Source organism: Sitophilus oryzae, unplaced genomic scaffold, assembly GCF_002938485.1.
Source record: "Sitophilus oryzae breed Bouriz unplaced genomic scaffold, Soryzae_2.0 scaffold_806_pilon_pilon, whole genome shotgun sequence".
NCBI lineage: Eukaryota > Metazoa > Arthropoda > Insecta > Coleoptera > Curculionidae > Sitophilus > Sitophilus oryzae.
Window position 1 is genome coordinate 130,472 of NW_022147424.1, and position 111,656 is coordinate 242,127.

General features: G+C 32.4%; 5 protein-coding genes and 1 long non-coding RNA gene across 7 annotated transcripts; 1 reads left to right on the plus strand and 5 right to left on the minus strand.

Moving 5' to 3' along the window:
- Nucleotides 1-3,191: 3,191 nt before the first annotated feature.
- On the minus strand, nucleotides 3,192-4,345 carry LOC115888666. 2 transcript variants are annotated; one of them, XR_004051292.1, is made up of 4 exons: nucleotides 4,063-4,329; nucleotides 3,703-3,962; nucleotides 3,485-3,621; nucleotides 3,192-3,425 (listed from the first exon to the last, which is right to left on the minus strand). It is a non-coding gene; the product is annotated as an uncharacterized LOC115888666 (long non-coding RNA). The 2 variants fall into 2 exon arrangements; XR_004051291.1 differs by having other exon boundaries at nucleotides 3,485-3,962; nucleotides 4,063-4,345.
- Nucleotides 4,346-4,762: 417 nt separating this feature from the next.
- LOC115888703 (anoctamin-4) lies at nucleotides 4,763-23,864 on the minus strand. Its single transcript, XM_030908498.1, has 22 exons — nucleotides 23,767-23,864; nucleotides 20,168-20,439; nucleotides 17,894-18,064; nucleotides 17,650-17,784; nucleotides 16,413-16,589; nucleotides 15,809-15,954; nucleotides 15,478-15,577; nucleotides 15,309-15,416; nucleotides 13,911-14,116; nucleotides 13,283-13,545; nucleotides 10,976-11,097; nucleotides 10,753-10,917; nucleotides 9,168-9,311; nucleotides 8,877-9,046; nucleotides 8,593-8,732; nucleotides 8,292-8,497; nucleotides 8,124-8,229; nucleotides 6,456-6,533; nucleotides 6,139-6,236; nucleotides 5,758-5,817; nucleotides 5,552-5,699; nucleotides 4,763-4,942 (listed from the first exon to the last, which is right to left on the minus strand). Exons 1-22 carry the CDS (start codon nucleotides 23,840-23,842, stop codon nucleotides 4,827-4,829), a joined length of 3,207 nt encoding a protein of 1,068 aa, XP_030764358.1. The 5' UTR covers nucleotides 23,843-23,864; the 3' UTR covers nucleotides 4,763-4,826.
- An 11,263-nt stretch (nucleotides 23,865-35,127) lies between these two features.
- Nucleotides 35,128-54,049, minus strand: LOC115888705. The gene is made up of 11 exons (XM_030908505.1): nucleotides 53,792-54,049; nucleotides 53,473-53,728; nucleotides 47,203-47,454; nucleotides 44,794-45,062; nucleotides 40,248-40,398; nucleotides 39,979-40,138; nucleotides 39,810-39,918; nucleotides 39,535-39,755; nucleotides 37,098-37,212; nucleotides 36,745-36,897; nucleotides 35,128-35,343 (listed from the first exon to the last, which is right to left on the minus strand). The coding sequence occupies exons 2-11, from the start codon at nucleotides 53,532-53,534 to the stop codon at nucleotides 35,246-35,248; spliced, it is 1,590 nt and encodes a 529-aa protein (XP_030764365.1). The 5' UTR covers nucleotides 53,535-53,728; nucleotides 53,792-54,049; the 3' UTR covers nucleotides 35,128-35,245.
- Nucleotides 54,050-66,999: 12,950 nt separating this feature from the next.
- On the plus strand, nucleotides 67,000-87,472 carry LOC115888667 (purine nucleoside phosphorylase-like). The gene is made up of 6 exons (XM_030908449.1): nucleotides 67,000-67,323; nucleotides 70,834-70,928; nucleotides 77,177-77,338; nucleotides 85,640-85,798; nucleotides 85,928-86,152; nucleotides 87,190-87,472. The coding sequence occupies exons 1-6, from the start codon at nucleotides 67,304-67,306 to the stop codon at nucleotides 87,408-87,410; spliced, it is 882 nt and encodes a 293-aa protein (XP_030764309.1). The 5' UTR covers nucleotides 67,000-67,303; the 3' UTR covers nucleotides 87,411-87,472.
- Nucleotides 87,473-87,557: 85 nt separating this feature from the next.
- LOC115888669 (platelet-activating factor acetylhydrolase IB subunit gamma-like) lies at nucleotides 87,558-93,637 on the minus strand. Its single transcript, XM_030908450.1, has 4 exons — nucleotides 93,358-93,637; nucleotides 90,832-90,980; nucleotides 88,290-88,473; nucleotides 87,558-87,975 (listed from the first exon to the last, which is right to left on the minus strand). The coding sequence occupies exons 1-4, from the start codon at nucleotides 93,421-93,423 to the stop codon at nucleotides 87,703-87,705; spliced, it is 672 nt and encodes a 223-aa protein (XP_030764310.1). The 5' UTR covers nucleotides 93,424-93,637; the 3' UTR covers nucleotides 87,558-87,702.
- A 946-nt stretch (nucleotides 93,638-94,583) lies between these two features.
- Nucleotides 94,584-99,176, minus strand: LOC115888701 (farnesol dehydrogenase-like). The gene is made up of 5 exons (XM_030908496.1): nucleotides 98,788-99,176; nucleotides 97,781-98,018; nucleotides 97,280-97,506; nucleotides 97,065-97,211; nucleotides 94,584-94,674 (listed from the first exon to the last, which is right to left on the minus strand). The coding sequence occupies exons 1-5, from the start codon at nucleotides 98,893-98,895 to the stop codon at nucleotides 94,633-94,635; spliced, it is 762 nt and encodes a 253-aa protein (XP_030764356.1). The 5' UTR covers nucleotides 98,896-99,176; the 3' UTR covers nucleotides 94,584-94,632.
- Nucleotides 99,177-111,656: the final 12,480 nt, after the last annotated feature.

Sequence of the window (111,656 nt, forward strand, 5' to 3'; positions counted from 1 at the left end):
TATACCGTACATCCAAATAATTATTATGCTCGATTTAAAAAAATGTGATTTGACTATAAAAAAATCAACTTTTTATAGTGTGAGCCGTTTTTGAAAAAGTGGGTGAATAATATTGTAATTTTGGTTGGTCTAAACACCTATGAGTGGGAAAAGATCTAACCAAGATATTAAAAAAAAAATAATTAAAAACAATTTCAAAAATAAATATTGATATAACAACGCCAAAAAGAACAAAGTATAAAAAAATTAAAATTAGAATAAATTAGCATTATTTAAAAAAAAATCCAATAAAATTATATCATTGAAATCAGCTATTATTTTTTCTTAAAAATTTTTATGCAAGTATTATAAAAAGACAACATATATTACTGTAGAGATTAGTAAAGAACACGAAAAATTAATAAAACATCAGTAAAATATTTCAAAACCTTAGTGGAACTTCGTGATTCTGGTTCACCCTATATACCTATGAATGCTAATAAAAATTGTTACAAAGAAATTTAAATAACTATTAAATAAAAATATATTAAAAAAATAAATGTAGATATGTCATTAAGAATAAGAAATAGTAAAATAAAAATAAAATTACAATAAAGCAGCCTGGAAAGTAGCATTATTTTAGGAAAATCTAAAGAAATTATATCACTGAAAACAGCTAATAATTTCTCTTAGTAATTTCTGTAAAAATATTCAAAGAAAACAAAAATATATAAAAATCTTACTTTTGTAATCTTTCTTATTGTAATTTTGGTTCACTCTATATGCCTATGAGTACCAAAAAATAATGTTGCCAAGAAATTTCAATAGCTAGGTATTTAATAAAAAAATATTTAAAAAATAAATATATAGATACGTGATAAATAGTATAATAAAAATAAATTAATAATAAACTAGCTTCGAGAGTAGTAATATTTTAGGAAAAATCTAATGAAATTATATCATTGAAAGCAGCTAATAATTTCTATTAAAAAATTGTATTAGAGGGTCAGATTTGTCGAAAAATATCAGGAAATTCATAGAAAAATGGTTGTACTTACCATCTCTCGAGCAGCTGGGCCCTACCCGCGATTGTACCGAGCAAAATGTGTAAAGGCGCACATTCACTCCCGGAGTGCAGCACGTCTGGATACAGCGCCCGAGCTCAGGTACGACCTGAGCTATATGACGTGTCCAGACCCATAGCGATCCTTGGTCCATTCCATCCAAAGGCAGCCTGGTTTCTTTGCGACTTGAAGATCTTGTATGCTGTGTTGATATTCGTCATCTCCTTCTTCATTGGCAGCGTGGTCCATATCCGTAACTCTGGTCCATAACCATAACAATGAACTACCTACAATATTAAGTAATAATTACTACCGTATATTAAGTTTCTAAATGTTATTTAGTATAAATACAGGCAGTTATAATTATTCTGGTTTATAGCTTCTATCTATTTATAGTATTTTATAAAAAAGTTATTACATATAAGTAGGTATTCTATTATATAATATCGTTAAGAAAAACCATATCAAGTGAACTATACTATTAGAAATATTCTTCAGAAAATTGATTTAATATAATTTATTTATTTATATAAGGTTTTTATTTTTAAAATACTATATACATCAAACTATTTAGGTCTAAAAAGAATTTATTTTAATACAGTACAACCGTATAAAAAAGAAAATATATCTATTTATAGCAACACAAAGCATAAAAAAGCAAACAGAAAGAAACCGAAAGTTTAACAAAATAAAGGTGGCTTTGACTTTTATTGTTGATTTTGCGCTTCTACCGGCCGCCTTTAGATGGCCGAATTTATCGAAAAATATCAGGAAATTAGTAGGAAAATGGCCGAGCTTACCCTCTCTAGGAGTCCAGCTATGCAATACACGTTTTCCGAGCATAATATATAAAGAAAACGCACTTTTCACTCCCAAATAACAAAAATTCTGGAGACGCAACCGACATAGATGTTACATCCTCAACGGCCCGTCCAGAAATGACGTAGATCAACCGAAACGACCAATAATATTGAGTTTTGGCGCTCGGTTCATAATTTTTGGCGCTAGAGGGAGCGCCAACGCGCGTTTTTCTTTTGTTTTACCGATGAAAAATTATGTAATTTTTTTACCTAAATTTCAAGTTTAAATGAAAATTTAGCAATATAACAATACCTTGGAGACTAGACTACTACCAGGGAAATGTAGCTACATGTTTTCCGAATAAAATGACACCAAACAATAAAGAAATAAAGCAAAATTCACAAAGATATCGCATTTTAATTACCCCAATGTCCGTAATTGTTAATATCGCAAAAAATAGATTTTTATGTTAAAAAAGGTTTTGAACCTTTAAAATACTTAAGGAATTATAGATTAACATTAAATATAGTTAACTAGGCAGTTTGAAACCTATCAGACACATATAAATTAGAAAAAAATTCAAAAATATGATGGCGGTTCGGTAGCCTTCAGAATATTCAATTAATATAACTTTGTTGTTCGATATTTTCCTTACTAATGTAATATTTAGTTAAATAGAGCCTTATTACATCTATAAATCATAAAACAAGATAGTATTACACCAATATAAAACTTCTACAAGACATTTTGTTCGTCAATGCAATGGACAAGATTTCTTGCTTTTATTTTATGAATTATGCACTAAAATCAATAAGAAGTCTCATTTGACATGATTCTGTGCTATACTAATTATGTTTTTGTAGTTTTTTAGCAATTTCCAACCCTCAAAACAACCCAGGACTAAACAATCATTTTGCATCTTCGAGATATATTTTGGTTCATTGTAACATCTTTATTTATAACTTGTGCACACCTTATAACACATAAATCTCATATTATATATTTTCCACACAATTAACAGTGAATATTAAGTAAATACAGTATTTTAGAACTTCTAAATAAGATAAATTAAGAAATTCTAATATACAGATTGAAATGAAAAGTAATAGCTGAGATATTTCAACTAAATTCAAAGTAATCAATGTAATAATCGAGATTAATGCGTTAAAATCTTGTCAAATAACGTTCTAGTAAGACTCTAGACTATATTATTATATATCATGTAGTCATTAACTTATTTTTTCCTTTCAACTACAAGTTTTACCATTTTTGATAAACATTCATTATCTGGGAGATTTTTTTGCTTTTACCATACAAATTCTGCACTCAAATAAATAAAACAAGATCTCTCACATGATTTTTTATCATTAATTATATCACTGTACACTTTAAACAGATTTTAAGTCCAAAACTGACTCGCCCTGTATAATTCAAGTATAATATGGCCTATATTAGTACGTAGTCTTGAAGGAGGCCCCATTCCTGGTGGAAAGCTTCAATAATTTAGTATTTCTCTTGGAATGGCAATTTTATGACACATCTAATGATCAAAAGAAATCCACAACAACCATACAAATAAACCTAAAACTTTAGTGTAAAAATATGTTTGTATCACCCATGTATATCTACAAAAATATTACTTAAAATATGTTTTTCTAAACAGTGGATCACTCTGTATACATTTTTCACATTACCCTGACTTTTCATATAAAATAAAGGATATTGCAAGCTGTTTTTAGATCAGTTTCTTTCCACAATATACTCTGTTTTATTGTAACTGGAAAAAATAAAGAAAATTGTAACATGGTACTCTATTTCTTCTGATAAAAAAATATTCAACAACGCTATCTAAAATTACTTAATTTTATTATTTAGTTCCTATTTAGTGTAGTTCTTTATAACTATTTCTGTTATTTTCTTTCTCGAACCATAGGTATATCTTTAAACAGAGCTGGTCAAGTAAAGCTTATCATCTTCCCATTCATCTTCCAATTTTCTCCATTGGTATTTGGGAAGGATATCTTCAAGTTGGTGGTGAAAATTATCAACATCGTGCCTTGCTAACAAGTTATCTGTTCAAGTATCGTAGGTCTCTAAACACAAGGCTATTGCTCGTACCTAAAAATACAGACTCAGTAAAATGTACGTACCAATATTTCCTTAAAGAAAACAATTTTGAAGGATAAATTTTAGTAGATTTAACAAGTAAAATACCTACCTTGCAGCTCAAGTCTTGTTATTACAGAGGTTTCGTTGCCCATTTTACAGTCTGTTTAATAAAAATAATAAAAAAACTATTTGAGATCACATCTAATATCAAGTTTATCAGTTAGTTATAAATAATACTGACTATACGTTTCTTACAAGTCATCTGTATACTCTCTGAATTCAATTTGTACAACTCCTAAAATATTCTATAAAGCTTTTATGAGAAATTATTTAAAAATATGTCTTTTGTAAAGATTTTAGATAACTGAAAATTCAAATATCGACCACAGATTAGTATAAGAACAGAAAATTGACAGCGATATAGACAGAACATTAGAACTACTACAACCACAGAAGCATATAGGGTTGTACAAAAAATCTTAGAAAGTGCATTTTTATACTTTTTACCCTTTTTTACACTTAGATATATTTTTTTTAAATTTAATTACAAATCTATATGAAATACTATTTGAAATAATGATTATTATTAATAATCTATCATTACCCAATTATTATTTTCCCTATCTCTGACTAGATACAAAAAAATCGAAGATTCTGTCAACTCAAAATTGATAATACGAGGGTATCTCAGAAAGTAAAGTGACTTATATAATTTCAAATGCCCATTAACTATATAAAAAGCTTAGTTTCTTTATTATTCAGTGTAGGTACTGTATTTCTTCGTAAAGATAACATTTTAAAAGGTTTACTTTCAATATTTTTTATTAACGTCACTTTTACAATTATATTGTTAATAAAATAATTAATAGTATATTAAGAGCATTCCCACACTGTCGAACTGGGAGTCTTTTTCCTGCTTATTACTTCCACGTGGGCATCTAAACCGTCTGAAAGTCTGCTTAGTCTTCTGGCCCATGAACCTCTGATACCTGCAATGGTAAAACAAAGAATATAAATTAGGTATACAAAGACTGTTAATTTTGAAACATACTGTATGTTCCGGAAAATTAATAAACACCCTTAAATTTGATCTAAGATCGTATTTTAAATATAAATGTTATAGGGAGGGTTTGATACACGTTTTAAAATTGTTATAGAGTATACAGGGCGCTTCAAAAAAGTTTGGCGAATATAACATATTTTTTTTAATTGCAGCATATTGTGCAGATAAAAATAAAATTAAATCCGAAAGAAACTTCTACATCCTGTATCTCCGAAACTAAGCATTTTGGACATACATTTATACAAACTTTTAAACATATTTTTATGTGCAGAATCAGTTCTGAACCACCCTGTATAATGTTATTAATTAACAGATTTTCTGATATTTGAATTTGATTAAACAAATGTTAGATTTCAGTGTGGTAAAAAATTGACAGTAAAAAGAAAGTATGGTAAAAAATTGACAGTAATACCATTGTTTAACTGTCTATCTGACGTAAACGATCTCTTTCCTCTATGGTTGTCGTGTGTGAAAGAGAACGTACGATAATATATTATGACGTCACGGTCAAAGACCGTTGAAAAACTATACCTACCTATTTTACTTTCGTTATTTTTATAAGAAATATCGTGTTCTCTGATTGTATTCAATACGTCATCATAGTCGTATTCCGTCTTTTTTAATCCATGTTCATATTTCGCTTCTTTGGCTAGCAGAGCTTCCCTTTGCATTTGAGTTTTTAACTAAAACATATAAGAATACATAAAAAATTGCGTTGAAACTTTTTTGTATGAATTTTACCTCTGAAGGCACATCTGGAATGACGTATTGCATGATTCCAACCAGAGCAAATACAACGTGCTAAAAATAATAATAATAAAGTACCTAATGTAATAATACTAACACTCGATAAAAAAAATGGCTTCAAAGAAGGCTGGGCGAATGACAATCAATGTAAATTTAAAGAAGGTTTGTAATTTATTTTTATGTCGAGTAAAAATGATTTTTAAATGGTTGTAGTAAATCTTTCCATAATTACAGTGTTAATTTTTGACAAGTTTTATGTCACAGAGATTGACCTCGCCAAAATTATCATCGATTGCCATTTTCCAGCCGTCTTTGACGCTGTTTTTTTTTTCGATCGTACGGTACTATATACTTATTTTTTATATGAAATCATACCTCAAAAATGACTACAAAAGCTAGTCTTGCTGCAAACACATGCCAGTACTGTGGACTCAGTCCATAAGGATTAGTTTCATTTGGCCCGTTTCTGTAGCCTGAAATTGAACAATTTTATTGCGATTAAACTCACATACGTTAATTAAACGTACACAGGGTGTCCCACGTAACAATGCACACTACAGGAATCTTGAAAGCATCGAAAAAAATAAAAAAGAAATTTGAACTTTCTGATCTGAAATTTAAGAATCTGGTTTACGAGATACACCCTGTAATGTGCATTGTTATATGAGACACTGTGTATATCAAAAAATTACCTCTATATTGGCAAGTATCTGGTGTCATTTCGTTGTCGTCAGCTCCCATGTTTTCGTGGTAATCGGAAGTATTAAAAACTGTAAACAATTTAATGATTAACAATAATTTACTTCTAGATTAGAAAAAGATTCTAGAAAGAACGCCGCATTGACTTAAAATATAAAAAAAAATGTCAAATAAAACTTTTAGAATTGTGTATGTGTATATATGCATTTATATTTTTGTGACATTATTATTTATGTGTATTTTAAATCCTATCGTGGGAAATTTGTGTAAAGAATATTGACTCGATTTTTAGTGAAATTGCAATGTACTGATTTCTTTCGAAAATCGACAACTATGAAACTATAATCCCTTCCCCGACACAAACGGTACATTGTGAAACAGGAAATTGTAGAGAGAAACGAGCCCTATAACATAGGATACAACATTTTAATGAACAGTGCTTTCCATAAAATCAATAAAATGAAAAATATACGAAATAATATACATGTACTGATTTCTTTCGAAAATCGACAACTATGAAACTATGATCCCTTCCCGGACACAAACGGTACATTGTGAAACAGGAAATTGTAGAGAGAAACAAGCCCTATAACATAGGATACAACATTTTAATGTACAGTGCTTTCCATAGAATCAATAAATTGAAAAATATATGAAATAATATACATGTACCGATTTCTTACGAAAATCGACAACTATGAAACTATGATCCCTTCCCCGAAACAAACGGTACATCGTGAGACAGGAAATTGTAGAGAGAAACAAGCCCTATAACATAGGATACAACATTTTAATGTACAGTGCTTTCCATAGAATCAATAAAATGAAAAATATATGAAATAATATACATGTACTGATTTCTTACGAAAATCGACAACTATGAAACTATGATCCCTTCCCCGAAACAAAGGGTACATCGTGAGACAGGAAATTGTAGAGAGAAACAAGCCCTATAACATAGGATACAACATTTTAATGAACAGTGCTTCCCATAAAATCAATAAAATGAAAAATATACGAAATAATATACATGTACTGATTTCTTTCGAAAATCGACAACTATGAAACTATGATTCCTTCCCGGACACAAACGGTACATTGTGAAACAGGAAATTGTAGAGAGAAACAAGCCCTATAACATATGATACAACATTTTAATGAACAGTGCTTTCCATAAAATCAATAAAATAAAAAATATACGAAATAATATACATGTACTGATTTCTTTCGAAAAACGACAACTATGAAACTATGATCCCTTCCCTGACACAAACGGTACATTGTGAGACAGGAAATTGTAGAGAGAAACAAGCCCTATAACATAGGATACAACATTTTAATGAACAGTGCTTTCCATAAAATGTACATGTACTGATTTCTTTCGAAAAAGGACAACTATGAAACTATGATCCCTTGTGCCCATTATGGCACTAGACTACCTGTTTAAAAATGTAAGGATAGGTTTCATTTTAACAGAATTTATATTTATTTTCTTTTAACTCAACGTACAAATACCTTGTAAGAAACCAATTAAATTTGGGAGCGTCCGAAGGCGCGTCTTAAAAAAATCGACGCAATATTGTTAGATATTGACCTCCTTACAATAAAGACCACGAATCGCCACTGGTCCTGAAGAACATATGCAATATTATCTGAAATACCTGATAATGAAGAGTCAATATATCCTACTAAATCTTCTGTTCGAGAATATTTATACTTGTACACCATCCTTGGAATAAAGTCACTAGTGTAAGCTATCACAAACGCCTAAAAATGATTAAAACATCATAATTTTTCAATTTTACTGCATAATTAAGGAAAAAAGTTACATTAGACACCACCGCAGCATAAGTTATGGCTCTGAGAATCCCATACCACGCGCCGATGTCTTCCACGCGTTCCGCCAGAGGGCGTCTGGCTTGAGTCACCATCTTGTAAGCGTCTAAGCGTATCTCAGCTATATTATTTAATAAGGCACATAGAGGAGCTAAAGGGAACGCAGCGACGAACAGCGTTACGAAGCCATATTGGAGTACTGCAAACAGTAATATATTTAGATCAGAGATATATAGAGATAGAGATAGGTCGAATGAGCTTTCTACTACCTCTGTATCTGTGGTAGGTACTTACTCATCTCTAAGTATTCATCAAAAAGAGCTAGCCTTCCTGGATCCTGTAAATGATAGTCTTCTTCCCATCTGGTGTGTTTCCTAGACAGATCTTTGGTGTTTGATCTGTGCGATCTGTATCTCCACCAATTATAAAATTTCCTTAAATATATTTCATATTATATTTTTAGTCAGCATTTTTTTTAGTCTACAAAGTGTTTTAAAGGCTTTTCTCATCTACATATACATATGCGTCTGACTTACACGTGAGACTAGCCTTAAAACCAGTTATAATTGATCACTTACGGGTTAAAAATCTCCACAAAATTGTTAAAAATCTGTTTACCGATCATGATGATCGATAGTTGAATACACAATTCGCTCAGGCAACCAGCCGGATCACAGATATCACCTTTCACACGAAAAAATTCGGATTTTCTACTTATTATATCTCCGGGATAGTCAAAAAAGCGACCCTGTAAATTTCAAAGGCTTAAATAGCTTGAAAAACACATATCTACCATGTGATCCAATAAAAAAATGTCCCAGTAAGCACTCTAACATTCTTATACGACAAAGATGTATGACAAAACTTACCTTAAAAAATGCGATGTATATCAAAGATGAGTAAAAATTCATGAACTCGAAAAGGAATATTTTAAAAGTGTAGGAATCTTCGTATTCTGTATGTGTTCGGGGATTTTCCAAATTTGTTAAATAAATTGCTAAACGGTGATAAACCTAAAATTAGAAATTCAATTTTATTTAAAAAGAAAAAAAAAGAAAAATTATTATTTTTTTAATTTAAAAAATTTGCATTAAATTTTAGGTTTATATCGAAATTAAATTTTGGGAGCATATGTAAATTAATTGAAAGCATTTTATAAAAATATATAGAGTTCTACAGGGTGTCCCAAAAAAAGTTACGCATGAAAGTTGGGGTTTTTGTAATGGAACAAATATATCTCTATATATTAATTGATTTTCAATTTCATGTTAAACCAAATTAAAATTTGACCCAAAAAGTTATAGAGGGTGAGACAAAATTAATGTTGAATATTAGTTACTTCTAAAAACAAGCCAGGTACTCCTTCATTTTTAAATGGAACACCCAGTATATTATTTCGGTATTCAATGGCGAATTCAAATATCTTCAAAATGCTATTAAGGTTGCCTACCCTTCAAACAAAGATTTTTCAAAATATATTCATTTTTATGATTTTGCGTCAGTAGATATTTTCTATTTGATAATATCTAGATGGCTGTGATATACCTTTTGTTAATTTAACAAAAAATAAAAGATGTAAAGTAAAATAATCAACGGTAATAAAAATATACAGGTTTAAAACATATTTTAATTAGTTAACAAATAATAATGATCTATTGACATTAAAATCATTAAAATTAAAATAACCAGAAAAATTATTGTTTGAAGGGTAGGCAACTAATAGTAATTTGAAGAGACATAAATTCCTCATTGAATATCGGAATAATATACTGTTGTTTATAATAAAAGAGTAACTTGCTTGTAAAGGTTACCAATATTCTGTATTAATTTTGTCTCACTCTGTATAATTTTTTGGGTTGTGAATTGAAATTTTAACTTGATTTTAGTTATTTTAACTACATATTAGGCTATATCGGGTAAGTTCCAATTTATGTAGCTTTTATTAAAATTTAAAAAATGTTCTTCATTTTAAGAAAATGCTAATTATGTCAAAAACCTTACATTTTAGTTATATACTTCTCTAATAAAACTCACCTTTATTTTTCTCCTAGAATCCGCAAATCAATTAATATATAGAGTGTTCGATTACAAAAAATACAACTTTGATGTGTAACATTTTTTGAGGACACCCTGTAGAACTCTCTATATTTTTGAAAAATGCACTAAATTAACTGACATATGCTCACAAAATTTCATTTCAATATAAACTGTCCTTCTCCTTGGAGCGTCCGCGTCGTAAGAGGCGCCACCCTGTACAATTTACTTTTACGATATTTGTAAAAAACGGCCAGAATATGCTAAAGTTCACTACACTTCACTTTTGTATGTCTGTAATGAGTATAGTCTGTCCGGCGAAAGTATACTTGACAGTGACAGTTCTGTCTGTCACTTTAATTCACAGATAACTTCGACTCGAAACCTTCCCTGACTCGCTGGACGAATTTTAGTACTTACCCTTGTGAGCGACATGATAAAAATAAGATTAATAAGTGCAGCTGTTACGGATGTCACAATTTTCGCATGATTTCTTAAGAAAAACCTCTCGCTACCATAAATTATCGTTACTAAAGACAGTCGGTATATTATAGTACCCAGTACTGCACACAGCACTATAAATAACTGAAATTTTTTGGTTAGATATAGTCAAAATAATCCAAACAAAAGTTGATTTTCTTACCATAAAGAAAACTGCACTGCCTGTGACAGCAAATCTGAAAATTTTTGATCTTAGAGGAAGATAGGGTTCCTTTTCTCGTGTTACGGGGTTTGTACGAAAAGTTTTCACACTAGTTTCAAATTCTGAAACAAAAGGAATATACAATAAATGCAAATTTAATAATAGAAACATCAACGTCCGATTAGACTGTAAAACCTATCATACATAATTTATTTTTGATTTAACCTCAGAATAGAAACAATCCCCAGATTAAATTGAAGCTAAATCTTACGCTGTAGGTACTGTTCGGGTCGCTCTCAGGGGGTGTGTGGCCGAAGGAAATATATATTATACTTCAGAAATCTGCCTAAAGCTTAGTCCGATCCTGTCGTGTTAAGCCACACCCAAAATTCCCAACACACGTGCTTTGATTAAGGCTTGATTAAGGATTGCAGAGCTTCAGCATTTGCCATAAAATAGTGAGTAATTTGTTACAAAACTATATAAATTATATATCATTGTAATCACAAAACTTCAGTCTATTTTCGTATTGTAACGGAATTTTAAATTAGGTCTTTATTTTCGAGAAAATTTAGTCCAAACATAAAAAATATTTTATTGATGTTTGACCATCAAAATCTCAAAAATCAAGAAGTTGTCTAAAAATGTGCTACAATACGAATATAGTAAAATCCTTTATCTTTAATTTCCTTCTTCATTTGTGTAAAAATACCTAGCCAGTTTTACACAAAACGATAAATGCCGAACGCTTATTTTGCTACTTTTTCGGACCAGTGAAATGAACTCTTAAGGTTAGTTCAAAGGTAGGGAATGCAATCCCGCAAATGCTGGATCCCGCAAATGTGGGATCCCTCTGTGATTCCGCGGGATCAGATTTGCGGGATTTACCGTGCGGGATCTGCGGAATCGACACAAGGGGATTCCCCTTACGGCTTGGCCATTAAAAATAAGTGAAACAAACAGGTTAGTTATTAGATTTCTTTCTGGCGTGCGTAAGTGAAGAAAAGCGTTTAACTAGTACTTGTGGACAATTTCGTCAAATAAACTGCCGGACATAATTATCGGGACAAGCCAAATTTTAGGGTAAATTTAAAGTTGAATATCTTTTGAACTAAAAAAGATTTTGGGATGCGGTTTGGACCAAGTTTTAGATGCATCTATTGTGATTACTATGTGATTCTCGAAAATATATTTAGCGAATCGTATACAGGGTGTTTTATAAGAGTGTGAAAATTTGGTAAAGAATCTTTTTTACCGCAAATTTACAGTTTTTAAAAAATCGAAATTTTTACCAAGTACGACTAATCTGTATTGAAATTAGAAAAAACAATTTTATCGGTTTTTTATTTTTTTTTTGTTTTAAGGAAAATACGACGTTTTTTCGAAAAATGTGCATTTTTAGTCATACGATGGTCCTAAATGGTACAAAAAGCTTTGTACATTCTGCATATGCCAAAAGATTATTGATATAGAGTGTATCTAAATGCAGATAACTAACACAAATTGAAAAAAAACCTTCAACATCAGAATAATATTTTTATTTATAAAATAAGTAGATAAATTATAATAAAATTTAAGTTTATTTAATATTAAATATATTTTTTGAACACCTTGTACACATCGGTCCAAAGTTCTGTTCAGCTAGTTTAAGATACTCGCTATATCAGTATATTCTGGGCCTATGTTTGGCTATAAATGCAAATGTATGACTATAAATGCATATTTTTCGAAAAAACAAAAAATTAAAAAAACACCAAATTGTTTTTTCTAATTTCAATACAGATTAGTCGTACATAGTTAAAATTTCGATTTTTCAAAAATTGTAAATTTTCGGTAGAAAAAATTCTTAACCAAATTTGTACACTATTATAAAACTCTGTACACGAGAATTCGCTAAATATATTTTCGAAAACCACATAGCATCTTAATCACAATAGATGCGTCTAAAACCTGGTCCAAACCCCATCCCAAAATCGGAGAGAGAAAAGAATAGCATTTATTGTTTACAATCCCGCAATTTTGCGGATCCGCGGGATTGATTGCTTTAATCCCGCGGGTTTGCGGGATTGAGATTTTTGGTGCGGGATTGCATTCCCTATTCAAAGGTATAATATTAGGTATAAAGCTTCATACAGAACCACGAAATTAGTGGTTTCAATTAGCTTGGAGTTTATTCCTCTAATTTCCATGTAAGCATTGAAAACGTCAAAATTATTGGTACTAACTTTCAATTAGTAAGAAAAGTTAACAAATTTATAACTTTTTCCACTAATTATACTTCTAAATTTACGACTAATTTACTCTAACCTGGTCTAGGTTCTTCATCCTGCTCTGTTCCTTGTAGGTCCCACTCCCACTGGATGACATTCTGTTTCCTTCTCCACATTTCCAGAAAAACCGTAGCCCACAAACTCATGAAAATTGCAAAAAACACCGTTGCCGGATTGTCAAACAAGTAGGTGAGTTTGGCGAATTTACAGCTGTCAACCAGCCTGGTGTAACTACACGCTTTGTCGCACAACGGGCAAAGGGTTATATTCCCAGGACCCTTAGGATCACATATTTCTTTCCTAAAAATTGTTATTTATTAAGGTAAATAGGTTTTATATTCTATACTAAACATATACTGGATATGGAATATATAAATATGTAGAATAAGAACATAGACACACATATGTATTACTTACAAGTTCAATTTTATATTTGAGTGTCTTCAAAGGACAGGACAAGCGTGTAAAAACTCCAAAAACACGAAATGTGCTAAAACATTATTACGTGCATTTAGACAAAATACAGCTCCATACACGTATACAGTGATGCAGACTTTTTGTGTGACACTGTATATAAAACTGTATTAATATACTCCTTTCTTAATCTTTTTATTCAAAGATACAATTAAACATAAAGCATGAGCAATTATACAGAAAACGCTTACGTGGGTATATTGTCATCACTATCCATGGTGAATACCCCGTATAAAAAACACAGTGTCCCAACGATAGCTGGAGATATCAACATTTTCGTATAAAACCCCAACCAGCAAAAATAAAGTGCAATTTTGTCTCCGAAATATTTTCTTACTAGATTTAGGGGTTGCCTTTTCAGCATTTTTGAAAATCTAGCCCATTCAACATACAGCAACTAAAAATTAATGATACGATAATAATATGAGATGGATAATAATCTGTCTATACTAATATATAGAATTCTTAAGTGACTGACTCACTGATTAATCACGATCCTGCTCAAACCACTCAACGTAAGAAGCTCAATTTTGGCATACAGGTTGATTCTAGGGGGGTAGAGGTTCGATAAGAAGGGATTTTTCGAAATTCCAGTTCCAAGAGGGTGAAACCACCCCTCAAATATTACAATATTTTCTATTTAAAAAACGGTAAAGTTTCCGGAAAAACGCTTAAACACGTATATTTTATTTTGCTTTATACATATTTTAAGATTTTTTAAAAATGTATACAGGGTGTTTCGAAAAATCTGGTCATTGATTAATCACGATCCTGCTTAAAGAGCTTGACGTAAAAAGCTGATTTTTGGAAAACAGATTGACTTTAGGGTGTAGAGGTTCGATAAGAAGGGATTTTTCGAAACTCGAATTCTAAGGGGGTGAAACTATCCCTCAAATTTAAAATATTTTTTATTTAAAAACCGGTGAGTTTTTCGGAAAAACTCTTAAACACGTGTATTTTATTTTGTTGTTTTACATATTTTAAGATTTTTTATAAATTTATACAGGGTATTTCATAAAATGTGATCATTGAATAATCACGATTCTGCTTAAACTGCTTGACGTTTAAAGCTGATTTTTGGCAAACGGATTGACTGTGGGGTGTAGAGGTTCGATAAGGAGGGGTTTCTCGAATCTCAAATTCCAAGAGGGTGAAAACGCCCCTCAAATATTACAATATTTGTTATTTAAAAAACGGTTAGTCGTTCGGGAAAACGCTTGGACAAGCATAATTTATTAGTTTTTTTACATATTTTCAAATTTTTAAAAAGTCATACAGGGTGTTCCAAAAAGTTGGGTAATTTCTTAACCACTATTCTGCTTAAACTGCTTGACGTAAAAAGCTTATTTTTGGCAAACGGATTTTTCGAAAGTCAAATTCCAACGAGATGAAACTACCCCTCAAATATTACCAAGTTATATAATAATATCGCCATATTGTTTTTTCTCATGCTGACATAAATGTGAGAAAACTTTATCCAGTTTATATGTTCATGGAAATTCTTGCTTTACTTTATCATCACCATTACAAATGATTAATTCGACGCGAACGAAGTCGCTGGTACACGCTAGTAATTGATAAACACTTACTCTTCTATCTAACAGTGTTCCATCTGATTCACCTCGATCCCATCTTCCTTCGTGTAAAGGAAAACACGCTATAAAGGTGTTGTTATTCAAAAGTCTTCTTATTCCAACCTACAAGAACATCTCAAGTCAATATTAACATATTTTTATTTACTATAGGATAGCTACATGCCTTATCCGTATCATCAAATTTAACTCTGAGCAATATTTGCATAACAATCAAACTTCTCTGAGCACTTGAGTAACTAGTTGTTCGATCCTTGACTACAAATCTAAAATTAGAAGATTTTAAATTATTCTGTGAATTCAGTTAAACGTATATATCAGAATTCGTAGAAAATTTTATGTAGATTCAGAATATATACACCTTTGGAGGCTTATAATCTTTGATTTGGAAGAAAATTAATTTTTTGAATCCTTGTTTTCGAGCTATTTTTGATAATGGTTAAAAAACTTCCCCTACAATTAATATTTCTTACTCTACGTATTTTAAATCAACCTACTGCTCTTCTCTGTCTCCCCCATCTGTAGCATCATAAAATGACGGTTCTTTTGGTATCAAATCGTGATTGTACTCGTATATATCACGCCATTTCTTTTGCCAACTTTGCCACAAAGATATGCCTTTGACCTGATCCTTCTTATCGTCCTGTATATTAAATAAAACGATTAAAAATTTATTTATGTCCCAGAATCGTTTTTACAAGAAGAAAAACTCTTGGGACAACATGTATATATATTACGGCTAAAATGGATACTTTTTACAAACAACACAACCAACAAGTTAAATGAGAAACTCGACACAAGTTGTTTTTAAAAAATGTTTTATTTAATAAAAACCGAAGTTAACAGCTCTAAGATCTACAATGGACTCAAACTAATGTACTGTTTGAGTCATATTTATAAGTTTACATTGGTTACAAAGCAAGTACATTTTGATGTGTACTAAACCTAATGTACAGGATGTAACTAACACCGCAAACTAATCCCTAACCCACAAAATAACAGCCCTTTTTGCAAAATACCTGGCTAGTTTGAAAACTAGTTTGAAAACTAGCCAAGTATCCATTTTAGCCCTAGCATATTTTTGAACGATGTCTATCTTACCCAAGCCTTGACAGATATAGTAATGAATCTTTTGACAGGCAGCTTCATTCCCATTAATGCTGCGTAGCGAGTTTTTGTCTTCCAGGGTAGATGTATTTTTAAAAACCATGTTTTACCGTCAAAAGATAGATCTTTGTGTTCTAACTCCAGTTCCAATCCTTCTTTAACAAGATTTTCCTAAAATGCAATCATGTATCATGATCTCATGACCGATAGACGTGGAAGTTAGGCATCGGACAACATCGCAAGACGTTCTAAACCGATATACAGGGTGTCCCAGAAATAAGTGCAAGTATTTTAAGGGGTGTATAAATTAGGCAAAGAAAACAAAGTCCTCCTACACTGGGTGCCTGCTCACCAAGGGATAGAAGGCAATGAAAAAGCAAATAATCTAGCTAGGAAAGGAGCGAACACTCCACTAACTGGACCAGAACCGTTCTGCTTTCCAAGTGGTAACCAACTCAAGGCGGAACTCAAAAACTTGGAAGATTCCGTCCGCAACCTGGAGTGGGAATCTTGCAACGGTCTAAGACACTCGAAGAAGTTTCTGAGGGCTTATGATTAAGAAAAATCACAGATCTTCCTGGGTTTAAGTAAGAACAATCTTCGGATTGTCACGGGGTTTTTAACAGGACACTGTCTCCTCAATTAACACCTCAGTAGATTGAAACTAAGAAGAAACGGCGAATGCAGATTCTGTGGGGAAAATGAGGAAACACAGTACACCTCATCACTGAGTGCGCCGAGACGACAACCATTCGTGCCATGAACTTTGGTACGACTGATATTGGAGATGGAGAACTACCCTCTATAAAACCGTCCCAGATACTGGCTTTTGTCAAAGCCCTGGGACTGTATGATGAGTTATGATTCAAGAAAGGGGGACACAATGGATCTGTAAGGTCGAAGTGATTAACCCCCCTCCCACTCATTCTAAATTCTAAAAATTCTAAAGGGGTGGTAGATCTCGATAAAAGAAACATATTTTCTCTTTATCGTTTTTCAAATAAATTCAAAATAAGGTTAGTTATTTTACTTTGAAAATTTCCGAAAAAAAATGATTTTTTGCTAAAATTTTGAGAAAATTCCAAAATTGTTTTTCAAAAAATTCCGAATTTAAAAAAAAATTTAGCAAAAAATATCTCATAGGAGCGTTTCTGGGGTGAATACCAGTTAAAATACTTGCACTTATTTCTGGGACACCCTGTATATTATAAATTAACGAATCAAAAATCACCTGAAATATTTTTCTGTTGTCTCTCTTTCTTGCTTCTGCTTCAGTCATCACTCCCAGTTCTTCTTCTTCATAAACCAGAACCATATCAATTTTTCTTCTACCATCTCTAAAGAATAAACTATCTGGGTCCAAATTCTGAAAAAAAAAATGATTAATAAAAATATACAATTTCTTTAATATGTTTTCTAAAGGATTCACTCAAAATTTTAAGTTCCTAATTATTGAGAAACATGTTTTTGTGTACCTGTGTTTTCTCAGCAATGGGAGTAGGAGGTGATAGATCTGTGGTAAATGGTTCATCTACTGCGTCTTGTACTAAAGATGGTAGTGGTGTTCCTGGGAGGGTAGTGGTAGCGTCATCTCCCAATTGAGGCCCGAATGCGTCTTTTATTGATAAAAAACTTGTCAGTGCTGGCTGGAAGAACGAGGTTACAATTACCATCAAATTAAAGCAAAATATTTACATTTATAAAAAAAAAGTATACAGGGTGTTCTGAAATGTATTCCAGAAACTTCAGCAGCATATTCCGCAGATAAAAATAAGTAAAAAAGTTCGTATAAATGTCTGTCTTAACATATGCGTAGTTTCGGAGATACAGGTTGTAGAAGTTTCATTTTAATTTAGATTTTTCCAAATAATTTATGAAGTAACCTCAATATTTGGATGAAAATTGGTGTCTGGGAGTTTTTTTGACATGAGAAATTTGATTTTGATGTCAATAGGACTCGTATTTGAAGGGGGCGCCACCTACATGTGTTTTAACTGTTTTGAAAAGTAATAACTTTTCGTCCGTACCTGTATAATATTACTGAGTTGAAGAAATATACATTCCCGTGATTTTTACGCAAAAAATGTTTCTTGATAAAAATCGCTACCAGCAACCATTTCAAGATATTTAGAATGGATAAAAAATTGACAAAAAATAAATACGTTGAGTAGATAGTTATTTGAATGAAATAAAAAATTAGGGAACTTTATTTTTTAAATTATCATAATTTTTGAAAAGTTATTACAGTTTAAACCAATTAAAAAATATTATGTAGGTGGTGTCCTTTGCACGTAGAACTCATGTGGACATCAAAATGAAATTTCTCATGTCACAAACTCCCAGGCACCAATTTTCATACAAATATTCACGTTACTTCAGAACTTATTTGGAAAAAATCGAAATAAAAATGAAACTTCTACACCCTGTATCATGAATTTGTATTTTTCCAAGCTCTGGGACTGTATGTTGAGTTATAACTTAAGAAAGGGGGACACAATAGTCACATACAATCTCCCACACAATCTACAATTTCTAACTGTTTAGTACAGGCATGTATGAAAAAAAAACGTACCTATGTAATGAGCCTGGCATAGTAAAAACAACATTAGTGTAAGTGTATTACAATAACGTGTAAAAGTAAGCAAATTTAAACATTGTATCAAGTAAACTATACATGTATGACGTCAAACTCTGCTGTTTCGAGACCCTGAATGGATAAAAGTGATCTATTATGTATGAAATTATTTTTGTCTAGGAAAAGAGGTCAACACCAGAGTCAGTTTTATTTTTAACTCGAAATTTATACATTATTTTTATTGAGAAATGAGAAATTTCAGATTCAAAGAAGTATGAATTTCTTTTACATGTCATAATATAACGGGATCTTATTCCCATTTTGTTATGTTTTCCAATTTATAGTATGCAAACTCAAATGCAAACACCCAGATGCAGAAAAACGGAGAAATTTTTTATCAAATTTAAAGTGTTATATTTTTGTTATTTTTAGCCCTATTTTCATGAATTTTTTAGCAAGCTCTCTATTATTATATCAAACAAAACCAAACTTTAATTTGCAAACTACAGTACGTCTGTTTGTTCTGTAGCTACGGGGTATCCGTGAGAGGGGAAACGATATTCTCTCGATGTTTTTCGTAAAAATATAGACGACGCGTCCCATCAATAAAAATTCAACAAATTTGCAAGTAGCCAATAAATAGAGTGGGCGGAGCGATTTGCGGTGACGTACTCGTTAAGTTTTTTTTGTATAACGATACAGTCCTAGTTTTAATAAACCATTAATAACGATAACAGAATTAACGATATGAAAGAAAATATCTGTAATACTCAAGTATACAAACAGAAAAAAAAATGTAAAAATACCCTAATACTTTGCATTTTGCTTTGCCTCCCTTGGCTGCTATAACTGCCTGTATCGTCCTTTCATACTGTCATTGAGGCGGCATATATTATATTGCGTTATGCTTTTCCATTCTTCTTTAAGGACAAAGCGAAGTTTATTTAATGAAGCTGGTACCGCTTCGCGACCTCTAAAGCGTTTCCCAAACGTCGAACATGACGGGCAGTTCATAGTAGTATATAGTTCACAATAATCACCAAGAGAACCAACCTCTGTACAACCGTCTCAGATACTGGCTTTTGTCGAAGCCCTGAGACTGAATGATGAGTTATAACTCAAGAAAGAAGGACACAATAGTTACTATTACTTTTATATACTACAATTTACTTACTCTTTCTTGTTGCCATGAACCTCTTCTATAAGAATTGTTCTTCGGACTTTCCTCTATATCTTTGAGTCCCTGATCAAAACTAGGACTTCTATTTCTTCTCGAAATATTGATCAAAGACTTTGATCTGGTTTTGGTCGTTTCACCTATATCGGTGTTATTGAAACCATCATGGTTGCCTTGAAAGTGAGGAGTCAATCTTCTTTCTAACGGTTTGGATTCTAAAGGCAAGTTTACACTTTTGACGCTCTCGTTACTAGCGCGTCTCGATGAAGCTACCAAGGAGAATAATAAATTTTATAGCGTCATACTAAGCATAGAAGTAACATATCTGTGTCAACATACTTTAAAATGTACGTTATTAAGAAATATACCATACAATCGAGAAAAGAAAAACGGCGTCAAAGAAGCCTGGGAAATTACCATCGGTGGTAATTTTGTCGAGGTCAAGCCCTAGACGTCATTTACTTGGCCCGTACTTATATTTTAATGGTGCTTACTGACAGTTGGCCTTAAGTAGGTTGTAATTTATTTTTAAATTGATTTCTGAAATGAAAAGGCCGTCTTTGACACTGTTTTTTTTTCGTTCATACGATATATAGATATACTAAGGGCTGGCAAAGGTTAGTCTTGGGTCGAAATTTCCATATGTAAGAAGAGCACAATGGCGTTTATAATGTACTGAACAAAGAGGGAACAGTAAACACGTTGCCAAACGTATGAAATGAATCGAGAAACTGTGCACATTGCTAAGAGACGTGGAAGGGGATATAGCAGATTTGTCGCAGTTGACCGGTCGACCCAATCAGTACCTCTGTCAGTACTTAAAGTTCTAGGAAAAGGTGTACGTCATGCGTTCAGCTTCACGATTTAATTACGTCTCGTGATACTTTAGTTGTTTATTTATTAACGAGTCATAATTTTCCCTATGGCTTGAAAATTTTTAAGTGCAAGCTAGAAACACTTGCATTTTTGGTAAAAATAAGTGGAATTGAGTTAGTTTTCGACAGTGGTCGGGCTATTAGAACTCTGAATTCAAAAATCGATATCTCGAAATCTATTAGAAATAATTGATTGTAGTTTTTTTTCAAACACTTTCTTAATATTTCTGCTGTATTTTCTTCGTAGACAGTAAGTGAAAAATCTTCCCCTCTGCTGTGGAATCTCGTTATGAACGGACTGCTTGATAGTCTCAAATATATTGGTTTGTGCACTCTAACATGCAGACGATTTTGGTCGTAAGTAGTCAGAGGTAAGTTTAACACAACAGTAAAGGAGCGAATGCAAAGGGCCCTGAAGATTGTGGAATCATGGGTGACACGGGAGGGACTAAATATTAGTCCTACAAAGACCGTAATAATCCCCTTCACCAAACGAAGAATTTTGGAGGAACTATGACCTCTAAGACTCTGCGGTGATGAGATTCCTCTCTCGGGGAAGGTCAAGTATTCTCTAGGAATCATGCTGGATACCAAACTGACCTGGAACCGACATTTGGGAAATGTCACAAGGAGGGTGGTGACTACACTAGCGGTAGTCAGACGACTTCATGGAAAAATCTGGGGCCTCAGAGCACAGATGGTGCACTGGCTGTACACTGGAGTGGTGAGGCCTTCAGTAACATATGCATCCTTGGTATGGTGGCCTAAGGTAATGCAACAAACAACAATGCTCAGCCTTAGTAAGGTGCAAAGACTTGCTTGTCTGAGCATAACAGGGGCAATGAAATCAACGCCCACTGCATCAATGGAGGCGCTTCTGGACCTTCCGCCTCTTCACATAGTGATCCAGGCGGAGGCAAGAATGGGACTCTATCGACAACAAAGTGTCTTGTCTCTGGGAAATAGGACAGAAACAGGACACTTAAAGATGGGAGATTCTATCGGAGGATCTCTACTCCAAATGAGATCGGACCAAATGGCCTCTCTTTATCACTTCCACAAACCATTCGAGGTGAACAAAATGGATCAAGGAATGTGGATATGTATAACATTCCTTCAGGATGGACTAACCTGGTATACAGACGGGTCAAAGACCGCTGAAGGAACAGGAGCTGGAGTATTTGGGGAAAGACCAAGAGCAAGCTTATCCTGTTCCTTGGGTTCCACTCAACCGTATTCCAGGCAGAAATCTTCGCCATTCTACAAGAGAAAACAATAGAAGAGCTTATTCAGGTAGGCTCATCAATATATGCTCAGACAGTCAGGCGGCACTTGGGGCGCTTATGAACCCAAAGGTATCGTCGAGACTCGTCTGGGAATGCCTGGGTGAACTGGGAGCTCTGGCACGAAGGAACCGAATTAAATTATTCTGGGTGCCGGGCCACAGCGGCATCCAAGGCAACGAAAAAGCCGATGAGCTAGCTAGGCAGGGATCATCGGCATCCTATCTTGGTCCAGAGCCAGTACTGGGAATATCCAAGTGTATGGCCCGTAGTGCACTAAAACTCTGGATCAAGGAAAAGCACAATGTCCACTGGAGAAACAGACAGGGGCACAGGCACAGCAAGGCTTTTATCCAAGGACCTAGCTCTAAAACCGCAAAAGAACTGCTAATGCTTAGCAGGAATAAAGTGCGGATTATAACAGGCCTCTTGACAGGACAGTCAAGTGTTATCTGAACAAGCTAACCTGTATCAAGGAAGTCTTTGCTGCAGACTCTGCGATAAAGATCCTGAAACAGCGGAGCACATAATATGTCATTGCGAGGCTCTGGATCGCAAGCGACACTCTTTATTTGGGAAAGCTAGGCTAGAACCGGAGGAACTATGCTCCCATCCTATCAAGGACCTGCATAAACTAGTGCAGGGCACAGGGATAGGAGAATGGGTGCAGATATAGAAGGGGGACAAACACAATAGGCCTCACAGGTCGCAGTGTTTCCGGCAGAGGACGGCCCCTTGTTATGGAAAAAAAGTGAAAAATCTTTATCAATAAAAAAATGCTAGGCTGCGCACTTTTTTTGCTATGCTCTAAAAGTAAATAGATGGGTTGTTTACAATAATTTTTGAATGGAAAAAACAACCTTATCGAATTTTTCTTATGTAAACATATTGTAAAAGATCCTATCTTCAAAATAAAAAAAGAAGTTTCAATATCTAAAGTGTTTCTTGAGTTATGGCGTGTTGTGTTAAAAAGTTGAGTTTTTAAATTATCGCGATTACTGACATTTTCTCGTTATAAAAAAATTACACCCTAAATATATCCTTATAATGCCATTTCAGATGCTCAGAAACATTTCTAATGATTTGATATAGTTATCTTTTCGAAAAAAAGTCTTTTAAAAATAAGCGGTTTACGATCGTGATTTGACTTTACTTGATAGGGAAAGTCATACCGACAACGCCGCAACAGCACTCCGTCGCATTTCTCTCACTCCGACTTAATAAGATTCCTATTATATGCGATTTACTTCCACACATGTAAATACCGACCCAAGAGTAACAGTTGCCAGCACGGTATAAAAAACATCTTCTATGCCAATGGAATATATAAATAATATAATGGACGCCCACTGTTCTTGTTTTGTCTCTGATTTTGTCACGCTGGATTAGGTACTAACCGAGTGCCTACATATCTAAATACATTAACCAACGTACTTACCGCCAGATCTCGAATAGATCTCCGATTCTATAAACATCTGATTGCTGTCTTTCCCGTTGATATTGTTATAGTCCATCTTGCTAGGCTGCGCACTTTTTATTTTTAATGTCATGAAGGAACTCGATAGATTTCTTTTAGCATCAATATAAATTAATGTCGTAGGTAGTTTTAAAAATATTTATCAGTCAAGATCACAACCCTTAATAAACAGTAAACATAAGATATTTTGTAATTGTTGTTAATTGTTTTTGAGGAAAAATATTACTTTTTGTTAATATATTTTAAATTAATATAAACATGTTGACTGGAAAGCGAAAAGACACTGGAAATTGTATTTATTAGAAGTTAGTACACCAACATGACGTCTCATTGCTCTAATATCCATCGAGCTATAACAAAATATTAACTGATTCATCATTATTGATTACCTATACAGATCGGGACAGGCCAACTCTGCGGGTTGGATTTTAACGTGTAAGACAGTGATGTAGACAGCTTAATGACAAATCAAATGTATTATTAAGAGAAAAAAGTTGGGTGGGTATGGGTGGGTAATGCTAAGATAATAGATTTATACCGGATCGACAAGAGAAAGTCTTGGGCAGGGCCGCGTTAAGGTGATTTGGTACCCTAGGCACCATTTAGTTTGCCGCCCCCTTCAACTAATAAAGTTCAAGTAAATTTTGTTATTCAGCCTGCCGCCCTAGGCAGCTGCCTATCTTACCTAATGGATAAAGCGGCACTCACAAAACACATACACAAGAAGAAGTGCGAGCGCCTTGCTAAATATTGGAAAGTGAAATTGACGTTTAAATTTGACACTGTTGACAAGTCTACTGCTACTAGCGCCCCCAATTTCGCTTGTAGGAACTACGGACTAAATTGTCACGCATGGCGGGAAGTTTAAAAAAATAAAAAAATTTATTTCTTCATTTATTTTTAATTATGACATACACAAAAACACAAAAAATACACCATTTTTTAAAAATATGTTTAATATCAATATCAAATATACAACAGAAATTAATTTCACCACAATAAATTAATAAAATTAAAAGAATAATGTTACAAGTAGATCAAGAGACAAAATTAATTATAACAAAACTGAAAAAAATGGCGTCATAGATGGCTTAGAAATAAAAGATATATCATAATTTTGAAAGTAAAATTATATGGGAAATGTCTTCGATCATCATTTTTAAGCCAACTGGACGATTATTTCAAACATACAAGCTGAGTTCGTTCATAGTGCTCTGAGAAATCTAGATAAACAAAGAATAATAAATTAAAAGTATTCCAGGGGAAAAGAGAGGAAAAACCTGTATCGTCTCTGATATCTGTCAGGGTATTGTTGAAAGTGTCATCTTTTTGCTCGAAGTTTTCAGGTCGATCAAAAAGATGACATTTACAACAATACTTTGCTGTAACTTTCACAAATATCAGAGAGAGTACATACAGGTATTGCCTCTCTTTTCCTCTGGGATGCTTTATATCTGTTGTTCTTTGTTTATCTATATTTCTCAGAGCATAATGCCGAACACGACTACAGTATATAATAATTTCAATATCCGAAGTGGAAAGAAAAAAGATCACCTTTCTGTTTTGTACTATGGTCCCTTTCTTCCGATGGCTCATCTCGTTGATATTTAGGAAGGATAAATAGGAAGGAAAATATAAAATTCAATTTGATTTGATGATCCTTTTCTGTCACCTAAAATCAGGAGAACGACAATGAGCATGTTAAGATGAAAAAAAAATTATCAACACTTACCTACACGTTAGTCCGAGGAGTTTTATTAAAAACCTATATATTTGCCTAAATAATTTATGTATTAAATTTGCAAAGCAAAATGCAGCGTGTAAACAAAAGAAATAAAATGGCGACAAGTCAACGTCAACGACCCGACAAGGAGAAAAGTGGTGTTCGAATAACAAATTATGGGTCACCAAAAATTGTTTTTGTCTCCTTTCAACGCACACTTTAGAAAGAAAAAGAGATGAACTGGAATACTGAAAGAACGTCAAGGTTTTATCTGTCACTCTTGTCAATAATTTATCGGTAAGGAAGATTCCTAGAAAATCGCTTGTAGTCACGTTTTCAACCATTGCCAGTTCTCCCATAAGAAGTGTCATCCACCTGGCGGCACTGGTCTTGGGTCAGCATTTACCGAGGGAGGGGTAAACCGCTGGTGTATTTTGGTGTACAAGATGTTGACATTACTTGGTATTAGTGGTATTAATCGTGGTATTAGTAGGCATTTTTTCCATTATACGTGGTATTAGTGTACAGAAATTTGTCAGCGGCTTACCTCTCGGCCTTTACCTACATGTGTAGAAGTGAATCGCTATGGCGATGTTGTAAATCGGAGAGAAAAAAATCCAAAGTTTATTATATCCACTTAATCCGACGTTTTACTTCATGCGCTTGGGAAAATTCTTACTCTTCTCTCTTATATCGTATTGCACTGAACACATTGACTGTACTCTTCGTACACACGACAATTACTGTCCTCCATTCACGCAGTTGTGCAACTCTGAACTGTTCAAGAACGCGATAATCTCACTCCATCCAATTGAGTCATAAAGTTCAGAACTGTTCCGCGCCATATGGAGGCACGAGGCTATCGCGCACAGCTCCTTTCAGAACCGTTCTGAGCAGCCCAGGGCGTAAAGCTCTGGAACTTGAAATTCGCGAATGGAGGACAGCAAATCGGCACCCAAAGCCGTGTGTACGTATAATTAAATAAACTAACCGTAAAACATGTTATTACTTAATCACGTACATCCGCAGTTACTTAATAAGACAGATAATCTTAATTACATAATGTAGTAAATAGTGCAAATTCTATTGTCGACCAATCCGAATGAATAGGTAATAAACTTCGCATTCTTCTAATATTTCGATGAAAATTGGTGTCGGGGAGTTTTTTGACTTGAGAAATTTGATTTTGATGTCAATATGATCCCTACTTGTAGAGGGCGCCACCTACATATTTTTGAACTGGTTTGAAGACAAATAACTTTTCGTCCGTACCTGTATAAAACAACTGAGTAAAAAATATACATTTACGACGTTTTTTACGTAAAAAAGGTCTCTTGGTAAAAATCGCTACGAGTAATGGTTCTCGAGATATTTGGAATCAAAATTATCAATACCTGTCATCAAAAAAACGTATCAATAAAAATTTTACAATTTTAAAATTTTAAATGGTTATAATTAATTTCTTAATAGTTATTATAAAATATTAAATACTAGACTTTTAACCAGTGTGTGAAATGATCAAAATTTTAAAATTCACAATTGTTCAAGATTAAACATCAACAAAAAGTCGTTTACCGCATATAGGGCTCTCTCAAGTAAGTATGATTTCAGAGCTTTGCGAAATGCGGGAAAGAATGAAAGCGACTTGATATCCAAAGACAGATTGTACATTATTTTGGCATTCTACAGTATTGAGCCGTTAACTAGTTCTGAGCTCGGGGTTGGCAGATAAAGATCGTGCTCCGCATTCCTAAGTGGATAGTTATGAGGTGGCATTTCGGGAATAGCAGATATGTGCTTGCGGATTAAGCAAACGGATTCAAAAATGAATAAAGAAGGAAGAGTCAGTATTTTGAAATTTTCAAAGAAATTCTGGCAGTGAGTTCTACTTCTACTGTTCAGTCCCAATAAATATCGAACTTCGCTTCGCTCTTTTCTGAAATTTGAAAATACGATCAAATTTAGTCGCGCAGCAAGTACCCCAGAATGGAAGAGCATAACAAAGATGCGACTCAAAAAGTGCATAATAGACTATTCTCTCTAATTAAGAGTAATTAAGTTTATTCAAATTTAATACACAAGTAAATTGTATTTTCTGTCATTTTTTCGAGGCAATCTGTCAAAATCTTCCCTGACTGGTTGGATAGACTAAAAGCAAGGATCCGTATTTTAGTTGTCGATGGTTTTTCTATGTCGCTCGAACTAAACACATTCATAATTAATGTAATGCCATAGAAACGACTCGTATCAACAAATGGAAATCAATTTTACCCTATTTTCCGGTGGAAATGATGAGCAGAAAGCTCTATACAGGGTGTTGTCTCGAAGATTTTAGTAAATAATGACACAAAGTAATAGAAATCGTAATATATGTAGTTGTAGAGCAGGAAAAGTTGTAATAGGAATGTGAGAAAATCATATATATATACATTCGGGTCAGAACGTCCTACGACGTTGTCCGATGCCTAACTTCCACCTTGTGCGATTTTCCCATTGATCTTCGGTCAGATTTTTCTCGCTCATTGATCTTCTGATTCCTTCCATCCGTGTTTTCTTGGGACGTCCTCTCTTTCGTTTACCAGGTGGTATCCAATGACATACTTGTTTTGGAATTCTCTCGTTTTGCATTCTCTGAACGTGGCCGTACCATATTAATTGTTTTTGTTCTATATCACTCATTATTGTTCCTTCTATTCCCATCTGTAGTCTAATGTCTTCATTTCTGATTCTATCCTTTCGTGAAATTCTCATTGCTCTTCTAATGACGTCCATTTCTGTTGTCTCTAATTTCCTTTTATTCCTTTCAGTGAGTCGCCATGTTTCATATCCATAGAGTAATATGGTTTTAACTAGTGTCTCGTATATATTAAATTTCCTGTCCTTTGTAATTTCAGTGCTCCATAGAATCCCATTTATGCATCTGATAACTCTTCGTGCCTGTATTACTCTGTTGTTTATTTCTCTATCGTCCATTCCATCTCCTGTAAATATAGAACCCAGGTTTGTCTAAAATAAGATTTTCTGTTTTTGCTCCTATTGGAAGGTATTTCGTTTTTTTCGGTATTTACTGTGAGACCCCATTTAGAATATTCTTCAATTATTTTTCGCACCATATATTCCATGTCATCTTTGTCATTTGCAATTATGGCCTGGTCGTCTGCAAATTGCAAGGTGTATAAGCATATGTCATTTAGTTCTATACCCATTCCGTGACATTTTTTCTTCCGTAAATGTAAGGCCTTAGCAATGTAGATTTTAAATAATGTTGGGGATATACAGCAACCCTGTCGAAGTCCTTTAATGATAGTAATTTCCTCTGAGAGACCGTTTGCCGTTTTTATTTGTGATTTTCCTCCATGGTAAAGATTTTGTACAGCTTTTATCAGAGCTGCGTTAATTCTGGATTCGTGCAATACTTCCCATAACTTTATTATTGGCACTGTATCATTTATATATGGCTTTTTGTAGGTCGATAAATGTTATGTGAACTTCCTGGTTCATTACATATTTCTTCTCGATTATCTGTTTCAATGCAAAGATACGAGGCATGTTTTTTAAGTAAGTACCGTTTTGCGATTCCACCGCCGCAGCGCTACGGTCGGCGTTCCGCGCATGCGCGCTGGTTACCTACATCTCTTGTCTATGCACAGACGCCAGTACAGTCTGATTCTTCATTGTATACGTTGTTTATTGAGTGTTTAAGATGCCTCCGACAATCGTGAGCCCCGCCGATTGCGAAGTACGGGCTGTCATACGATTTCTTAGTGCTAAAGGCGTAAAACCGATCGATATTCATCGTGAGATCTGTGAAGTTTACGGACAAAACATTATGAGTGATGGAATGGTAAGGAAATGGGTGAGAGCAGTTAAAGATGGCCGCACAAATGTGCATGATGAAGAACGGAGTGGGCGTCCTTCGGTCGTTAATGAAGATTTGGTGCAGAAAGTGGACGAAAAGGTGAAAGAAAACAGACGCTTTACAATTTCATCATTGTGCGACTACTTTCCTCAATGTTCTCGTAGTGTTTTGTATCGCATTGTGGCGGAGAACTTGAATTACCGGAAATTGTGTTCACGTTGGGTTCCGAAAATGTTGACGGATTTGCACAAAACCCAACGTTTAGGCAGTGCATTGACTTTCCTTGAGCAGTACCACAATGAAGGTGAAGATTTTTTAGACAAAATTGTTACTGGTGACGAAACATGGGTGACCTACGTCACACCAGAATCGAAACAACAGTCCATGGAATGGCGACATTCATCATCACCCAAAACAGTGAAGTTTAAGCAAACAATTTCTGCCCGGAAAATCATGTGCACAGTTTTTTGGGACAAAAAAAGGAGTATTGCTAGTGGAGTTTCTGCCTCGTAATGAGACAATCAATGCAGCATCTTATTGTGAGACATTGAACAATCTGCGCCGTGCAATCCAAAACAAAAAAGACGTGGCAAGTTGAGTAAGGGTATTGTTTTGCTGCATGACAATGCCCGTCCACATGTGGCTAATCGGACCAAAAGATCTCATCAAATCTTTTAAATGGGAAACTCTAGATCATCCTCCATACAGCCCTGATCTGGCGCCCAGTGACTACCATTTATTCCTGCACTTGAAGAAACACCTGGGCGGTCAGCGTCTTCAAGACGATAACGAAGTCAAAACAGTTGTGATACAGTGGTTAACCAGTCAGGCGGCAGAATTTTATGAGGAGGGTATTGAAAAACTGGTGCCACGTTATGACAAGTGCCTCAATATTCACGGAAATTATGTAGAAAAGTAGATTAAGGTACAGGCTTTCATGTAAAAATAAAATTATTGCGATATCTTTGCACGTTTTTTTTAATTCCAAAACGGTACTTACTTAAAAAACATGCCTCGTATATAGAGGAGATATATGCTTTTTTCCATTGTTCAGGCCCTGGATGACCATTTAAACATTGACTCACTATGTTTGTTAACATTCTAAATAGTTTTTCGCTTCCAGATTTAATGATTTCCGCATATACTCCCTCTGGGCCACATGCTCTTCCATTCTTTAAGGACATTATAGCGGTTTTTATTTTGTTGGTATCTACGTAGATGTAAGAAAATTGCATTGTCGAATATTTTCAAATAGTATCAGAAAAAAATAAAGAGGAAAATGAAAAAAATATTCTAAATCTACATAAAATTTTCTAGAACTGGTGAAAATTTTATAATTTTACGATATTGCTAATCTCACTGCTATCTTTTTGAGAGTCTTAAAATTTTCTAAGAAATAGCCAAAAATGTACAATTACTCTTCGACTTTCTTCCATACAGCCTGTCAGGTCACCGATTTTAATGAAACTACTGTTATTTACTAATTAAAAAGCGTAGAACAGGAAAATGTAAACCATTTTGGCCTTACGAGGTAACTATGACTTGTAGGTAACATTTTACCTAAGAATGAAGAGTCGTTCGAAAACAAGGGTTTTAAAAATCCATTTTTTTACAAATTCAAAACACCTAAGCTATGAAATAATTATATATTCGAAATCTACATAAAATTTACTATAAATGTAGAAATTTTCATAATTTTGGGGCCATGTTTATTATATTTCTATTAGCCTTGAAAATTCGTAAACAAATTTTTCGATTTTTTTCCATACATATACCCATAAAATTTACGATTTTGACCAGGTTTTTGATAAAACTACTGTTATTTAGTAACTAAAATACATAGAATGAGTTCAATATGACTTGTAAGTAACATTTTAGTTTTAGTTACCATGAAAAATCTCGAAGTAAACTTAATATAAAGGACATTGAACATAATTACTACAAGCTCTTAAGGTTGTCGCCCACTAGACCGCGGCGCGACGCGGCGCGGCGCCATGTGGAAATTTCTTTTGTCTGCTTGCCATGTATTTAAATGGACCAACGCACATTAGAGCGCGCAGCGCAGAAGCGCGCCGCGGGATTTCCGTCAAGAAGTTGGAAGACTTCTCCACTTCTCTAGTAACATTTTAGTTTTAGTTACCATGAAAAATCTCGAAGTAAACTTAATATAAAGGACATTGAACATAATTACTACAAGCTCTTAATGAAATATATACGCAAGTTGTCCTAAATTCCCTTCATTAACCCGAAAATTCTGTAACTACCACTAGAATCGTTCGAAAACAAGGGTTTTAAAAATCCATTTTTTTACAAATCCAAAACACCTAAGCTATGAAATAATTATATATTCGAAATCTACATAAAATTTACTATAAATGTAGAAATTTTCATAATTTTGGGGCCATGTTTATTATATTTCTATTAGCCTTGAAAATTCGTAAACAAATTTTTTGATTTTTTTCCATACATATACCCATAAAATTTACGATTTTGACCAGGCCTTTGATAAAACTACTGTTATTTAGTAACTAAAAGACATAGAATGAGTTCAATATGACTTGTAAGTAACATTGTAAGTAACATTTTAGTTTTAGTTACCACGAAAAATCTCGAAGTAAACTTAATATAAAGGACATTGAACATAATTACTACAAGCTCTTAATGAAATATATACGCAAGTTGTCCTAAATTCCTTTCATTAACCCGAAAATTCTGTAACTACCACTAGAGTCGTTCGAAAACAAGGGTTTTAAAAATCCATTTTTTTACAAATCCAAAACACCTAAGCTATGAAATAATTATATATTCGAAATCTACATAAAATTTACTATAATTGTAGAAATTTTCATAATTTTGGGGCCATGTTTATTATATTTCTATTAGCCTTGAAAATTCGTAAACAAATTTTTCGATTTTTTTCCATACATATACCCATAAAATTTACGATTTTGACCAGGTCTTTGATAAAACTACTGTTATTTAGTAACTAAAAGACATAGAATGAGTTCAATATGACTTGTAAGTAACATTGTAAGTAACATTTTAGTTTTAGTTACCACGAAAAATCTCGAAGTAAACTTAATATAAAGGACATTGAACATAATTACTACAAGCTCTTAATGAAATATATACGCAAGTTGTCCTAAATTCCCTTCATTAACCCGAAAATTCTGTAACTACCACTAGAGTCGTTCGAAAACAAGGGTTTTAAAAATCCATTTTTTTACAAATCCAATACACCTAAGCTATGAAATCATTATATATTCGAAATCTACATAAAATTTACTATAAATGGAGAAATTTTCATAATTTTGGGGCCATGTTTATTATATTTCTATTAGCCTTGAAAATTCGTAAACAAATTTTTCGATTTTTTTCCATACATATACCCATAAAATTTACGATTTTGACCAGGTCTTTGATAAAACTACTGTTATTTAGTAACTAAAAGACATAGAATGAGTTCAATATGACTTGTAAGTAACATTTTAGTTTTAGTTACCATGAAAAATCTCGAAGTAAACTTAATATAAAGGACATTGAACATAATTACTACCAGCTTTTAATGAAATATATACGCAAGTTGTCCTAAACTCCCTTCATTAACCTGAAAATTCTGTAACTATCACTTACTAATTCAACAATCTTAATATTTAATCGTCATGAGAGAACTTGAGGAACACAAAAATATATCTTTTGTACGTTGCGTCGTAGGTTGACATCCTACACATAAATCAGTCTATGCTATATCGCCCTAAATGCTAATGATCTATTATTAAGTTAAATATAGGGTTAGGAAAGGGAAGGTATATTTGATTAAAGGGCAAAAATGAGACTAGTATTAGAAAAAAACAGTTTATTTATAGTTAAATACAACTCTGTTAAAATAACATAATTTAGAATAAATAAATAAATTAATACATATAGAAATAAATAATTTTGAAATAGGGGTATTTAAGTTTTAAATTTTATTTAACAGGGGTAGTAGTATACAGGGTGGTCCGAACTGTATTCCGGAAACTTCGGCAGCATATTCTGTAGATAAAAATAAATAAAAAAAAGTTCGTATGTCCTAAAATGTATGTCCTAAAATGCTTAGTTTCGGAGGTACAGGGTGTAAAAGTTTCATTTGGATGAAAATTGGTGTCTGGGAGTTTTTTAACATGAGAAATGACTACTATATGTAGGGGGCGCCACCTACATGTGTTTAAATCTTTGAATAAGAAGACTAAGGAAGGAGCATATCAAAAATCTTAGGTACACCGCGATGGGCCTCAAATATGGCCGACTTAAATTCCGGTTTAGCAGTGTCGTTCTAATTTTATTTAAAAAATGTAAAACTATGATGTAGGGTAGACGTGGGGTAGACTCAATAATTTGTTGTTTTATTTTACGTTGTGAATAAATGTTGGTAGTTATTAAAATTGTTATAAAAATATATAATTCTAATAAAAATAGATAAGTTATAATAAGTATTTATTAACACAAACATTCGATACGCTACTGAAGCAGGTAAGTCAAATTAACTTATCTAAATTTTTTGACATCTAATCTTTGACAAGTAATAAATAAAAGCTAAAATGCAAGAAAAATATATAATTTAGTTAATTTAAGTGAATTTCATAAATGATCGGTTTACTACACGTATGTATATTATATGTATAGTCACTTACTAGCGGAAAGTTGTTCCATTATTTCACTCAATTTTTGCCCAGATCTGCCGCACGCTACACAACCAACTATTTTAGAGTCTTTTTCGATAAATCGCGATAGTGTCACTGTTAATTTAAGTTCTGCCACAATTTCCATCTAGATTTACTACCTTTATACAACTATCAGTAGTAGAATAAATAATAAATAACATAAAATAAGCTCCATAAAGACTGACAAATCCACAAAATTTCAAATCAAATTCAAATGTGTCAAATGAATCGTCAAACAGAACTGTCAAGGATCCCCACCCTAGAGAGCTTTTATGGTGCCTTTTCCGCCCACCATGCATGAATACATGGATAGCATTATGCTCCTTCCTTAGTCTTCTTATTCAAAGGTTTAAATTGTTTTAAAGAGTAATAACTTTTTGTCCGTACCTGTATAAAAGTACTGAGTGAAAAATTATACATTTCCGTAACTTTTTACGTAAAAAATATGTCTTGGTAAAAATAGCTAAATTATTTGACTGAAATAACTAATTCGGGAAATTTTTATTTTTTTATAAACAGTTTCTGTTGAACTTTTGGCACAAAAACATTTCAAATTTATGATTTCAGTCTAATAACTATTTAGTCAACATGCTAATTTATGTCAATGATGACAGGTATTGATAATTTCGATTTCAAATATCTCGAGAACCATTACTCGTGACAATTTTTTCCAAGAGACCTTTTTAATGTGGAAAATGTCGTAAATGTATAATTTTTGACTCAGTAGTTTTGTACAGGTACGGACTAAAAGTTAATACTCTTCAAACCAGTTAAAAATATGTAGGTGGCGCCCTCTACAAGTAGGAGTCATATTGGTATCAAAATCAAATTTCTCATGTCAAAATACTCCCAGACACCAATTTTTATTCAAATATTGAAGTTACTTCAGAAATTATTTAGAAAAACTCGAAATAAAAATGAAATTTCTACACCCTGTATTTCCGAAACTAAGCATTTGTATTTATTTTGTATTTTGTATTTACACGAACTTTTTTACTTATTTTTCTCTGCAGAATATGCTGGCAAAGTTTCCGGAATACAATTCGGACCACCCTGTATAGTATGGTTTCTTCCAATGATGTTATTTACAGTATGTTTTTTTGTCATGGTAATTTAGAGATATTTTTTTATTATACATTTGTAATAATAAAAAAATTATGTGCATGGATTTTGTGTGTAGTATAACTTAAAGCCCAACCCAGTAACGTTACCATTTGTTCTCACGTTGATTACTATTGGACCAGCACTGGTATCTACGAGAAAAATCATTTTTTAAACATATTTTTGAACAAATAATAATAAAATATTTTAATGTCAATAGGTCTTGAAACGACAGAACAAAAGTCACAATCCGACGCTGATAATCCCACAAAACATCCCCCTTTAGAACTTTTTCTTTAATGGCCATAAGCGGGAGTAAAAGCCCAACCGCCCGAACAAACACTAGAGGCGCCACCGGTTATCAAATGGTGTAAAAATTGCGAAAATTTAATCACCTAATTTTGACACAAGGGGTCGCGCTTAACTTTTTCAATTTTAATTCAATATTCATTGTTTTCAAACTATATTATTAGACTTTGTTGTATTTTGTGAATGTATAAATGTTTTCTTAGTATAAAGTTGCATTATAGTAATTCAAATTATATTACATACATATTTAAGATTCAAATATTATGACATATGTCAGTTGTGAAAAAAATGTCATCTTGATAACAAAAAGCTAGTTATTGTCAAAAGTAGTTATAATCATGTTAAAATATTAAAATTTACAAGTTATAATTAGATATTTTATATTATTTCAACAACAAACACATAATAGTACAGCGTAATGTTGATATGCACGTCCAAGACAAAATGTGCCGTTATATTTTTCAGTTTTCGTTGTCAGCCGCGGAAGTTTCAGATTTTAGTGTTGTCGGATATTTTTATTTGTGAAATAGAAATATTGCGTTTGGATTACAAAGCTAAAAGTGGAAGTTTTATTGCAATGTAAGTAAGCGTTTGTCCATTTTATATTTAACTTTTTTTCATACCTACGACAAATATACATATATTGAAATTTTATAATTCGTTTTATTTAAAAAATGTTAGAAAACAAGCTTGTAATCCTGTAATTGACATAATTGTTATGTAGTATATTCCATTTAAATGTAATATAATAATTGAAATTTTTTGCATGAGTGCGAACAAACACGAGAGGCGCTTTATTATTTACTTTCATTTCTTAACATGACAGACGAAGTTCTAAAGGGGGATGTTTTGTGGATAATCCCAATCGCGAGCTGCAAGTGCACGGATTATATGTGCACACAAGCTTACTTTGTTCAGGACCTCAAAATTAGTGGTTTCAATTAGAGTAGAATTTTGTTCCTCTAATTTCAACGTACGAATTCAGAACGTCAAAATTAGTGGTGGTAATGTGGTAATGTTCAATTAGTGGCAATAGTTAACAAACTTTTAACTTTTACCACTAATTATACTTCAAAATTTGCGAGTAATGTTATTTTGGCCTTTGACTATCATCGTTCAAGAGAAATTATGGTTAGAAATCAAAAGCTTATTGTTTTATAAGCTAGTTATTAGGCTTTTTCTATGGATACAACTGACTACCATAAGCTGTTGCTAGGATATTCTATTAATTTGCTTACACCTACCTACAACTGGAGCATTCATGCTGAAGTTAGCAGATGTGGAACCATCATTAAACCTATCTCCACATAATCTTGTTCCATCAATAATGATATAATCATCCGGACAATTGAGAATGTCCACTCCAGCTTGACCCTGGGGTACTGTTAACTGACCACCTAAAAACATATAAGGCTCTAAAACTTATTATCTTTATAAGAAATTACTTCATTTCAAAAATATACAGTTCTTGAAACCGACTTCAGACTGTGTCAAGTGGCTTCCAACGCTGGAGGCGTGATTGTCGCAAAGCATAGTGTATAAATATTTTTAAATTTTTTTTTATATTAAATATATTAATAAGAAACTTCTCACTTACTAGGAAGTTCGTTAACAAGCTGAAATGGGTATGTTTGGCCACCCTGTACATTTCTATATGTTATGGAACAGTATCCAGCCTCTCTTCGAATACAAATGGCGTAGTTTAAGTTATTCTGTAAAAATAAATCCCATCAAAAACATAGAATCTAAAAAATGGCAAAGCTCGCAACACAATTCTTCCACTATAAAAAGTTGTGATGAGATCTCATGTAAAACCGAGTCAGTTTATTTTATTTAGTCTCTCCTTAAGCATCTATCCAACAATTTTGTTGTAAATTGTTAGTATCAATATTAGTCATCTTTATTTCTGTAATAATTATAATCACTTGGCAATTGCAACATAATTATAAAAGAATAAATAAATAAATGCCTTTATTGTCAAACATTTTTACAATTTATAGACAAAGGTAAAGTAAACAAACAAAGTAACATACAAAGTAAACAAACAAACAAAAGAGAATACAAAACATAATACAAATTACATTGTCAGTCTTATTGTTTAAAATAAACATTCATAAATGTTTACAATGTCAAAGAATAAAAAAATAAAAATAAGATTCAAAAATATTTAGTAAGTTTATAGTAAATACCAATGAACTCTAAATAAATTCATTTCGATGTCATTAGTAAATATAGCAATAGCAAACATTAGACCAGTGTTTACAAGATCAAATTCGATTATCAAAATATAAGTCATTTACGGCATAGAAAGCCTGGTCTAGTAAATAAGATTTCAATGCTTTGTAAAATGAAGAAAATGATGTTATGAATTTGATTTCAAATGGCAGGTGATTGTGCATTTTTTTCGAGTTGATTAATATTGAACTTTTAAGTAACTCTGAGCGTGGGGTACGTAGATAAAGATCTTGCTCCGCGTTCCTGAGTGGATAAGTGTGAGATGGCCTTTCTTGAAAAGCTGATACATGAGAATATATTCTACCATCTCGATTGTTAAGTAAATCTAAACAGTGCCTTTAAAAATAGAGTTTTTTTAATTAGAATAGAATATCATATCGTGGGCTTTGACAAAAGCCAGTATCTTAGACGGTTTTACGGAGGTCAGGTGTCTTTGATTTTTCCCGGTCGTAATCGGTCGTATCTTTCGATAGCGTAGATTTCTTCTTGAAGAATGCTGGGGGAGGTGCCGATTGGCTCGGAGTATTTAGTTTTCGGCCCAAATAATCTTTTCTCTGTTAAACTACCCCTAATTTCAGTAATTATTTTACTATATATATTAATCGGTTTAAAAGGTTCTACGTCTTCCGATGCCATCTCTCCATGCCTGTCTGTCTCTCCATGCACCGTCTCCGAGAGATCTTTCCTCCATAAACGTGTCAATCCCTTCCTGCCAACTTCTTCTCGGTCTACCCGGTTTTCTTCTTCCTGCAGATTTCCAGTTTATAATTTGCTTTGGGATTCTTATTTCTGCCATTCTTTGGACATGCCCGTACCATCTGAGTTGACTGTTCTTTATGTCGTCCACTATCGTATGTTTAACTTCCATAATCTCTCTTATGCGTTCATTAGTTATTCGCTCGAGTCTTGATTTGCCTGCTGATCTTCTCCAATCCATCTCTGTAGCTTCCAGCATTCGTTTTGTTGTTTCCTTAATTGGCCAGACTTCACAGCTGTACGTGGTTATACTCTTTATGATGGTATTGTATATTAGAGTTTTGTTCTTGTTGTTTATGCTTCTGTCCCACAGTATCCCATTAAATACCGTGATAGCATTCCTTCCAAGTTGGTTTCGTTCTTTAATTGCTGTATCCAACAGTCCATCAGTTGTGATTTGCATACCCAAATATTTGTATTTTGTGCAGCACTTAATTTTCTTCCCTTCTTCTAGCATTAGATCTTATTGTTCTCCTCCGATACACATATATTCTGTTTTGTTAGTATTGATCTCGAATCCCCATTTCTGATATTCTTCTATAAGCTTACGTGTCATATAATTTATGTTATCGTAATTTTGTGCTATGATCACCTGATCGTCCGCGAAGCAAAGTGTGTAGAGCATGTTATCCCCTATGGTTACTCCCATATTTCTACATTTTTGCTTCCAACCTTTGAGAACTTGTTCGAGATATATCTTGAACAGTGTTGGTGAAATACAGCACCCTTGTTTCAGACCTTTGGTTCCATTAAATCCTGTTGTTAACTTTTTGCCGACTTTTATTCTAGTTTTTGTTTGTTTATATAATGATTTTAGTGCTTTTATTAGCTCTACATTTATATTGGTTTTTACCATAGCTTCCCAAAGTCTCCCAAGGGGAACGATGTAGTATGCCTTCTGCAGGTCCACGAACACAAGATGCAGCTCTTGGTTTAGATTGCTCTTTTTACTTATTACTTGAGTTACTGTAAATAAGTGGTCCACCGTCGATCTTCCGGCTCTAAATCCTGCTTGTTCTTCGGCATTATTTTACTATACTTACGAAATATCCCGGAGTGCTTCTGTTAAACATTGCCGCTTGATCATAATTAAAACTTTCGATTACTCCTGTCACTCCGGTGTAGTACTGTAAACAGTTGTTTTGGGATGTTGAACAGACATCAGTATACTGACAAATTCGCATTTTGAATCTTTTACGGGACCCTGTTGTGGACAGTACCATGATTTGAAGCGGACCATTCAATTGGGAAACATCAACATATACTAAAAAGAATAAAAATGAAGTGTATTGATCTATAAAACTATATATCTAGTTACCGTGTTGTCCGGTATTATATCCACACAATACCGGTATCTGATCATTTGAATTCTGTCCGGTTATTACCAATCTTTCAGTTACACATGTTCCATTGGTTGGACTGGCAAGCTATACAAACAAATTAGATGATTCTCCAGAAAGTACTGGTGGTTTTTCTATAATACTTACGTCCAAGTCAATAAAGTCAATCCTGATTTGTTTGACATCAGAATTGGTTTTGTACACGCTAAAAACACAAGACAACGAATCTGAACTTGTTTGTTTGCTGGATAGTACGTCATCAAGTTCCTTGTCGCCTCTTCCTTTCTTGTAGTAGTACCAATGTAGTCTAGATAGAATAATGCTTAGAAGGTAATTATGGGCTTTTTTTACAGCAAATAAGAAATAGTTATGTGAGTGTGGGAAGTACTATATTATAAAAAGGTTAAATCCATTACCTTGGATCCGGAGTTGCTCCAGTGGTTGTGACAGGAGCCAAAGTAGTGGTGGGGGTAATGACAGGTCCAGTTGATGGGTAGTAGTCTGGGTAATTTGGACTTTTGAAGTACGAGCAGTTTCGGCTGGAACTATCACCGCAACTGCCTCGAACTAAAATAGTAATAACAAACATAAGTTCTTCATTTTGGAGACTGCAATTGCTGTTTTGTAGCTCGTAAATTTGTCGATTTTAGTCAAGTCACCGTTTTTCATAAAAAAAAACTACTGTTATTTACTAGTTAGAAGGCGTAGGATACGAAAATATAGGCCATTTTGGCCTTACGTAGGTCACATATTAAGCCGAGAAAAGCCAATTCCCATCGGAATGGAAAATAGGCAAACTAGTACTACTGAAAAAGGGAAACCAATTATTGAATGAACCAGTATCTTTCAGACCACTCAGTCTCCTGGACGTGGAAGGAAAACTGTATGTCATCTATCTCATACGAATTAAGCTGGAAGAAGAAATTGGGGGATTCTCAGAAACGCAATATGGCTTTCGTGAAGGAAGGCAGACTGTAAATGCTATACTTAAAGTAATGCACATAGCGGAAGAAGCTGCTGCATATTACAAGTAAGATCGTGTCACAATCATGGTACAAAGAATACAAGGTATGATATTGCGCAGGTTGGTGGCTACGTCACAGGTGATAACAGGCGCTATTGGTCAGCACGCTCCGCGCGCCAGTTCAAATCGTCAAGGTATTGTCACAGATATTGTTATAAACCTGTTCTTTTGTTTATATACCGTTTTATACTGTTCTATTGTTTATCGCTAAGCAAGTTACTGTGGAGCAGTGCGTAAGGAGTCGGGCTAGGAAACGAGAGACCGGAGTTCGAATCTCGGCCGGGACATAACTTTTTATTTATTTTTTTAAATACTGTTGTATTCTATAGTTTATTTTTGTAGTATTAAAAAGAACTATTTATTCTGTTATTTTTAATCTCCGTTATTAATATAAATTGATTGTTAGTACAATACCTCATTTAATATAAAATAATATTCTTCTTTTGAAATGTATCGGGCCCTAATTGTACCTAAAAGTAATATATTTTAGTGATATACCATATTGTAAACTATTTAATATTTCAGTCACTTAAAAGTTAATTTGCATTGAATAATTGCCTACCATTAAAGGAAATTTGAGCTATACAATCCTTGATGGGCATATTCTGGGTATGCAAATACTTCCTTTAAATTTTGGGTGTCGTTCAACCGATTTATTCTCAAAACCAGAAACATCTACATATAAAAAGAAGCACAGGTCACTAATTATAATAAACTTCACCCTTGGTATTACTTCCACTAATTATAATAAACTTCACCCAAAACTTCTATCACAATTACAATACGTTCATCTGCATTGGCATTTTCTACTTTTCGATGGGAAACAATAAACTTCCCAACATTTTTTAAATGATGTAACAATTCCTCTTGTGGTTACTTTTCCATAGATATCCTCAACTCTGTCCTCATGTGAATTCAGAGGCAATGAAAATGAAAATTATTTACCATAAACATCGCAAACTAAAAACCTAATAAACAATTTTATACCGAATATAGAAATAAATTTAGTATTCTTTACCTATCGTCCAAATCCATGTTAATAGATAATTATTATTTTTAAATATATTTTTGGAACTGCTGGTTTTAGTAATTATTAAATTAAACGAACTAAAAGTCTTAAAAATAAACAATTCTTAACCATAACCCCAAAAAGTGCAGATCTCCTGTCAACTTTCTTTATTTTTTATTTATACATTATTTTCCTAGTGACGTCACAGGTGGTATGCGCGAACTGAACGAAATTGGAGCCGCTATCGATCATACCTTGTATTCTTTGTACCATGTGTCACAATAGATGTCAAAAATGCCTTTAACAAAGCCTCCTGGCAACTTATATTGAATAACCTACGAAAGAGAAAAATTGATCGATGTCTAATCGATATTATAGCATCGTATCTCTCAGAGAGAAAAATTATAATCGAGGCCGAGGGGTTACAAAAAGCTGTGATGGTAAATAGCGGTGTACCACAGGGATCAGTCTTGGGGCCTATGCTCTGGAATGTACTTTATGATGATCTACTGAGGATAGAAATGCCAGATAAAACAACTCTAGTCGCTTTCGCAGACGACCTTGCCATTGTTGCATGTGCAAGCGATGAAGCTGTACGGATGAACACCGTCAACTTGGCAATCCAGCGAGTTGTAAATTGGATGGAGAATAATAGACTCACCGTAGCTTCACATAAAACAGAAGCAGTATTATTGACCAAAAAAAGAAAAATATCCCCGGTTCATTTTTATATACAAGGAGCTGTAATTCATCTAAGTAATTCTTTGAAATACTTAGGAGTGTGGCTGGACACCAAACTTAATTTTTCTGATCATATTAATAAAACGACCACCAAGGCTGAGAAAACTGTCACCGCTTTAGCCTTACTCTTGCCAAACGTGGGAGGAGCTAGAGCATCCAAAAGGAGAGTGCTTGCTAGTGTGGTACACTCGCAGCTGTTATATGCTGCCCCGGTATGGCATAAAGTCATTAAGAATCGAAAACTTACACAAAGACTACGCAGAATACAACGTATCATGGCTACTAGAGTATGCAGCACATACAAAACGGTATCTGGAGAGGCTATAGGGGTTTTATCTGAAATAGAACCTATTGAACAGCTCATACAGGAACGGTATGATAGATACCATAGGATGGGTAAGGATCTAGCGAGGACAAAACTTCTTCAACAGTGGCAGGACAAATGGAATACTGGAACATATGGCAGATGGACATACAAGTTAATACCCGACATTCAATTATGGTTGAACAGATCATACGGAGAAGTGGATTACTTCATGAGTCAAGCATTGTCTGGCCATGGGTGTTTTAAAAAATATTTGTATGATCGTTGTAGGGTTGATAGTGCATCATGCACCTACTGCGGTCAGGTCGACGATGTCCAGCATACATTGTTTGCGTGCGATCGATGGCAGTGCTTTAGGGAACAATTCCGTATGGAAGCCGGTAAGGACTTCGACTTACCCACATTTATCATATATGTACTTAGTTGAAGGGGAAGAACAATAGACGCTAATATATCGGATAGTCCGAAATATTATAAATTGTAAAGAGAGCGAAGAGAGACAAAGAGCATGATAAGATAAATCTAGACACCCTTTGCACTGAAGCAATGCGAGAGCGGATTCCAGTGTAAAGTGGAATAAGTCGAAGGTCACATTTTAGCTAACCATAAAAGAAAACAATTGTTGGAAAAATTCATATTTTTACAAAACTCAAACACTTAAGTTACTAATTATTAAATCAATATCTTATCTATCTATACTAATTTATAAAATCCTTAAGTGACTGACTCACTGATTAATCACGATCCTGCTCAAACCACTCAACGTAAGAAGGTCAGTTTTGGCATACAGGTTGATTCTAGGGTGCAGAGGTTCGATAAGAAGGGATTTTTCGAAATTACACTTCCAAGGGGGTGAAACCATCCCTCAAATATTACAATATATTTCATTTAAAAAACGGTCAAGTTTCCGAAAAAACGCTTAAACACGTATATTTTATTTTGTTTTTTTACATATTTTAAGATTTTTTAAAAATGTATAAAGGGTGTTTCGAAAAATCTGGTCATTGATTAATCACGATTCTGCTTAAAGCGCTTAACTTAAAAAGCTAATTTTTGGAAAACGGATTGACTTTAGGGTGTAGAGGTTCGATAAGAAGGGATTTTTCGAAACTCGAATTCTAAGGGGGTGAAACCACCCCTCAAATATTAGAATATTTTTTATTTAAAAACCGGTGAGTTTTTCGGAAAAACTCTTAAATTACAGTTGAGGATTGGAACCTTTGGTGTTACACAGCAAAATAAAAACACTAAATCACCACAATAGTAATAAAAACACTAAATCACCCACTGAGTGGGCTCTGACTCGGTTGGCTAGATTTTGCCACACCCACTCGGTGCCCACTGAGCGAGTATATAAACGCTCAACTTGTAGATTGTACTTTAGTTTATAATCATCTGCTGATGATGCTAATATGGTAAGCGAAACGCGCGTCCAGTGTAAAAGTAAAAGTGTTTTGGTGTATTGTGGTGATTTAGTGTTTTTATAAAACTCTTAATCACGTATATTTTATTTTGTTGTTTTACATATTTTAAATTTTTTTAAAAATTATACAGGGTGTTTCATAAAATATAACCATTGAGTAATCACGATTCTGCTTAAACTACTTGACGTTTAAAGCTGATTTTTGGCAAACGGATTGACTGTGGGGTGTAGAGGTTCGATAAGGAAGGGTTTCTCGAATCTCAAATTCCAAGAGGGTGAAAACGCCCCTCAAATATTACAATATTAATTTGTTATTTAAAAAACGGTTAGTCTTTTGCTTTGCTTTATCATCACTATTACAAATGATTAATTCGACGCGAACGAAGTCGCGGGTACACGCTAGTATAATATAAATAAAATACGGTAAAAGATACACTTACATACACAACATACACCATAACCACTAGCGCAATTTCCAAAAGCGGTACCGCCCATCTGGGTACATTCGCTCGATGTGTAGCACACTCCCTGCCATGTACCAGCCCAGTTTGTGGCGTTACACTCTGTATTGTTGAATTTTATCACAGTGAATATACTGAAAATCTTCTTAATTTTTCCGATAGTCTTGTTTTTCAAACTCCAGAGAGTATCTGCAGTTAAAAATTTTGATTCTTGATCGACTTTGGGTATTCTTTTATTCAAAGGTGAACTGAAATTAAGCATTATCAAAAACAAATTTATTGAAGTCGAATATCTTTAAGTTTTTTAATTTAAATTCAATGTTATGATTGATATTTTTTTATTAGAAGCATAATAACAACGAAAAGATATACAGGGTTGTTCATCACATACGACACGGAGTATTGTAGCTAAACGATTAGATTTTTACAAATTGTAAGTTTTGGGTTCGTTGGAGGACTATTAGAGCTACAATCTAAAAATATTTTTACAAGATACAGACTGTCCCAAATAAGTAAAAAATAATATAGTTGTATTTTTTTTAAAAGGAACACCCTGTATATTATTCTGTTTTTGGATTTTACAATTGAAATAAAGATAAATTTAATTAAGGTTTATCACACTTAAATCTTACCGTTTTTGAAATATTTTCAATTTTATGAAATTGCAGTAAAAATTTTAAGGCTTTATTTCTCCAAGGATATCAAAGTTTTTAATACTAAATATTTACTGAAGATTATTTATTGATCAGATATTGTGTTGCAATAATAAAAATTCTACTACCTTATACAGAGTGTCCAAAAATTTATATTAAATAATTATTAACTTTAAACGGCAATAACTTGTTTAATTTAAATGGAACACCCTATATATTTTACGTGAATCAGATGCACAATTTAACTGTCTACCAAATTGTATTATACCATTTTTTACCCATCTCTTCAAGTTTTCGTAAAAAATGCATTTTCTTATAATTTAGACCTAATTTATCACTATACCCATGGAATATTGACATTTCATATTTTTTTATAGCACCGTAATATGTACAAAATGTACTGGTGGTAAATATTGCAAGCCCATTGGCATACAAAAAAACTATTTAAATCTTTGTAAAAGAGTATACCAATTAAATATACCACCATTATTTCCTACCAAAAACACTAAAAATTAGTTAATTACATATTTTAAATTGTTTTAATTAATAAATTATTCTAAATAAATGTGGATTTGGCTCAGAAATCAATATAATAAGAAGTTATGAAAATGAATGTCCCTATTTTTATAAATAAGCATTCGTCAATAAATGAAATAAAATTTATAAGGTGTTACTTTTTACCACACTGTCTAATACACACACAAAATTCAGTTTTTTTAGTATTTGGAGCAATTATTACTACAACGTAAATAGTCAATTAATGTAGTTTGAATACTAAGATCATATTAATTGGTCTTCTAACAAAAAATATTTAAACAGTTTTTTTTAATTTTTTAATTAAATAAGCGAACTATATCGACAATATTAGTATCTGTACCCTTTGAAAATTTGTTACATCTTTAAAAATAAGCTAAAATGTCAATGGGTATAGTGATAAATGAGGTCTAAATTATAAGAAAATGCATTTTCTATGAAAACTTGAAGAGATGGGTAAAAAATGGAACAATACAATTTGAAAGACAATTACATTGTGCATCTGATTCACGTCAAATATATAGGGTGTTCCATTTAAATTAAACAAGTTATTGCCGTTTAAAGCTAGTAATTATTTAATATAAATTTTTGGACACTCTGTATAATGTAGTAAAATTTTTATTATTGCAACACAATATCTGATCAATAAATAATCTTCAGTAAATATTTAGTATTAAAAACTTTGATACCCTTGGAGAAATAAAGCCTTAATTTTTTTACTGCAATTTCATAAAATTGAAAATATTTCAAAAACGGTAAGGTTTAAGTGTGATAAATTTTAATCAAATTTACCTTTATTTCAATCGTAGAATCCAAAAAGAGAATAATATACAGGGTGTTCTATTTAAAAAAATACAACTATAATATTTTTTACTTATTTGGGACACTCTGTATCTTGTAAAAATATTTGTAGCTCTAATAGTCCTTCAACGATCCCAAAACTTACAATTTGTAAAAATCTAATCGTTTAGCTACAATACTCCGTGTCGTATGTGGTGAACAACCCTGTATAAGATAAGATGTAACAAATAAATCAAATACGTTCTTACTCTTAATGAATACGTTCCTGATATAAATACAAGATTATTAACTCTATTAACTATAGAAGACTGAAGATATATGGATAACCAAGAGTAGAACAGATCTATCTAGCTTTTTGACATAAATATTCTTAACTAAATTTAACACTAGATAAACTTACCTTATAATGTTATTATTAACTTCAACAGTTTTATTGCTTAAACGTTTCTCTAAACGGGTTTTGCCATAACTTTTCTTGTTACCGTATTTCTCCAGAAACAATTTGGTTATATATTTTCTTAGCAGGATGTTGATTTTCTTTCTAGTATCTTCAGGCGATTGATCTTTAAGTAGGTTCTGATTTTTCAGTTGAAGTTCTTCATATTTGTTTGGATCAAGTACCAAAACATTAGGAGACCTTGTAGTTGTTGAACTATAAATATTAGATATACCGGGTGAATTTCAAAAGTGGCTCACTCCTATAGCTTTTTAATTTTTTTAGTTAAAAAAACGAGATTTGGTATGTTAGTATATGACATAAATTAGGACTGATTGACGTATTCAATTGTTTTCGGTCACTTCCTGTTTCACCGGAAATGACTACAACTTATGATTTTTAAATGGCACCCTCGAGATTTTTTTTACCTTATTCGATAGAAAATGTCACTCTGAATAGAATGACATATCATATGTCAACTTTTGACATTTTCGCATATGGTTTATTTGAAATTATATCTTGCGGTTCGTAACGAAAATTTGACTTGAAATACCAAGTGTGTGGTATCAAATTATTCGTATAAAAATGCTTCTTCTGAATATGTTAATGCGCTACCCTTGTTCCATTTGAAAAAATTGAGATATGGTTAAAAATACGATTTGAGCATTTTCTAACTGGCCAGGACAAGGCACTACAAACATTTGACCATCAAATATATTTTTCCAAGGCTCCTTGATGAAGAATTAGTATTTTTAACATAGCCATGGCACTCTAGATTGAATTTTAAAATACAATTTTTTATTAAGCGAGAATGTCAAAAGTTGACATATGATGTGATATTCTATTCAGAATGTCATTTTTTATCGAATAAAGTAAAAAAATACCGAGGGTGCCATTTAAAAATCAAAAGTTGTAGTAATTTCCGGCGAAACAGGAAGTGACCAAAAACAATTGAATACACCAATCAATCCTAATTTGTGTCATATACTATCATACCAAATCTCCTTTTTTTATTTGAAAAAATAAAAAAGTTATAGGGATGAGCCACTTTTGAGACGCACCGGGTATAAATATGCTTCCAGTAGGATTGATATATCAAAGAACTTTTTACGACTCCAAATTGTTTTTGATTTGTACAGGGTGAGTCAACGATAGAGAAAAGTTCATTATTTAGTTTCTTTTGTAAACTGTTCCAGTGCTAATTTTTCAGACGTATTGTGGTCCTTTTCTAATCTCTAGGTAGCACGACTGCGTCCTAGTTGCAAAAACGTTACAACAATTACAAGAAACTCTGAACACATATACCTAGGCATAGAAGGCTTTGAGCCTTAAGCTGAACATCGGTAAAACTAAAATCATGTTCACTCCCCCGGAAAATCATAGCAACGCTATAAAAATCGGAGAACTATTGGAATATGTAGCGGAATTCAATTGCCTCGGCAGTTTGATTTCGGAAAAGGCCAATATCAACTCTGCAATTCAGTACAGAATTAGCAGCGACTCAAGAGCATTCTGGAAATTAAAAGACAGAGTTTTCTACAATTTATATATTTTTCATGAATATGTATGTATATTATATATTTTTCATGGGATATTTTTCACGAAAACTTAAACACTGAACCAAAAGTCGACATAAATATAATGAAAAAGTTCATTAATATAATGAATTAAATCATTAATTTTGAGTCGATGAACGATTTCATTGGCACAATGAAAAGTAATTGATTAACTCTATGAACTTTAAGTTCATTAAATCAATGAACAGTGTTCATTAATTTGAAGAACACATTCATTGGTACAATGAACAGATTTCATTAATATAATGTACCTAAATCCTTATATTAATGAACTGTATCATTAATACAATGAAATAATTTCATAACCTATTTAGTTAAACATTTAAAAGCCGACACTATTAGTAACTCTTGTTACACAGTATAATTGACGATGAAGATCGCTGTCATTGATATGAAATGTCATTGATAGTCATTTCCCAGCCAACTACCTGAATTAATTCTACTATAAATAGATTTCCATTTGAACAAGCCCTTAGCTACAAAGGGAACAAAATTACTAATAGTGCCGACTTACTTACGAGCACAGTAAATTTTTCCATTAGAGATTATTAATAAAAAACAAATGCAATAAACTAATAATAATTTATTAAACTCGATATAGCATATACAAATTAAAAATTAAAAAAATCGACGCGACGAAGAGAATAGTAATGTTATTATTAATTTTAGGGTAAATTATAATAAGAAAATTAATTTACCAGTCGATATCCTGAGGGATTTCTATAAAAAGACCATTTCTTCATTATATTAGCTGTATCCTTAGACTTGATAACGTCTAGACGAATTTGCAACAGGCTTTCCAAGTCGTATCAAGTGGGTCCGATGTTAAATTGTCGAATTTGAATGCTTGAAAGCAGGTCTCAACATCTTCTTCCGGTCCTAAAAGACGTATATCAAAATAATTAAAATGCCAAATATTAAAAGAACATTCGAATTTACCATAATCAGTTCCATATGCCTCGACTTGTTACTATGTTTTTTTTCTTTTTGTTTTTTATCTTCTGAAACATATTTGGAAACCGCTGTTTTAATGAATACCCACACCAGAGATCTCACACAGCGGAATTTGATTTGACAACACAACAAATTAACTACAATACGATAGGACTTTTATTTAAAATATTTACAATATTGAAGAGAACACTTACCGCTCTAATGAAACTAAAGCCTCACTGAATAACTCAACCACACAGACGTTATTAAAGTGCCAAAGTAACCGATCAACATGGCGGACATTTAAGCCCTAATATTTTATTCATGATATTAATAACCGCGTACATTAATATAATGTAGTGTGTTCCTTGTATTAATAACATTGTTTTATTGTTTATTAGTACATTAATATGATGAATATGTGTTCATTAAAGTTTCAGCATTAAAAAAAAAACGCATTCATTGGGACAATGAACGCGTTCTTTATATTAATGAAAATCTTACATTAATTTAATAATCAGATTTTCATTATATTGATGAAATTAGATTCATACTATTAATAAATCAGGCATCGATCTATGATGAACAAATCATGAATATAATGAAAAAAATCATTGTCCCAATGAAAGAACAGTTAATAATCAATGTTCATTAATATTATGAACAATGAACAATGGGGACGAATTGTAAACTCAGTTAACGATGACAACCAAAAAAAGGCAGCAAAGTAATGAGATTTTTGAATGTTCGGAGTGCGGAAGAAAGATAACATCATGTATCGGGCTCTTCAGTCACAGAAAAGCTCATGAAAGAAAACGCCTTGCGTAACCATCATCTTCTGATGCGTGTCAAATACTCGTCAGCTTGTAATGGCAGTACTAGTAGTAGTACGAGGATGGTCTGAAAAGTTCCCGACCTCAACGTGAAGATGGCAGCACTCGTAGATAAAAGCTAGTGAATTTTCATTGTTCATCTGTTGACAGTTATTCACCAAAGTTTCAGCCATTTTGGATGCGCAGTTGTTATGTAACAGTCGTTTGAGTGAGTTGATGTCAGTGTTTTTGTGAAAATGCACAAAATCGAGTATCGAGCTGTCATTAAATATCTGGTTTTGAAAGGCAATACGCCTACACAAATTAAACATGAGTTGGATTCTGCGTATGGGGACTCTGTACCATCATTTACCGCAGTGAAATTTTGGGCAGCTGAATTTAAATGTGACCGTAAGAGCTTGGGAGACGATGAACGTTCGGGACGTCCAAAAACTGCAACTACCGACGATAACATCGCCAAAGTTCACCAAATGGTGCTAGACGACCGCCGAATTAAAGTGAGAGAAATAACAAAGGTTATGAACATATCAAAAGAACGTGTTTGTCACATATTAAATCAAGAATTAGGCATGAGAAAGCTGTCCGCGCGTTGGGTGCCGCGTTTGCTCACGTTAAGGTGCGTATTCATTATCCGCACGAACGAACGAACGAACGAACGAATGTTCGCTAGTGGTATGGACGGGGACCGCACGATAGAACCGCACGAGAAGACCGCACGCATTTCTTCATTCGCGCGCCAGTTCAAATCGTCAAGATATTGTTATAAACCTGTTTTTTTGTTTATATACCGTCATTGAATTATCCTTTAAGCAAGTTACTATGGAGCAGTGCATAAGGAGTCGGGCTAGGAAGCGAGAGACCGGAGTTCGAATCTCGGCCGGAACATCACTTTTTTTTTAATACTGATGTATTCTATAGTTTATTTTTGTAGTATAAGAAAAGAACTATTTATTCTGTTATTTTTAATCTCCGTTATTAATATAAATTGAATGTTAGTACAATACCTCATTTAATATAAAATAATATTCTACTTTTTGAAATGTATCGGGCCCCTAATTGTACCTAAAAGTAATATATTTTTAGTGATATACCATATTGTAAACTATTTAATATTTCAGTCGCTTAAAAAGTTAATTTGCATTGAATAATTGCCTACCATTAAAGGAAATTTGAGCTATATAACCCTTGATGGGCATATTCTGGGTATGCAAATATTTCCCTTTAAATTTTGGGTGTGGTTCAACCGATTTATTCTAAAACCAGAAACATCTACATATAAAAAGAAGCACAGGTCACTAATTATAATAAACTTCACCCGTGGTATTACTTCCACTAATTATAATAAACTTCACCCTTGGAATTACTTCTATCACAATTACAATACGTTCATCTGCATTGGCATTTTCTAATTTTCGATGGGAAACAATAAACTTCCCAACATTTTTTAAATGATGTAACAATTCCTCTCGTTTTTTCCATAGATATCCTAATCTTTTCCATAGATATCCTCATCTCTGTCCTCATGTGAATTCAGAGGCAATAAAAATGAAAATTATTTACCATAAACATCGCAAACTAAAAACCTAATAAACAATTTTATACCGAATATAGAAATAAATTTAGTATTTTTACCTATTATCGTCCAAATCCATATTAATAGATAATTATTATTTTTAAATATATTTTTGGAACTGCTGGTTTTAGTAATTATTAAATTAAACGAACTAAAAAGTCTTAAAAATAAACAATTCTTAACCATAACCTCAAAAATGCAGATCTCCTGTCAACTTTCTTTTTTTTTATTTATTCATTATTTTCCTAGTGACGTCACAGGTGGTATGCGCGAACTGAACGAAATTGGAGCCGCTATCGATCATACCTTCGTATGATCTAGTACTCGAAGCGGATGGTCGAGCGCACGAACGAACGAACGGCCGCATGCGTTCGGTCCCCGTCTAAATATACCGCACTTTCATTCGTTCGTTCGTTCGTTCGTTCGTTCGTTCGGATAATGAATACGCACCTTTAGACCAAAAACGTGTTCGTATGAACATTTCCAACGCTATGTTAGCGCAGTTTAGGCGCAATAAATCCGAGTTTTGGCGTCGATTAATTACTGTAGATGAAACTTGGATACACCACTATACACCAGAAACAAAAATACAGTCCAAACAGTGGACGGCAAAGGGAGAATCGGCTCCAAAAAATGTTTTTTGGGATAGTCATGAAGTTATTTTAATTGATTATCTTCAAAAAGGAAAAACCATCACAGGAGCATACTACGCATCATTACTTGACAAGCTAAAAGCAGAACTTACGGAAAAACGGCCTCCTTTACAGAAAAAGAAAATCCTGTTTCACCAAGATAACGCACCGTCTCACACCTCAACGGTTGCCATGGCGAAAATCCACGAATTACGGATTGAACTGCTTGACCATCCGCCTTACTCACCAGATCTAGCCTCTAGCGACTTCTTTTTGTTCCCTCATTTAAAAATTGCGCTCGGAGGACAGAGATTTTAGTCAAATGAAGAGGCAATCACCTTCGTGAACCACTGTTTTGCAGAGAAAACGCCGAGTACTATTTGGACGGGTTACAGAGATGGGAGCATCGCTGGAAAAGTGTGTAGAGTTACAAGGGGACTATGTTGAAAAAATAAATTCGAATTCAGAAAAAATGTCTTGTATCTTTGTTAGGTCGGAAACTTTTCAGACCACCCTCGTAGATCAGGTTCTTTAGGTAGGCTTACGTGGAAAGAGTCTCCTAAAGAAACACATAGAATGAACTTTAATTCTTCGTTGACACACCCTGTACAAATAAATAGAATATTATACCTGGTGATCGAATAAAAATCTCATAGTTCATTAACTATTTAAAATACTGTACCTACCTGTCTTCAGTAACTTTTAGTGGTAAGTTTTGAGGAATATAATTGTCATTTGGAACATCCATTGGATACTGATTTTCATTATCAGCAAATGATGGTTTTGGGATCTTATTGTTATCATTTACAGAAGAGTAGTAATTATTGTAGTAGTCTTTATCAAGCAGATCTTTTGTATTTTCCTCATTTTTATCATAGTAAGAAGTTGTTTTGGTTATAAAAGGTGGTACACCTTTATTTTTTGAGTAATAATAAACATATTCTGTAAAAGAAATGATTAAAACATAATTTTAAATGTTTTTTAAAGATGTAGCTACAATTTTACCGTATTTTGAAGGATCAAAGCGTATTACTGACTTGTTATATTTTATGTTGTTATCACTGTCAACATCCCCATGTGAAAAGTGATTCTTCTCAAATTCACCATATTCTGATTCAATCGTTTCCTCATCGTTTCTGTGCGAAGTAAATAAATTTTCGATATTTCCAAAGTTCAAACTGTCCTTTCTGTCTATAGGTGTAGGGAAAGCTTTAGGTATAACTGTTTTTCGGGTAGTATACGGTATTTGTTTATGTTATATTTATTTTTCTACAAAATAAATTATAAATATTGATATTGTAATGGAAGAGTTCAAATGTGAAACTTCTAAAAATAAGTTCGCTATAGTAATACTTTTATTGACCACAAAATAAAAAATAGACATTTGTTTGAAAAACCCTCGATTTATTTATCTAGTAACGGTAATATATCCTATTTCAAAGATGACTACAGAAAATAGTATAGTAATGACAAAAAAAGCAAATATTTACGATTAGGTAAAGTTTGTTTTGTGTACAGGGTGGCGCCTCTCATACGCCGCGGAAGCTCCAAGGAGAACGGTAGTTTATATCGAAATGAAATTTTCGCAGCATATGTAGGTTAACTGAAAGCATTTTATAAAAATATATAAAATTTTACTGGGTGTTCCCAAAAAATAGGATTCTAGGAAAAAAATAAAGGTGAGTTTTTTGCTTGTGAAAATGAAGAGTAAATTTTAAATTTCGATAACAGCTACCTAAACTTTAGTTGAAATATTAGGCTATACAAGAGCCTAATATTTAATTATAGTAACCATTGTATGTTAAACCAAATTAAAATTTGACCCGAAAAGTTATACAGGGTGTATTGTATTGTATTGACTAAGACAGGGTCCCATGGGACCCTCCACTGCGGCCGCGAGGGCCTATTGTGGCTCAGTTTCTACAAGCTCTAATGTACAAGAGCGTCAAAGTTCACCCTCAAGACCTCTTAATATAGGCCGTTATGTCTGAGGGCGATATGTCTCCTAGGACTGTCATTCCAGTTTCGGAACATCGCACCCCTAACCCATTCACAGAGCCTCTCTTGCGAGATTTTTAGGAACGCTAAGTGTCGGTTCTGGGCCCGCGAATGGCGAGCCTGCACCAATTTTGGCGAGGGAATCAGCACGTTCATTTCCCTCTAGGCCGACATGTCCCGGTATCCATATTAGCGACACTTTGTTCCTATCTCCCAGTATATTGAGTAGTTTCTAACAATGAAGAATCGTCATAGAGGTGCTTTTCGTTGCCTCAAGTGCTTTCAGCGCGGCTTGACTATCCGAAAATATGCATATTGTTTTCCCGGTGTATTGCTGTTCTACCAGCAGTTGCACACAGGTTTCAATAGCATATAGCGCAGCTTGGCAAATCGTGGTGTGTTTTCCAAGACTGTGGTAGATCTCAGTCTTTGGACTGCTGCAGTAAATTCCTGTACCAGACCTTTTTCGTTTTTGGATCCGTCCGTGTACCAACACATTTCCGCATGTAGTAAACCGTTTCCCGGCTTATCCCACTCGTCCCTATTCGGAAACAGGACGTTGTAGGTGCGCGTCAAGAGTTGGACTGGTGGTGTGAGATCCGAGACCATTCCCAGAATCTCATCCGATTGTAGTTCGTCTACTAGTCGGTTTTGTATGAACATGATTGTTCCTTGGCTCTCTCGTGCCATATTTAGAAACCTATATGTAGCCCATCTCGCCTCTTTTTCCAAAAGAATTTGAAGAGGAGGTAGGTCGAGTAGGGTTTCCATAGCTTTTGACGGCGTGGAATTGAAGGCACCAGTCACCGCTAAGCATGCTTGTCGTTGTAGTTTCGACAATTTATTCTTTGCCGTCGTTTGGTTGGCTTTCTGCCACCAGGCAACTGCACCATACATGATAATAGGTCTGATGGCCGTCACGTATAGCCAGTACATATTTTTGGGGTTTAATCCCCAGTTCTACCACAAATTCGGCGGCATGCCCATAGAGCATAGCAAGCCTTTTTTGATGTTTTTTCGAGATGAGAGGTCCAGCTAAGTTTTTTGTCCAGGTTTAATCCAAGTTACTCCTTTGTTTTAAATAGAACACCCAGTATATTATTTCGGTTTTTAAAGGGGAATGTATATATCTTCAAAATATTATTAAGGTTGCCTACCCCTCAGACGAAGATTTTCCTAGATATTTTAATTTTTATGATTTTGCGTCAGTAGATCTTTATTATTTGAAATCTAGATGGTTGTGAAATACCTAATTTAACAAAAATTAAAAATTGTAGAATAAAATACTCAACGGTAATACAAAGATACACGTTTAAAATATATTTTAATTATTACAGAATTAAAACTAGATATAAATCTATGATTATGTGACAAAACTTAGTTAGATGAAATCAAATGCTCAAAATGCTTCCTTTCCTGCTAACTGCATAAAATGATTGTCTTTTCAACAGGATTTTTTCATTTTAAAAGGCATATGTGGATTCTACGTTGAAAAGCAGTTACAATAATTTCTCTCATGTTGTCGACAATAGTTGGTCAAGTTTGGTAAACACTGTCTTTAACATAACCCCATAAAAACCTAGAATAGATAAAATCAGGAACATTTAAGTATTCTATTAATTGGTGAATGCACACTGCAGTCACCAACTAATAGAATCATATCAATTCTTTCTGATGTAGGATAAGTTTGTATTTTCGGCAAATTTCTGAGAAATTTTTTGTTTTAATTGACAAAATGATAACTAGTTGTTAAAGTTGGACTAATCAGATAGCTATGTTGAAATAACGTCAGACATATCACAGCCATCCAGATTTTATCAAATAATAAAGAAGTACTCAGATCAAATCATGTAAATCAAAATATCTAGGAAAATCTTTGTTTGAGGAGTACGTAACCTTAATAGTATTTTGAAGAGCCATGACTTCTCAATTGAATATCGGAATAATATACTGGGTGTTCCATTTAAAATAAAATAGTAACAGTAACATACTTTTGAAGGTGACTATTGTTCAATATTAATTTCGTCCCACCCTGTATAACTTTTTGGATCAAGTTTTAATTTTAAACAATACTTAATTTAACTACATATTAGGTCATACCGGGTAAATTCCAATTTAGGTAGCTTTTATTGTAATTTAAAAATTGTTCTTTATTTCTAGAAAATGTTAAATATTTCAAAAACCTTACAATTTAGTCATATACTTCTCTTATAAAACTCACCCTTATTTTTTTACATAAAACACAACTTTGATATGTAACTTTTTTGGGGACACCCTGTAGAACTCTCTATATTTTCAAAAAATGCTTTGAATTAACCTACATATGCTCACAAAATTTCATTTCAATACAAACTGTCGTTCTCCTTGGAGCCTCCGCGGCGTATGAGAGGCGCCACCCTGTATGTTAGTTATCTAAATATGTATAAAAAAATATATTATACAGGGTTGTTCACCACATACGACACGGAGTATTGCAGCTAAACGATTAGATTTTTACAAATTGTAAGTTTTGGGTTCGTTGAAGGACTATTAGAGCTACAATTTAAAAATAATTTTCCAAGATACAGAGTGTCCCAAATAAGTAAAAAATATTAAAGTTGTATTTTTTTAAATGGAACACCCTGTATATTATTACATTTTTAGTTTCTACGATTAAAATAAAGGTAAATTTGATTAAGGTTTATTATACTTAAACCTTGCCGTTTTTGAAATATTTTCAATTTTGTGAAATTGCAGTAAGAATTTTAAGGCTTCATTTCTCCAAGGGTATCAAAGTTTTTAATACTAAATATTTACTGAAATTTATTTATTGATCAGTTATTGTGTTGGAACAATAAAAAATACTACCTTATACAGAGTGTCTAAAAATTTATTTTAAATATTTATTAGCTTTAAACGGCAATAACTTGTTTAATTTAAATGGAACACCCTGTATATTTTAGGAGAATCAGATGCAAAATTTAATTGTCTATCAAATTATATTATACCATTTTTTACCTATCTCTTTAAGTTTCCGTAGAAAATGCATTTTCTTGTAATTGAGAACTTATTTATCAATTTACCCATGGAATATTGACATTTTAGATTATTTTGAAAGATGTAATAAATTTTTAAAGAGTACAGATACTAATATTACCGATATAATTCGTTTATTTCATTAAAAAATAAAAAAAAAACTGTTTAAATATTTGTTAAAGAGGACCAATTAATATGATTTCAGTATTCAAACTACATTAACTGACTGCGTTGATTAATAATAATTGCTCCAAATACTAAAAAACTGATTTTTGTATGGGTATTAGACAGTGTGATAAAAAGTAACACCTTAAAAATGATATTTCATTTTTTAATAAATGCTTATTTATAATAACAGAGACTTTAATTTTGATAACTTATTATTATATTCATTTCTGACTCAAATCCACATTTATTTAGAATAATTTATTAACGAATACAATTAAGTATGTAATTAATTAGTATATGGGCGGAAATAATGGTGTTATATTTAATTAATGGTATACTCTTTTATAAAGATTTAAATACTTTTAGCATACATTATCGTTTTTAGCAAAACGAAAATATTACTAGAATGTCAATATTTGATGTCAATATTCCATGGGTATATTAATGAATGAGGTCTAAATTATACGAAAATGCACATCTACGAAAACTTGAAGGGATAGGTAAAAATGGTGTAATACAATTTGATAGACAATTAAATTGTGCATCTGATTCTCCTAAAATATACAGGGCGTTTCATTTAAATTAAACAAGTTATTGGCGTTTAAAGCTATAAACTATTTAAAATAAATTTTTAGACACTCTGTATAAGGTAGTATTATTCTTATTATTGCAACACAATAACTGATCAATAAATAAACTTCAGTAAATATTTAGTATTAAACTTTTGACCTACTGGAGAAATGAAGCCTTAAAATTTGTTTGACTGCAATTTCACAAAATTGAAATATTTCAAAAACGGTAAGTTTATGAACATATGTTAAACAGCATTTACCTTGTATTTCAATCGTAGAAACTAAAATGTAATAATACAGAGGTGTTCCATTTAAAAATACAACTTTGGCTTATTTGGGACACTTTGTGTCTTGTAAATTGCAAATTGTACCTCTAATAGTCCCTTCATCGAGCAAAAACGAGAGACTAACAAAATATAATCGTTTAGCTACAATACTCCGTGTCGGATGTTGTGAACAACCCTGTATAATAAGCAGGGTGTTCAAAATCGGCTTTCGTTTGTTAAAGCTTCAAAAATGTTAAGTCATGTTATTTCTTAATACGGGCGTGAATGTTTAATTTTCTTATATTTCTATTTTTACTTACTTCATTTCTACGCGTATAAAAATTTACATTCTTTGGTCGTCCGAAGTTAAATTCAAACAAATCACTATCTTCGATATTTTCATCATTATTATCAACACCGAACACTTGATAATCGTTATCACTACCTTTCACTGTGTCACAAGATATAAGGAAGCAAATCAAAATATATTTTTTGTTGATATATTTTGAACTGTACATGGTGCACAAGTCAGTAATAGCAAAAACTTAAATAAGTATTTAATATCTTTTGTGTCCTCGATCTGTGCTCAGGCACATATTTAGGGGAAAAGCTGAGTGCAGTGTCATGTTAACTTGACAAATTTGATACTATATCGTTTTCCAAGCGAGTAATTTTTGCTGCATCTTTGAAGTAAATTGAGCAGAAAGAATAACTTGAAAAGAAATAGAGATATGTTGTGCGTTGTCTGAAAATGTTACCGTATAACGAGAGATTGTAGATTCATGGGCGCCGGAAGAATGAAATTTAGGGGGGGGGCAAGGTAAAAATGAATAAAAAATTGACATTTTTGGTAATTATTGGGAAAACTGGAAATCGTCCGATTTTCACCAAAATTGGTATACACCCTATTTTGAAGTCGTAGATTACGAATCTGAACTTTTTTCTCGGCGGTCTCTTACCGTTTTTCAGAAAAACGGAAAATAATTTCAATATCGAATTTTTCTTAATTTCTCATATGTTTAAGGTTTTCTAGCACATATTTTGTTAGGTATTCAATAATCAATAATGTTTTTGCTCTTTTCTGTTACTTTTTTAACCAATTCTATGCATAATAGAGGAAAATTTGTTAAAATAAATTTGTAAACAATCTGAAAATGTTAGATTATGGCTTTGTTCGGGTTCTTGTTATTACCGATTCTGAACCGTCCAAGAACTCTGCAGCGCATGCGCAAATGAAGTAATGTCTTCATATTTCCTTCTGCGCATACACATCACAGTTCTAGGACGGTTCAGAATCGGTAATAAGAGAAACCCGAAGTAAGTTTATGTCTTTCTGGCATTTAAAGCAACGTTGCCAATGTTAAACCTAAATTTAGCGTGTTTTTTTCGCTCATTCTGGAATTACGAAAGGCGGTCGCCAGAAGAACGGCTCCTTCCCATAACTGCTATTTTACCAACGAGATCTGACTATTTATACCCACGAAGTTGCACGAAAAAGTTTTGATTGCATTGGTTACAACTTCCATGCAGAGGGTGTTAATCTTTTGTTGTTATATTATTAGATTAACTAAGAAAAGATTAACCTCCTCCGCAAAGAAGTTAAAACCAATGCAATCAAAACTTTTCCGCGTAATTTTGTGGATATTGGTGTATATTTAATTATTGTTGATCTCATAATAGGTAATTTATTTAAATTCCGTAATCACCCGAAAAAATAGAAGATATGGCAACGTTGTAAATTTTCAAATTTCTAGATTAGGTCTAGAATAAATTTGTCTCTCTTATTACATAGGAGAGAGAAAGAAGGATATATCAAATGTCAAACTCCATCTGGTCTCAATTTTCTTTGTTATTTTGTTAAGAAAAGTGTTTTTCAGGAAAATGTTGGACATTTTTGTATCCCCAATCAGTGTGGCTTTTAGATAAACTACAATATAATGAAAATATAGTGAAATTATTACTTTATAGGGCCAAAATAAAGAAAAATTCAATGTTGTAATAATTTTCCGTTTTTCTGAAAAACGGTAAGAGACCACCAAGAAAAAAGTAGATTCGTAATCTACGACCTCAAAATAGTGTGTATACCAATTTTGGTGAAAATTGGACGACTTCCAGTTTTCCCAATAATTACCACATTTTTTATTATTTTACTGTCCACTATGGTAACACCTAACAATTTCATAATAATGATTATTTTTTTACAGATGGATAAAAAAAAACTAACTTCTTACAGTTAGTTTTTTTTTTCATTGTTTCAGTGATCCAGGGGGGGGGGGCAAATGCCCCCTCTTGCCCCCCCTGTCCGGCGCCCATGTGTAGATTTCAATATCTAAACACACCGGAAAAGTCTAGGGATATTACTATTTTATCCAGCCATTGTCATTAATTTTATTATTTGCATTTCTGATATAATAAAACTAAAATAAACAAATAGTTTACAGGACGTATTGGAAATAAAAATGCGAAATTTACCGAATTTTTCAAATTTACCTTGATTTTTATTGAACTCAAAAAAATACACACATTTTTTTTATTCTAAACTGTGAATTAAAAAAAAAGATAAAACCATTTTACTTAATAAAGGGGTATGTCCTCTACTATTCATTACAGCCCTACATCGTCTCTCCATGCTCCTGATCAGGTTGTCGATCTCTTCTTGGGGTACGCCTGCCACGCTGCATTCACAGCCCGAACCAGATCCCTACGAGTTTCACGAGGCATACCCATTCTCAAAATTCTTCTTTGGATCGCGTCCCATACGTCCTCGACGGGGTTTTTGTTTGGGAAGATGTTTAATTGATGACCATTGATAAACTCACTTACCACTCCGGCTGTATGAGGCCGTGCATTGTCATGCATGAGAATAAAGTTTCTCCCAAGATCATTGGCATATGGTAACACGACAGGCTCAAGAATTAAATCACGATATGTGATTCCTGTTAGAAACCTTTCAAGAAAAACGAGATCGGTTTTTCGGCCTAACTGGACTCCTCCCCAGACCATAACTGTTCCACCTTGATAAGGGTGCACTTCCTGAACATGTTCCAACCGAATAAGATTTCCCGGTTCTCTCCATACCCTAAGCCTTCTCGAATCCGGATGAATTCCAAAGCGTGACTCATCCGTGAAAAGAATATTGGCCCGTTGTTCATTCGACCACTGAACATGATCTTGAGCCCACAAATATCGTACCTCTCGATTTCCTCTCGTTAAGGGTTGAGCTCTCCAGGGGCGTCTGCTTCTTAGGTTGACCTCTCTTAATCTATAGCGAACAGTGTCAGGACTAACGGTTACATTATGTGTTTTCTGGAGAATTAAACTAAGCTCTGTTGCTGTAAGAGTCGGTCGGCGTCGAGCATTTAATTGTAAAAAATGATCTTGCTGAGTGGTAATAATGCGATGTCGTCCTGTGTGCCTTTCAGCAACATCACCACTTTCACGGTAGCGTGCACTTAATCGCGATATTACACTTTGCGTTGTATTTAATACTCTAGCTACGTCAATTTGGCGCATTCCAGCTTCGAGCGTACCCATGGCCCTTAGCATTTCGTCTCTGTTAAGATGTCTACGCTCCATAATGTCGTTTAATACTAAACAGAGTTATTTGAATGAATTCTGGCCAGTTCTCATAAAAACATAGCCAGTACAGGTTAAATTCGAACAATTGATGCTAGGTGCTTTTTATACATTTGACAAAAAATGCACAAACACTTCGGCAAATATCCCAAATTTAGAAATAACTAGTGTGACTACTTCGTTTCAATCGAAGTAGAAAGAATCGGCCTACAAATATGTGATTGTTTATTCAAAACATTTATTTTTAACTTTAATAAAATTATATCCCTAGATTTTTCCTAAAATAATTTTAAATTATGGTTCTTAACCCTTCCCACAGATTAATCTCTTTTTAAATTAGTTTGTGCCCTTCCCTAAAATTTTCCTATTTAACTACTTTTCATAATTCTTTAAACAAAAACTAAATAATCAACTATATTCCATCATTGACTCACCCTGTATAGGGTGTCCCATTCCCCAGTTCGTGTGTTTTATAGGGTTTCTCGTTACAAAGATGCCAATTTCACAACTCTATTTGGCACAACTTTTTGTACCAATCTACTTCTTAGTTCCAGAAATACAGGGCGAAGTTAAAATGTTGCATTTTTCGACCCCTTTTGTATCTTGGTTATCTTATAACTTATCGAAAATATGAAAACTGAGATCGTACAGTTTTTCACGTAGAATTCAGTGGCGTAACTAGATTTTCTTTTGAAGAACAATTAATTTTCTGTATTTTTTTTTTCTTAAATTTTACCTAAAACCCCTTTTGCTTTATATATATTTGGATTTTATTTTTCTGTAACTTACTTAAAAAAACATGTTTTACGTTGGTATTGCAAGAATTCTCTTCTTACATATGATCGTAACTAACAGAGCGCGAAATATGGTGTTATTACGCCCTAGATCTTGAAAATCTCGTTAAGACGTTAAGGTCATAGAAAAAAAACATACCAAACAATACAATGGTTGTATATAAGTGTGAAAATGTCAAGCACATTAAGTAGTGTGTGGATTAGCAGTTATTTTAAGTTAAATGGGGAAAGTATAGAAATAAGTACACTATAAAATGATAGTTTAACTCAAAATAATTAAAACACTATTAGCATGGGCGCCGGAAGAATGAAATTTAGGGGGGGGGGCAAGGTAAAAATGAATAAAAAATTGACATTTTTGGTAATTATTGGGAAAACTGCGCATGCGCAAATGAAATAATGTCTTCATATTTCCTTCTGCGCATACGCATCACAGTTCTAGGACGGTTCAGAATCGGTAATAAGAGAAACCCGAAGTAAGCTTATGTGTTTCTGGCATATAAAGCAACGTTGCCAATGCTAAACCTAAATTTAGCGTGTTTTTTCGCTCATTCTGGAATTACGAAAGGCGGTCGCCAGAAGAACGGCTCCTTCCCAAAACTGCTATTTTACCAACGAGATCTGACTATTTATACCCACGAAGTTGCACGAAAGAGTTTTGATTGCATTAGTTACAACTTCCATGCAGAGGGTGTTAATCTTTTGTTGTTATATTATTAGATTAACTTAAAAAGGATTAACCCCCTTCGCAAAGAAGTTAAAACCAATGCAATCAAAACTCTTCCGCGTAATTTTGTGGATATAGGTGTATATTTAATTATTGTCGATCTCATAATAGGTAATTTATTTAAAATCCGTAATCACCTGAAAAAATAGAAGATATGGCAACGTTGTAAATTTTCAAATTTCTAGATTAGGTCTAGAATATATTTGTCTCTCTTATTACATAGGAGAGAGAAAGAAGGATATATCAAATGTCAAACTTCTATCTGGTCTCAATTTTCTTTGCTATTTTGTTAAGAAAAGTGTTTTTCAGTAAAATGTTGGACACTTTTCTATCCCCAATCAAGTGTGGCTTTTAGATAAACTATAATATAATGAAAATATAGTGAAATTATTACTTTATAGGGCCGAAATAAAGAAAAATTCAATGTAATATTTCATAATAATGATTATTTTTTTTACAGATGGATGTAACTTCTTACATCCATCTGTAAAAAAAATAATCATTATTATGAAATTGTTAGGTGTTACCTGTAAAATAAAAATATGGTAATTATTGGGAAAACTGGAAATCGTCCGATTTTCACCAAAATTGGTATACACACTATCTTGAGGTCGTAGATTACGAATCTATTTTTTTCTTGGCGGTCTTTTACCGTTTTTCAGAAAAACGGAAAATTATTTCAACATTGAATTTTTCTTTATATAGCTTTTATTTTTATTGTTTCAGTGATCCAGGGGAATCCAGGGGATCCATAGAAAAAGTATATATTTATTTTACAAATATTTTTTTTATTTCTTGCTGAATTAATATAAGCTTGTATCGTCTTGGTTACGCTAACCATATGTAAATAGAGTCATAACTCCCTGGGGACACTAAGATGCCATAATCTGCCATAATTCCCTCTACCTTTTATAGGTAACAACCATGAAAAACAATAGAGATTTTGAGTAACAATATAAAATGAAAATGGACACTCATCTAACTACCTCAATACTTTATTTACATCATTAATGTCACATATAATAAATTTTCAGGAGAACAGTTTTATCGACATCTCCTGCTACAATATTATTTGGGTCAACTTTCGTTTAGCTGAAATCAATTATTAGAAAAAAAAAAACTAAATTTTTGTCTTTAAAAAGCTACTGCGAACCACGGAAAACACAAATTTTCCTGCGGAAATGCGTAATTTCCAAATTTCGCACTTTAGAATAACTGAAATCTACTATAAAAAAATACATTTTGCGTTATATTTTTAATATTCTTCTGAACATAAACACAAAAATTTTCCTGCGGAAATAAGCTGTTTCCATTTTCTAAGGAAATTTATTAGACTTTAGAATAGCTGAAATCAGTTATATAAAAAATAAATATATTTTTGCCTTTTAGAAGCATTCACGAATTGAGGAATTAATTTTCCTGCGGAAATAAACTGTCTCCATTTTCTGAGGAAATTTAATAGACTTTTGAATAGCTGAAATCAGTTATATAAAAAATAAATATATTTTTGCCTTTTAGAAGCGTTTACGAACTCAGGAAAATAAAAAATTTCCTGCGGAAACGCTTGATTTTCATTTTCCATTTGTTCCTTATTATATTATCGGGTCTTGTAAAGTATAAGTACCCACGAATTTAGCAAAAATATTTTTTTATTATATGCTTATAGAACAGTTTAAAAGAAAAAAATCCTTAGATGAAGAGATGAAGCACTTTTGAACTAAAAAAAAATCATTTAAAAATGTCTAAAATGCTAACCAATCTAATAATAAATCTAATAATATTTTTACAAAATCACAGTTAATTATTAAAATATAAAAACCACAGCTTAACATCCTCCACAAAGAAAATCTAACCAAAACAACCCAAATGCTAACCAATCTAATATTTTTGCAAAATCACAGTTAACTATTAAAATATAAAAGAAAACTGTATGATCCAATGATTTTTTGTTTTGAATCAGCCCTATTTACGTAAAGCTTTAATAAAAAAAACAAGAATAAGTGCAACATTCCGAGGTACTTATAGTTTACAAGAACCTATATTATCTATTCTACAAGAATTGTTATTCCTCTAAAAGTTGTTTTACCCCACCCCGCACCCCTATTCGCTCCCGGGTCCCGTAAGCTTCTAAACTGAAAAATTTATGAAAAACAAAATGCACAAAATGACATTGTACACATTTCCGCAGGAATTTTTTTGTATTTCTTTGCTCGTAAAGGCTCGTATAAAAGATACAAATATAAGTTCATATTTCATGTAACTGATTTCGGCTATTCTAAAGTCAAAGCATTTTTTTATGTAAAGTAAAAATAAAAAATTCCTCAGACACTTTTTTGTGTTTTTATCTTTAGAAAAATGTCTAAAACACACCCCGAAGACTAGTTTTGATGTAACAGATTTCGGCTATACTAAAGTCCGAAAAATGAAAATGACGCATTTCCGCAGGAAAATTTTTGTATATTTGTACTCCTAACGTCTTCTAGAACGCATATATAAAGTCATTTTTTATATAACAGATTTCAGCTAAACGAAAGTTGAGCCCAATATTTTTCTGTTCCATCCAATGAAGGTATTTTTATATTCTTTTTGGTAAACGGGTTCACTTTTAGGTGGAACAAACGCTTGTCGTGTTTCTTCAGTTTTTTAGATTAATCTTTCTTCATTTTAGTGTGCCAAATTCGTGCGAAAGGCGTTTTTTTTTGACAAAAAACTGAGCTCAATTGACAACAACCGTCAATAGCTATTTAATACAATAGTAATCTGGCAACAAACAATGTTTCTATCGAGGTTTCTACCAACAGCGCTAATACAAATATATCAGAAGATTAATAAGACTCTATAATTCCCTTGATACAAAAATTATTATACAATGTTAAAATAAAAATAAAATATGTAATAATCATATTAAGATAAACTAGGATATCAAATTGAATCCAAGGTCTTATAATATTTATTTAATTATATATTTTCACGTTCACAAAAGTAAAAAAAACCGTCTACCTATATTTTCATTATTACATACTTTAACTTATTTACATCATGTCAAATACCACAAGATGTTATTGCACTTTATACCAAGTTAATAAGAGCGATACATATAGCACTGATAAGATTCTTAATACAGAACATACTAGAGTGGTAGTAGTACTCGATATTCACGAGCTCCAATTTTCGAATAGTCTTGAATTATATATCAATTCAATTATTATCACTAGTTAGAAATCTTTCTGCCTCTGAAGAACTACCTGCGTACCAACATAACTTGTATAGACGCGTACTAGTAGGGCCTATGACTTTTTTAATGCGCTCGGTATAGTGGTGCCAGTCTTTGCTAGCCTCAATAAGGTTTTTTTTATCTGTAGTGCAGGCAGTGAGCGTTTAGTTATTTTTTCAGCTTTAACATGAGTAAGGCTAGAGATGAGTAAGTTTTAACTTTATTTTTTTATTTTGTTAAAATTTTAGTTTAAAGTCCCATACTCACACTTAGCTACTTCACTTCGTTCCTTCCTCGCGTCCCTTCGTCCAAAAATCATATATTTACTATGGGAAAATGTCGATTTTATGCGACTGTGTGTTCCTTCCTCCTTCGTCAAAACGCTACTTCGTCCGTTTACTTCCTCGAAACGCTCCTTCCACGTATTGTCGGTTTTTGGAGGAAGTAGCAGCGAATTATCACGAACACAAAAAATATTAAAATATATAAAATATATAAATCGATCTTGGATTTCATTCGTAGTTGATTTCTTGATTTCGCAGTACGTCTGTACAGGGTGTCCCATTTTCGTGTGTTTTGCAAGGTTTCTCGTTTATGAGTCGAAATACAAAGATGCGGTTTTTACGTTACGCTGTTACTTTTTTATGAAACTAAAGATGCTACATAGACATACATATGTCCTAGCTCTCTTACTTCCTAAAATACAAGGCGAATCTGAAATGTTTGCATTTTTCGATCCCCTTTGTATCATAACTTATCGAAAAGGTGAAAACGGTCTCCCGTACAGTTTTTCACGTCGAATGCAGTGACGTAACTATTTCTTCGTTGGAATCTGTCTTTTTTTAAATTGACTAAAACTTATATGTTTTTTTTAAATACGATATTTTTTATATTATTTTATTTTCCTTATTTTTTGAGCTTTCTAAAATACTTATTTTCATAAACGGGAGTAAAAATGCATTATTTAACTTTATTACATAGTCGGCCGGTTTAAATCAGGTAATCAAAACAATCAACTAATTTATTCGACGTAAAATGTTTGTTATTGGCATGTTATTTAAAAGCAGCACAAGTTCAGTTTCCGTGTAGTTTATCAAAATATCACGATGCATAGCAAAATTATCTGGTAAAATTAAGTTAAATAAAATAAGAGCCGTTTAGCAGTTTAGCAGTACCTAAATAAATAACTATAGAGTATATTATAATTTTCGAAAGCTCATAACAAGGCAAATAAAATAAAAAATAATATATAGAGTGTCCTGTTTAAAAAAAAAGAACATAAGTTGAGTCGTTTCAATAGTTTTTTCGATATATACAGCTCCCAACGAAGAACCACTCTCGTCACTGCCATTCTACCTGAAAAACGAGACATGGGCGGTGGGTAAGTACCTACTCAATGGGTAGAACAAAACAAAAATCAGTATATCGGTATATACCTGTATTATTTAGATGAACAGTCTAATTTTTATAAAAGTATTTCCAACGACCGCATAGTAAATACCCCATATAATACCAGTAATGTCAGGAATACGAGTATATATCTACAATATTTCTTATATATATTGTAGATATTACATATTAGTATATTTCTATTCCCGGTATTATACCGGGTATTTACTATGCGGTCGTCGGAAACCCTTTATTAAAATTAGGATGTTCATCTAAATCTACAGGTATATACATATATACCCAGATTTTTATTTATCTACAAATTGGTGCTTACCCACCGCCCATCACTGACCCTTTTCACCTTTTTCGATAAGTTATGCCAGATAATCGAGATACAAAGGTTATTGAAAAATGCAAAAATTTCTACTAATTAAAAAATAAAAAAGTAAAAAAAGAGAAAGAAATAAGAAATACATTTTTGAACTAAGAGGCTAGGATAAATATACATTTATCCTTATCCTTCTTAGTTCAAAGTTATTTCTTCATGTAGCATATTTAGTTTTCATAATAGTGGTAGAACAATGATGTGAAAACAGCATATTTATATCTCTACTCATAAACCAGAAACCCCATAAAACACACACAAATGGGACATCCTGTACATCTAGCAATCGCCAGTCGATATAAAAAATAATTCACACACAATAGTCTAAAAAATGGAAGAAAAAAAAAAACAATATTGTCTTCATATTTGTGAAAAAATGCATGTCCATATTTATGTAGGTAATCAGTAGCGACAAAAATAAAAAATAGAAATAATGTGCATGATGCCTTTACAAAAAATATCTGAAGAAATAGGGGATTGACATCATTAACGTTTAATTAGTATGTCATATTTCATGGTTTCGATATAAATTACATAATAAACTTTACTCTATTGTTGACTCGCCTTGTACATTCATACTGATATACCCTTGGTACATGATACTGAAATATTCGGATTTATTAAAAAAAAAAATATATTATTAAAATTCAATTTTTATTTTTGACACGACAAAGAATTGCAGTTTTATAAAATAAAAATTATGCGCCTTTCGGATTTTTTAAAAATTTTAGAGGTTGCTAGATATTTCATATTAAACATGTAGCTGCTATATTAAAAATATTTTGTGGTGTGTTGTTGTATAACTGACTAATTGCCAAGCATCGAATGGACGAAGGAAGGAAACGAAGGGACGAAGAAACGCGAGGAAGTAAGGCGAGGAAGGAGCGAAGTGTGAGTATGGGGCTTAAGGCTTTATTCATAACTTCGAAATTAGTGGACTAAATTAGTGGTTTCAATTCGTGTACAAGTTTGTTCCTCTAATTTCAATATAAGCATTCAGAACGTCAAAATTAGTGGTTGTAATTTTCAATTAGTAAAAAAATGAACAAACTTTCAACTTTTTCCTCTAATTATAATTAAAATTTGCGAGTAATGTCATTTTGGTCTTTGATTATCATCCGTCAAGAGAAATTGTGGTTAAAAATGAAAAGTTTATTGTCTTATAAGCTAATTAGTAGGCTTTCTTTATGGATACAACTGACTGCTGCAAGCTTTTGCTAGGATATTCTATAATTTTAATTGTGTATTTTAGACATTGTGAATGATCGTACATTAAAAAGTATAGCAATTAATAAAATAAAATTAATTAATAAAATCAAATTTTCTGTTGATAATTCTTAAATTATTAATTTTAAAAAAATTATACTTAAACCAATAAATTCTACGCAAAAAGGTACTTTGGAAATGTCTTCATAAAAATAGAAAATTTTCCATAGCAAAAAAGTTACAGCGATTTATTAAAAAAGCATATTTTTGAAAAACACCCCGTAACTCCGAAACAGTAACAGATATCGATATGCGGTTTTCACCGTCATGTTTTTGACAAAAACTGAGCTCCAGACACCGATATTAGTTTTTGTCTATCTCCTATAGAAAAGAATGTTTCCATTTAAAAGCGTCGAATTTGACCCACCCTGTACAGTTAATTATATAAATGATAACGTATAAAAAATAAAATGCGTAATGTTATTATTGTGACTATTTTTTTCTATAAATCGGTTATCGCTTCTAATGATTATTTTTTATTTTATCTATGTAAGTGTTTCCCGAAAACAGATATGGTTAATTTTATATTTTTACCCAAACAAACACAAATTAACTGGGTTTCCTTTTCTTTTCACATTTCTTTAACTAGAAAAAAATTCAGTTGAATGCTGACTTTTTTACGCGCACTATAGTATGAAGATCACAACCAAATTTAAATTGATATTTACATTTCTTAGGTTTAACTTGGAAGATCTGCGTGAGGCTGCTGATTATCTGGCTAACAGAATATCATCTAAACCAAAATTACTTATAATATGTGGAACTGGCTTGGGTAAGTACCTACCATACGAACGAAAAAAAAACGGCGCCAAGAAGGGCTGGAGAATGACAATCGTTGATAATTTTGGCGAGGTCGAGCCCTAGACGTCATTCACTTGGTCTGTACTCTTCTTTATTTTTTAATAGCGCTTAAGAAGGTTGTAATTTATTTTTATATAGAGTAAAAATGATTTTTAAATATTGTGTCGTTTAAAATTCCAGAAAAATTATTTTTTGGAAATAGATTTGTGCATCTGGGAAACTTTCTATCCTTTTATAATCTTCCTATAATTAATGCTAATTTTTGACAAGTTTTAATCTCGATTTTTATAGCTTAGAACAGAAGAGCAAAAAAGTAGCAATGTTGCTTCACATTACTAGCGTGTACCCGCGACTTCGTTCGCGTCGAATTAATCGTTTGTAATGGTGATGATAAAGCAAAGCAAGAATTTCCATTAACATACAAACTGGATAAAATTTTCTCACATTTATGTCAGCATGAGAAAAAACAATATGGCGATATTATTATATAACTTGGTAATATTTGAGGGGTAGTTTTATCTCGTTGGAATTTGACTTTTGAAAAATCCGTTTGCAAAAAATATTTCAACATTAGAATTTTCTTTTCCTACAACTGAAGCTATAAAGTAATAATTTTTACGATGACAAGCAGTTTAAGCAGAATCGTGCTTAAGAAATTACCCAACTTTTTGGAACACCCTGTATGATTTTTAAAAAAATTTCAAAATATGTAAAAAACCAAATAAATTATGCTTGTCCAAGCGTTTTCCCGAAAGACTAACGACGTTTTTTAAATAACAAATATTGTAATATTTGAGGGGCGTTTTCACCCTCTTGGAAATTGAGATTCGAGAAACCCCTCCTTATCGAACCTCTACACCCCACAGTCAATCCTGGTTTGCCAAAAAAATCAGGTTTAAACGTCAAGCAGTTTAAGCAGAATCGTGATTACTCAATCATCATATTTTATGAAACACCCTGTATAAATTTATAAAAAATCTTCAAATATGTAAAACAACTAAATAATTCTTTCCGTAAAAACTCACCGGTTTTAAATAAAAATATTTTAATATTTGAGGGATAATTTCACCCCTTTAGAATTCGAGTTTCGAAAATCCCTCTTATCGAACCTCTACACCCTAAAGTCAATCTGTTTTCCAAAAAATCAGCTTTTTACGTCAAGCGCTTTAAGCAGGATCGTGATTAATCAATGACCAGATTTTTCGAAACACCCTGTATACATTTTTAAAAAAATCTTAAAATATGTAAAAAACAAAAATAAAATATACGTGTTTTAAGCGTTTTTTCGGAAACTTGACTGTTTTTAAATAAAAATATTGTAATATTTGAGGGGTGGTTTCACCCTCTTGGAACTGGGGTTCGAAAAATCCCTTCATGTCGAACCTCTACATCCTGAAGTCAATCTGTTTTCCAAAATCAGCTTTTTACGTCAAGCTTTCAAAACAGGATCGTGATTAATCAATGACCAGATTTTTCGAAGCACCCTGTATACATTTTTAAAAATCTTAAAATATGTGAAAAACAAAATAAAATATACGTGTTTAAGCGTTTTTCTTGAAATGACCGTTTTTAAATAAAAATATTGTAATATTTGAGGGTGGTTTCACCCTCTTGGAACTTGGGGTTTCGAAAATCCCTTCATGTCGAACACTCTACATCCTGAAGTCAATCTGTTTTCCAAAAATCAGCTTTTTTACGTCAAGCGCTTTAAACAGGATCGTGATTAATCAATGACCAGATTTTTCGAAACACCCTGTATACATTTTAAAAAATCTCAAAATATGTGAAAACAAAAATAAAATATACGTGTTTAAGCGTTTTCGGAAACTTGACCGTTTTTAAATAAAAATATTGTAATATTTGAGGGTGGTTTCACCCTCTTGGAACTGGAATTTCGAAAAATCCTTCATGTCGAACCTCTACACCCTAAAGTCAATCTCTGTTTTCCAAAAATCAGCTTTTTACGTCAAGCGCGCTTTAAGCAGGATCGTGATTAATCAATGACCAGATTTTCTTTGAAACACCCTGTATATACATTTTTAAAAATCTTAAATATGTAAAAAAACAAAATAAAATATACGTGTTTAAGCGTTTTTTCGGAAACTTGACCGTTTTTTAAATAAAAAATATTGTAATATTTGAGGGGTGGTTTCACCCTCTTGGAACTGGGGTTTCGAAAAATCCCTTCATGTCGAACCTCTACATCCTGAAGTCAATCTGTTTTCCAAAAATCAGCTTTTTACGTCAAGCGCTTTAAACAGGATCGTGATTAATCAATGACCAGATTTTTCGAAACACCCTGTATACATTTTTAAAAAATCTTAAAATATGTGAAAAACAAAATAAAATATACGTGTTTAAGCGTTTTTTCGGAAACTTGACCGTTTTTTAAATAAAAAATATTGTAATATTTGAGGGGTGGTTTCACCCTCTTGGAACTGGAATTTCGAAAAATCCCTTCATGTCGAACCTCTACACCCTAAAGTCAATCTGTTTTTCCAAAAATCAGCTTTTTTACGTCAAGCGCTTTTAAACAGGATCGTGATTAATCAATGACCAGATTTTTCGAAAACACCCTGTATACATTTTAAAAATCTTAAAATATGTAAAAAAACAAAATAAAATACACGTGTTTAAGCGTTTTTCGGAAACTTGACCGTTTTTTAAATAAAAAATATTGTAATATTTGAGGGGTGGTTTCACCCTCTTGGAACTGGAATTTCGAAAAATCCCCTCTTATCGAACCTCTACACCCTAAAGTCAATCTGTTTTCCAAAAATCAGCTTTTTACGTCAAGCGCTTTAAGCAGGATCGTGATTAATCAATGACCAGATTTTTCGAAACACCCTGTATACATTTTTAAAAAATCTTAAAATATGTAAAAAAACAAAATAAAATATACGTGTTTAAGCGTTTTTCGGAAACTTGACCGGTTTTTAAATAAAAAAATATTGTAATATTTGAGGGGTGGTTTCACCCTCTTGGAACTGAGGTTTCGAAAAATCCTTCATGTCGAACCTCTACATCCTTAGAAGTCAATCTGTTTTTCCAAAAATCAGCTTTTACGTCAAGCGCTTTTAAGCAGGATCGTGATTAATCAATGACCAGATTTTTCGAAACACCCTGTATACATTTTTAAAAAATCTTAAAATATGTAAAAAAACAAAATAAAATATACGTGTTTAAGCGTTTTTCGGAAACTTGACCGTTTTTTAAATAAAAAATATTGTAATATTTGAGGGGTGGTTTCACCCTCTTGGAACTGGAATTTCGAAAAATCCCCTCTTATCGAACCTCTACACCCTAAAGTCAATCTGTTTTCCAAAAATCAGCTTTTTACGTCAAGCGCTTTAAGCAGGATCGTGATTAATCAATGACCAGATTTTCTAAACACCCTGTATACATTTTTAAAATCTTAAAATATGTAAAAAACAAAATAAAATATACGTGTTTAAGCGTTTTTTCGGAAACTTGACCGTTTTTAAATAAAAAAATATTGTAATATTTGAGGGTGGTTTCACCCTCTTTGAACTGGGGTTTCGAAAATCCCTTCATGTCGAACCCTAACATCCTGAAGTCAATCTGTTTTCCAAAAATCAGCTTTTACGTCAAGCGCTTTAAACAGGATCGTGATTAATCAATGACCAGATTTTCTGAAACACCCTGTATACATTTCTTTTAAAAATCTTAAAATATGTGAAAAACAAAATAAAATATAATGTGTTGCTTAAGCTGTTTTTCGAAACTTGACCGTTTTTAAATAAAAAATATTGTAATATTTGAGGGGTGGTTTTCACCTCTTGGAACTGGAATTTCGAAAAATCCCCTCTTATCGAACCTCTACACCCCTAAAGTCAATCTGTTTTCCAAAAATCAGCTTTTTACGTCAAAGCGCTTTAAACAGGATCGTGATTAATCAATGACCAGATTTTCGAAAACACCCTGTATACATATTTTTAAAAATCTTAAAATATGTAAAAACAAAATAAAATATACGTGTTTAAGCGTTTTCGGAAACTTGACTGTTTTTAAATAAAAAAATATTGTAATATTTGAGGGGTGGTTTCACCCCTCTTGAACTGGGAATTTCGAAAAAATCCCTCTTATCGAACCTCTACACCCTAAAAGTCAATCTGTTTTCAAAAATCAGCTTTTTACGTCAAGCGCTTTTTAAGCTTAGGATCGTGATTAATCAATGACCAGATTTTTCGAAACACCCTGTATACATTTTTAAAAAATCTTAAAATATGTAAAAAAACAAAATAAAATATACGTGTTTAAGCGTTTTTTCGGAAACTTGACCGTTTTTTAAATAAAAAATATTGTAATATTTGAGGGGTGGTTTCACCCTCTTGGAACTGGGGTTTCGAAAAATCCCTTCATGTCGAACCTCTACATCCTGAAGTCAATCTGTTTTCCAAAAATCAGCTTTTTACGTCAAGCGCTTTAAACAGGATCGTGATTAATCAATGACCAGATTTTTGGAAACACCCTGTATACATTTTTAAAAAATCTTAAAATATTGAAAAACAAAATAAAATATACGTGTTTAAGCTGTTTTTCGGGAAACTTGACCGTTTTTAAATAAAAATATTGTAATATTTGAGGGGTGGTTTCACCTCTTGGAACTGGAATTTCGAAAATCCCTTCATGTCGAACCTCTACACCCTAAAGTCAATCTGTTTCCAAAAATCAGCTTTTTACGTCAAGCGCTTTAAGCAAGCAGGATCGTGATTAATCAATGACCAGATTTTTTGAAACACCCTGTATACATTTTTAAAAAATCTTAAAATATGTAAAAAAACAAAATAAAATATACGTGTTTAAGCGTTTTTCGGAAACTTGACCGTTTTTAAATAAAAATATTGTAATATTTGAGGGGTGGTTTCACCCTCTTGAACTGGAATTTCGAAAAATCCTCTTATCGAACCTCTACACCCTAAAGTCAATCTGTTTTCCAAAATAAACAGTTTTTACGTCAAGCGCTTTTAAGCAGGATCGTTGATTAATCAATGACCAGATTTTTCGAAACACCCTGTATACATTTTAAAAAAATCTTTAAAATATGTAAAAAACAAAATAAAATATACGTGTTTAAGCGTTTTTTCGGAAACTTGGACTGTTTTTAAATAAAAAAATATTGTAATATTTGAGGGGTGGTTTCACCCTCTTGGAACTGGGGTTTCGAAAAAATCCCTTCATGTCGAACCTCTACATCCTAAAAGTCAATCTGTTTTCCAGTGTAAAATCAGCTTTTTACGTCAAGCGCTTTAAACAGGATCGTGATTAATCAATGACCAGATTTTTCGAAACACCCCTGCATACATTTTTAAAAATCTTAAAATATGTAAAAAAACAAAATAAAATATACGTGTTTTAAGCGTTTTTCTGGAAACTTGACCGTTTTTTTAAATAAAAATATTGTAATATTTGAGGGGTGGTTTCACCTCTTGAACTGGAATTTCGAAAAAATCCCTTCATGTCGAACCTCTACAATCTCTAAAGTCAATCTGTTTTCCAAAAATCAGCTTTTACGTCAAGCGCTTTAAGCAGGATCGTGATTAATCAATGACCAGATTTTCGAAACACCCTGTATACATTTTTAAAAATCTTAAAATATGTAAAAAACAAAATAAAATATATGTGTTTAAGCGTTTTCGGAAACTTGACGTTTCTTTTTAAATAAAAATATTGTAATATTTGAGGGGTGGTTTCACCCTCTTGGAACTGGAATTTCAGAAAAATCCCTCTCATATCGAACCTCTAAAGTCAATCTGTTTTCCAAAAATCAGCTTTTACGTCAAGCTTTAAGCTTTTACGTCAAGCGCTTTGCTAGGATCGTGATTGATCAATGACCAGATTTTTCGAAACACCCCTGTATACATTTTTAAAAAAATCTTAAAATATGTAAAAAACAAAAATAAAATATACGTGTTTCTTAAGCGTTTTCGGAAAACTTGACCGTTTTTTAAATAAAAATATTGTAATATTTGAGGGGTGGTTTCACCTCTGGAACTGGAATTTCGTCCCCTTCCCTTCATCGAACTCCCATACCCCAGAATCAACCTGTATGCCAAAATTGAGCTTCTTACGTTGAGTGGTTTGAGCAAGATTAATCAGTATGTCAGTCACTTAAGGATTTTATATATTAGTATAGATTACGAAAATTAATTGATTATTTCTAAAAAATGGTTCATCTATATTTTTGTATTTTATTAGGTAGTTTGGCTGATTTGGTTGAAAATCCCGTCAGCATAAATTATGAGGAAATTCCACATTTCCCAGTCAGTACTGTCCAAGGGCATCATGGGAGGCTGGTCTTTGGAACGCTCAGCCATGTCAACGTGGTTTGTATGCAAGGAAGGTTCCATTATTTTGAAGGTAGATAAAGAATAAACACAGGATGCGAATGGAAACACCAGACGATAATTATCGGCGTCTGAGCTCACTTTCAGAACATGATGAGACGAAAACTTAATATCGGTGTCTGGAGCTCAATTTTTCATCAAAAACATGATGGTGAAAACCGCACATCAATATCTGTTACCGTTTCGGAGTTACGGTGTTTTTCAAAAATGTGCATTTTAACAAATCAGCCGCTGTTTTCAATATTCGTTATTGTTTCGATTACGGTGTTAACAAGGGCCGTAATTTTTGTACGTTGTGGAAACATTTAGAGCCAAAGCATCTCATGTAATTTAATGGTTTAAGTATATATTTTTTAAATTAATAATTTAAGAGTTATCAACAGATAAATTGATTTTTGGGACACTTCTCCATATTTTAATTAACTGAAAAATTTAAAATACCTTTCCAAAAATATAGCACACTTGATATTTTGTGATAATTCCCTTCGAAATACAGAATTTTTAAAAGTGCGCCACTTTTAACTAGTAGGCTTTGGACCCTTATTGATGATATGCCCTTAATGGAACTCGAAAACATATTTTTCCAGCAAGACGACGCGCCGTCTCGGAACGCTGAAGTTATCAGCACATTTTTGCAGCTAATTTCAAGAATAATTGAATAGCTAACCAAGATCCCAGCCATTGGCCGTCGAGGCCGCCTGACTTAGTGCCCATGGATCCTATCTTATGGATATATTTGCGGAAGAATAAAGGTTCTTTATTCTTCAGTATAATCTAGACAAGAAGTTAATGAATTCCGCGAGAAATGTTCAAAAACTGCCCCTAACAGAAGACGGTCGATATGTCGAACACCTGTAGCAAAATCTCATGTCTTGGTTTGCTATTTATTTTTATTGTTATTAGATATAGTTTAAATGTGTTGATGTTGGTTAAATATATTTTAAATTGTTATACAATTCTGCATCTCTCATAGCAAATATTATTTTCGTTTTAATTGATTCTCACAGCTAGAATTTTTTTGCATTACAACCGGTGCCGTTCAAAGCCTACTTATTTAAAGCGGGCGAATTTTTATATACTCTATATCTCGAAGAGGAATCGAGCAAAATATCAAGTGTGTTATATTTTTGAAAGTTGTAATTTTAAATTATTTTCAAGTAAATTAAAAATATACAGGGTGTCCCATATAAAAAATCAAATTTCTGTTGATAATTCTTAAATTATTAATTTTAAAAAAAATTATACCCTAAAACCATTAAATTTACGTAAAAAGGTGCTTTTGGAAATGTTTTCATAAAAATACAAAATTTTCCATAGCAAAAAAGTTACAGCGATTTGTTAAAAATGCATATTTTTGAAAAACACCCCGTAACTCCGAAACAGTAACAGATATCGATATGCGGTTTTCACCATCATGTTTTTGACAAAAATTGAGCTCCAGACACCGATATTAGTTTTCGTCCATCTCCTATAGAAAAGGGTGTTTCCATTTAAAAACGTCGCATTTGACCCACCCTGTACAGTACGTCTCACAGTGATGCCGAAAACGCGAAAAGTGGCAAAAAATAATTTCTCAACTTACTACTACATTTTTTAAAATTATTTTTGTTAAATGTGGTTTCCCAAGTATATAAGTGATGTTTTTAATTCAGAAAATTGAATTATGTATACAGAGTGTACTTAAATTGGCTGTAAAAAATAAAAAATGGGTTGTAAAAATTTAATTATATTATTTTGTCTTTAATAGCATATTAATTTAATACTCTATTCTTTGTAAAGTTTAAACACTCAAAACAAGTTTATAACTACTAATAAATAAATATACAGGGTTTTATTTTCAGCCCCTTACAATAGAATTAGCATTTCGTTTTAATATAATTAATCCTTTTTTCAGAACTAGTTACCAATAAGTATTAGTTAAATTCAATTTAAAAAATATATTTACATTCATTTCCATGAGAAAAAAAGAAACTAAATAGATCTTAATATTTTATCTAGTTAGCTATTAATGAAAGTAATACCAAAACATCTAAAAGACTGAGCGCTCTTTTCGCATTAGATGTAAGCAGTTGTTCACTTACAACCATTTAATTTTAGTTATATTTTTAAATGTTCTATAATTTGGAAATATCTGTAATTACCTGTGGTAAAAATATTATACTTGGATTATAATTAGAACTTAGTTACAAGAATTTAATACGCAAGAAAAAGAAACTAAATATTACCCTAAAGCTTCTAGATAAGATGGATAATATATTTAAGATGGATTTAGCAAATGGATAAAAAATAGAACAATTTAATCTATAATAAGTTTTGGAGCCTCAGGATGCAGTTCTATTTTACTTGACAGGAGAAGTCGCTTTATTTTACTTGAGAGGTGATCTCTTACTATATCCGAGAAAATTAGTATCTAGAAGGTGCATGACATTATTAATAAAAATTGTTGACTGAATATTGACGCATCATAGACACATTGACACGTCTTTGTAGTTTATATTAACAATAATTATTCTAAATTAATGAGATTTCTAATAATATTAAATTTAATGTCATATAAGCACAAAACGAATAAAAACTTTTAGGCTTAACTGGGAAAAGCTAGTTAAAATTACACATTAAAAATTATTTTAAAATTTGAATACTTTGTATATCGAAAATTAAATTGAATAAGAGAAAATATATTACAGTTTCCTTTCTAAAACTAATTAAAAATAACCAACAACAATATTTGACAGCACCTAAGAAACACCCAGTAATATACTGTCATACGTAATTTATTTTGGGAAACTAAATATGATTTTGGAGAGTTAGGCAAACTTAAAGGGTATTTGTGGGTTAATGTTGGTCATGAAACTTCGTAGTTATGAAGAAAAAAGGCTAATAATTGTAACCTACATCATATTTTTTTGGAGCAATTTGGAGCATTTTGTATTAGCTTACATAAAATGTGATTTTAGATTAAGCAGTTCTTAATTACATCAAGGTCTTTATTGATTTTTTTATGGTACCAGAGAAGTTAAAACTAGAATTACCATGAGGAAAAACAGTTGAAAACATTGTACTTTCTCAGAGTACCATCAGTTTTTAGCTAATTTATCGCCAACGTTAAACGCACTAATTTTATTTAACCAAAATTTAATCAAAATATTTTAGCTCCAGCTAATAATCTTATAAGCTTGAACATTTCTTATCAGGGATTAATAATGGGGCCGTTTTTATTCAAAAATCTTCACGATTCTGAAAATATGGACTATTTGGAACTATACGAGTGAAATTATAATTAAAAAAAAAATACTTCTGATATTTTGATTTTCTGCCGCTATTGGGAACTTCTGCATCACTGTGCGTCTGTTCGTTCTGTAGCTACGGGGTATCCGTGAGAGGGGAAACGATATTCTCTCGATGTTTTACGTAAAAAATTAGACGACGCGTACCATCAATAAAAATTCGACAAATTTGCAAGTAGCCAATAAAATGAGTGGGCGGAGCGATTTGCGGTGACGTACTCGTCAAGACGACGTATAAAATATATTGCTGTTTATTTAAATGTTTTTTTGTCCGAATTCCTTTCTTAGACACAGATCCAGCAGACGTACTTTATATATTGTGATATTCTGTATGAGAGTAATACAGGGTGTCATTGAAATGGTGTAAAAAAAATCGGGGGGTGATAATACTCCTAAAAATAGTAAAAAAAGTTCCTATAAGTATAGGGCGAAAATGCATATGAAGGGAGTTAGGGGCACTGAAAGGGTCAATTTAAAAAACGGTTGTTTTGAAATTGTAGGCTTAAAAAACGAGATAAAATTTTGAAAAAAAATCCCCTGCCATAAATTTTGACCCTAAACTAAATGGTGATACTGAAAAATTATTTGGAAAAGCGGAAAGGGTAGTTTTTGCAAGGGTAGGGGGTTGTTTTGTGAATAACTTTTTTGAGGTTATTTTTTTTGCAACGTGGGTTCATTTTTTGAAAACTATATACCCTTTCCTACAAAAAAGGTACTCTTGATGCACATCGCCCAGAGTGATAGTTTTCGTGAAAATTGAAGCCAAAGAGTTTGCTCTGATGGATTGCTAACTGGTTAATCATCATAAATTTATGAAAGTTATGGCGGTTCAAAAGTAGCCAAGTAGTTATTAAATAATTAATTGGAAAACCAAAATTTCATAATTTTTAAAACGTCTTTTTGCTTTAAAAATGAAATAAACCAGTTACCAAAATTTCTTATTAAAATAATGCATTCCTTAATTCATTCATAGTAAATGTTCAAAGTGACCACCATTCATTTCAATGCAGACATCTGCTCTTCTTCTCCAAAATCTGCGTGCCCTGTGGAATATCTTTGGTGTTGTCCGAATTGGATTGGAACAATCAATAATGCGTTGCCGTAGTTGCTCTTCAGTATTAATCGGTACTGAGTACCTAAACCAAAGCTTTCATGTCGCCCCAGAAGTAGAAATCTAGTGGGTTATTTCGTTTTTTAAAGCAATAAGATGTTTTAGAAATAATGAAATTTTGATTTTTTAATTAATTATTTGATAGCTAATTGGTTACTTTTGAACTGCCATAACTTTCATAAGTTTATGTTGATTAACCAGTTAGCAACCCGTCAGAGCAAACTCTTTGCCTTAAATTTTCTCGAAAACCATCACTCTGGGCGATGTGCAACAAGAGTACCTTTTTTGAAGGAAAAAGGATGTAGTTTTCAAAAAATGAACCCACGTTGTAAAAAAAATAACCTCAAAAAAGTTATTCGCGAAACAACCCCCTATACCCTTGCAAAATTTACCCTTTCCGCTTTCCCAAATAATTTTTCAGTATCAACATTTGATATAGGGTCAAAATTTACACATTTATTACATTTTTCAGTATTACATTTGATATAGGGTCACCATTTCAATGACACCCTATATACCTATTCTACAGGGTGGTCCGCAGATAAAAATAAGTAAAAAAGTTATTAAAAATGTATGTCATAAAATACTTAGTTTCTGAGATAAGGGTATAGAAGTTTCATTTCATGTCAGTATTGATTATTTCATTCTAAATATCTCGAGAACGGTTGCTCGTAGCGATTTTTACCAAGAGACATTTTTTACATAAAAAATCATGGAAATGTATATTTTTTCACTCAGTAGTTTTATACAGGTACGGACGAAAAGTAATAAGTAATTACTTTTCAAAACAGTTAAAAAACACATGTAGGCGGCGCCCCCTACAAACAGGAGTCATATTGACATCCAAATAAAATTTCTCATGTCAAAAAACTCCTAGACGCCAATTTTCATCCAAATATTGACGTTACTTCGGAATTTATTTGGAAACAATAGAAATAAAAATGAAACTTCTACACCCTGTATCTCCGAAACTAAGCATTTTCAAACATACATTTGTACGAACTTATTTACTTGTTTTTATCTGCAGAATCTGCTGTGAGGTTTCCGAAATACAGTTCGGACCACCCTGTATATAAATGTAGAAATATTGGTATAGTTCTTGATGAAAGAGGAATAAGAAAAATGACTATTGTGTGCCCCACTTTTTTGAGTTGTAGCACAGGTTAAAGCCCCGTTCTCAGAACTGCGTCGTGTCGACAGCGACACTGATTGACACTTCAAACGACCAATGGGAGCTGTACTAAATTTAAAATTGACGGCTGTTTGAATTTTGTACAAATCTGATTGGTTCTTTTGTCGTGTCGCTGGCGACAGTCGCAGTTCTGAGAACGGGGCTTAAGTAAAGACCAGCTCGGACAGTGTAGCGTGCCGCTTTGATCTTTTTACGCTCGGATTTGCGATTCGAAAGAGGGGGAACACTAGAGCGGCGAGCTCTCTCGCCAAAACCAATAGCCGCGTAAGCGCCAGTCAGCCCAGAGATGTATTCAAAAAAATTTTACACGTGACGTAAAAAATTATTCGACTGGTGCTAAACATAATTTAGATACACGTTTTTTAAATTGTTGACTTTAAATAAATATGCATTCTCAAAGAAAAACATTTAAAAAACAAATTAATTAATTTATTTCTAGAAATAACAGCAAAATGAAATAAGTACATTGATTACTTATAGTTATTTACGAATGTTTCTAAATTAGGAGCTTTCGGTTTTTGTTTGCTACATTTAAGTTCTTAGTAATATTCTTTAAGGTATAATAATTTCTAACTTTTGCGTATAAATTTAACAAAAAATACATTATAGGAAAATTTTGATTGATGGTTGAATTTAATTGTCTGAAATAATTTAACGAATTTACATAATATATTTTCATTTAAGAAAAGTTCTTCAAAATTGTTCTGAAAAATTTTATAAAAAAACTTTTTTAAAAACAAGTTTTTATTTAAATACACTAAAAAGAATAAAATAAACTTTTTCTTTAGAACTTTTATTATGAACTTATAACGTCATTACACAATTTTAATATTATATAAAAGCTTGTCGCGAGATTTGAGTGTACATTTGCACTCATAAAAATCTGGTACGACAACTTTATCTTGTAATTCCTGGTCTAGTGGTCTATCATAACAGAAACTTTGAGAATGAGACAGGGTAGACACAGGTTTTAGTTAATTTACTTGTTTATCGATGTAGAGAAATCTCGCGACAAGCTTTTATATATCTAATATTAAAATTGTGTAATGACGTTCTAAGTTTATAATAAAAGTTTTAAAGAAAAAGAGTTTATTTTATTCTTTTTAGTGTATTTAAATAAAAGCTTGTTTTTAAAAAAGGTTTTTTTATAAAATTTATCATCTACTTTTTAGTTATGCTTGTTTCTCAGTGCCACACACTTAAACTCAATTTTTTTCTTAAATAACTTTCTATGGGTATCCTAATAATATGTATATCGATTTTCATTAAAAAAGGAGAACTTAAAAAAAACGACAGCTGTTAAATTTGACAGTTCAAATGTGAGACAAATAAAATGAAAACCGACTATGGGGTAGGGGGCATCCAATATATCGATTTTTATCAAAATCGGACAAATTTGAAATTATTTGACAGCTGTCACATCATCATTTTGGCCACCCTATATATCAATTTTTATGAAAATCGGTTGACTGAAATTTTGACATGTCATTAAACTGTCATTTTTTCAAGATGGCCGCCCATATATTTTTTTTCATATATATATACCCACAATATACCTATACAGGTTGTTAAATTGTTCATTACTCGCGGCAAGAGTTTTATGGTTGAAATAACCTCGGCCCGCTCGTCGATACACGACGCGACGGGACGAGTCGGCAGAAAAATCAATAATGCATACGTTCTCAATAGGCATTGTTGCCATTCTGTTTCCCTATAAGTAACTGTCGAGTTAACAACCTGTATATATATATATATATATATATATATATATATATATATATATATATATATATATATATATATATATATATATATATATATATATATATATATATATATATATATATATATATATATATATATATATATATATATATATATATATATATATATATATATATATATATATAATAAATAGAATTTTAAAAAATCAAAACCTCAAAATGCCGCCATTTTGACAGCTGTCAAAAATTCGGGTCATGCCTTGCAAAAAATGTATTGTCATCGGGACTGAACCTACATGCCAAATTTCAATCTCCTACAATAAAAGGAAGTGGTTTAAATTTAGCTTACAAGATTTGCCCCTGAACAAACATACATACATACATAGATAGTTACATACAAAGCAAGTTAAATAAAAGCTTATAAAAATAGCCTCCAATGAGGAAACTAAATAAAAAAATGGTCACTTGGCATTAGCAAGCCTCCAAATAAGTAGTCTTCATCGTTTTGAAAAGCTCTAAAGTGTGAATATACTTTTGAATTGAACATTAATTTTTGAATATACTTTTGAATTGAATTGAAAATTAAACAGACTATATTTTGAATTATTTCCATAATTATTTGTGCAACCAGCAGCCGCACATCCCGGAAAACCTTTTCCCATTCCATCAATAAAAATAAAATTGAAATAAAAGCAAAAATACCTATGGTTAAATATAAGAAAAAAAATCGAATTAAAATCTGCCGTAATACGGCCCTACGCGCCACCGGTGGAGGCTATGCATCGACTGAATGAGGCTGACTGTCGGTCGCTTAATTCAGTTAGCGCATCGTCGGAGTGGGGCGTTTTAAATTCGAGCGTGGGAAAAATTGGCGAGTGTCAAAGCTATGTTATTCTGTAAGCTGTGGTTGTAGCTTATAATACAATCTAAGGACTTTGACAAAAGCCAATATTTGAGACGGTTTTACAGTAAATATAAAACTCATATTGTTCTTTTTAAGGATACTCAGTTAGAGAAATAACGAAACCAATAAGAATAATGAAGCTCTTAGGTGTCGAGGGTTTGTTTATAACAAATTCAGCTGGAGGGTTGAATCCCCAGTACAAAGTAGGCGATGTGATGATTTTGAAAGACCATTTCAATTTTCTCTCTTTTGGAGGTATGTAATACATAATAAAAACCATATAAAATAATAATAAAACGAAATTGTGACAATCTAGCATTTAGTTTGTATATGTTAGGTCCGATCAATTTATATTATTTATCTGAGTTTCTATTATTTTTTCAGGTGAGAATCCCTTAAGAGGTCCCAACGATGACAATTTTGGTGACAGATTTATTCCCACGAACAAAGCTTATAACAAAAAACTGATCAGTATAGCTCGCGACATAGCCAAACAAGTAGGATTAAAAAGTAACTGTCATGAAGGTGTTTATGCTATTGTATCAGGACCGAATTATGAAACAGTCGCTGAATCTAGAGCTCTTTTAATGTTAGGGGTAGATGCCGTAGGTAAATATTCATTTTTATTTAGTATCTAGTAAGTAGTCTTGCAATAAATAAAGGGACGGATATGTTTTTTGCCAACAAAACCCAAATCCAAGGTCACATTATGGTGCCCAACGTGGGGCCTTAACATAGCTCTTTGAATAAGAAGACTAAGGAAGGAGCATATCAAAAATCTTAGGTCCATCGCGATGGGCCTCAAATATGGCCGACTTAAATTCCGGTTTATCAGTGCCGTTCTAATTTTATTTAAAACATGTAAAACTATGATGTAGGGTAGACGTTGGGTAGACTCAATAATTTGTTGTTTTACGTTGTGAATAAATGTTGGTAGTTATTAAAATTGTTATAAAAATATATAATTCTAATCGTTCCATTATTTCACTCAATTTTTGCCGAGATCTACCGCACGCTACACAACCAACTATTTTAGAGTCTTTTTCGATAAATCGCGATAGTGTCACTGTTAATTTAAGTTCTGCTACAATTTCCATCTAGATTTACTACCTTTATACAACTATCAGTAGTAGAATAAATAATAAATAACATAAAATAAGCTCCGTAAAGACTGACAAATCCACAAAATTTCAAATCAAATTCAAATGCGTCAAATGAATCGTCAAACAGAACTGTCAAGGATCCCCACCCTAGAGTTCTTTTTCCGCCCACCATGCATGAATACATGGATAGCATTAAGCCCCGTTCTCAGAACTGCGTCGTGTCGACAGCGACACTGATTGACACTTCAAACGACCAATGGGAGCTGTACTAAATTTAAAATTGACAGCTGTTTGAATTTTGTACAAATCTGATTGGTTCTTTTGTCGTCTCGCTGGCGACAGTCGCAGTTCTGAGAACGGGGCTTTATGCTCCTTCCTTTAGTCTTCTTATTCAAAGACATAGCTTAATCACAGAGATATAGGGGTAGGAAGAATGAGCTTCGACGAGTGCGCCTTCTCTCAGAATTTACTTGCAGAGACTTAAAATTAACGAAATAAAATTAAATTCAATTAATATTTGACTTATCTAATTTTACTCCGTAGGTATGTCAACAGTTCCAGAAGTTATCGTAGCCAAACATTGTGGAATGACAGTTTTTGGATTCAGTTTTATAACCAATCTCTGTATAACTTCGTACGATACAGATCACGAACCTAACCACGGAAATATTCTGGATAGTGTGGAGAGTAGATCAGTCCAAATCCAAAATTTCGTAATCAAAATGGTTGAAGCAAGCAAAGATCTATGGAAGAGTGATAGATAATACAAAGTGTACATAATATTACGACTTAATATATAGCAAAAAGAATGCAGATATTTTTTTTTTTAGAAAAAATGTAAAATAAACTAATAAATCCTTTTATGTAAATAGTAAAAATATTATATTTATTGTCTAAAAAATCGCAAAGTATAATCTTACAAATAATTATGTATTATGTTTAATATCCATTGGCAAAAATTTATACACACAAAAAAAAACTAAAACCTAAAGAAGTCAAAATTAAATTAAATAAATAAAATCATATCCTGTAAGTTTAATAAAAATAGAATATTTTTTATTTAGATTTTAACAATTCACACAACTTGTCGTATACTTTCCCAAATATTTTTGTATATCCGTTGTTGGTTAAATGTAAATAATCATGCATGATGTGATGTGATATGGTTTGGTCGTTCCCTACAATGTTCTCGTGAATTGGTACCACGTACACATTTTCTGTGAGCTCATCTTTGTTAGCTTCATTCGAGAATTTATCGATCAAAAACGTGTTCACGTGATCGTTTCTTTCTCTGTACGGATTGGGGAACTGACCCCTAGGTAAAATAGTCTAAAAAAAGAAACAAAAAGGATATATTTCTTCATATGAAAAAAAAACGGCGTCAAAGACAGCTGGGAAATGTCAATCGATGACAATTTTGGCGAGGTCAAGCCCTAGCACTCTTGTTTATCTTTTAACGGTGCTTACTGCCAGTTAAGAAAGTTGTAATTGATTTTTATATTGAGTAAAAATGATTTTTATATCAATTAGAGACTAACCTCGCCAAAATTATCATAGATTGTCATTCCCCAGTCGTCTTTGACGCCGTTTTTTTTTCAATCATACGGTATTTTTGCAAAATTTTCGTAAAATTATATACTTACAGGTATAACAATGTAAACTTTGCCCAAACGATTCTTAATTGCCTTGATTATTTCCAAAATCCCTTCAAAAATTTCGTGAGGTGTACAATCAGTGTTATTTGTTCCCACAAACAGAACTACTGCTTTTATAGGAGTGTTAAAATCAAATTCTCCATTTTCTATTCTCCATAACACGTTTTCTACCCTAGAAGCATTAAGATTTTCAAAAACAAATAAAAATCATCAAAAATAATCTATTTTATAGTGTTAAAACCTCTGAATAAAAAGATTAAGAAAGGAGTATAATGTTATCCATGTATTCGTGAATTAGAACACATTTTGTACTTTTCTGAACTTTATATGAGGGGTTCAGAAATGAACTGGATCAAGTCCTAGTAGATAATTATGGAGAAAATGAGAGTTAAAATTTTTTAATATTACTTGATTAAAATAAAACAAGCTGGAGAAGAAAACTTGCTTTATTATATTTTAAATGGTATAATTGCAAACTAAAGTAACCCAAAATACAACTGAAAATACACACACCGGAAAAATCTAGGAATATAATTTTATTAAAGTTAAAAATAAATGTTTTGAATAAACAACCACATATTTGTAGGCCGATTCTTTCTACTTCGATTGAAACGAAGTAGTCACACTAGTTATTTCTAAATTTGGGATATTTGTAGAAGTGTTTGTGCATTTTTTGTCAAATGTATAAAAAACACCTAGCATCAATTGTTCGAATTTAACCTGTACTGGCTATGTTTTTATGATAACTGGCCAGAATTCATTCAAATAACTCTGTTTAGTATTAAACGACATTATGAAGCGTAGACATCTTAACAGACACGAAATGCTAAAAACCATGGGTATGCTCGAAACTGGAATGCGCCAAATCGACGTAGCTAGAGCATTAAATACAACGCAAAGTGTAATATCGCGATTAAGTGCACGCTACCGTGAAAGTGGTGATGTTGCTGAAAGGCACACAGGGCGACATCGCATTACTACCCCTCAGCAAGATCATTTTTTACAATTAAATGCTCGACGCCGGCGCCGACCGACTCTTACAGCACCAGAGCTTAGTTTAATTCTCCAGGAAACACATAATGTAACCGTTAGTCCTGACACTGTTCGCAATAGATTAAGAGAGGTCAACTTAAGAAGCAGACGCACCTGGAGAGCTCAACCCTTAACGAGAGGAAATCGAGAGGTACGATATTTGTGGGCTCAAGATCATGTTCAGTGGTCGAATGAACAATGGGTCAATGTTCTCTTCACGGATGAGTCCCGCTTTGGAATTCATCCGGATTCGAGAAGGCTTAGGGCATGGAGAGAACCGGGAATACTTATTCGGTTGGATCATGTTCAGGATGTGCACCCTTATCAAGGTGGCACGGTTATGGTCTGGGGAGGAGTCCAGTTTGGCCGAAAAACCGATCTCGTTTTTCTTGAAAGGGTAATTGTTGAGCCTGTCGTGTTACCATATGCCAATGATTTTGGGAGAAACTTCATTCTCATGCATGACAATGCACGGCCTCATACAGCCAGAGTGGTAAGTGAGTTTAGCAATGCTCATCAATTAAACATCTTACCCTGGCCGGCACAATCTCCAGACCTCAACCCCATCGAGCACGTATGGGACGCGGTCCAAAGAAGAATTTTGAGAATGGGTATGCCTCGTGAAACTCGTAGGGATCTGGTTCGGGCCGTGAATGCAGCGTGGCAGGCTGTACCTCAAGAAGAGATCGACAACCTGATCAGGAGCATGGAGAGATGATGTAGGGCTGTAATGAACAGTAGAGGTCATACCCTTTATTAAGTAAAAATGGTTTTATCTTTTTTTTTTAATTCACAGTTTAGAATTTAAAAAAATGTGTGTATTTTTTTGAGTTCAATAAAAATCAAGGTAAATTTGAAAAAATCGGTAAATTTCGCATTTTTATTTCCAATACGTCCTGTAAACTATTTGTTTATTTTAAATTTATTATATCAGAAATGCAAATAATAAAATTACTGACGATGGCTGGATAAAATTGTAATATCCCTAGACTTTTCCGGTGTGTGTATTTGAAATTTTAGATATAAATTTGTTCATCGGTACATTCTTCTTCGTCATTAAGGGATTTGTTGACTTCACATTGCCTATTAATAGTGTTTTCTTCGATTTTTATAAAAATTATGGAATATAGGCGGGATAAAGGGAAGAAGATCTTTCATGTGTTGCCTTTTAGAGTGTGTTACGTTACGTCTATATGAAATGATAAGATTTTTCTTCCTCGTGCAGTTTTATTCAGATCAACCACACGGCAGATATCTAAGTATTTGTAAGAGAAAAACCGCCTAACTTACTGATGTAGTGATAGTGAAAATAATGATAAATCAAACTATATGCTTTCAACATCGATAGAATCAGACCTTTCAGATGGCTGATAATCAGTGATTCACTTGGTGCAAAAGGCTCAGACTTTGTTTCATTGTCATCCATTTTATCAAAAAAGGATTTTTTTTAGCTTCTTCCTTAATATTTTTATTCAAAGTATAGAAATGACGTACGTACCTATCACCTCCAATACCAAAGTTTATACAGTGTAAGGCACTGATTCTCTCAGTCCATAGAGTGCTGAACTGTAATTGCTGAATGATACTGTCACCAATAAAGACCACCTCTGGTTCGCTGGTCTTTGCTTGTTGTACAAATCTGTTGTGCTGAAATAAAAATACTTATACCAGACCACACAAAAACATAATATCTTCATAATATATGGCAACTTAGATGATAGATTAAATTTATAGGAAAGAAAACCTAGAAAAGATTCAGTGGTTTTCGAAATTTAAGGAAAAAATCAATTTTTTGTATTTTTTTTTAGTAAAATACCGTAAAATGGGGTGAATAGAAACAGTTTCGTAGGCTATTAGCGATATACCGGTTGATAAAAATGTGGTATTATTTTCCCGAATATTTTAAAACATGGGTCTTTGTTTGTTCTCTGCGTATACATATAATTTGATTTTTGAAAAATATGCATATAAATATTAAATAAAAATAACATTTGTGTTTCTATTCACCTGCTATCGGGGAGAATAGAAACACACATTGATGTTAATGTTTTTATCTATTCTACTTCCAACAAGGTGATTAGAAACAGTAAATTATTACATATTTAAGTAGGTTTAACAATAAATAACAATACATATAATATGACAACTTACATGTACCAGCTTATGTATTACTTTAAAAATAAATATTTTATTTATAAAGTTTTCGCGCCATACAAAATAGGGTGATAAATCGATCTCACATTTATTGATGAGCTGATTGACAGAAACAGTGCTGCCACAGATAAAAATATAGTTTTTACATTTTATTGTGTATTACCAATGATAGAAAAATTAGATATGTCGACTCTTTTTACTTTGAATATTTTTAATCGTGATTTGATTTTTTTCAGAAAATTTGTTTCTATTCACCACTATGTTTCTATTCACCCCATTTTACGGTATCTCGGTTATTTTGAAAAACCGCAAAGAGAAAATATGGTTCTTTTATCGAGATCTATCAGCCCTGAAAATATTTGCACTTATTTAAGACTCACCCTGTAGAATATTTTATCTAAGTATATCAAACATAGACTTAAAATAAAACCTCTGAGAAAAAAAAAAACATATTTAAGAATATAAAAAATATTCCAGGAATGCTGCTAATGCCAAAGGTTTTTTTAATAAGGCAGAAACCAGACAGTTAAATTATGACCCTTGACCTTTGGTAATTTCCAATTTAGTACAATAAAACAAGAATAAAACAGCTACCTACTCATTACTCATTTATCACCTATACAGGGTGTCCCAGAAATAAGTGTAAGAATTTTAAGGGGTGGTAGATCTCGATAAAAGAAACGTATTTTCTCTTTATCGTTTTTCCAAAATAACGGAGTTATTTTACTATGAAAATTTCCAAAAAAAAAATGTATTTTTGCTAAAATTTTGAGAACCACTGGATCTTTTCTGGATTTTCTTTGTTGTAAATTTAATCTAATCCCTATGTTGTCATATTATCAAGAAATTATGTTTTTTAACTAAAAAAAAATCCAAAAAAATTTTCAAAAAAATCTTTTCGCGAAAAAAACCTCATAGGCGTGCTCCTGGGATTGAACTATACTATTTCTGGGACACCCTGTATAGTCTATATGGCATCGGTATTCACCTATAAGACAATCAGCCTTTTAATTCAGAATGAGATTATTATTTTTTTCAGCCGTTTTTTGGATACCTATCCTCTAGTGAAAACTTTTTTACACAATACGATAAAAAAACGCCGTCACAGTCACCTTTGTATGACAACGGATGGTGTTTTCTGTGAGGACGACCTATTGTTAGACGATTATGCCTAATAAACAATTTGTTATTTCTACTACCATACAGTCGAAAAAAACGGCGTCAAAGACGGCTGGGGAACGATAATCGATGATAATTTTGACAAGGTCAAGCTCTAGACGTCATTATTTGGGTCTACCGTACTTTTCTTTATTTCCCCGACCCTTTTGACGCTGTTTTTTTTATCGTGTGGTAATAGTAATAACAAACAATTTATTTTAATAAACACACTTTAAATATCTTATGATAATATACAAAGATATTTAAACTCGGTTGTAATTAGTTTAAATATCTTTGATAATATAATAGTATATTGTTATTTAATGTTTTTAAAACACATATCTAATCTTTTCTGAATTTTAAACACACACATATAAATTTAAAAATTATAGATTTTTATCTTTTTCTATTAAAAGAGCTAGATTAGCTAAAAATAAGTCTTTATTCGTTTGTATAGACGACATACCTACTGTTATTTTTCTCAGTTGTAAATTGTATAATTGTATTAGTATCTCAAACGTTTTATTTGTAGCTTCCGCAACGCTAGTAGGGCATTTATTAATCGTATTTAACTTTTTTAAATTCTTTTAGTTTATTACTATATCTTTAAACAAAATTCAAATAACTACATAAATATTTTTCGAAATATAATATGTTTATTTAAAACCAGTATATTAAAAGGGTATACTCAAATACTTATAGAAATACTTACCATAGATATCCACCTCCCATCTCCTACAGTGTCTTCGGATGCAGTTGGTATAATACAAGGATTCATTGTTTGTTTTTTTTAAACACAAAAATTAATAAAATATAAAATAAAAACTAAACTATAATAAACGAAAAAAAAAAAATCACATATTCTCTACGTTTAATAATTCAAATATTTCTATGTGAAACTACCTTAAACCAAAACAACACAAAATAACATAACATAGAGAGCATGACGTTGAAATTCTAACCTGTGAAATCTATCTTATTTCTGTTGGATTGCTAGTAGAGAAATTTTACTCCAAATTATATCCTCCTCTATCCCTGTTTATAGCTAGAGATTTTGAATGTACCAAAAAAAGACAGATATAAGAAATAACGGTTAACTTAAATCGATTATTTTATGTACCGGGTATGTTCAAAAAGTAGAAAAATTATTTTTAAAAAGAAAAATGTTAATTATGTGATGACACGAAATATTTTAAGAATCTAAAAATAATTTCGTTAATATTATTAGAGACAAACTTATACATAAAAATAGAAACCAGAGTATTTATGTTTTATTTTTACTTTATCTAAATTTTTGGAGCAAAAAATAAATACCTATATCTAAATTTAAATTCATTTAAAACAAGCCTATGTTATTCAGAAAAAATACACAGATAAAATTATGTTTTGGTCTTCGTAAAATATCGAGATCAAGTACTATTATTTGTAGTAAAACTTTTTGATTATTTGTAACTCCCTGTATAAAGTAAGAGCTTGAAAGAGTATGGTTGCCTGGCGCATTCACCGAATTCTAAACTGCTGTGTGATATAGAGAGCTGCCTTGAGTTTTGTGTCTTCATAATAGATGGCGATCCGTGGTATTCTTTAAACCTCTTTAAACGTTTATATATACAGGGTGAGTCTTAAATAAGTGCAAATATTTTAGGGGTAGTATATTTCAACCTCAGAAACACGTCTATGAGGCAAAAAAAATTGGATTTTTTTTAATTTTTACTTGATGGACTCTAAAAATTACAGCATATATCAGACATACCATTCTGTGTGAAGTACCATATTGTGGATTACGTAAACTAAAGACGACTTGGTTAAAATGAAATGCAGATATTAATATAAAAAATATATATTTTTTTTTAAATTTCACCAATGTGCTAATAATAAAGTTATAAACATTTTTTTGCGAACGCTTCATTAAATTTATTTAGTAATAAAACAAGCAAAAATGTTGGTTTTTATTTTTATTTTACTAATACTTAATCATCCATACATTTCAAAATTTTTCTGTTGTCGGTTTTATAATCAACTCTTTTATCTGAAACAAAATCAGAAATTATTATTTTACAGATCATATACCGGGTGCGTCTCAAAAGTGACTCACGCGTCTCAAATTAGGATTGATTTACGTACTCAATTCTTTTCGGCCACTTCCTGTTTCACCGGAAATTAATACAACTTTTCATTTATAAATGGCACCCTAGGTATTTTTTACTTTATTGGATAGAAAATGACACTCTGAATAGAATGACATATCATATATCAACTTTTGACATTTTCGCTTAAAACAAAATTGTATTTTAAATTCCAATCTAAAGTGTCATGGCTATGTTAAAAACATTAATTTCTAATCAAGAAGCCTTGGAAAAACAGATTTGATCGTCTAATGTTTTTAGTGTCTTGTCCTGGCCGGTTCAGATGTGCCCAAATCTTTGAATAAGAAGACTAAGGAAGGAGCATAATGCTATCCATGTATTCATGCATGGTGGGCGGAAAAGCCACCATAAAAGCTCTCTAGGGTGGGGATCCTTGACAGTTCTGTTTGACGATTCATTTGACACATTTGAATTTGATTTGAAATTTTGTGGATTTGTCAGTCTTTACGGAGCTTATTTTATGTTATTTATTATTTATTCTACTACTGATAGTTGTATAAAGGTAGTAAATCTAGATGGAAATTGTGGCAGAACTTAAATTAACAGTGACACTATCGCGATTTATCGAAAAAGACTCTAAAATAGTTGGTTGTGTAGCGTGCGGTAGATCTCGGCAAAAATTGAGTGAAATAATGGAACAACTTTTCGCTAGTAAGTGACTATATAATATACATACGTGTAGTAAACCGATCATTTATGAAATTCACTTAAATAAACTAAATTATATATTTTTCTTGCATTTTAGCTTTTATTTATTTATTACTTGTCAAAGATTAGATGTCAAAGAATTTAGATACGTTAATTTGACTTACCTGCTTCAGTAGCGTATCGGATGTTTGTGTTAATAAATACTTATTATAACTTATCTATTTTTATTAGAATTATATATTTTTATAACAATTTTAATAACTACCAACATTTATTCACAACGTAAAATAAAACAACAAATTATTAAGTCTACCCCACGTCTACCCTACATCATAGTTTTACATTTTTTAAATAAAATTAGAACGACACTGATAAAGCGGAATTTAAGTCGGCCATATTTGAGGCCCATCGCGGTGTACCTAAGATTTTTGATATGCTCCTTCCTTAGTCTTCTTATTCAAAGGCCCAAATCATATTTTTAACCATATTTAAATTTTTTCAAATGAAACAAAGGTGGCTCATTAGCATATTTGGAAGAAGTATTTTTTTACGAATAATTTGGTACCACGCACATAGTATTTCGAGTCAAATTGTCGTTATGAATCGCCGCATATTGTAATATAAAATAAACCAAATTCGAAAATGTCAAAAGTTGACATATGATATGTCATTTAATTCAGAGTGTCTTTTTCTATCGAATAAAGTAACAAAATACCGAGGGTGCAATTTAAAAATCAAAAGCTGTAGTCATTTTCCGGTGATACAGGAACTGATCAAAAACAATATTGAATACGCCATTCCAAAATCAATCTTAATTTATCTCATATACTAATATACCAAATCTCGTTTTTTTTTATCTAAAAAATAAAAAAAGTTATAGGGGTGAGTCACTTTTGAGACGCACCCGGTATAGGTCAGTGAGGGCGAACGTATGACTGACCCAGGATTGCTAGGCAAACCTCTGTTTGTTTATTTAGATTTTCTCATTTCTCTGGATCATTTATATCCTATTCGTTAATTTTTTCAAACACTGGCTTGACACAAAAGTAATTTAAATGCTGTCTATAACCTTTAGTTTGATCATTAACTCTAAAGTTACGCAAATGACAAATGCGTTTGTTGTATTTGAAAAACAAGTAAAAGTGTTTAAAATATCAAATAAAGTGTATAATTTTACTGACATTTAGTTAGTTGAAAAAAAATCTACAAACCACGGCCATTTTTACCGATTGAGCCAATTGAATTTTAAAAATAAAATTATTAATAATAAATAAAATTTGAAACTTAACTCTGGTGCAAATGGAACTTAGTGATCCACCAGAAAGTACTAAAAAGTATGAACATAATTTGAGCAATGTCTCAAAAAGGTTCGCCATCCCTGATCTAATTGATTGAACATCTTATTATCCAATAACAACTGTTAGCAAAACCGTATGATCGAAAAAAAAACGGCGTCCAGTTGGCTGGGAAATAACGATCGATGACATTTCCCATATAAATTTACATATAAAATGACAGCGATCTTCATTTCATAGCCATCGTTGACAACACCGTTTTTTCTCGATCATACGGTATTAGACGAATATAAAAATAAATGAAATATAGTTTGGGTAATTATAATTACTGTCACTCGTGTAGGTGTAGATATCACATAAACGACTGCATCTGCTATATCTTCCGGTTGTAGCATTTTGTCTTCGACAAAAACACCATCAAGCAGCTCTGCACTACTCTTGGATAGCTCTGTTTCTGTAGCTCCAGGGCTGATACTCTGTGAAAAAAAAACAGAAAATAATATGTTATGTTTAGAATAATAATCTTGGAAGCTCCCTAACTTACTGTCACTCTAATTGGACTGTCTTTTGTTGCCAATTCCAATCGTAGACTCTCTGTCAGTCCGGTTACAGCATGTTTGGTCGCTGGGTATATATTTGCTTCGACAAAAGCATTTGGTATAGTGTGACCCAAAATACTGTTCATGTTAATAATATGGCCTGCAATATTCTTCGACTTCATTATTTTTATGGCTTCTCTTGCGCATATCAGGACACCCAGTACATTTGTATCTAAATTAATAAACGTTTGTTAATATTATAAATATATTCTTTATTTTTATTTTTAGTATTATTAATTCTTTTGTAATAAAAATCTAATGTTGAATACTCGAAATCGTATGGTCAACTGCTACACTTATTATAATATGGAATGAAACTCTGAACCCGGCAAATGACTACAGTGAGGAAGATGAGATGCCTTTGAGATGTGGTTATTTCGTTGGATGCTGAATGACGGAGCACATGTCAAATGACTCCGTATTACGGGAGCTTACAAGGAGCTTACCTATAACGTTTCTCCAGCTTTCTGTATCTCCATCTGACAACGTTGTTGATAAAATTATTCCTGCATTATTAACCAACACATGAACTGGCCCCAGATTGGCTGTTATCCATTTGAAAGCACTCAAAATATCATTTTCGTTGCCTACATCACATTTTATTGCATGTAGATTTCCTTTATTTGCTCCTAAGTTTTTCTTTAGTTCTTCTATTTTTTCTTTTCTTCTGGCTAATCCAGCTACCTATATTAGTTAAGAATAATGTCATTTCAGAACATCTAAATTAGTGTAATAAATTAGTGGTTTTAATGAGCGTGGAAGTTTGTTCCTCTCAAATTAGTGGTAGTAATTTTCAATTAGTAGAGGAAGTAAACAAATTTTTTACTTTTTCCACTAATTATAATTGAAAATATACGAGTAATGCCATTTTGGTTTTTGATTATCTTCCGTCAAAAGAAATTCTGATTAGAAAAAAAAAATCGTTGATTGTTTTATAAGCTAATTATTAGAATTTCTCTACGGATACAACTGAATTGCTAGGAGATTGTATTAATTTTAATTGTATTTTTTAGACATTGTGGATGATCGCAAATTCTTAAGTATAAAGCATAATAATTAAAACTACTAATTGCTATAAAATTCTGAATATACGTAACGTATTTTTTTAGACTATAAATTTTTCTAATGATTTAGGTATATTTAAAATTTAAAATATGTAATTAATGTCATTAACATTTGAATTTATACAGTAATAATATGGGTTATTAATTCTTATAAAAAAATACCGAAGGCATCTAATTCTGAAATTTGGTATAGTTACTTCTTACACAACACAGACGCTGACTAAGAACGGATTTTGATCAAATCCCACCCAAAGTACAGATTTTTAATGTTATCCAAAAAATTAAGAAAAAAACTTTTGTAGCTCCCACATAAAAATGCCAAACGGTGACATTGATTTTGATTTGAAAAAAAAATTTTGATTAAAAAAAATATTTTTTATCTTACTTACGATCATGCCATTTTCCACCAGTTTTGCAGCAATTGCCGAGCCGATTCCGGCACTGGCACCTGTCACTATTGCCACTTTTCCCACCCAGCGTTGCATGGAAATCACCATTGTTTGAACAAAATGAAAATCACAGTCTGCCCGCAGATAATTTTAGCGGTTTAAACATTATAAGTAGTTCAGGAATTGGGAGGCTCTTTTTATACGTTCTTGTTTTATATGGTATAATTTTCCGTAAAATACACAGTGGCGTTCCTTTTGTTTTGGTTTTATTTTTCTATTTTTTATTACACTATTCTATATCTGCACTATTCTATATCTGCACCATTCTATATCTGCACTCGCGTATCTCTGTACCCTGTATACACCAACTTGTGCACGTTTTTGATAAGATGCATATACTAAACAAATATATGCTTGATGCATTCTCCGCCGGTGTTGCCAACGCTGGAGAATATCCAACGGGTACACGGGTTTAAATGGCGAGTAAACGAAAAAATTAGTATATAATTATTCTAAAAGTGTAAGAAAGTATAATTTGTGGAAATTCTAAACAGAATCTTCAGAAAGTCTACCTTGCATTTTATAATTTATTATTCCAGTAAAAAAAATTAGATGAGTTCAACTATGGTTGCGAGCATAGTTTTATCACCGGTTTTGCTAGTGGGGCATAATTGGAGCTATTTCGGCTATAACGAAATTTTTTAAAGGTACATAATTATAATTTTAGAAGATGTTCATAAAACATTTAATCACTAGTTGATTAAAAAAGTATACAATTAATATTGGAAATTATATTTCATCCTCTCATAGTATATGTCTATTTATTTTTTTGATTATGCAACGAGAACTTTGTTTACTCACTTGTTTCGTCGAACTGTTTGAATCCATTTTTGCTATTCATCAAATCGGTGTAAGAAATTATGAAGCTATAAAATCTTGTTTCGGGAGAGTTGAATATCGGGGAAAGTTGAGTTATTGAATGTTATTGCACCCAACAACGCCCTAATTACGCTCTCCTTTACGCGTTAACATTTTTTTGGGCAACTTTTTAGTTCGAATTCTTTTTCATTTATTTTTTACTACCCGAAACAGCGTTACATCACACAAACCTTGTACCTCAGGGTGCAGCCACACTATCCTAAAAACGGCGTATCGGCGTAACGGCGTAATGACCTTGAATAGATTTCCAGTAATTCTATTGGCTGAAACATTCATCTGTCAGAAATTTTATCTGTCAAATTCATCTGTCAAAAATTTCAGCCAATAGAATTATTGGAAATCGATTCAAGGTCGTTACGCCGTTACGCCGATACGCCGATACGCCGTTTTTAGGATAGTGTGGCTGCACCCTGAAATCGATTCAAGGTCGTTACGCCGTTACGCCGATACGCCGTTTTTAGGATAGTGTGGCTGCACCCTGAGTGTTTTATAGTCTCAATAACTGCACTACCTAGCAAAAAACTAAAATACTTAAATATTATGACAAAACCACGATTTCAATATTATTTTAATGTGATCGACCCTTAGACAAGGAAAGAGAGGGGACGGGTAACACGCATATTCTCTCGTGATCGGATAGTGAGGCCCTTAGGTGAGGCCAAAATTCGATCGGCGGCCATACTTTGGTGACAAGATTACGAGGTGACACCGAGCAAATTTTTATGTTTTTTGTGACAACTGTTTTGTTTTAAATTTTTAAACTGTGTTATTTGGTATGGTGAGATGTTCAGAGTATGGCTGCAAAGCCGAAGCGAGAAAAAAGTGGCTGGAATTACATTTCACAGGTAAAAATCGATACACAACTTTTGTTATGTGGTCATAAAATGTAATATTTTTTTCATTATAGCAGTAAAAATATGTAAAATGCTTTTAATATGTCTTGTACCACATCCAAACCAAAGTATTTTTAATAATTCCAAGTAGTATTTTCAATATCCTGTATTATAATTAATGTTTGAAACTATAAATATTGCTTTCACCAGTGTCGTAGGGAATTATAATCAGAGAAATACAATTTCTGCAATAAACATTTTTTTATATATTTTACATGTAAAAAAATGTATAAAGTATTGTTATCAAATATGTAAAATAATTGTAAACTATAAAAAATTAAAAATTCTAGTGATAAAAAATCTATATGTATAGTTATATAAAACTTAAATTTACCTGCCAAGATTTGTTGGGGGTGGACAAACTTGTGGTGGGCTACTTGTTACTACATACATATATTTTTTTAAATATTCTTTCAAAAAATTTGCTTATTTAAGTGTATAATAATAGTTTCAGTGAGTAATTAATAAAAATTTATAAATAAACAAAATAACACAAAGCTTCTAGAATTGTTTTATTTTTGTGTGAATAAATTCGGATATTCTTAAAAATAGGATATTCTTATGATTGAAGGTAACAAATATTAAAAATTACAATATTTATTGAATCCGTACGCAAGTGTGAAGGGTAATGGCTAGATTCATTATTATACCGTATAGTCAAAAAAAACGACGTCCAGTTGGCTTGTAAATGACGATCGACGACATTCCCCATATAATTTTACATATAAAATGACAGCGATCTTCATTTCATAGCCATCGCTGACGCCGTCTTTTTTCGATGTCTTTTTGTATAGTTTTTATGTCATTTTATATGTAGAATTATATGGGGAATGTCATCGATCGTAATTTACAAGCCAACTGGACGTTTTTCGATTATACGGTATAATAATGAATCTAGCCAATTCTCTTCACGCTTGCTTACGGATTTAATATTCAATGAATAATGTAATTTTTAATATTCATTTGTGAAATTGTCATTTCCAAACAAACAAGACGCCGTTTTTTTCGATCATACAGTATATATATATACATGTTTAAAATATATGTTATTACATTATTTTTTATTTAATTATACATTATACACACGTTAATAAAAAATAATTGTCTTGATAATCAGTCCACTGTGACTGTTAAATAAATTTTGCATTATCGACTTAGATATTCTAATATTATAAAGATGAGACTATAAAATACAAAATTGTGTATGGATTACTCAAAAATGAACGATATATTAGTTTACGTTTCTAGGTACAAGCTAATTTCTGATGCTACGCCATTGGAGAATTTCGCGTGATGACAACTTGCCTCACTTTTAGTTGCCGTGTTACCTGTTCCCTCTCTTTCCTTGTCTAAGGATCGACCTGACGCGACGGCGGCGTGAACTAAATATTGATAATTTCTGATTTCTACCGTAAAGTGCGCTGCGGTCGGAATTTGTTGAAATCAACTGAAATACACGAAGCCTATACTATTAAATATATTTATATTGTCAAGGTGTATGTGGCGCTAAACTATATTGCTGGTTGCCTACATTGCCGCAACGTGTCAAGTAACATGACGAATTCACCAAAAAGTAAAAGACATTTTTAGGCGCCATCTCTTAGTCAAGTCGACAAGTAAGCGAATCAGACAATAGAATTTACTGGTAGATGGCGGAAAAGTATCGAAAATTACAGAAGGTTCGAGAAACAGTCAGTAGGGGTATATAAAGGCCCGAGCTTGGCAGTTGGACCAGTTTGAAGTTTGATAATACGGCGTTTTAAATTGTGAATTAATTGGCGAAGGTACCAGAACCGTTAGAGTAATAGTAGTTGCATAAATTGTGTTGTAAATAGTATAAGTTGTGTGTACAGAGCGAGAAAAATAAATTCGTTAAGTATTGTATCGTGAGTTTAAATTAGTGGACCCACGTAATCCGTAACAATATTCTTAAATAGTGTATTAAACTTCGGTGGGTGATTCTACAAATAAAAATAAAACGAAGTTCCTACGAAGAAGTTACGGCCCTCGAAAGATTAGATAAAAATAATAGATATATTTTGTTTATTTTTAAAAACATTGGTAAACCGGTTTTACTGAAAGTTGGTACGTTTTGACACCCTGTATAATAAACTTTACTATTTCCAGTGGTACTGTAACTATTATTTACTGTTTGTAGTACCAAATTAAATAAATAATCCAAACAAACAACGCGACGCTACTGTATTTAACACAAACCCGTCATTTGGTATTATGTGTATAGTAATTAATATTTCGTGGCTGTTATTAGAAACACTCACAGAATTAAAATTAAACCCAAAAAAAAACATGGGAAATGTCTTTGTTAGAATTTTTTTTGAGTACAACGTTATATTCAGTATTAAAATAACACACTACATTGATGATGAATTATCTCGAAACCAAAACGTCAGATTTGATGAAATGTTATTTTAAAATATATTATTCTTCAATTAAACCAAGGAAAAAATAAAAACGCTATCATGTAACCTCCTTATGGTTTTCAAGATCCATGAATTGTTACCCTGAAATTTTGGGCACCCTGTACAGTCAGTATAATTAAGAGGAAAAGATCAGAACACTTAGAACTTATTAGTTGTAATTTTGTATTATTATTTTTATTATTTTCATTATTGTTGAGATCTGATTCGTAATTATTTGTTAGATTTAGTTATTACATGACTACTTGTCTATTTTAATTACATAGACAATTATATTTCTATAAGCGTGTTCATTGTCTCTATAACACGCAACAGTATTTTTTTTAAATGAATAATTATTATTTGATGTTTTATAAATGTAAACGACATTTCTAAATGTCTAAACTATTCATCATCTGATAAATTGATTACTTAGTTGTAAAAATAAAGTAAATGAAAAAAAGCACGGAAATTACAAAATATTTTACGTGAAGGGTTTTTTATTATTTTTCCTGGACATGGAAAAAGATCTAACAAAGGGACTCGTTTTATAGAAATAAGAAGGGTCTTCTGCACGGTTTTCGTTCTACACGTCAATTTGACATTTGCTTTGACATTTAGCGTTGAAATTATGCGGTGGCCATGTGAGACGATTAACCTTTCGTGGCCTTTAATGCTCTGTTTCGTAATCGACTCGCCGTAAAGCATTTTAATGCTTGCATCAACTAGGGAGAATCTTAGAAACACTTAAAACTTAAATTTATCACTTATTTTTATATTTAGAATCCAATTTTAAAGTAAATAAAAAATACATATGTTCATTTTTTAGTGATTTCTTTTTAATCATTTCTCAGTTTTTTCAAGTGGAACGACGTTGGCTCATTAGCATATTTGGAAAAAGCATTTTTTTACGAATAATGTGGTACCACACACTTGGTATTTCTAGTCAAATTGTCGTTACGAATCGCATTATACAATTTCAAATAAACCATATGCGAAAATGTCAAAAGTTGACATATGATATGTCATTCTATTCAGCGTGTTATTTTCTATCGAATAAAGTAAAAAAATAGAGAGGGTCACATTTAAAAATCAAAAGTTGTAGTCATTTCCGGTGAAACAGGAAGTGACAAAAATAGTTATTTGTGTACCAAGGCCAAGTACCAAGTAATTTTTTAAGCGATTTTTTTTACAATTTTGTTTCTAAATAAAGACGAAACTGAAAGATTAGATTCAAATTTTTATTAACCAAATGAAAAGTGTATTATTAAGTAACAAAGATGTGTACAGAATTACTTACAGTATGATAAACAGAAGTTGGGTTATACAGGGTGTTTCAAAACAAATGCGAAAAATTCAGGGCATTATATGTTGTTCAAACATGTTATGTTAGATGCTTCATTGTTTTACATTTTGAAACGATATAGGTCAGGTTTGCACGACATTGATTGACAAACATTTCTATTTTTTGATTTTTTATCTTGAAAAGTTATTTGATAGAACTATTATCATTGTTAAGGAAGTCTATCAAACACTTGTAAATAACAGCTTAACAGGTAATTTTTTACTTTTTTTTATGAGTGTAAGGGGTTAAACCAAACATGCAAATTAAGTGTGTCTAGTAGGCCGCCTTTAATACCGAACGTAGAATAACTCAAATAAGGAAATTAAATGTGTCTAATAGGCTGCCCTCATCATAATGACTTTCTTTGCAAAGTAAAAAAGGTACAATTTAGGGACGTTAATAGATCCGTAAAACTTCATTTAATTTTTTTTACAGGGGTCAGCCACTTTTGAGACGCACCCGGTATACAATACAAAGACATTTATTTTTCAAAAATAGTATTCGAGTTTCCTGTCTTCTTTTTTAAGCACTCAATCTTCTGTTAGGTATTGAGAAAAATAAAATGCAAAAGCTTATTGCATGTCAGGACAAAAAACATTTTCTGTTAAATCACTAAAGAATCTAGTGGGCCGTGCTGTAATTTTTAAGCAAAAATCGGGGTCGGCTGCTGTTACAATTTAGGATGTTCCTAATATTATTTTATTTGACATTACTTACCTGATAATACGTTATTATCTAAATGATTATTATTATCGTTATTAAAACTTAGATTCTTAATCTAAAATGTTTTTTGTCCTGACATGTAACTACTTTACAGTTTATTTTTTAATTTCCAATCGGTGAGTTTTATCAAAAACACAAGAGGTAAAAAAGTTTCTAAACAAACTAAACTATCCCAAATTAAAGCATTTGCATGTGTTTCAAGATGATCTTTAAATTTCTGTTAACTGCGATGACAAGGGGGTATGTTTATTTCAACCCCTTTCTGCACCATTTTAAAAAGTACCCAGCGCTGCTGTATGCGTTGCTACATGCTTTCGTGGTCATTTCTTACGGCTCTGAGAGTTGACACACTAACTGTGACATTGAAAAATCGGGTATTAACGCTTTTGACACGGCATATAAATCACACGGCAGGCTAACTCTGCCCAGACCCCATTGTTTTAAATTTCTATAAAATTTGACCTTGAAAACACCATTATGGGTGCCAAGTCAGGGCTGATTAAAACGTATCAAAAAATTTCCCAGAAAATAAACTATTGTTAGACATCTTGTACCGCGATATCTCCCTAATGGTTGACTTGAAACTGAACGTTTATTTAGCACAATACCTTCTATCTTTGAACAAGTTAACACGCGCATAGTTTTTCGCATTTGTTTTGCTACATTATATGCTCTTAATTGTTATGTTAAATGACCATTTATTACATTTTGAAAAAGAAATACCACTTTTAGACACGACATTGTTAACAAACATTTCATTTTCTTGATTTTTATTATTTGTTAGTTATTTATTTTAAATTTGATTTCACTGTTAGAAACGGAAAGCTTGTAAATAAATAGCTTAACAGCGGAACCTTTTCTTTTGTTTTATGGGTAAATAAACCAAACATGCAAATTAAGTGTGTCTAGTAGGCCGCCTTTAATACCGGACGTGGAAATAACTCAAATAAGTAAATTAAATGTGTCTAGTAGGCTGCCCTCATCATAATGACTTTGTTTGCAAAGCAAAAAGCGCCAAAAAAAGATAAATAAATTTAGGGACGTTTAACAGATCCGTAAAACTTCATTTAATTTTTTCCGATTTGGATAAAAAAAATCTATATATAGGATAGCCATGGGTTAAAAGGAAAGAAAAATTGAGCTGTCAAACTTGACAGTTGTCGTACTTCAAAGTTGTCCGATTTGATAAAAATCGATATATTGGGTGCTCCCTTTACCCTATAGTCGGTTTCATTTCATTGTTCACATTTGAACTGTCAAATTTGACAGCTGTCGTTTTTAAGTTCTCCTTTTTATGAAAATCGATACACATATTAGGATGCCTATAGTAGTTATTTAAGAAAAAGTGAATTGAGTTTAAGTGTATGGCACTGAGAAACCAGCATAACTTAAAAGTAAAAAATAAATTTAAGAAAAGTTTAAAACAAGCTTTTATTTAAATACATTAAAAGAAAAATAAAGACTTATTTTTCAAAAATAGTATTCGAGTTTCCTGTCTTCTTTGTTAAGCACTCAATCTTCTGTTAGGTATTGAGAAAAAAACACGGCGCCGTCACTGTTAAATCACTAAAAAAACTTAGAAAAAATCTGATAATTGCATTATGCAACAAACATGCAACAAAGTTAATCAATTCATACTGTTTAACGTTTTTTATTCGAATTTGTTAATGATGATAGACATATTATAAATAATAATTTAAGTACTTAATAAAAAACAACGAAAACCACATTTAGTATGTTGCATTCTGAGAATTAATTACTCGCAAGTTTAATTTTAATGAGTATTCGTATATCCAGATATCTATAAAATAAAGTCGAATTTGTTACACATTTATATCTCAAGAACGACTGTGCCGATTTTAATGATCTCTGATCTCTGATTGCGATCCCAAAACTGAAATTTTAGCGAAGATCGAACAGTAGAGATCTGCCTCAAACTGCGCATGCGTATGCTGCGTTGCTACATCTTTCCAGTATTTCTCTACGGCTCTGAGAGTTGGACACTCAGGGTGCAGCCACACTATCCTAAAAACGGCGTATCGGCGTAACGGCGTAATGACCTTGAATAGATTTCCAGTTATTCTATTGGCTGAAACATTCATCTGTCAGAAATTTTATCTGTCAAATTCATCTGTCAAAAATTTCAGCCAATAGAATTACTGAGAAATCGCTTTCAAATCATGTTACGAAGGATACGCTGTTTTAGAGATAGTTGTGGCGACACACTCAATCAAGCATTGGAAAATCCACATTAACGCTTTGAGATGTACTTGTATCAGTCGGAATATAACTGCGATATATCCTGATGAATAGAGTGACAAATGAGATGTACTCAGTACTCAGGCGGATGGGCAGAGATCAAAAAAAAGCGCCTATCAACAGTGATTATAACACCATTTTCTTGCATCTAAAAAATGTAAAAACAGTGTTTATTTACTACTCATTTTTCATATACATGGGACATACCTACTAATGCAGAAACGTCATTTTCTCCAGTGATTCTTCATGTAATATATATTTTATATACTTTATTACCTTTGTATTTATAAATTTCAGCCGAAATATTAAATTGAACTTCCAAACGAAACTAAACTGAATGAATTAAAATGGCGTTGAATATTTTCGAATTTGTTCTAGAACAAATCTGAAGTTGTTCTGAAACAGAAATCTGTCAATGGGAAGAAGGCAAAACTCCTGGCAAAAGGATCTGCGTCGTTGGTTCGGAAGAACATCGATCGAAATTTTCAGAGGTGCGGTTTGGTTTGATCATAGCCAGTTGCAGGTGGATGACACTTCTTATGGGAGAACTGGCAATGGTTGAAAACTTGACTACAAGCGATTTTCTAGGAATCTTCCTTACCGATAAATTATTGACAAGAGTGACAGATAAAACCTTTACAGTTCTTTCAGCAATAGTTCATCTCTTTTTTCTTTCTAAAGGATGTGTTGAAGGAGAGCAAAAAACAATTTTGCCGTGACCCATAATTTGTTATTCGAACTAAAACCATTTCTTTGTCGGGTCATTTTATTTCTTTGTTTTACACGCTGCCAGTTTGTATTTGCTAAATTTAATACACATAAATTATTTAAGGCAAATATAGGTTTTTTGATAAAACTCCTGGACTAACGTGTAGGAAAGTGTTGATAAATAATTTTTTTTTTCATCTTAACAATAATAATACAAATTCTATAATTAATTTTATATTTCAGATTTATCTTGATATCCAAGATTAAGGTAAGCAAGATAATGAAGATTGTGAACTTTTGATTATTAATTTACTTTGATTGTTTGTATCATAATTTCATAAAAATATCAAGTTAGTGGATTAATAGCAATTCTTAGACATATATTTTATCGAAAAGTGTGTTGATAAGACTAAAAATAAGCTTTATGTTTTATCTTTTTCTTAGAAGGGGATGGTTTGTGTCAGAATACATTACAGTATTTGGTAATTACAGTATTTAATATCGTGTACATTGTCATTCTCCTGATTTAGGTGACAGAAAAGGATCATCGGGTCACCGGATCATCAAATCAAATTGAATTTTATATTTTTTCATCCCAGGACCGATAATAAAATATATATTTTATGGATACCTTCCTAAATATCAACGAGATGAGCCATCGGAAGAACGGGACCATAGTACAAAACAGAAAGGTGATCTTTTCCTTTCCACTTAGGATATTGAAATTATTATATAGTTATTTTTTATGTAAGACAATAATGCAATTTTATCGTCGTGTATAAAACAATTTTTTTTCCATAGCCAGTTACGTTTTAAAAAATATTCAGAAATTATTATTTCAGGGAATTTATTACGAGTAGAAAAAATATTGTGCTGGGTTGGCGTTGGTTTCTATGTAATTTGACAAATAAATAAAGCTGTCTCTTTGGCTGTCAGTTTTGAGTCAATATTTTTTAATTCTCTTTCGTGTCGATTGCTGATTGAATTGGAACCAGAAATGGCCCAAAACGAAATAAGTAAATTACCAACAGATATCCAGGCTGAGACGACAAAGGCCATATCCAAACTACTAATCCCGAATAACTTATGAAAAGGAATACAAAAATTTTCAAAAATGAAAGCAATTAAAAAACGTGCGAGAAGAAATAAAGTTTTTAACCTATCCTCGCTGTTAAAGTATCATTTAATCTACCTTTGCGGTTAAAGTACTATTTTATCTACTATTTTTGATAGACATAAAGCAATTTTAACAGTTGCTATCGAAAAAAATCAAGAAAAGCAGTTTACCAATATTCTACTAAACTGACCAAACTTCTTCTTCTTCTATTATGTGCAGAATATGCTGCCGAAGTTTCAGGAATACAGTTCGAACCACCCTGTATACAAAACAGAGGTAAACAGAAAACGGTACGATATTCCTTATTTATTAAAAAAGTTATCGAAAATCTATCAATCCTCAATTATAAAACTATATTTCTTTAAAGTTAATTAGTAAAACAGATTGTTTCTTTCTTAGATCTTTTCTCGAGATAAAGCTTTTTTCTTTTATCCTTAAAAACGTGGCATTTTTTCAAGATAGCACACTTTTCCTGTTGTCTTTGTAGCGTTTTGCTTTAATTAAAAAATAACTCGAGGATCATCCCCATTCCCATTGTAATTTAGCCCAGCCAAAGAATATATAGGACAGCTTCCTGCTATATTAGCACCTTTAGTCCCTATCCTTATCCTGCTTATCCATTGTTGTTCCCGGCTTTGTGAGTCAAGTGACTCTCTCTCTTTGTGACTGGAGATCGAAAATTTTCAAGGCGGCAGCCTGCATGCTGTTTTAAAAGCCGCCTATTTATGCTTAAAATGAGGCCTACTATACCTTGAAACGTTTCAATTATCTTTTAACCAAAGTTAGAGGTTTATAATAGGTTATTATTACCAACCCACAAAAGGATAGAAGGTAATGTAAAAGCAAACGATCTAGCTGAAAAAAGAGAGAACACTCCACTAACTGGGCCAGAACCGTTCTGCTTCTCAAGTAAAAACCAACTTAAAGAAATTTCTCAGGACTTGCATAGGGGAACGTTCCCCCTTTCTTGAGTTATAACTCATCATATAACTTTAAAAATGATTTCGAATCTGCCAGAAAGCACTCTGAATCACCTAACTACTTTAATAAACATAATAAATGTCATTCCAAAATGTTTTAAGACGGCAATAATAATTCCTCTGCATAAAGGAGGAGACAAAGATCAAGCTTCTTCTATCGCCCAATTGCACTCCTTCCAACGCTATCTAAGATCATAGAAAGGTTGGTTAAAAGAAGGCTGGCATCTTTTCTGTTTAAGTACAAAATACTTACTGAACATCAATTTGGATTTCTAAGCAACAATTCCACAAATGACGCTATGTTTTCCCTCCTTAATAAAGTTTACTCCAGCCTAAATAACCATCATTCTACAGCAACAAATGTCTGTGATTTTTCTAAGGCGTTCGACTGTGTAAATCATAAAATCCTAATTAATAAACTGCAGCACTATGGGTTTAGGGGAACATCTCTCGAATGGTTTAAATTGTATCTGAACAACAGAAGTGAACTTGTGATGGTGGATACCACGTTGTCTTCTAGCAAGCCAATAGAATGTGGAGTACCTCAAGGCTCAGTACTAGGCCCTATTTTGTTTCTTCTATTTATTAACGACATTGCTAACATAAACATCAGTGGTAAAATATGTCTTTTTGCGGACGACACTAGCTTCACTTGGAGCAACAAGGACGTCACGGCACTTCATAGGATTATATCAAATGACTTAATCACCATTAAATCTTGCTGCGATTCGAACCTCCTGAGTCTCAACATATCTAAAACTAAAGCTTTGTCGTATAAAAACTCGCTGCAGCCTTTTGTACTTAACAACACCACCATTGACGTCGTAAAATCTGTAAAATTCTTAGGGCTTGTTGTAGACAACTCTCTAAAATGGGACATGCATATCGACGCTTTGTCGAAAAAATTGAGCTCTGCCTGTTTTGCATTAAGATCTGTTTCTAAGGAACTTAACTTGTCAGTGGCTAGAACTGTTTATTATGCACTTTTAGAGTCGCACCTCAGATATGCTCTTCCATTCTGGGGTACCTACGTGATGTGCGACTCAATTCGACCGCATTTTCAAGCTCCAAAAGAGAGCGGTTCGATATTCACCGGGTCTAAACAGCATCAGAACTCATTGCCAGGACTTTTTTAAAAAATTAAAAATATTAACTATTCCTTCCTTATTTATATTTGAATCCGTTTGCCTAATACGTAAGCATGTATCAGCTTCTCAAGAAAGGCCATCTCACATTTATCCACTCAGGAACGCGGAGCAAGTTCAATATTATACAACTCGAAAGAAATGCACAATCACCTGCCATTTGAAATCAAATCCATAACATCATTTTCTTCATTTCGCAAAGCATTGAAATCTTATTTACTAGACAAGGCTTTCTACGCCGTAAATGACTTACATTTTGATAATCGAATTTGATCTTGTAAACACTGGTCTAATATTTGCTATTACCACAGATTATACAGATTATAAACTTTGTTTTTTCTTT

Coding starts and splice junctions, on each gene's coding strand:
- LOC115888705 (XM_030908505.1), bottom strand. CDS start 53,534: ATGGATGTTCCAAATGACAATTATATTCCTCAAAACTTACCACTAAAA. Junction 40,139..40,247: donor GGAGCAACTCCGGATCCAAG/GTAATGGATTTA, acceptor TATTCTATCTAG/ACTACATTGGTACTACTACA. Junction 39,756..39,809: donor ATATAATACCGGACAACACG/GTAACTAGATAT, acceptor TATTCTTTTTAG/TATATGTTGATGTTTCCCAA.
- LOC115888667 (XM_030908449.1), top strand. CDS start 67,304: ATGAGTAAGGCTAGAGATGA. Junction 67,324..70,833: donor ATGAGTAAGGCTAGAGATGA/GTAAGTTTTAAC, acceptor TACATTTCTTAG/GTTTAACTTGGAAGATCTGC. Junction 85,799..85,927: donor CAATTTTCTCTCTTTTGGAG/GTATGTAATACA, acceptor TTATTTTTTCAG/GTGAGAATCCCTTAAGAGGT.
- LOC115888701 (XM_030908496.1), bottom strand. CDS start 98,895: ATGGTGATTTCCATGCAACGCTGGGTGGGAAAAGTGGCAATAGTGACA. Junction 98,019..98,787: donor TGGTGGAAAATGGCATGATC/GTAAGTAAGATA, acceptor TAACTAATATAG/GTAGCTGGATTAGCCAGAAG. Junction 97,507..97,780: donor AAGCTGGAGAAACGTTATAG/GTAAGCTCCTTG, acceptor TTATTAATTTAG/ATACAAATGTACTGGGTGTC.
- LOC115888703 (XM_030908498.1), bottom strand. CDS start 23,842: ATGGACTATAACAATATCAACGGGAAAGACAGCAATCAGATGTTTATA. Junction 13,546..13,910: donor AGTGATGACAATATACCCAC/GTAAGCGTTTTC, acceptor AACAATTTTTAG/GAAAGAAATATGTGATCCTA. Junction 10,918..10,975: donor GCAGTGCAGTTTTCTTTATG/GTAAGAAAATCA, acceptor AAAAAATTTCAG/TTATTTATAGTGCTGTGTGC.
- LOC115888669 (XM_030908450.1), bottom strand. CDS start 93,423: ATGAATCCTTGTATTATACCAACTGCATCCGAAGACACTGTAGGAGAT. Junction 90,981..93,357: donor ATGGGAGGTGGATATCTATG/GTAAGTATTTCT, acceptor TTTTTATTTCAG/CACAACAGATTTGTACAACA. Junction 87,976..88,289: donor AAGTTTACATTGTTATACCT/GTAAGTATATAA, acceptor TTCTTTTTTTAG/ACTATTTTACCTAGGGGTCA.